General features: G+C 39.4%; 9 protein-coding genes, 1 long non-coding RNA gene and 5 other non-coding genes across 25 annotated transcripts; 4 read left to right on the top strand and 11 right to left on the bottom strand.

Moving 5' to 3' along the window:
* Positions 1 to 6344: 6344 nt before the first annotated feature.
* LOC104443576 (two-component response regulator-like APRR2) lies at positions 6345 to 12718 on the top strand. 11 transcript variants are annotated; one of them, XR_005551262.1, is made up of 14 exons: positions 6372 to 6551; positions 6873 to 7074; positions 7280 to 7475; positions 8204 to 8283; positions 8523 to 8586; positions 8879 to 8925; positions 9123 to 9200; positions 9299 to 9847; positions 10382 to 10522; positions 10700 to 10975; positions 11057 to 11128; positions 11212 to 11283; positions 11720 to 12398; positions 12481 to 12718. XR_005551262.1 is itself a non-coding variant. In XM_039312826.1 (13 exons), the coding sequence occupies exons 3-13, from the start codon at positions 7346 to 7348 to the stop codon at positions 11882 to 11884; spliced, it is 1674 nt and encodes a 557-aa protein (XP_039168760.1). In that variant the 5' UTR covers positions 6345 to 6493; positions 6873 to 6970; positions 7280 to 7345; the 3' UTR covers positions 11885 to 12539. The 11 variants fall into 11 exon arrangements, 10 of the variants coding, with proteins under 10 accessions (XP_039168760.1, XP_010055359.2, XP_010055363.2 ...); XM_039312826.1 differs by having other exon boundaries at positions 6345 to 6493; positions 6873 to 6970; positions 11720 to 12539; XM_010057057.3 differs by having other exon boundaries at positions 6345 to 6493; positions 11720 to 12539.
* An 8076-nt stretch (positions 12719 to 20794) lies between these two features.
* LOC104443575 (tobamovirus multiplication protein 2A) lies at positions 20795 to 26247 on the top strand. The gene is made up of 7 exons (XM_010057053.3): positions 20795 to 20945; positions 21466 to 21786; positions 23245 to 23344; positions 23730 to 23810; positions 23889 to 23993; positions 24753 to 24959; positions 25710 to 26247. Exons 2-7 carry the CDS (start codon positions 21548 to 21550, stop codon positions 25815 to 25817), a joined length of 840 nt encoding a protein of 279 aa, XP_010055355.1. The 5' UTR covers positions 20795 to 20945; positions 21466 to 21547; the 3' UTR covers positions 25818 to 26247.
* Positions 26248 to 31317: 5070 nt separating this feature from the next.
* LOC104443574 (type I inositol polyphosphate 5-phosphatase 2) lies at positions 31318 to 36592 on the top strand. The gene is made up of 11 exons (XM_010057051.3): positions 31318 to 31518; positions 31610 to 31715; positions 31800 to 31892; positions 32227 to 32314; positions 32401 to 32505; positions 33013 to 33841; positions 34148 to 34332; positions 34993 to 35101; positions 35474 to 35622; positions 35916 to 36135; positions 36264 to 36592. Exons 1-10 carry the CDS (start codon positions 31489 to 31491, stop codon positions 36112 to 36114), a joined length of 1893 nt encoding a protein of 630 aa, XP_010055353.1. The 5' UTR covers positions 31318 to 31488; the 3' UTR covers positions 36115 to 36135; positions 36264 to 36592.
* A 4079-nt stretch (positions 36593 to 40671) lies between these two features.
* Positions 40672 to 40764, bottom strand: LOC120294204. The gene has a single exon (XR_005551695.1). It is a non-coding gene; the product is annotated as a small nucleolar RNA Z101 (small nucleolar RNA).
* Positions 40765 to 43680: 2916 nt separating this feature from the next.
* Positions 43681 to 43773, bottom strand: LOC120294203. Its single transcript, XR_005551694.1, has one exon. It is a non-coding gene; the product is annotated as a small nucleolar RNA Z101 (small nucleolar RNA).
* Positions 43774 to 43908: 135 nt separating this feature from the next.
* Positions 43909 to 43995, bottom strand: LOC120294207. The gene has a single exon (XR_005551698.1). It is a non-coding gene; the product is annotated as a small nucleolar RNA snoR14 (small nucleolar RNA).
* Positions 43996 to 44157: 162 nt separating this feature from the next.
* LOC120294206 lies at positions 44158 to 44244 on the bottom strand. The gene has a single exon (XR_005551697.1). It is a non-coding gene; the product is annotated as a small nucleolar RNA U61 (small nucleolar RNA).
* A 1750-nt stretch (positions 44245 to 45994) lies between these two features.
* LOC104443572 (tobamovirus multiplication protein 2B-like) lies at positions 45995 to 49549 on the bottom strand. The gene is made up of 6 exons (XM_010057048.3): positions 48827 to 49549; positions 48468 to 48635; positions 47393 to 47458; positions 47237 to 47301; positions 46845 to 46935; positions 45995 to 46654 (listed from the first exon to the last, which is right to left on the bottom strand). The coding sequence occupies exons 2-6, from the start codon at positions 48606 to 48608 to the stop codon at positions 46643 to 46645; spliced, it is 375 nt and encodes a 124-aa protein (XP_010055350.2). The 5' UTR covers positions 48609 to 48635; positions 48827 to 49549; the 3' UTR covers positions 45995 to 46642.
* Positions 49550 to 50273: 724 nt separating this feature from the next.
* Positions 50274 to 53448, bottom strand: LOC104443573 (tobamovirus multiplication protein 2B). The gene is made up of 5 exons (XM_010057050.3): positions 53247 to 53448; positions 52042 to 52107; positions 51886 to 51950; positions 51486 to 51576; positions 50274 to 51296 (listed from the first exon to the last, which is right to left on the bottom strand). The coding sequence occupies exons 1-5, from the start codon at positions 53391 to 53393 to the stop codon at positions 51285 to 51287; spliced, it is 381 nt and encodes a 126-aa protein (XP_010055352.1). The 5' UTR covers positions 53394 to 53448; the 3' UTR covers positions 50274 to 51284.
* A 7976-nt stretch (positions 53449 to 61424) lies between these two features.
* LOC120293549 lies at positions 61425 to 63137 on the bottom strand. Its single transcript, XR_005551556.1, has 2 exons — positions 63016 to 63137; positions 61425 to 61900 (listed from the first exon to the last, which is right to left on the bottom strand). It is a non-coding gene; the product is annotated as an uncharacterized LOC120293549 (long non-coding RNA).
* A 3237-nt stretch (positions 63138 to 66374) lies between these two features.
* LOC104443570 (pentatricopeptide repeat-containing protein At5g46580, chloroplastic) lies at positions 66375 to 68814 on the bottom strand. The gene has a single exon (XM_010057046.3). It carries the CDS (start codon positions 68672 to 68674, stop codon positions 66485 to 66487), a length of 2190 nt encoding a protein of 729 aa, XP_010055348.2. The 5' UTR covers positions 68675 to 68814; the 3' UTR covers positions 66375 to 66484.
* Positions 68815 to 69017: 203 nt separating this feature from the next.
* LOC120294205 lies at positions 69018 to 69148 on the bottom strand. The gene has a single exon (XR_005551696.1). It is a non-coding gene; the product is annotated as a U6atac minor spliceosomal RNA (small nuclear RNA).
* A 351-nt stretch (positions 69149 to 69499) lies between these two features.
* LOC104443569 (protein ABCI7, chloroplastic) lies at positions 69500 to 73046 on the bottom strand. Its single transcript, XM_010057045.3, has 3 exons — positions 71923 to 73046; positions 70839 to 71098; positions 69500 to 70039 (listed from the first exon to the last, which is right to left on the bottom strand). The coding sequence occupies exons 1-3, from the start codon at positions 72814 to 72816 to the stop codon at positions 69736 to 69738; spliced, it is 1458 nt and encodes a 485-aa protein (XP_010055347.2). The 5' UTR covers positions 72817 to 73046; the 3' UTR covers positions 69500 to 69735.
* Positions 73047 to 74578: 1532 nt separating this feature from the next.
* On the bottom strand, positions 74579 to 77129 carry LOC104445946 (aluminum-activated malate transporter 12). The gene is given in 7 exon segments (XM_039312809.1): positions 74579 to 75145; positions 75653 to 75796; positions 75877 to 75998; positions 76075 to 76291; positions 76293 to 76353; positions 76460 to 76589; positions 76871 to 77129. Coding segments are annotated over 7 exon segments (1500 nt in total).
* A 15494-nt stretch (positions 77130 to 92623) lies between these two features.
* On the top strand, positions 92624 to 95383 carry LOC104443567 (NAC domain-containing protein 71). Its single transcript, XM_010057043.2, is given in 5 exon segments — positions 92624 to 93407; positions 93737 to 94014; positions 94194 to 94331; positions 94333 to 94518; positions 94645 to 95383. Coding segments are annotated over 5 exon segments (1041 nt in total). The 5' UTR covers positions 92624 to 93250; the 3' UTR covers positions 94927 to 95383.
* The last annotated feature ends 9933 nt before the right edge of the window (positions 95384 to 105316 follow it).

Raw genomic sequence — 105316 nt, 5'->3', positions numbered from 1 at the left:
AGATAGGATAAGAGGTCAGTTTCATTATGTCTCGGAATAAACTTCTTCTAACTTCCAAATTTTCATATTGACCTATTGTTTTTGCCACGTTGGCCGGCCTTTCGAAAATGGAGGACAGGATCAGGGAGGAGTCTAGAAATGGTCGCAATCAAGTACATGTCTAGTGACTCGAATTGACAAAGAAGGCCAACTCAATTTCAAACTGGGGTGAAAATCTGGGGTTGAGCTTGTCCTCATAGCCACAAGTTATGTATATTGGAGACAGGACCAAGTCTGTCCTAGCGTAGCAATTATTGCACCAAAAGTATCACGACAAAATATCAAAAAGGTATATGATCCTGATTTGCGGTCGGTCGGTCCAATGTCTATGTTTTTACTTGAGTTTACAGGGGGAGATCATATTTTAGTGTTTATTTGACATCATATTAGCTATCAGTGTACAGAAAATCTATAATTTAGGGCCTACCGTCTAAAAATAAAAGCAAATAACATGTGATGCCCGACCCTGTTTAACCGGTTACTCAAAGGGTAACTAGCATGACAACTCACCTCCTGGCCCCTGCTTAGTTCTCCAGGGCGGGGATCAAACCTACAGCTGTCCATTCCCGCTCATCGAAAGCGTCGGCCCTTTGCCATTGGGTCAATCCGGGGTGGGTATCCAAGACACCTGAAAAATAAAAGAATCACACTTCTTAAGAGATCCGCCTACTTCAATTAGTGTAACGACCCGGGTCTCACTGTGTAATATTATCCACACACGCGGTCTTAGGAGCACAGGATCCTCGCTGTGGACCCACACGCGGTCAGAAGTCGACTCTGATACCATTTGTAATGACTTGGACCCCACTATGTAATATTATCCGTTTTAAACACTAAGTCCTCACGGCTTTAAAACGGGTTAAAGGGATCCAAGCCTTTTTATAAACTAGCCCAAGACTCCCCTAAACGATGTGGGACTAGAGAAGGAACCTTCCCCTTTCCTGCGCCCGTCCAGGGACCAAGGTGCGGACGCACCGCCGTCCCTTCTCCCCGCGCACCGTCGCTTGGGCTGTCACAATTAGTGTGCTCTGAAAACGCATTTACTAAGACCAAGCGAGAACCAAAGAAGCACTCTTTATAAACAATGAAAACTTAGAAAGCTATAATTGCATAATAACGACAGAGCTCGGGTGGGTTGTTGTGCTTTTTTGAGCCATGCTAATATGATTTTACTTTCTGTCATGCATGAGAGCCCAGCAAAAGGGAAGAACATGATCATGCAAATGATACCTTGAAAAAGATCGCTGCTGCAGAATCTAACCTATTTTCTTTCGTTTCTGCTGTTACACGAGCGTGTATCATTACATAGCATAGGAGATGCAAAAAGAGTAATCTGTTCTTGTTTAATCCTAGGCATGCATTGGATATATTAGTAGAGACTTTCTCTGATAGAATCATGTGGGCTTCGTTCATTTGGCAAACCAAGAGTTGACACCCAAAAATGATCCAAGACTTAGCGGAAGGTGTTGAGATTGAGTTATCAATGAAAATGGTCGAAGTAACTTGATTGCAAATCAACCACTGCCTGGTTGACGTAACGGGATTATAGTACAATCGATCAAAAGAAACTGGAGCAGCTGTCGACATAGTCAAATACATCCATAGGAAATCAAATTGGGAGAAACCATGAAGACTGTAACTGCCTACGGACAAGAATATGCAACTACAGATCGGGAAGTGCCGAATTGAGAATTTTGGAGGCTATTGAAGTTCATGATTTAGAAGATAACCACACATTGATGGTTATACTTCATACAAGGTCATATAAGGCCGAGTACAATCAATTGTAAAAGATCCCCAATCAACAACACTGAACAAATTTCTACAGTTCAATTTATCGTTTTATCATTCTTATTCGCAATTCTCTATTATTTCAGTCTGATTAGTCCCATTAATTCCGTTAGTGTTAGCAATTCATTCCATACACATTGTAACCTGTTGTAGTCGTTACAGAATCTGATTTATTCAAAAGACTGAAGATCCAACTTTTGGTGAAAGGTATTTCGTCGACAACCATTTTCGACGAAACAGTAGCAAATGTCATTAAAAGTTCTTACCTATCAGATCGCAAATCTAAAGAAATAACTCTTGAAACTGGCAACGTTACAAAGGTCTGATGCAATGGTCTGGTCGGATGCTAAGTCCACAGATTGTTAAAATATGTCTCGAGTTTAAGTCCTATGCGAAATTTCGAATATTCCGAATTGAATATGTTGTAGACGTTCAAAATCGAGCAAAGAAGATCCAAAAATCAACTTCCCAAAATTTGAATATGCGTTGAAGAATTTGGCCGCTAAAGTAGGAAAGTCCAACTTTGACTTGGACTTTGATTTTTGTTTAAAATATACAAAGCTATGTTTTGGTTAAAATTGTTCGAGATAACAACAAAATAATAAAGTTTTGTGTTGACTTTGATCTGCATCTTGGGATTAACGTGTCAGGCAAGATAGGAAACAAAATCCTATGAGAAGTCGGCAAAAGAGTAAGGATCTCACTTATGGTATACAAACTTGTAGCCGTGGGTGGTAGAAGGTTGATCATGAAGAAGTGATCTTTAAGTGCGGTCTCATCGTCGAGTGCTTAAGAGGGATTTTTCTTTGTCGTTCTTATTCGTGAATTATATTCAAGAAAGATTAGTGTTTGTAGCCGATTTAAATCTTGAGGTAAGATTTGCATGTAATTTTTTCGTGAGATTGAGAGATTATTTCTTGAGAAATTCGGGGCTAAACACCGCTTGCGTTTTTTGGTGTAATTGAGGCTTGGGAAACACTGAGAGTATTTGAGTGACTCGAGCGTGTAAATCTCCATTATATCGCTTGATTTATAGTAAATTTGTCGCTGCTCTCCCTGTGGATATAGATCTTTACGATCGAATCATGTAAATCTGATGTCCGATTTATTTTCTTCTTCTATTTATATTATTGTTCAATCGCTGACTTTTCGTAACAGATTTTACGGTCTAGAATGCATGGAATCGTTTCTCCTATGAACCTCGAGATACCTACGATCTGGAGCCTGATGATTCGTGGACTCTTGCGGCGAAAGCAGATGTCTTCGACATTTGAAAAGATAGCTCCATTTCATGGGAAGCCTTGAGATGATGCGGTGCACTTTTTCCACGAGGTTCACATGAACGTGGAAAATGGATCCTTATCCAGCCCAAACCCCTGTTTGGAGTTTTCAAATTTTAGACACCACAGGTGATGATCTTCCACCTTCTCACGCAAGTCGAAAATAGCAGTCGCCAATCGCTTGGATTATATGACATTGCTTTGGCTTGACACTAGACTTGAATTTGGAGTCATGTGATTGTCGATAATTTTACAAATTCGAGCTGGATTAGGAATTATACTTTTATAGATTACTATGATTTTATGTAAAAGTTTCATATTTCGCTTTCGAGTTTGGGCTGTGCGAATCTTTCTTCATCTCAATGTGTACGTATGTGATTACTATGTAATAGGCCGATGGACAACATTGTCGACACGATTTATTAAACTCACTTGCTTTGCTTACCAAATGCTTTTAAAAGTGTAAAACTTTTTGAGAGATTGACACAAATAATCTCTCAATTTTGATCTGATTTGCAATGTTATAGATTTTTAATTTGTTCAATGTAGTTAATAAATTATTAAATGTTCAACATAATCGTTTCATTTGGTCAAACGACAAACCAATCATTATTTAATAACGTGAAGTATTATATGCTGAGTTGGATTCTTAAAAGTGATTAGTCTAACGTACTCACTTTTTTAATTTTATATGTTTAGAAGAGGTCAAAAAAAAAAATAGGGCATTAACATGTTACTCATTATATGACGACATAAATTATTATATCATGATTTGAGATGAATATTGCATTTGGATAATTTGCATGTATTTTTCTTTTGTCCACCAAAAACTTAATAGATTGGAAGTCATGTCAAAAAGATTCCGTTAATTTAAATTAACGAAAGAATAAGATTGACCATTTTCATATAATTTATAGACTGGATTGAATATATACTAACAAATCACATATCACATTGGACAAATTAAAAAACTAATGACGACATTGCACCTTAGACCAAATTTTAGAGATCAATTTGCATCATTCTCCCGAACTTTTATTTTTCCTCATCAATGTATCGTGATCATACAAGATAATCCTTTCCACTAATCAATAATCATAATTAACACGTCAATACATTCATCCGTGGCATATGTGCGAGACATTAACTCTGCTCCTTCGTCATATTTTTAAAATAGCTCAATAACTTATTCAATACAACAAAGAGTGGTCAAAATATTTTCAATTATTTTTAGTTAATTATATAAATATGTCACGGAAATTTTGTTACTAGGATACTTGCAATTGATCTGTATATAATTGAGTCACAAGGGGCTCGTGATAGTACCAAGTTTTCCGTTTTTGACTCCTATCCTGCTCAGGATGACATGTCATTCGTCTGATTTTCTTATTACGTAGGTTTACGTTTTTTGGAGAAATTGTTGTTGTGTGTCTTATACAATTTGGGCAAATTGAATCCGGTGGATCAAGAGCAAATTGTTCATATTTTGATATATTTCACTTAGTAGATCACATTTTAGTAAATGTTTCCTTAGACACCTTGCATTTCGCAATTTAGAAAGTGGTAACACCAAAGATGTTTTATTATCAAATCTGCATAATTATTACGGGAATTCAAGATCCCTATATCGACATTGGAAAGAAATTTTTTTTTTATTCATTTTTCAAACTTTGTGGTGCGCCTATTTTCACTTTTCTATGTGCTATGTTCAAAACCTTTTAAAATATTTTTTTTAGCAGCATTTAGGAATACGTAGAGTATTTCATAAGTTTTCAGAATATAAATCATATATAAATGTGACCGGAAAATAAAAATTCGGTTTTGGCCTTTTTTTCATAACCAAAGCAAACCCACATTGGCTCCTTCTTGTTGTGGTTCTTTTATGGTGCTTGTGAAGATTTGTGTGTTGTTTTTTTTTTCAGCAAATAGCACAAAAACCTCAAATAATACCCACCGTGACACAAATATCCTAAACTTATACATGTGTGGCATGTATACTCCTGTTTTAGTTTTATCCAAAGTAAATTTATCACGCTGATATAAGTTTGGAGTTTTTTATAACACAAAAAAGTTAGAGTTTTTATATTATAATGAGCAAGTTTAAGGTTTTTAGTGATATAAAACAAAGTCCAAGATATTTGTCTTACGATGAGTATAATTTGGGATTTTTTGCGTTATTAATCATTTTTTCACTATTAATGATAACTAAAGATGGAAAATCACTTCTCAATTCGATTATCATTACCATTTCATAAGCAGAGGATGACCAGCTTTCCATTTTCGGGATAAAACTTGGAAAATCTAATAATAATAATAATAATAATAATAATAATAATAATAATAATAATAATAATAATAATAATAATAAAGTAAACAGTGAGATTTATTAGATTGGCGACTCACGATAAAGAAAATGCGGTCAAGCATGCCCCATAAATTCAACCTAAAATATAATCAATAAACTAACTAACTAACTAACTACCGACTTAATCCCAAGCAAGCATGTCTAAGCACAAATTTCGTTGGACGAGCAGCATATTTGTCTCTCCGCACGAGTAAATTATATTTTAATCCCTAATCACCACGTGAGTGAAACCCGTGCGTCGACTTTTCCAAGCCGAAACGAGGGGCAAGGGACAACAGAAAAGTTGGGAGACCCAGCGCACGGTCAATCAAGAGCTAATAATTACAAACTAAATCTCTTGAATTAAAAAATTAGATCGAGAACAATCATACGATGATGCACCAAAGTTGTACCATTCATGCAAGAAAAGACAATTATGGTTTAGATTTGAAAAATCAATGTCCTCGGCACGGATGACATCATTAAAATACGAAAAAATCACAGATTGAAAACGGACACGAGCTCAAATGAAATACAATTTGACATTTATTCATTGCAAAAATATACATATATATATGTTCCGATAAACTTTTATCATACAGCATGAGCATAACATGATAGACAAGCATTCCCCAAAAAGTTTTGCAAAGCATTCATCTCGCCACTGTAAGACTTTTTGTCAACTTTTATTATTATTATTATTATTATTATTATTATGGATCCTTGAGACAATCACCTAAAAAGGAGGCCTTCAACAAAAAGTTCATGTCCCTTTGGGAAGACCCCTCTTTTGTCCGAAAAAAAAAATATGAAAAAAAGGTCATCTTTTTCCCGTATCCTGTGGCTTGTAGCAACTGATGGCAACTACTCGGAAAAGTCACAGACACCATTTCAGATAGTGCACTTAAATCAGACACCCTTCTCTCTCTTCCTTCTCGCAGCACAACGCCCATCGTCTGAAGGCGCTGTCTCTCTCTCTCTCTCGCTCTCGCTCTTTCTATCTATGCACCCAAGCCTGCGGAGTAACCAAAGTGAAAAGGTAGCTCTGCGGTGAATCTAGGAAGAGAGTCTTGCTCGCTCTACAGTGGATACCCAAGGTGGTGAAAACTGAAGGACAAAAGATAAAAAGAATAGACCCCTTCTCCTCTTTTGTTTCTTAAAACCCACTTCAGTAATGGCTTGACTTCTTTCCGTGTGCGTTGGTTCGGTGATGCTATGGTTTGTGTGTCGCTTCAAGTTTTGGGATTTCATAGCTGTTCATCTCCCTTCCTAGTCACCTGGAAGATTTCACAACGGTCTATGTTGGTGTTTTGGGCTTTTCCAACTTATTTTTTTCGTTCCAGCTGAGCTTTTTGTTTCTTCCGTCTTTTCCATACTCGTGATCTTACCTGTGATTCTGTTTATTTGCTGTTCTGCAGAGACCCATCAAGCAGGAAGAATCTTTGCTTTTGAACGAAGATCTTCCTCTTCTGCTGAGCTTGTTATACATGCTTATGTGGTGATCACTCACAATTTGGTCAGTCTCAGCTGAATTATCACATGCTTGTATGAGTTCATCCTGCTATAGGAACCTTTATCTTGGAAAGTTGCATTAGCAATGAGATCGGAGTGATCTGGTGGGTGAGTCATAGAATTCTTTCCTCAACTCATTTCTGTGTAGATTCATCAGATCCCGGAGAACTCGCACATTTTTCCCTCCTGGCATGTGAAGTTTCTTTACTTATGGCCCTTCTCTCCTCTCTCTGGGATCGATTTTGTCACCAGCAGTAACATAAAACTCAAGGTTTCTCGGAATTGAATTCGATTTTCATTTGGGTTTATGCAGAATCTTTTTGGTGGAGCGTGACTCGAGAGACATGTTGGTGGCCTGAGAAACAATGCCAAACCAGCTATGGTTTGCACTGCCAGTGATCTACAAGAATGGAAGGACTTCCCAAAGGGACTCAAGGTCCTTCTTCTTGACCAGGACTCTGATTCTGCTTCAGAGATAAGATCAAAGCTGGAGTTAATGGACTATGTTGGTAAGATTATTCTCTTCTCTTCCTCTTTAGTTACCATAAATGTAGAGATTCTGATTCCTGAATCTGAAAATTTGCAACTTTTCATCCTTTTCACCCTTTCACCCTCCTTGTCTCAACTAATCTTTTGGTGACAGCATCGAACTGGTCCCAGATTTTCCTCCAGGGCATCTTTATTGGAGCCTCATCGATTCAGTTAATGTGAAGTTTGGTTCTTGATGCCAAAGTGGTCTTGGAATTTGACTTATGCACAACTCTTTGCAATAATCGTGAATGATGTTATTTGTGGATCCTGATGTACTTCCTTGCAAGGCTGAATGTCCAACTTTAAAGGGATACCGCAGAAAAGGATCCAAATGCAATACCCAGTTCCACGTTGCAATTTTTCTTGTCCTTATTTGGTGCACTGCAGTTGTAGGAGTTGCAAAAGTCCCTTTTTAAGCACTTTCCAAATGCTACTTTGATTTTGTTTCATTGTTCTTTAATCACCAAACAGTTTTTTTCGTCCTATGTAAAGATTAGGGTGTTTCCTGTGACTGCATTTACTAAAACTTTCGGATCCTATGGTTTCTTTAACATGAGAATTTCCTTGAGTGGTATTCTCCCCCGTCTCCTCAGTGATGCTATTAATTAAAGCGAGGATGTCTTGAAAGCTTTTAGTATCTTCCATGTGAATTCCAGCCTACTTCCATGTCTTTGATAAGCTTTTAATTCTCCTTTCATTTTGACAGTTTTTACATTCTGCAATGAGGACGAGGCTCTATCGGCAATAGCTAGCAAACCTGATAGCTTCCACATAGCTATGGTCGAGGTATAAGCACCATCAATTTCTCAGTCTGAGATCTGAAAATTTATGAACACGTTTTGTGAGAGTGGAATTCTGTGACAAAGGATGCTACTTTCTTCGGAATGCATCTTTGTATCATATTGTTGCAACAATATGGTTATTCCAGCTGGATCAAACTAACCACTCAGTCGATTCATTTACGAGTTACAATGAAGAAAAACTGATTTATTCATTTTTTATCTCATATGCGTTGATGGGTGCAGGTGAGTACAAGCAGTAATGGGAGTTTCGAGTTCCTCGAAGCTGCTAGAGACTTGCCTACCATCAGTAAGTTTGAATTTATGCCCCTGAATTTTCATATCGATGATCATGTATGATCAGCATGCCAATGATGAACCTTTTTGTGGATTTTCTTTTGTTGCGCCCTTAATTGACCTTAATTTAAGTAAATTCAACTTTCAATTTGCTTTGCCAGGCTCACTAGCAAAATCCACCCCCCCCACAAAAAAAAAAAAAAAAAAAAACTTACCTTGTTATCATCACAGAACTAATATGCATTGTATTGAAGGATTAGTCCTTGTGCAGTTTCTCACGCAATGAGTGACCTCTTCTATTGCAGTGATGTCAAATAACCATTGTCTCAGCACCATCATGAAGTGTATAGCTGTAAGTTTTTGCTTTTTCACTTGTTCAATACTTGAAATTGATTTCTCTCATGGTATTCACCTACACTTGGATTCTTTATCTTGTAACCTGGGCAATCATATATTTACTGCTGCAACTGCAAAATTTAGATTGGATATTAGCAGTCTCTATGATAAACTGGTCAGATTTATTTCACATAAAGTTCACATTTATTTCAGCTTGGTGCGGTCGAGTTCCTCCACAAACCGCTCTGTGAGGACAAACTCAGGAATATTTGGCAGCATGTCGCCCACAAGGTTTGGCTGTGTTCTTTTAATTCTTCTTTGCCGAGTTTGTTGTCTATTTATGCGAGAGTGCGAAGCAAATAATCATTCTGATCATGAAATTCAAGCAGGCATTTAATGCAGGGGTCAGTGAGGTCTCGGAGTCTTTGAAACTTGTCAAAGAAACTTCGGTCTCCATGTTGCAGCGTCAATTGAAAAATGAGGAGCAGAACAATGACGAGTCAAGAGAAATGAGAAAACTGTCTGTTCATGAAACTGATCAAGAGATGTCCGCTGCGAGTGATAAGTATCCTGCACCATCGACTCCACAGTTGAAGGGAGGTGCACGGCTCCTAGATGATGGGGATTGCCAAGATCAAACGAATGGAACGGTCGAGAAGGAGAGCGGGGAGCATGATGGAGAGTCAAAATTTGTCGAAACAACTTGTGATGATTCAATGTCTGAGAATATCCAGGAAGCTCAAGGCCAGAGAGATAGGGATGTTATGGTAAAAGAAGAGGATGATTCAGCCAACAATTCCAAGTGCGAGAGCATGATATCTCCGCTGTCTGAAAACAAAGATAGGTCCCACGATGTACATGGTTGCAATGATAATCTAAGCAAAGCATCCAGTCTTCATAATTCTGCCAGAGCACGGGTTAACAGGAAGAAGATGAAGGTATGCTTGTGATGATTGATTTCCTTTTAGCTGAATGGGTTTGATCTGATCCATCTTCAGATAATTGCAATGAAAAGCTTAAAATGTAACATCATCTTTCCTATGAAAAACATTTTTTTCTTTCCCTTGTATGCGTGGAAAGAATCTTCGTTCCGCGAGCGACCCCTGCCATAATGTAGTAGCTATAATAGTTACAAAAGACTTGGTTCACCTTCTGAGTAGACCTCAAATATGTCCAAACACTATGTTTTGTTCATTGAAATTGCAGAGAACCATCCAAAATCCGTCGCTGTCCATCTTCCCTTGTTTAAGCAGCAAACCTCTACATTGGTTTAGTTGTTTCTCCTTCCCATCCTAGTGGTCCCAAAATTAACTTTCCCTACCAAGCCTCCGTAGGTTTTGTAGATACAAGTGTTGTGTGATTTCCTATGTAGAATTATTAGTGCTAGTTAAACTTTCAGTTGACAATCGGGCGGGAGAGCTTTGTGATTCAGTGACTTTAGTCCGTTTGGTCCATGTCGTCCTCCATTTCAGGTTGACTGGACCCCAGAACTGCACAAGAAATTTGTGCAGGCGGTGGAGCAGCTAGGCGTGGACCAAGCCATACCTTCTCGCATACTCGACCTTATGAAAGTCGAAGGCCTGACGAGGCACAATGTGGCGAGTCATCTCCAGGTCAGTGAACTGCTCTTGTCTAAGATTCATCTTACGTTGTCGGTTATTCACTGTAGTAGGATCGAAGTGTTACTTAAATTCGTGCAAGTCCACACTCTCATTTTCATGTTATCGATTGGCCTTAAAGCGACATGACTTCATGCCCTGTGGAAATTTATGTGAATTCACATTTTGCAGAAATACCGAATGCATAGGAGACACATCTTGCCCAAGGAAGATGAACGCAGATGGCCACATTCTCGCGATGGTGTCACCAGGAGTTACTATCCGCATCGACCTATCATGGCCTATCCGACTCACCATCCTGGTCACCCCCTTCCACCAGGAGCAGCCTATCCTGTGTGGGGGGCACCGCCCAGTAATCATCCAGCCGGCATGCAGATGTGGGGGCCGCCTGGCTATCCGCCATGGCCATCTCCAGAAAACTGGCATTGGAAGACTGCCTATCCTGCGGTAAGCAACTCCTGTCACTCTCAACAGTGACATACGCAAAGTTTTTCAGCGAGTGACTACTTCCTGTATCTGCGGTTTTAGATGCAAGCCGACGTGTGGGGTTGCCCAGTGATGCCATCTTCTCATCACGGTCCCAGCTTTGCCTTTCCTCAGGTGAGCGTCCTGAATAATCGGTAGAAGGTTCTCCTTTGTCCTAGACTGCTGAATATAATTTGGTCTTTTGCGGTAAATCGCAGAATGCACCCGTTTGCCATCCCCCCGACGGATTGGAAAACAGCTTCGCTGGAAATTCGTTCGACTATCATCCGGTAAATGGGCATTCTCTTTGACATTTTACAAACATTACGTGGCGGATTTTAGTCCTAGGCCCCCCCTTAAAAAAAAATGCAGCAGCTTGCCTAAATCCCTGATGTTTTCACAAAGCAGGAATGACAACACCGTAGTTCCTGGAATCTTGTGTTTGGTTCTTTGTGCTTTTTGCCTTATAAAATTATTGACTCCTCACATGTCATGGAGGAAATTATCAGACATCTCAGGACACTAAAGATTATCGTTATCCAGGGCCCCCTGAGTTCCTGGGTAATAATTTTTTCTTCTCTACCCCCGATGGGAGGCATCGTTTCAAAGTTCGCACGTAGCAAGTTTAGGACATACTAAGATCTAGAGTCGTCGCACATCATAAGGACAAGCAAATTGCCCTTTTGGCGATGCAAACGATTGGTGTGACATTTTTGTATGTTGCAGGACGAGGAAGTGATTGACAACATCGTGAAAGAGGCGATAAGCAAGCCGTGGCTGCCCTTGCCGCTGGGGCTGAAGCCGCCTTCCACCGACTGCGTCCTCGCCGAGCTCTCCAGGCAAGGCATCCCCAGCATTCCTCCCCATGCCGACCAGCTCGGCCCATGCTGACGCAGCATGGCGTCGCGCCGGCTCCATCCCCCCGACGAAACCTAGCGGCCCCCCTCGATTCCGGCGAGGAGAGGACCGACCGGATCCATCGGCTCATATTTCCGGCCCGCCCAAATTTGGCCGTTCAACGTTCAATAAAAAAAAAGTGGGCGCGTGAGAATGACGCGCCGTTTTTGGGTAGGATGTGACGCGACGACGACGCGCGCGATCTTATCCGACGGCAGAGAATAAAGGCGGGCAACCAGAAGCTTCAAGGAGGCGGGCCGATGTGGGCGGCTGAGGAGTGGCCGCGTAGGTCGACGCCTCGCCACATGTTGGTGGGCCCTCTTTTGTGGTGGTACAACGACAGGAGTCATGTCGTGTTTAGCAAGAAAAGAGGGACAGGAGTGTGTTCCAATTGGAGCCGCTTCAGCTGGAGCCTCTTTTTGTTGGATTTGGGTCGTGTCGATGTTTGCATGTTTTCCCATGTTGGTCCTTTCTGAGGATTGAGGGGTATGGCCCTTGCTTCTGTCAGGTGTGTCTAGTCTCTCGAAATAAATGGGGTCGTTTTGGCATTTTGTATGTACAAATTTGACTAAATTCTCGAAATTTTTTAGGGGTGGGGGGAATTGGAGAAAGCAAAGAAATGCCGGGCCGTCGCGATAATAATCTTGAATGGATAGAAGGAGAAAATGCACAGCACAGCTACGAGTTATTCAATTCGGCAGATGGGTGATTAGTGATGCTTTTGGTTCATGAACGGGATGTGCATGCAAAGGATGCCTGATCATTTAGCCAATGCGACTGTACTTAATCGCATTTGATGTGGTGGTCTAGTCATCATTGGTTGTCTTATATAGCACAATGTCACATTCGCGATATTTGGCAAGAAAATAGTTGGAATGACTATATTGGGGTATTTTGCAAAGATTTAAGACTAAATAAGCAAAAATTAAAAAGTTCATAACTTCATTAGCTTTGTTACATACATGCTTTGGAGTGATTAGATAGTTTCGCTGAAGCTAGCATAGAAGCATTTCCCTTGCATAATTTACTTTTGATATCTACCTTTGATACCTACCACTGTAAAAAGTATAATATGGTCAATCTTTTGCACGTGGTAGATTTGGAAACCTACTCTTTGCCAACGGATTATTTTGTCCCTTCCCTTCAATAATTTCAAATCCCTTGTGCATCGTTGAGCTTAAAAAAGAAGAAGTCATTTTTACCCTCCTTTTCAGTTTTTGAAGCATGTGAGCACCTCTTTATCATTTAGTGAAAAGAAATAATTAAAAAATAGTTATAATGATTAGTAAAATCACTCGTCACGTTGTCCCTGCTTTTTTAGGCGAGTCTAGTCTCTCCAAATAATGGGTCGTTTTAGCATTTTTTATGTACAAATGTGACTGAATTTTGGGGAAAAAAAATTTGGGGGGTGGGGGGAAATAAAAGAAGGGTTAATAGCATGAAAAACTCTAAACTGGTACACGTGTAACAAATTTATCCCGATTGATCATAAAAAATCACAAACTAGTACATTTATGACAAATTTACTCCAAACTTATTTATTCGATCGCAAAAAACCCCAAACTGATAAATTTTTGACAAATATATCTCCGCTAAATTTGATTAATACCACAAAAAAAATAATAAAAATTGTAAACTATGATAAACAGAGCGTAAAATCCCAAATTGGTATACCAGTCAACTGTCACGTATCATTTAACTTAATAATTTGACAATAAAATTTAACGAAAACTAATAGAGGATAAATTTGTCACAAGTATACCAGTTTATGATAAATTTGTTAAAGGTATACTAGTTTAGGTTTTTTAGTGGTCAAAAAAATAATTTTGAGTAAATTTATCATAAATGTACCAATTTAAGGTTTTCCAGGGTATTATGAAATAAATAAATAAATAAATGATGGGGTTGTCACGATAATAATGTTGAATGGATAGAGGAAGAAAATGTGCAGCCACATGGTTATTCAGTTCAACGGATGGTGACTAATGATGCTTTCGGTTCATGAACAAGATACGTGTGCAAAGGGTGCTTGATCAATTAGTTGATGCGACTGTAGTCATCATATTTGATGCAGTAGTCCGATCATTATGGTCCTTCTACATGGCAGGTCATCCCATCAGTATTTTTGGCAAAAAAGACAGCTAAAAATGCTAGAATTTATGATTAAATTAGCAAAATTAAAAAAATTGGGATTTAATTAGCATTCGTACATATATGTTTCGAATTGATTGGACATTTTCTTCAAGATAATAGCCAAGCATTTCGCTTTTGTAATTTACTTTCGATCTCTAACATTTTTAATTTCAAAGTCTAATCTGATCAATGTTTTGCACGTGGTAAATTTCGAAATCTGATATATGCTAATAGAGTATCATTATTATCATTATCATTATCATCACTATTATTATACGGAACTACTGGCCATCATTTATCCTGTCCCCTCCCTTCAATAATTTCAGATCCCTCGTGCATTGAACATAAATAAAAAAAATATATATTTAAAAAAAAAATATTTTTACCCTCCTTTTCAGTTCGAAGCATGTGAGCACTTCTTCATCATTACGTGAATAGAAAATAAGTAAAAATTAGTTTGTGATGATATTAGTAAAATCAGTCGTCACGTTGTCCCCTGGACCTTTTCAATTATTATTGCGTACGTGTGGGACTTGTCCGTCTTCAACTTGACCGTTAGTTGGTTGTCTTGAACGACCGTTACCATGATTCCCGCCCGGACGCTTCCCTCGCTCTCCTCGAAAGCTCCCCCCCAATCGCACCCACATTCTCCCGCCAAATCTGAGCGCGTGCATTGCCGTCGTGTTCTTAAAGTGTCATTTGTTTTTACAAGTGTTCCATCCGCTGAAAGTGAACGATCAATGGAAAAAATGCTCCAGTGGCCACTCTTTCAACATAGAAAGGAGAAATGAGGGGTTTAAATTCCCACATTCTCAAGGGAGATAAGGTGGGAGCGCATGAGTTTCAAGAGTGGGTTTCGACTCCCACGCCCTACAAAAGGTAAGGCAAAAGTCTGGGAGTGAGTGTAGAGTAAGAATAGAATAGGACTGATAAAAAAAAATGAAAAAAAGATATTTTACGGTTAGAGAAGATAATCGCATTTAAAATTGCGGAAAATGCTTTCTCCTTTTTAAAAAAAAGCAAGAAATCGTTTTCTCCAAACTCATTTTTTCAAGAGATTAATTTGTTAAGTTCTTTTGCATTTTCTATATTTTTAGCGTCCCTCTTTTTTTTACATTGCTTTATTTTGATGATAAAAAAGGAAAAACCCTTCATTTTATACTTAGTATGTTAGTAATATCGTAGAGAAGGGCTTCGGTATCATCTAAATATCTTTCATTTAAGAACAAAATATAGTCATAAATGGAGGAAATAAATTTCAAAGTAAAATTAAGATATTGAAAGTCTTTTTTTTTTTTTGTCTCTCTTTCAAGTACAATAATTCCCACCTCGACACTTCGCTCTCATCAAAAGCCCCCCCCAATTGCACGTACATTGTCCCCTCATATCTAAGCGCGTGCATTGCCGTGCCATGCCCCGTGCTGAATTCTTGGGACGCATTTGTTTTTTTCACGAGTGTTCGATCTGCTAAAAATGGATGACCAACGGGGGAAAAAAGTGGAGTGACCATTGCACTTAAAGTTGCGAAAAATGCTTTCTCCATTCTAAGAAAAGAATAAATTGTTTTCCCCAGACTCCTTTTCCGCGTGAAGCTTAACGAGGATTGGGAGATTAATTTGTTCATTTTTTCGCATTTTCTATATTTTCGACATCCCCTCTTTTTACATTGCTTCATTTTGATGATAAAAAAAAAAAAACCTTAAAATTTTATACTTAGTATGTTATTAATATCTTATAAATGTCCACTTAACCCCAAAAAAAATCTTATAAATATCCTGCATCTAATAATAAAATATAGTCATAAATGGAGAAAAATAAATTTTCAAAATAAAATCTAGATATTGAAGACTTGTTTTGTCTCACTTTCAAGTACCATGAGCCGCACCCTGTGCTTCGCTCTCATCAAAAGGTCTCCCCAATTAAGGCTGTACAAAAGAACAAGAAACCACCCAAAATTGGATGGGATCGAATTGGAACCGATGGTTGTCATAAGGGTCAATCCGATTCTCAGTTTCAATTTAATAGAACTGGTAAGTACTGGTCCAATTCACAATTCTAGGCATGGAATCGCCCTCCCACCCGCTTGGACCAAACTTATATATAGTTAAAAAAAAAATCATCTCAATTACTTAATTATTTTATAGTTTTTCGATCAAATATATATGGACATATATGTATATTTGTAGTTATTTGACATTATTGACTAATTTTATTTCTTGGGTGCGTAATAGGATTAAACCCCTACTCTCTTTTTTTCATTTTAATAATTCATTTACTTGCATTCTCAACCAAAACAAAATAAACAAATGTAGAGGAATGAGAGAATTGGTTGGAGATTTCCATAACTGTTGCGTTGCTTTGTCATCATGATACAAAATTTAGAGCCAACGATTTGTTTTAAGAGCATAATTAGTCTTTCCTTAGCTATTCTTATGATTAAATTTGATTGACGTGGAAAAAAAATGGATCAAACGATTAATGTTTTAGGAATGTAATTCTCTTAATGTTTTTAATGTGGGGAAACCATAAGAATACTACACCAAAACCTTAGAAGAAATTGAGTTTTTAGCTAATAAGTATTGTTTATTTGTTTCGCCCTATACCTTTCAATCCTCGATCAAAATCAATGGCTCTCAATTCTATCCAAATATAAGGCTAGACAAGCTTTGGTTCTCTAAATATAAAATAGATTCATCGTGATATTAATCGATGAATGCAATTATGTAGGGATTAAGGTTTGGTTCCCGAGTAGATTCATAAGAACAAATGAGTGGGTCTTGATTCTAATTTTTCAGAATTGGTGGGAACCGCTCACCTAGATCATATTCACCTCTAATCCAAATTGCACGTACATTATTCCGCCAAATCTCAATGCATGTTGGCTCCGTGCCGAATTCTTAGGACGCGGTTTGTTTTGACGAGTGCTTGATCCTGAAAAGTGGATAATCAATGGAAAAAAAAAAAAAAATTGAGTCAAGCAAGACAATCGCAATTAGAGTTGCGGAAAATGCTTTCTCCATTCTAAGAAAAGAAGAAATTGTTTTCCCCAGACTCCTTTTCGCGTGAAGCTTCACAAGCGCCGAGAGATTAAGTTGTTAAGTTTTTGGCAATTTCGATATTTTGGGCATCGTTTTTTTTTTTTTTTTTTTACATTGCTTTATTTTAATTATTAAGAAAAACCTTTAATGTTTAGGGAAAAAGCCATAAAAACCCCCAATTTTGCCGGGAGTGATAGATTTACCCAAAACTTTATTTTGTGACGTGAAAAACCCCGAATTTTACAAATTGTAACACATTTACCCCATTAAGGGTACTTTCGTCTTATTCTTTATGTTTTTTCTTTTTCTTTTTTATTATTTATTTTCTTCTTCTTCTCTCTTCCCTCCGTCGACCATGGCAGAGGGAAGCCGGCGTCTAGCAAGGGCTGCCCTCGCCAGCGTCGAGCGAGGGTGTCCTCGCCAGATTTGGTGAGGGAGGCCCTCGTCCGACGTCGACGAGGTCCGCCCTTGCCTGCATCGGGTGAGGGCTGGCTAGGGAGGCCCTTGCCTGACGCCAACGAGGGCGGCCCTTGCCGGACATCGACTTCCCTCCACCGGCTCCGCCATGGTCGACAGAGGAAAGAAAGAAGAAGAAAAAAAAAAGTTTTTAAAAGTAAAAAGACCAAAATGCCCCTATGATTTAGGGTAAATGTGTCACACAAATGAAAGTTCAAGGTTTTTGTGTGTCATAAATAAAAATTTGGGGTGAATGTGTTATAGTTAGCAAATTTCAGGGTTTTTCACGTCACAAAACAAAATTTGGGGTAAATCTGTCACTCCAAGTAAAGTTTAGGGTTTTTGGTGGCTTTTTCCCTAATGTTTATACTTCATATATTACAGATATCTCACACTAGGATTTCAATGGCATCCTAATATCTTACATTCAAGAACAAAATACAACCATTAATGGAAAAAAATTGATTCTTTGAGGCAATTTTTTTTTCTCTAAACAACAAGAACAAGGAAATCCTAAGTTATCATTAAGGCTCTGTTCGTTTCGCGGAAAATAACTTATAGGAAAACATTTTCCGGATTTTTCGGCATTCATTTCATGGAAAATAAATTCCTTAGAAAAAATATTTTCCATGAAAGGAAAAAAGTCTTCTAAATTATGGGAAAATATTTTTCACTTTTGAAAAGTGAAAAACATTTTATTCACTTGATCTTTCTTATCTCACACCTCTATAAATCCTCACTTCCTCCTCCTCTTTCTTCTTTTTCTTTTCTTTTTCTATTCGAATTATTTTTTAATTTTCTTTTTCTTTTTTTTTTAATTTGAGTTATTTTTAATTTTCTTTTTCATTTCTTTGTTTCCCATCTTCTTATTTCTTGGCTAGTCGTCGGCCATTGCTAGGCGAACCTCGAGCTCGTCCATCTCATGCTTGCGCTCTGCACTCTTGCTTATCCTTTTTTCTTTATTTACTCTATCCAGCTGTTGTACATTGCTTAAACAAAGGGCTCTATACGCTTTGTTTTTTTTTTCTTTTCTTTTGTTTATTAGAACATAAAATATGCAAGGGGAGAATAGGCCACTCAACTAGAAGATTGTCATTAGAGTTGTACATGCTTTGCTTCTTTTTAAAATCCATACGAACATTTTTTAGAGTAGATGAGCCTTTGGCGATAATGAGGGAACAAAGATATAAAGTAAGTTTGTTCGGATTTAGAGGCAAGTTTATATTTGATGGATTTATAGGTTGGTAAGTAATGCATGCCTAAGTGGTGAAGTTTTAAAATATTTTCCTTACCAACACCGGAAAATATTTTCTTCAAACATTTTCAAGTTTTAGCCGAACACTAGAAAATATTGTTATTTTTTTGGAATAATCCATTTTTTGCGAAACAACGGACCCTAAGTATAAATAAATTCGACCAAAAAAAAGTAGTATACATAAAGAGTTGCAATCGGACGATTTCGGTTAAAATTGAGATTGTAATAGCCTCTATCAATAATGGAAGATCATATTCGCCTTTTAATGTCACAAATAAAAGCCAAAAAGGATTGCGCACACATGTCCATCGAAATATACACTTTTTTATTTTATTTTATTATATTAGGATATGTTAGGTCGTCTAATCCACGAATGTAAAAGTGGTGTTTTTACTGGACTTGGGACAACCTACGAAATGGACAACACACGACGATCCGATCGCTGTCGCACCGTCCAAACCCTTACCCCCATTCATCTTTTGTGAAAGGGGAAGGGCTAGGACATCTTTGTGCTGACCAGCTCATGTTCACATTCCTAAATCTCCTGGACTTTAATTGAGCTTCAATTTCATGAATTTGGCAACCCATTTTGATGTTTCATATGCAAATTGGTACCAGAGCTCCGCCTCTTTAGCGAAGAACGAATAATCGGGAAAACATTTTTTCTCTATAGGATCTTTTATTGATAGTAAAAAGTTTTTATCAGTCGACGATAATCCATTTTAAAACATTTTTGTGGCCGATGAAAATTGTTTTCATCTATTTATTTTCGTAAGCAATACAAGCGGTCCGCAAAACAAATGGGTTCCAAATGTATGAATCAAAACTCTTTGCCGCCATAATATGGACCCACCACTTGAATATGAACCTGCAAAGTGGTCCAAAAATGAGCAATAATAAGGGCCTCCGAAATGGTTAAGAGTCCTCTCAATCGCACCATGGCAAGCCGCCCATCTTTTAGCACGTTGTGTCGTGATTTCGAATATTTATATCGATAATGATGAAGTTGCTCATCATTTAGCACGATGCGTTGTGATTTCAAAAACTCATATCAATATCGATGAGAGCAATTGATTGATGACGGGGGAGTGCGTAATAAATATCGCCCTAAGCGGATGGATCGGTCAAAACACACGGAGGCCGACACGGACACCTTCCGCCCCGCTACGCCAACAACTTATGTTGAATCGTGCACTTATGAATTAGGTTTTTCTATATTTGACCGAAAAGAAAATTAGGTTTTTCTATGGAAAAATCATTTTTTTTTCTTTGACGGTATTGAGCCGTAGATGATGTCAATTTTTGAAGATTTATTTATTGGACGATACCCATTGTTAGGTTCTAATATTTCATAGATAAGATCATGGATGCACGTTTGAAATTAGGGAGTTGCCTAAGAATAAAACTAAGGAAGTCTACCGCTTCATTTCTTTAAGGAAAAATGTATAATTTGATTTTTTTTTTCTAAATTGATCGCTTGTATTACTTATAAAGACTAACTGACGATTGTTGTCCACAAAAATATTTAAATAACAATTATTATCAATAAAGAAAATATTTTCTATTAATTAATTATTTCAATCGATACAAATGATAATTTTTAAGAAATTTTCTTACCAAATTATTTACTTTCCACAATGATTGTGTTCGTTTCGTGGAAAATGGATGATTTGAAATGTATTTTTTAAAAATGATTATTCGTATCGCTCGAAATAATTAGTTAATGAAAAATATTTTTATTATCAACAATAATTTATATCAAAGCATTTTTGCTAACGACGAAATCTATTTCTCATTCATTCATTTTTATAAATAATACAAATAATCATTTTCTAAAAAATATTTTTCGAATCATTCTTACCAATTAAAACGGAGTCTACGTTATTATTCTAATCTTTCAAAATATAAATCTGGTACATATGGAATATTCTTAATTTCCTTTTCTCTCTCTCTCTTTTTTTTTTTTTTTTTTGTGTTGGGGGGCTACAGAAGAAATTAAAAAAAAAAACTGCCAACCTGGCAAATAATCGAAACCAGCAAATTCTGGAAAAGAAAGGGAAAAACAAGAAACGCCATTCTAACCTTCCTCGCCACCTTCAACACCCTCTCTCTCTCTCTCTCTCTCTATCTGCGATTTCCGGAATCCGAAGAGTCAATCCGACTCAAAGCTCCCGTAAGTTCTCTGTTCGATCTTGTGTAGTTTTCGAAACTCGATCGGTACTGTAATCGTCCCTCGGTTCCATCTGCGTTCCGTCGACGTTTTTGCGCCGCTTGTTTCAGCAGGAGATGCGATCGGTCTTCTCTCTCTCTCTTTTTTTTTTTTTCTTTTTCTTTTTTTCTAGCTTCGATTGCTGGGAAAAATTCCGTGTTATCCATTCGATTTTGCTGGGAATCGGCATGCGTGGCGCGTAGAGTCCTGCTAGGTCGAATTAGATGTTGGGTACGGTCTGAGAAATGCTGAGGACATGAGGTTCGGTCTCTCGTTTTGCTCCGGCGGCTTGTCTAGGACGGAAGTCGAGCTTGTCTGTAAGTTAGCTGAGGTTGTAATTCATTCGGTGAGGCATGTGGGTATGTTCCCATTTTTCTTTGGGATGGAAAAATGCCGGCTTTTCGGTCGGCCCGCGTCGCTGGTTTCGAGTTCCCACAGAGGGGTCTTGTGTTTGATCTGTTTTTTGTTTTGTGCTTGTGATTAGGTGACGAGTTGGTTGATGATTCGGACGGGACCGGCTTGATATCTCGCGAAAGTAGAGGAGAGAGAGGAGAGGGATATAGGGGATGGCGTGCAGAGGGTGCTTGGGGTGCTTCTTGAAGCTCTTGAACTTCTTGTTCACGCTCGCGGGCTTGGCGATGGTGGGTTATGGGATCTACTTGCTCGTCATGTACCTAAATTCGTCCAGCGATGCTGTCTCAGTTTTGCCTGTGGGCACTGGCGGGAATTTGATAGAGCTTGGCCGACCGATGCTCACAGCAGTTTCTCTGTCAGACAGCATTTTTGATGATTTGCCCAAAGCTTGGTATGCTCTCTTTTTGGATTTTTTTTTTTCCTCACCTGAATTTGCTTCATGCTCTTGAGTCTATCCATCGTTGCTTATTATGGCTGTGATGAAGCTGGACATTATAGTATGTTTATGTAAGGGCTAGACTGATCAGTATCCTGTAATTTTTTTATTTTTATTTTTGCTGGGCCTCAAAATATCAGGATATTTTCATCAAGTGTTGATTAGTTACATGAAGGCATGCAAACAATAATGCATGAAGAGCAGTTCTCCTTAGAAGTAATAGATAGGAAAGAAAGTGTTGTGTTTGTGATTAGGTGGACGGGTTCCTCTTAGATCTCTGGTCAAGTGATGGAGGATTGAGTATAATTGAAAAATGGCACTTTGATATGTGTGATTATTTCTGAAATTAGAATATCTCAAGTAACTGGGTCACGATTATTAAAAGGAATATTTTATTGATGTTGTGGGAGGTAGGATTTTTGGATTCATTCTGCCATCATCTGATTATGCCAGCATGCATAATCACTACTTGCTAGTGCCTAGATCTTTCATTTTACGACAACAACAAAAAAAGAAAAAAAAAAATCTCTCATTTAGGATCTGTTTGTTTCATGGAAAATAAATGATTTGGAAAACATTTTCCTAAAAATAATCACTTGTTTTGCTTACGAAAATTAACTAACAATTTTTTTTTTCATTGACTACGAAAATGTTTAGACATGAATTATTGGCGATAATGAAATATTTGTCAGTGACTTATTATTTCAAGCATACAAGTGATTACTTTTAGGAAAATGCTTTTCAAATCACCATTTTCCGCGAAACAAATGAAACCTTAATGATGGAGGGAGAGTAAAATTTTAGTTCTTGAGCTAGCCCAGATGTTAGAATTAAACTTGTGAAAATGTTTTTCTAGACAGTCTATCTAGTGGACCTTGTGGAGATTAGTTGGGTCATTTGGCACGAAGTGTGCCTTCCTAGCACATGCAGGGAGGCTTACTGTAGAACTGCCAATCTTTCTTAGTATCATAATACCAAAGTATGCGCGGTATCCTCCAGAATTACAGTTTCTAAATCTATAATGAATGCTTCCAGTCTACCATTAGTGGGCTGCTGGAAACTCTTTTATTTGGGGTTCTGAGCTTAAAAGTTGCCTTCATGGCTATATATCTAGATTGAATTGGGTATGATGTGCTCGAGCAAGTTGTGACTGCCTTTCTCACTGGATTACAGTTAAAATGTGCATCTATGCAATCCCCAGTATTATTCCTATCAGCTGATATTTCAACTTTTTGCCTCTTTTGGTTTTCTATTTCACACTCTTGCATTTGGATGAGTGTTGATCCTGACAAACAGATCTCCAAGTTCTGAACCGATGTTCATTGATGCTTGCATTTGTTATCTGATACTGTTTTTGTCTGTTGGCATATGTTGGAAGTGTCTGACTCATCTCTATATCTTATGCTGATGCAGGTTCATCTACCTATTTATGGGCGTTGGAGTGATCCTCTTCGTTATATCTTGTTTTGGTTGTATTGGAGCTTCTACACGGAATGGATGCTGCCTGTCTTGTGTATCCTTATTTTCACTATCGTAAATTATCTGGTCAAACATATTGATTTCCCCTTTGCTAATGGGAAGTACTTCGAAATAGTTACCCTTTTTTTCTTAGTTCTTATTTTCGCATATTACGGCATGTCATCAGCATTTCTGTCAGAGTAGCTCGAGGCTGAGTACATGCCTAAGAACTTCAATCTCTACTCTTTTATTGATGGTTTGACCATATTTTTGATGCATGATATTAAGTTCATTTTGCATCACATGTTAGTAGCTTTTATTAGCTTATAATATGGTTTCATGTTATTCTTATATAGCATTGACATCATGTCCTTTAATAGTGCATTAATTCTTGTTTAAGTTTTGAATTTGTAGCCAATGCTTTTCTTAAGTAGACATAGTACTCAGTGCTGGTGATCATATTGATCTTGGTAGAGCTGGGATGTGCAGCTTTCATATACTTCGACAAAAGCTGGGAAGATGTGAGTATGGTACCACTTTTCTTTTTTCCTAGAGTTTCTATAACATCAGATAATATTACAAATCTCTTTGACTTGTAGGAACTTCCTACGGATAACACTGGGGACTTTGCCATGATATATGATTTTCTGGAAGAGCACTGGAGTATTGTCAAATGGGTTGCTCTTGGGATAGTTGTATTGGAGGTAAGCTCCTAATTTTCTTCTCTCTCTCTCTCTCTCATCGATTGATACAGTGAATGTAATAATGCAGATTGCCGTTGTAAACTAGTTCTCATCTATGCTTTTGGGAAAATGTTCTGGCAATATCCCGGATGTGCTAATGTATGAGCAAAAGTGATCCAAATTCAGTGTGCTAACTGTATTCATTAAAAAAAAGCCATAAACGTTGCAAGGTCAACAGCATGGATACCATATCTGTTTCACGCGGATGCCAGTGAGGAAAAAATTTCCTGGGTTGTTTGAATGCTGAGATTCTAATGCCTTTCAGTTTTCTTAATCTGCTGGGCACTATCTGCTACATTGCATAAGCGGTGCATTCCAGTGAAAATTTATCATAGTGGAGGAGCTCCTTGTTGGGGGTGGAAGTGGGGAAAATTGCATTATGAACAGTTGTGTGCTAATCGGTAGAACCACGTGGTATGATCTCATAGGCGGTTAACTATTCAACACTAACATCGATCATTTGTGAGCAAATCGAGACTTCAGATGAAATGAATCCTGGCTTTAGAATACTTCTTTGAGTAGTGCTAACGGAGAGTGGGGTTTGCTCAAGAGTTATGACTTTGCTAGGTATGAACTGCAGTTGAAGATGGTAGAGGCTTACCTTACAAAAAAAATATGAGAAATGAGGCCTTTTGCTGACTATAATAGCCTCATTTGTTGGCTGTCGTAGTTACTTTAGTGTGGTAGTAACCTTAATGATGATTCCCATTGCAATTGCAGGCATTGCTCTTCTTGTTAGCTCTTATGGTTAGGGCTGCAAACAGGCCAGTGGAGTATGACAGTGATGATGAGTATATTGCTCCAAGACAACAGATCCGTCAGCCATTTATCAACAGGCCACCACCAGCAACTGGTGTACCTGTTGCTGGCACCCTTGATCAGCGACCAATCAGAAACGATGCCTGGACTGCTCGTATGAGGGAAAAGGTCCAATCTCTTCTTGCATTATAAGTCTTCAGTTCATTATTGACCTTGGGTTGATAACCAATATTTGATTCCCAGAGTCTGAAGACCTGAGTAGATAAACAATCTCAAGTAAAAGTTGTCTCCCTATGTCACTAGTGTCTTTTGCATTATTTGACTGTTTAAAATCACACAGTTTGTTTTGATCAATCACGGCACATTCCAGAATATGTGGCTTCCTTTCCACCATTTTGCATCTTCCTATATTATACAATTAGAGTCCATTTAACGGTAGATAATTCCAGGATGAAGTTTACACGTTGCTTTCTTTCCAGCCTTTTCATGAGCCTTTGCATTCTCATCCTTTTGAAATTCCTCCAATATTTCTTGCCAAAACTGGTCCTTTTGCTATGCACTTGTGAAGACAACATCCACGTAAAATTGCAAATGCCTCCTCAACAGACCAAATTTAATTGGGTTTTGCCTTTTAAAAAAAAATTGGCCTCCTCAGATATCTCACTCTGACCACAGAGACTTTAAATAGGTTTTAAAATCTCCTCCCCTCCCCTCTCTCAAAAGCAAAGTATTCCAAGTTAAATTCTCATTTGCCTGTCGTGTCATAGCAGTTTTAGCTGTGGAACCTTATTGTTTGACTTTTGGGTGCAAAGGTCATATGTATGACCGTGATCTGGTAGACTAATCCTGCTTAAATTCAGATATGTACTTCGTACCCTGACACGTTACTAATTTGTGATGCTTTTCTCGTCGGATCAGTATGGGCTAGACACCTCCGAGTTTACATACAACCCATCTGAGTCAAGCAGGCATCAGCAAGTGCCTCCGCAGAATGCAGAAGAAAGGAGTCGCTGCACCATCATGTAGCTGACATATATCCCATTGGTTCAACCTGATGGAGGCTGAGCACGTGGACGGAGGTGCAATCTGATAATGTTGAATTTGAGGAGACCTGTGTGCCTTTTCCAATTGAGTCTCTGTATCTTACAAATGCTTTTGGCAGCTCACAAGGTTTTACTCACGATGTTGAGTACATTTACCGAGTTTCGTGTGTAAAATCATATTGCTTCTGCTTTTCAGTGCGGAGTTGCGGGTGACCTGAGAGTCGGTTGAGAATTGTGTTTTCCCCGTTGCATGAGTGTCTTATTGAGGTAGTTCTTCATAGAACTGTGGACTGAAAGTACGCTAGCCAATTTTGCTAAGATGGGCTTATTATTGATGAATACGCTTTCTTTTTCTCTATAAATTTGTGCCTGTGAACATACTTTCGGTATTAAACATATAATGCACTTCGATTGGTAGCCACATTTCTTTTAAGTCACCTCGAAATCTTTCTTCTAGTTTGAGTTATACTGCTTGTAGTAACTATGGACGTCTATTTACATGACGATGTGACGAGACGGATTGCACATTGAACCTTTATTCTTTTGTCGGCTGAACTTTTTATCTCACGATCGACTGATCTGCAACCTGATGGAGGAATGGAAATTAATAGCCAGACGAACCACCGGTGTAATTTGGGAAATCAATTGAAAATCCAATTCAAGCTCCTTGTGAGAGATCTACATACAAAGGAAAAGGTGTAGTGAAACAGAACGCTTAGGAAGTCTAAAGTGCAGTGATAAATTGATACGTTGCAGAGGCAACAAACAATAATACCATGTCCCAGAGAGGAGAGAACAGAAACTAAAAAGAGCAAGAGGGCAAAATTCCAAGTTAGTACCGGGATAGAGCAAATCTACAGCTCAATCTCCTACTAATAATGGTTACTCAAATTAGTCGAATCGTGACGGTCTGTGCATCTTGTCTTCCTTCAAAGCGCAGCCGTGCATTTCGACAATTATCGCCAATCTCGAGTGTCCCAAAAAGATATAAAAAGTTCGGAAATACTTTTAGTTTCCCCTTGGTCATAAAAGTTCTGCTGATGTAGATGTTTGATGCGAAGAAGAGGGTCCACCCGTGTAGATACCTCTTGATAAAGTCCAACTGACCCGAATGCCATTATTTTCTATGACGAGTTCCCATCGGCGATTGTCCATACATTCTCCAGTGGGATTTGCGCTAGCAAAATTGAAGTCCCACCCCACCCCACCCCGCCCCGCCCCACCACCGTCCTTTCTAATCTCTTTTCATTAAACAAATCCCAGGAATCCCCCTCAAGAACAGAATCGCTCGAACCTATCTGTCATCACCAACAGTGACTACTCGGCCTGATGCGCTATTGCCGTGGGCTTGTCATCTCCGGTGCAGCTCTATCCCTTTTCCCACTTTGTGGTCCAGATCGCGACTGCAAGTTGGCCGCCGTGCGTGCGCTTTTGGCTTTTATAAATGCATATGTGATGAACGCAACACGGGTTTCGCCATTTTATACGACATACATATATGTGTATGCGCGTGTGCGAAAATGCTCAGCAGCTCAGGCCGACCTCCTTTAATAACTATTTTGATCAATTACTCCTGACGAGCAAACCGCCATGACAGCCTCCCTAAGTCACCATCATCCTTCATTGGTCCTCTCCCATTCTTCCCTCGATCATACAAGATAATCTTCTTATCAAAAGAGATCGTATATGATATTTTATGCACCAAACTATCTTGTTTTATTCTATGTTCTCGTTCCTTCTTCAAGGCGCGTTTGGTAATTCGTTGATGGTATACATCGATGTTTTGCTTCATATAGCGACTGGATAACCAATCCGAGACGAGTTTGAGAAACCAAAGTCGACCTTGGGCGGCTGCAGCTCATTTCCACCAAGCGTTTCGATCTGATTAAACTGAGTATATCATGTAAAGGCCACGCTAGACTTTGAGTCCGTCCTTTTCTTTCTCGCCTTTATCTTGTTGTCAGTGTTGTTTTCGAACAGGCTTGTAATTTGGTTTCTACCCTACATGTTCATTGTTTCTTCTGGGATTGTTGTGGGCGTGTATGACTTTGTTGCGGCATCCAAACTAGTCAATTGGCACTTTTCAAAATAAACGCATGAATTTATGGAAATTGTGTTTGGAGTTTTGTTGATTTAGCAAGGTCGAATGACTTGAGTCGTCCCTATCGACAGCCGATATCTATGAGTCTGAAAGGGTGGTGTGGTGCCCTACTTGCTCATATCAGTTTTTTCACTAACAGAAAGCAGACCGAAAATTTCAAAATTTTCTTGTCATTTTTTCATTTTTGTCTCATCAAATTTCTAGAGAGCTTTTGCTTTTTATACATTGAACTAGACGACATGGTGTTGCGAGCTGGTAAGCATGTATTCAGTGTCGCTATACAAGGGGCCAAGTGACCAAATAGAGCTAATCTTTAGAGGCAAACACTTTTCAGTCACGCTTGGATGTTGCATGTGTCCTTAATCAACTTCATTTCGATGTCATTTCGCGCTTATCCCTAACTTTTACCAACTCTTCTTAACGTCGGTACCGTGAAAAAAAAATTGACCCAAGAAGTCAGAATGAGAAGATAGGCTACTCTGAAAATTGATGGTTTTTGCATTTTTCAACCGTCGGTTAGAAGATTTGGACGAATCATCATGAGAGAAGATTTTCTCTTTACATCTTAGGACCATGCATGCACCGATCGCTTTCTTAATGGCATAATCGGACGTACAATGAATATACATTAGGTGCTTCCTGCAATAATTTAGTGAAATAAAACTATGTATGAACATATTATGAGGCAAATTGATGCAATTGAACCCACAGTTGCCGATTACTTGATAAAACTCGAAATCTGGAGATTATTTAAGGTACACTTGATCCCATATCGTAAAATGAAAATGGCAATATACATGATTCGGTTCTAGATAAGGTTTCTTCTGAGGACTATTATGAAAGTAAGCAAGTTGATTAGTCAAGGGTTATAAAGGAACCCCAAAACTAAGCAACTTGAAGAATTCTATTTCTGATAATCATTCACATTTTGCAAAATCATACGCTATTGATCTCTTCGTAGGGTCAAAGGGGGTGTTTCACGATCAAGTGCCTTGGCCGGTCATTACAGCCAAGAAGTGACTTCAATTGAAGGTTCGGTATATCTTAGGAAGAAGCATGAATACATCCACAAGGCACATGCACTCGGCCTAATTCGACCCTTGACGAGATAGAGAACAAAGTTGCGGAATAATTTGAATGAGGGCCCTTAAACCGTGCTTTATTTATGAGCCTAAGTTTTTATTTTGTCATCGCGCTTCTATATTTGATGACCTAACAATGAAAAAGAATGAGTTGATATCGTAATTGAGTCCTACGTTTCATTTTTTATGGACAACATCTCAAGAAGATTTTGAGAATCATTCGAGAAGCACCGATTTGCGGGGATCAAGGTCATCATTAGTATCGCATGAATCAAGAACTACCCAATCGTCACGAGAACTCGCACGCTCTTTGAAACAATCGAGGACACGTCTGCGCGCTTGCCCACTTCCATGTCGACCACGCGTTGTTTTCAATGCCTAACTGTCGACACCCCCTTCCAGGACTGTCCCCAACTTAAACTTCGGGCGCACGGACATTTCCGTAATTGGGTAGAATTCTAGGGCTTGCACCAAGACCAAAAAGAAGGAACAATCCATTCCAATGATAAGAGTACCAAAGAAGCCAAATCCATTTCATCAAGAGAGAAAAAATACCACATAACTTTGCCTACTCTCAACTGATATTTCCTCTCAGCCGACTCATTCATACCAAATCCATTTTCATGCAAAATATCTGTTAGCGAGTCTCCGGAATACTTGAAAAACAACGGACCAAATAACTTTTATAGTCTTTCAAGTTAAATCATTTTTTATTAGTTGTATTTTAAAGTTAATCTATGTAATCCCTAAGATAATTTTATTTTTTCCCTTTTTAACTCAACTAGGAAGAAAATGCCAACCGTATAGGATCTATCGGCTGTTGCTGTCAATCAATTGAAGGGCTATTCTCACCCACATATAGTGCCTGGGGTCCACATCTGATAATCAAATCCCACTTGCTGCATGGGTCAATTTTCCTCTCCTTTTCCTTTTTTCCTTCATGAAGACAGAAAAGGTTATTCTAACCCATCTCATGCTGGCTTCCCTCTTTAGACTCCCCATATATTTCCTAGCTATATGAAACTATGACTAGTGCTTACCCTCGCCCCATGGCATAAAGAATACGTCAAGATAGATGATCAAGGCAAGATATATATATATTTTTTTTGGTAGGCTGTTGTCATACGTACCCACCAGGTGGAAAATATGTAATTTTGCATGGCTAACAGTGGTCAACGTCATCCGGTGTGGCTATTTCAAGCCATTTTTTCTTTTGCTTTGATTATGTCAGTGGAGAAAATAAAATGTTAGAATGTTACTTGCAGAGGAAGAGCTGAAGCTCAACCGTCCTACCAATGAACGCACAGGTGGACATGGAAAATTGTCTGTTTTGCTTAGCCCATCAGTTACTTGTTTGACTTGAGTTTCACTCTTCTTTTTTGTCCCTCTGTCGCTCTCTTCTTAAGTTTCAAACCATTGTTTTTGCTTAAATTGGAATTTCTGCCGTGTTTCAGGCAATGTTATAATGGTGGGGCTATTGTCAAATTTTGGCCACGAGGTTCTTGAAAGTTGTTATCCCACCCACTCGATTAGAAAATATCATTAAGTTATTAGTTTCTAGTCTTAATCAAGGGTTAGGCCTTGCCTTATATACTGCTTGTTTGCTGGGTCAGCCCTTTTCAAGGATTGTGGTGGGAGATTATTTTGAGAATTGGGTCAATTTGGTGTGTTATAAAAAGTCACTGCTAACATAATCATGAAAACACCCAGCTGGATTGTAGTAATGAAACCGCAACAATGACTATTCAATAAATGATAAAAAGAAAGAAATGCCCTCCTGGATTATCGTAATCATCTGCTGTTTTAGGCTTGTGGGTTGACTGAATTTTGAGAATTTAAGGTGTGGTCACTGTTTTCCAATCATTAACCTTTTTGTATTATTCTTTTATTTTCTAATGCTATTTTCGCATCCTATACTGTTCTGCGTACGATATACCATTTGACTCACTGTGATGCTGAAAGCAATGGTTGTGGCAGAAAGTGACTTTTTTTTTGGGCAATAATTTCGTTGTCAAGAAAATGATATTTTGATTTTCTTTTTTGGGAGTTGTCTTCGATTTCTCTGAATTTCTAACAATATCATGCCAGTGAGTTATGGACCATTTTGAATTCCACTTTCTTTTCTTTTCTTTTCTTTTCTTTTTTTCTTTTTTTTGCCTTTCAATTGCAAGTTGAATTTGTGGGTGTCTATGGAGTATGGCCATGCTTCTTCTGTCCTTTCTAATTGGTCCTAAGTACGAATCTTCCGTGTATTTGGCATCAAACAAAGCGTCTCCTCAATACCTCTTGTTCGCTAGTGGTTTGATAGGAAATAAAAAAGAAGGAAAAAGACCCTTGTATAAATACAAGTCTCCTCAAAACAGCGACCTTGATTAGCCTGTGCCTGCTTACACCTTCAGGGACTACTGCTTTCAAAAGTCCATTGTACTATTGTTGTTGAGCTTGCCATTCCAAAGTTTGATCATTAGACAATGAAAGCCCGGAGAGGAAAGCGGTCTGAGGTGATCGTTTGTGTTCCTAAGCACCACTTTTCTTTATCCGATATCTAGTGATGCTGGTTTTAGTATGTTAATGCTGTTGCATTGGTTGCAGGCATTCTGGCCTTCCATTATGATGAAGAAATGGCTCAACATCAAGCCGCAGGTGTATGATTTCAGTGAAGATGAGGTCGACACCGAAACCGAGAGCGAAGATGATGGTATTTTTCAATACGGCCTTTTGTCTTTATGAATATTGATGGTTGTTTTGTGCTTGATTCATCCCTTCTGCGATAACCATCCAGCTTCCTCTGTTAAAGATGAAAGAGTTCATCGAAGCGGTAATTATGCTCACGCTGTGAAGAGGAACCAACCTGAATGTCCAAATCCAACTTCAGGTACTATACCTTCTATCTTTCACTTGAATTTTCTTCGAGATGCTTCCCATTTTAAGGAGAATAGCATAGCATGACGTCTTAAATACACATGGATATTGCTGTTATCGTTTCTCTGTCGCTCTTTTGTTTAGGACTAGGAATGGCATGAAAAGATTGTTCTGCTGAGTTTCTCTTGTTGCTAACACCGACAGGACTCTGGTTGTTGAATTATTCTTGAAGCATCTTGTGGTCACAGACTATTTAATCCCAGTGGTTTTGCACTCATCTTCTTGAGCTTCTGTCCCTTCTCATCTCATCAAGTCTCTTGTTTGCTTTTGTGATGACCGTGTTGCAGAATCACATGTGAAGTGCTCTCAGTTCAGACACAGAAGAGGGAAGTCGGAGACTTTGCGCGTTCAGTACATTAATACAAAGGATGTGAGGTATGCAAAATGATAAAATCGTACAATTGCAATTAGACTACCACCTATATGGCTCTCTTTTCTCAAACGTATTTTTGCTTATGAAGGGTGGCTATAGGCACCTGGAATGTTGCTGGGAGACCTCCAAATGAGGATCTTGAGATCGATGACTGGCTTTGCACAAAAGAACCAGCAGATATGTACATCATTGGGTTAGTGCTCTCTGTCCCCTCTCTCAGCTCTCTGTTTGCATGAAATCTGCAAGTGTTCATATACTGTGTTAGACTGTTTTCTAAGCCTGTCATTGACATAGTAGTTGGCTTCTGATGCCGGGGTCCTCCATGATTTCAATAGTTCCATGTGATGCTAGATGAGGCTATGCTAGACAGTAGTTACTACATCTATGGATCATTCTTAGTCAATCTGTTAAACCAGCAAGAACATATCAGGCTGACTGACTTGTTTAGCTTGAACTGCATGACACAGAGAAAAAGTTCTTACAGACTGTGATGTCGTACCTTGAGTTACAAGCAAGTTATGGCCGACATGCACCCAGATTTGCTTGCCTCATGGATTAAGATTTCTTTCCTCCGTGCTTTTGTCTGAGAATCCTGTTTGGTGTCAGCAAAAAATCTCGGCCTATTACATATTTAGACAGCTTAGATGACAAAGTGTTCACCGGCTTTGATCTGATTTTTCCAATTCAAAGTTAATTCCAGGTTCCAGGAAGTGGTTCCGTTGAACGCTGGCAATGTGTTTGGAGCAGAGGATAGCAGGCCGATACCGAAATGGGAGGCTATCATCCGTAGAACCTTGAACAAACCTTTGGAACTTGAAAGTAGGCACAAGAGCTACAGCGCTCCACCCTCTCCAGGGCTAAGAACTTCCTCCGCTGCTGATTCGCTAGCAGATGAGGCAGAGAGTCACGCATTTGAGATGATGAGCGAGCAAAATGCTGGAACAAGCTGTGACTTTGACCTTGACCCGCAAAACTTCCAAGAAATGATGGGTTTGGGGAGGAATTTACATATAAGGAGGATATTTAGCAAAGACACCCTCAGTCAATTTGACTGGCCTGAACGTCCACTGGATACAACTCCTCAAATCTCTGCCGGCGCCAAATTGCGAAGAGTACTGAGTAGTTCTGCGAGGATTGGCTCTACATGGACAGATACTTCTTTACTTAGTTCTCAAAACTTTGTCGTTAACGGCAGCCCACTAAGGAGATCATACAGGAGCTCTGGAAATCTGGGATTGGCTCTGACGGAGGCGCAACAAATACCCGATGTCCTCGATTCCCCTCTTGATGCTATAGATAGTTATTCAGAGGAAGAAGACGATAGTTTTGTGGAAACAATTCCACTGCAGCATGTGAATGAAGTAATGAAAGATAAGGCGAAGCAACGCCCTACATATGTTCGAATAGTCAGCAAGCAGATGGTGGGAATATACATTTCGATCTGGGTGCGTAGGAGGTTGAGGAGACACATAAACAATCTCAAAGTCTCTCCCGTCGGAGTCGGCCTCATGGGCTACATGGGAAATAAGGTAGCTCTTTCCTCTTTTACGCTAAGACTAATGGAAACATTATGGCAAAGATGGTGACACGACAAAAGCATCTTCTTTTAGTCCCTTTGAGTTAGTAGCCTTACTTTTGGGATGACGCCTAAACCTGAATAATAGCCACGCTTGATTATCTGTACATGCTAAAATGTTTGCAAGACTTGCATCGCCTGTGGAGAAAAAGCCTAAGGCTACGGCTACTTTCGAGTTTCTTGTTTGTGTGTTGATAATGATCAACACATTTGATATATTATTGTTTTCACTGCAATATACTTTGCTTTTCTGATACAGGGATCTGTATCTGTGAGCATGTCACTTTTTCAGTCATCGATATGCTTTGTCTGTTCTCACCTGACCTCCGGTCAGAAGGATGGAGCTGAACAAAGACGCAATTCCGATGTGAATGAGATCCTGCACCGCACTCGTTTCTCATCAATGTTCGATTCTGATCAACCACAGACAATTCCATGTCACGAGTAAGTATCATTTTGCAATAATCACAACATTGGAAGCATCAATTCATCTTCTTGCCCTGTTCTGCTTGGATGGTTTGATATTAAGTGTTAATCTTGCTGCAATCACAGTAAGAAACAATTTTGCCTACTGTGGCATCAACTAGAAGTCATGAGATCCGTTCACTAGGCATGGTTTAGCAAACAGCATCTTTTTGACGTCCCAGAGCCAAAATGAAACCCTTTTCATGATTCTAAGGGTTTAGTGCTTGGAAATCTTAGACATAGCATGATGTCATTAAGGCTGGTGATTATGCAGTACAAATCTAATGGAGAGATGTCTGACTTCTAGAAGTCCTGAGCGTTAGTAAATGTGAACTTTGTCAAGACTAGAGAAGCATCTCTGCGGAAAATGGTTCATGACAACCCAAGCTGTGTCATTGGATTAAAACAAATAGCACTACAAAAGTCCCCAAGATAGTGATTATCGGACATAAGGGTCCTAAGGCTAGTTTAACATGGAACTCTGTTAGTGCTTCAGTGCAGACTTCTATGAGACTGAGTTGATAATGCCTGCTGGTTGCCTCACTAGAATTGTAAAACTGTCAATCTGTCTGAGCCTTAGTTATTGAGTTTAGATCATGTCTCTCAAAAATTGAACCGTTTGGATTGTTCTGTAACCAGTCAGGTATTCTGGTTTGGAGATTTAAATTACCGTCTCAATACGTTGGATGCGGAAGTAAGAAAGCTTGTTGCTAAGAAACAGTGGGATGAACTCATCAACTATGATCAGGTGAGTAAAAAAACTGTTTCGCAAAAACCAACATGCTTTTTTTTGGTTGTTTCTTGTTTCCTTTCCCATTTCATGGAAAACGTGACTATGTCATTTTGAAGAACGTGTTTTCTGACTGGTTATCTCAATTATACGGGCATTAGGCAGTGTCAATGATTCAGAGAAACCGAATTTGATTTCATACTGTATCTTAGAATAAAAGAAATACAGATCAAAAGAACTGAGTACATGAATCTCCGTGCAACGAAGAGATACCTGTTAATCAAGCAAATAGGTGGATTCATCTTATAGTTTTTTATGTATGATAAAAGAGAAAGAAAATGGATTCATCTTGTGATGGAAGGAAATGCTGAAGATATCTTTCATTTGCAGTTAAGCAGAGAACTCCGCAAAGGACATGTTTTCGAGGAATGGAAAGAAGGCATGATAAACTTTCCGCCCACTTACAAATATGAAATCAACTCTGACAGATACGTTGGCCAGAACCCAAGAGAAGGGGAAAAAATAAGATCGCCGGCATGGTGAGTTATGCTTCCCCGACGGGCAGGCTACACATGATATGAATTTCTGTGGTTTCAACTGATTCCATAGAACTTGTTTAGCCAAATGACTTGTTTTACTGATATGACCTGATCATGCCCAACATATATTCTCGCTTTCTTTTGGTTTGGTAGACTCGACCCCATTCTGCGTTTTTCATTGAAAATTGTTTTCCTCGAAGTCGGATCTCAATCGCTTCTTGAATAGAGTTGACGACGGCTATAACATGAATGATTGGAAGACTATCTTAAATTACTTCTGGCCATATCTGCAGGTGCGACCGGATACTATGGCTGGGAAAAGGAGTAAAGCAACTTTCTTACAAACGAGCAGATATAAGGCTCTCGGATCATCGGCCGGTCAGTTCAATCTTCTCAGTGAAAGTCGAAGTTCTGGATCATCGGAAGCTCCAGAGGGCTATCAATTTCATGAGTGCTGCAATACACCCTGAACCGCTGCTGGATGAAGATTGAATTATAATCTGGAAATTGCAGGTAACTAAGATCCATATAAGAAGACACTTTGTTCCCGTGTTGCTCAGATGTTTACTCCCCAAATTGTCAATTTTATTCCCCCATCACCATGTACCGAGTAATATCATAATAATCCCTTTCTTTGGCAGGATTAAAGATTTTGCAGTGACCGGACTTTTTTTTCTTCTGGAGAGGGACATCTTCATAGGGTCAGAACACACCAAGTTTTCGATTTTAGAGTGCTGGTATACAGGGCTTGAGGTTTGCTGGTGCACAGTACTTTGATTTGTAAATCTAGATAGCTAACTTAAAGGGGCAAAAGGATTGTAGGAACTTGCTGACAAATTTTTTCATCAGCGGGAATCTACATCTGTCTACCATTTTCCCATCCGATTTTATTGGAGAACTCTCGTAAATTAAGACAACATTCTTCATGTTTTACTCGTCCATCGTAATGAGAGAAAATTTCATGGGCCAAGAACCTCGAAAATCAGCAACATTTGGGTGCCATACTTAGAGTTGAAAGTGCGCCTCATCAGAGTGACCTCTCACTCTAAATAAGTAAAGAGAGTACTAAATAAAACTTCAGGCATACTATACTAAGTCAAAGACTTGAAATGGCACAAAAAGCTAGGGACCAATATTGCGGATAAATGTTGTGTTTGAAAACCGGCCAAAGCCTGTTAGGGAAGAGACTGATACATAGGACGACAGATTACAAGAAACTTGTCATCAATCCAAGCCGAACTCAGGACACAACATGGAGATAAAGAGAAAAGGTTCTTCAGATGACAAACTTCTAAGATGCACAGAAATGAACTAAAAGAACACTTTCACTCTTTTCAAATGCACAAACTCATGCAAATCATTCCCAAGATTCTTTGTTTGAAATACATGGCAACATTGTGATCAGTAAACAAGGTTTGATTCTCGAACAATTGCCATCCTGGAAAACAAACCGCACTTCTTCCATGTCTTCTTCTGCCCCATTGTCCGTAATCTTATAGAAGCCATCTTAGCTCGAGGCACTCCATTGATCTTTCTCTTGCAAGCCATGAACGGCAATCTTCAGAGAGAAAATTCATCATAGATATGTTGGCTTTCGATGAATAAACCTGTCAATGAACCTAAGAAACTATTCCTGACAACGAAACTCGTTGAAATGAAACTAGGAAGTGACAAAACAAGAATAAGCAATGAATAGCAAACCAAAACTCAGAGCTAGTAAAATAGAGCAACCCCAAGATATTAAATGCAAGAGCACTTCCTAAAGCGACCCCGCACAATTACACCTGCTTGTGAACTGAAAAAAAAATTGAAACCCCTCAAAATCAGGTAGAATGAAGAAAGCGGCAAATACCTTATTCAAAGGACTGAATTACTTAGTGAATTTATCGTCTTTCATTGACATATGCATAAATCAATGAACGAGATGGAGCAAACAGCGGATCGTCGAATATGTCCCACCGTCACTTATCAGGAAAAAACCAAAGGCCGGAGACCAAATTTACTTCTTCTCCTTTTCTTTTCTTTTTATTTTTTCAATAAAGACTAGGACTAGTTGCCAGGGGTGTTTAGTTCTCGATCCCATCCGGTCCTACCCATGAAGTTGGGAATTGGGACCAATTCCCCATTTTGGAACTAGGAACCAACTGACTAGTCGTGGGATCGGACCGGACCGGATTGGATAGACGAGTCTAGTTCCCGGGCAATCTAATGGAACAACTGAAAGATTACAATGATGCATTGATGCACCGAATTTCAAGAACTTACATTTCATTTGAGTGTTTCCCTCCTTTAAAATCAAGCATATGCTCTATACTCGCAAAATATTCAAAATACTTCAAAAATTGTCAGCATGACACACTTAATGAATACTTCACTAGATCTTAGCTAGGGTGTGCAACGGGAATCACCTAAACTAGGAATTGTCTGGATTGACTAGTTTTTGGCGGTTCCCGTGGGTGGCAGTTCGGTTCCTAGTTCTTATTCTTGGAATTGGTGGTCAATCGATCCGATTCTCAATTCCAGGGTAGGAACTAGGAACTGAACCAATTGTTTTATATATACACACACTTTTGAAGCCTTAATTCCATATTGAATGGAAGAAGAAACTAACAAGTAGAATTATTTTTTGAAGAAAAGGTTTAGGTGGTTGATTACATGTGAAATCGAGAGAAGAAGAAACTAACAAGTAGCTTTCCTCTTTAAGTAGTGGAACAAAGATGGCCTGCTACTTGAAGAGAAAACCTACTTGTTAATTTCTTCATTCATCCAATCTTACATTTGGCCAAGAGACCACAAAAACTCTTTTTGTTCCTCGTTATGTAAAGATGAAGCTTACTCGTTAGTTTCTCTTTCCATCCGATGTAACACTCAGGCTCCAAAAACCAGACCCTCACTCCTCACGCTCGCTCTCTCCTCCTCACTTGCAAGAGACAACACATTCTAGGCCTCCAAGAGTTTCACATCAAGCAATACTCAAAGATTATAAAAGAGATTGTCTATAAAATCCAAATCAAACATGACCTTTAACCATATAGCCTTTTTGGCTAAGATTTAGAGTATGGCTTTTTTGGCTACGATTGAGCGTGAAATACATTGATGCTTACACAAGTGGAGTTTGACTTTTTTGCACGTGGGAACATGTGCAATTGATTCTATTGGACTGCCAGGAACCAAACTAGATCAATCACATGGCCACTCTTTAGTGGAATAAATAAATAAATAAAAAAGTGGCCGATTCCTTTGAATTGGACGGTTCACTCTTAATCTTAGCCAAAGGCTAAGAAAGGCATACTTCGATAGGCACATAACTAGAATTTTATTCGCAACTCCTCTTTCAGTCCTTGTATGCTCATTTGAAGGGGAACTCTCAACATTTCGCATGGAAAGCTCTAATGACAAGCCATGCGACTTTTTTGGAGGGTCCCATATCAAAAGAGTTATGAATAAAAATCAAGCTATATACCTATCGAAAACATATATTTCTCAACCTTTTGACTAAATATTTGCATCCCAACAACATTGAGAAAATCCCTAATAATTTCGAGTTCAAATGATTTTTATTAATAATTTTAAAGAAATAAAATTAAAATTTTTAAAAATAATCGGTCCGGTCCAAACAATTATCCTTGGAATCAGGAATTGGACTGCAAATCACTAGTTCCAATTTCTTGGAGTCAAGAATAGGACTAGCACCCCCGAGTACCGACCAAATTGGCTGGTTCACTCTGATTTAGACAATTCCTAGTCCAATCTATTCCTTTGGCTTATCCCTACTTGTTGCTTAAAAGAAAATAATGCCTTCCAGACTTTCACCCCTGCCAAAACAAAACACTACCTTAAATGTTGCATCCACATTCACACGTCTATAATCCAAATATCACCGTTGCCGCCAACCCCAACCAACTGCCCACTTGGTGGGAAAATTATTTCTTAGGATCAAACCATTCTCTCTATAACATATCAACCGTCGAATTCACGAGACCAATGAACTTAACAGTTCACAAGCTATAGAAACCAATGGTCCTCTCACATGCAATAAAAAGCTCCAATTGGTGGGGAAGGACAGCAAGGAGTTGCGCGCCAAGATCGAAGTCCAAAACTTGGATAAATCTTGACAATGTCAATATTTGTGAATGGAACACACCACAAGCATTGATTCATATGTTGGCATCAACTAGAACCCAATGTATTTAATGATCATGATGAATCCCGTCCATAAAAACTGTACACATTCATGACTTTTCCAACTTCCTTATGTCTCGGTGGATAATTTTTTACATGAAGGAGAAAAGAATAGACGATCCTTGAACGACTTATCTTTATCTGCACCAGCTAAAAGCCAAATGCCATGAAAGATAATCTAACCTCCATCACCATATTTCACATGGATATGATGGTCTTTCAAAAGAAATGACATAATTTCATTTGCAAGTAGTCGTAAAGATTGCTAATCCCAGAACCAACTTTTTGTCCCCAATCAAACCTTTATGCGACTATGGTTGTGCAGCTTGTGCTTGCCAAATGAGAAAAGAGATGATGCGAGTTTGGTCTAAAAATAATTGACGATTTTAAGTTTTCCCTCCTCTTCCCGTCCAACAATTTCAAAATTTTAGATTTTTTCTATTAGGAGAGGTGGGAATATTAAAAAATTTCTTCATTGTCCACCCAAATTTTCATTCCACGTTTGAAAAGCAAGTTCTTGCCCAACGATTACTTCAAAACCAAGGGTCAAGACATCAAAAAAGGTTCTTCGTTACTGATTAACTCACCGTAGTTGTATAGGTAATAAAGGGGGTGAGTGCTTACAATGGACTAAATTACTATCTTGATCAACACCTAATACAACATGTCTTGGCATGATTATACAAATAATGCTACTATATGAAAGACTTTGGAGAGCATAACAAGTAAAATGGTATCAGATTCAAAACATGAAAGCATAGAAGGAAATGAATTGATGATGTACACGAGATCCAATTACTTATGGATTAAAACCACTTGCTACACATCAACCCCCAATTAAGTAAATAAAGAAAAATGGAGTATCCAGAAAGGCATCAGGTCTCCAAGGTGAAGTAGCATCGCTTATAAGTTCAAACGGACAAACCCATTAGCTGTAGTAAGATTCATCACCTGTCCAGCTACTTCAAAAGTTCATGATATTCAGGAGCAAAAGATTGTGTAAATAAAGATGGAAAACCACTTTCTCTATTGTTTTGAAAATTGGTAGAGGCATGAGCAGAAATAAAGATGTTTCTTCAAAATCAGGAGCAAAAGATTGTGTAAATAACAAGATCCAACATGAAGGGCCATCCAGCATATTCAATTATATTTGCAGTAGCTCATAATATCTTGCCATCCATTGGTTCTTATGCAATTACCCAACTTAAAACTCTAATTTCATTGAACTGAGAATACCATCACCCTCGTTCAAAAATGGCCATATTAAATATAAACAAATTAGTGAATACATTGCATGGATAGAGCAACAATCAGCAGCTCCACACATCTGTTCCATTATCACAATTAGAGATAGAATTGGCCAAAATTGAATTAAAAATCCTCTCATCAAAACTCATAACTTGCATTACTAGAAAAGTAAGATATCTGACCAGCCATATTATTAATGAAAATTGCAACTGTCGCATCCACACCGTCCATGGACATGGAACACATGTGATCGGCATGTGACAGCCATGCCAATGGACATGGAACACATGCGATCAGTGCGTGTAAGCCATGCCAATGAACGGCATGAATACAATAGTTACAATTGTCATCAAGTTCGCATCTTATCAATGCAACCATTAACATAGCTACCATTATCATTATTTTCTGACAATAATGAACATTCCTTTCAATACAACTATTATCTATTATAATGTGTCAAAGAAGCTATCCCCACCTTAAAGCTATATGGACAGTCTCATTTTAATTGCCTTTTTAGGCTTATATTTGGGAAAAGGAAGGAGGGAAAATGAGTGTAGAAAATTGGGAAAGAAACATAAATTTTTGCAAAGAGGAGACGAAAAGTAGGAAATATTTCGCAAATTTTCACCCCTCAAGTCCTCACAAAAATTCAAATTCTTTCGAAATTTTCAGGACTTCTATTTTGCAGACCCCATCCACTCCTTTCCCAAATACAAGTTTTAGAAGGTATTAAGTAAATGTAGGATTAATATTTTATTGAAAAGATGCCATGCTATTGACAATAAAGCCACCCCTTATACAATTTGATTATTAAAATAACACCATACCACGATTAAAGTTTAACTTTCTAAAGGCATCATTCAAATTGAATCACCAATACCACACTAGAAACTGGTGAGCAAAAGGAACCGACTGAAGCGAATAAGTTGATTTGGTCTGGTCTCAAGGGGGGCCAGTCTAGTTTCCAATTCGGATTGGGCTTGGGCTGATGATTATTATTTTTATTTTTTTCAGAATTATTAAAAAATAATTTTCACTCTTAATTTTTAAGAATTTTCAGACAAAAAACCAAAAAAATACATGCTTTGGTTGGAGTATAGCTTGATGACTTTTATGCACAACTCTCCTCACATTCTTTGTGTGACCATTTGACGTAAGACTTTAGGCATTCATAGCTCGACAAAGCAATAGAGACAAGCTAAGAGTCCAACACTCAAGGCATTTGCATGAAGTGCTAAATACACAACAGATTAGACAAGTCATACAATAGTGCCACATTGAATAGTCACACAAAGATCGCAAACAAGTTGTGCATAAAATTCAAGTCATACTCCAACCAAAGCATACCTTTCTTGATCATTTAGCTAAAATTAAAGGATAAAGTGTATTAGAAATCCTAAACTTATCATGAAAATGCAATTGAGTCCTAAAACTTTCAAAAAGTACAATTAAGGCTTAAAACTTTCAAAAAATGCAATGGACTTGAAATTAAACCAATTTTAAAATTTGATTGCACTTTTTGAAAGTTTTAAGACTTAATTACATTTTTTAAAAGTTTTAAAACTTAATTACATTTTAATGACAAATTTTAGGACTTTCAATACACTTATTCCTAAAATTAACTATAATATTAGTTAAGTGTGAAGTTCAATTTTGTGGCATTTTGATATTATCATGGGTAAAGAGCAAATGCTTGATTTTAAAGGAAAAGAGAAATTGATTTATCATTAATTCAATTGAGTTGATTGAGGACTCGTTTCCTATTTCTAAGATCAAGAGTTGAATCGAATAATCTTGGAATTAGGAACCAAACCAAACCAGACCATCAGTACAATCCGATTCCTGATCCTAGAAATGGGGAAGGATCAATCCGGTTCTTAAGTGGGATCGAACTAGATCAGGGTCCTATCACCCCTACTAGAAACTAACAATCCCAATTTTATGAGTATCTTCAATAAATTTTATCTTTGGAAACCAAACACATCACAGCCATTGATTTATGAAGGATTTAGATAAATATCCACTATAGGCAAGAACAATTATTTCAGATTTTAGCAACTGCATGTGGTCAAGGTTAATACAGGTTTACAAAAGGGAGAAAAGATAGGTAATCCCAAGACTACCTAACGCTTGCAATTAGTTTACTAATAGCAAGTTCTTTAGAAATAGGTAATCCCAAGACCACCTAACTGTTTACCCTATTGAAACCTTTAATCCTGCAAGCTCCCAAAACATGTCAGCTCCGAAAGAGCAACGAGATAAAGAGATTGAAAACCTTCTCCCTAGATTTGAATTTAATTGAGAATGTGAATTGAATCATCAAGTGAGTCCCAAAATCTAGCAAATCAGTAATCCATGATACTAGTGCAAGAAAGAACTTCAACAATGGCGCATAATGGAGAAATCTAAATCTGCAGATATCATTCTCGATAGATGCCACGAGTGATAGTATTAAGAACTTCAACACCATGGCCAGACCATCGAATTCTGATTAATCCATAACAAAAACACATAGGGGAAAAGCAAGTAAAGGACTAAGTCCCACAAAAGCAAGCAAGAATCAGTCGGACAAATGTTCTTACTTCAAGTCCAAAACAACTTACTAGTCCAAAAAGGAGCAAAACACTAGTAGGGCATCAGTTCTCCAAGGTGATGTAGCATCAAGATAAGTTCAGACGCAAATTACCCATTTGTTAGTATGAGATTCATCACCTGCCCATCTACAGAATGGTCGAGAAATCAGAGTAAAAACCCGCCTGCTCTCGCAGTTTTTCAAAAAGTTCGGTTCTTTAAGCATCAATACAGACACAAAAAAAGGTTTTTAACAAGTTAATGGAAGAGAAAGAGGAGCTAGCAGCGATCGGAACCTGTCGGGATTCACGATAACATCACGCTGTTGTAAGTCAGTGGATTGACAGACATGAATTTCTATCGTCACCTCGCTTCAGCTCAGCTCCCCATTTCGAAACAACCCACACAAAGATCGAAACAGCCACACCAAAAAAAGAAAAAAATAAAAGAGAGACCGACAGAGAGGCAAACGTACAAACACACAAGAAGAACAAAACCGCGAGGGATTTGAAGAGACCGAAAGAGAGGAGGCGTGAACTCAGAACTTCTTAGAGGGTTGTGCGGCCGTCACGGACGGATCCCAAAGATGAGACCGTCTCCGGTACACGAGATAATCAGTTCATCACTGCGGAACCTCGTAAAGTTTCGAGTTTTAGCAAAGAGAAGCGCTTGAACATAGACAAGAAAGACGACAAGATCCGACATTTGACGCAGAATCAGTGCCGAGGATGTGCCTACGGGAGAGCGGGGGAAGGAAGCTGGAAGGGTGAGAAGCGGAGGCAGGAGGCAAGGTGACAAGGGAAGGAGAAAGAGGGGTTTTTATAGATGGGGATTGGGGTTGGGGTTGGGGTTAGGGTGGCCTGCGGCGGCGAAAACCCTAGAGAATTTTGTGAAAGTTTCGATTTTTCTTTTCCGGAGAAAGATTTTTGCTTTTTTTTTTAGATTGCATGTATTAGGACCACTAATGAAGAATTATGAGATTCTTATTGAGATTTTTTTGACAATATATAGGAGCCGATTTTGGGAAATATAAATCCCAGATGTAAAGGTTTCAAAACTCAATTTTATTCTAAATTATCCTATTAATCGAATCACTTTGGCTTCATTGATTATGAAGTAACTTTTATTTCTCAAAGTTCTCATCTTTTCCTAATTAACCTTTGAACTTGGCTCAATGATCTCCTAAGCTCATCACTATTGAAATTCACTATTGAAATTCTTTGAAGCCGTTTCCATTTCATTCTTAGTGACATTTTTTTTTCTGATGAGTTTGGCAATACTTTACCTTCAAAACTATTCCTCGAGGCGAAACACTCTAAGTTAACAAACTTTGATTGAAAGCAAATAGTATACATTATGTGTGTGCGTGTGTAAAATACTCACATTAAGATTAAATTTCAAAATGAGGTGAAAAAACAGATGCTGTCCATGAAGGAGACAAGATAGGTAACTCCCAAGATCATGCAACCTCTTGACAGGGCTTTCGGGCTTCCAACGACCCAAGCAAAGATATGCCTCACTTGGATCGACTTCCATACGCAAGGAGCTCACCAGCCTTGCCAAGATCTTGCAACTCCAAGGCAACTCGCCGAAGCATGGTGGTGGCACGGTGGCACCGATGCATCTCTCTCTCTCTCATGAACAAATCGAAGAAGATGAAGGTAATCTTGAAATTATGAGAAGCCTATTAAGAGTAAAATAGGGATAAAAAGTTAGCTTAATTGAAAGGAAGTTGCTTTCTTTAAGAGTTTCCTGGTCACACTAAAGATGTACCTGTCTTGATTTTTGGGATTTGCCGAGGCAACTTTAATTTGAAGTATTCAAAAAAAGGTTTACCGAACATCACGAGTCGACTTCCACCCCCACGGACTTTAGAGCCCAGGTTACTTTGTAAAGTATTCCCTATACACCAAATTTCATCTAATAATATAATGCAAACCCCACTGATATTACCGATTTATTAAATGCTTTTCCGCCCTCTACATTAATGAGTTTTACTCCCAAACTAATACAAAAACCGATGGTGTTAACCTTACCTTCCAAATTCCAATTTTATCCGCATCTAATAATTTTCCAGACTTACACACGATGTCGCTAGTTTCTTCAAGGTGCAAATGATGATAATAGTGGCGTGACCGGGACTGGCCTCACATAAGGAGCTCAAGGATTCTAGTTCAGCAAAAGGAAGCTCAAGGATCCTAGAGCCGTGGAAACTTTCAAACAATGGTTGAGTCTATATAAACATGATATTTTGACAACTTGAATCTAAATCAGTACTTAAGACTGTAAAGAAATCTCCATAACTGGAGTACCTGACTACTTCTAGATGAATAAGTATTTCAAGAGTATAGTCCCTCCTCTCACATAAAAGACTACTGAGTAAGGCTGTTAAACATTACAATATGCAGTCTCCGGTAAAATAAGCCAAAGTTTACTTTCACCGGACTGTGGCATCTTACTTCCATGATCCAATTGTGTAATTATCAATCATGAGCTCAGATTAATTGGTATCAGTAAGGCCTGAATAACCTTCTCGGTTGCATCCTTCGTCAAGCACGGAGGAGCATCGATTTAAATGAGTGTTGCTTATTTGGCCAGTAACGGACTAAACGAGTATGGCATCTTAACATTGCAGTTTCTTCTGGTAGCAGGGTGAGGATGTTTCTTCTGGAGAAAACATGTCACTCTCTGCCAAGTGCATACCACAGTGACAAAGTTCTTTTGACGACTTACCATAGGACTTAAGGAGATCCAGACATACAATTAGGTTAGGTTGCAAGGTGGAACAGCACGACATTAGGAAAAAAAAACAAAAGAAAAAGATGGACATTATAATTAGTTGGACACATCTCCACGTGAAACAAAGCCTTACGGTTTCAGCTTCCGTGGACAAAAACTGTGTCTGCACACTACTCCTACCTCCTGTTTGAAACTTCAGTAGTGAAGCAGTGAAATATGGCCAATTATGGCACTGCAGGAGGTTTGATCCGCCAGTTAATTTCTTTGGCAGAGGGATGCATCAATCAGAAGCCTGTTGAAAAGTTCAGAGCAGTTGTCAAGATGCGTTAGAAAGAGGAGATTATGCTTATGAAACAAAATCTGAAGTACGCTTCCTCACTAGGACATCAATTCAGTTTCCATGAGGCAAGGTATGTGACACAATTGTAACTGCATTTCTTGCCCATCAGGGAGAGGAGTGAGGAGAGGAAAGGTCCTAATACCTCTTGAGAAAAATGAATTTTTGAGAGAGAATTAAGCTGGTTGCTTTCCATGTTTGCTAGTAACTGGATCACCGTTTGCAGATGAGGAGCACTGCAAAAGTTATTGCAGAAAACATCGAGTTGACATGGTTTGTACTATAAAACTCCCATGGCCATTATCAACATGCAAAAAGTAAGAAGAAGAGACATGGCCACAATTGTTTGGCAGCCTCAATTTCAAATTGCCAAAAAAAAAATAAAAATTCAACTGATTAGGAACAATCACTGTATATATAGCAGTTCTTAAGCATGTCTTTCACAAGGTATTGGTCAGTTTTTTTCGTTATGCAGAAAAAAACCTGCCACTATATTACATCATTTAGAAAATAATACCAAATATCAAAGGTGTTAACCTTTGCAAACTAGTCTCCATGTGTGCATCCAGAGATGAAATTACCCGAGGCATCTCCTGCAAGACCTACACCAAAAAATGTAAGTTCATAATGGCATCAGCACTCTTAAGTGGAGGAACACCACTCTTATCAACGAAGCCAGATCTATATGCATACTCGCCCAGTATTCCCTATTGTTGCTGTTTTTGCCAGAAGTTTCTTGGGAAGCATCATTAGCTGGGCCTGAGGAACATGCCGAGAAAGAATTTATAATGAATAGCACAAGAAAAACCACACATTGAAATCAGAACCTTGAAGCCGACCAGCCAGTTAAACATTTAAGAACCAAAATGATTCTCTGAGACAACTATATACTTAATTTGAAGAACAACTGAGGAAATTCATGAGGCGATGGATTTCAATCCTCTGTGAAATTGGATTGTTGCATGACTAGCACTAAATTTAAGTATCATACAAAACATTGCTGTGAAGATTCCTGTCTCAGCACAAATTAAGTCCATACTCTTGCCATTGCTCAAGTCACCAAGGGGTGGTTCATGCCTGGACTACAAACAATTCAGTCGAACTTCTTTTGCCAACACTCGAACCGACTCATGCCTTTGGATCGACAAAGACAATAGGCTTTTGCACAAAAAACTTAGATATGGGCAAATGTCATGAGTTAGCCTCGTAACTGGGACACATTAGTTTCCTAATCTGGATCTTAATCTCATAACCAAAGCTTGAATCCTGCATATTTCAGGTACAGGAAAAAGAATCTATACCTACTATTACCCAAGAGAACAATATCGGTACCAACCAGCGAAATTAGCTGCATTGCAATCACTTGACCACTGAGATTCCAAACAGCAAATGAAACGAGACAACTCACTCGTTTCTTGCTACGTTTCACAGAAAAAAGCAACCATGTCGTTTTTTTTTCGTATCGACAAACCATTGTAGAATCATTCCCGTGATGCCAGCTTCAAGCTAACACCTTGGAGCAAACCCAGAAAAATATCTGATCCCGTTCCTTTATAAGCCCACGTCCTTGAATTGAATAAAAGAACAGCACGGATTGTTAACACGACGCTCCGGCCAGACGCAACATGGTATCGAGGTCGAAAAAAGCACATGGTTCCGGCATCCTCATCTCCCCCGTTTTCAGCTCATAAAACTTTACGTATGCGGATCGGGTTCAGAGCTTGCTAGAACCAGACATGATCGAGATCGAGAGAGAGAGAGGAACAACCTGGGAAGGGGAGGACTGTTGCATGAGGTGGAGAAGATTGGAGGTGGACTGGACGCCTTGCGATATTTGATCGGCGACGATGGCTTTCGCGCCCTTTTCTCTGGTGCTGCTTCCTCTTCCGCTCGCTGCTGAGGTCGCCATTGCTCGATCCGCACCAACCTGCTTCTTCTTCAGTGCAGAGAGAGAGAGATAGAGAATATGAATGGATTTTGCATGGATTTTTAAGACGGGAGGTTTTAGGATGTGCACAACAGTGTTTGGTGAACATTTTTGTTTTTATGAAATTTGATATTCAATTTAAAAATTAATTTTTAAAATATATAAATTAATAAAGAGAGAGAGAGAGACCGGATGCTCACATGAGGACCGTGGATCAAGCCCGACCCAACTCAAGTGCCGAGCCACCACGACCCCGGCGATCCATGCCAAGGTTGCATGACCTTAGGCCTCATAGGTCGCACGACTTCTGTCGAGACCATCCGAAGGTTGTGACATCATGAGCCTTGCTAGAGGTCATGGGCACTAGTTCTACGATGCCACTTCAAGGTCACGACACCTCCAACCTTGTAGAGGTTTTTGCTAGTGTCAAGTCTAATTCATTAGCGCTAGATTTAGATTGTCGGTCGTTCGACATGTACAAAAAAAAAGTTGAAGATGAGGGTAAAAGTGAAATCTAGATAATTTAATGAGGGGCAAAGTTTGTTAGGAAAAAACATCATTAACCTTGAAAGCAGCATTGTTATAATGGGACTTGCATCGGACATAAAACCTTTAGAAATAATAAATTTTGCGTCAAGGGTCATTGCATTTTCATTGCCAAACACTTCCAGCATTTTGCAGCTGTGCCGAACGCAGCAGGAGAATGGCCAGAACGGTTCGAATAAGATTCAACAATATAACAAAGAAAATAGGACATTCGGAAAAGATTAATTGAGAACTACACGAAAGAATTACTATGATAGATATTGCATTTTTCATTAGCAAACGGCATTGATTAAATTGCGGGTTGCGACCCATTTTTAGGCGCATAAGTATGTTTTATTGCTTTTCATAAATTCCAATATATTTCGACACAATATTCAAAGAATAAGGCTTCGTCTTTTTTTTTTTTTTTTTTTGGAAAATTAATGATTTGGAAATATTTTCTAAAAAAAATGATTATTTGTATCTCTTACAAAATGAATGAATTAAAAATATTTTTATCATTCACGTAAATGCTTAGACATAATTTGTTATCGATAATGAAGATATTTTTCATCGATTAATTATTGCATTGTTCCCAATTTAGACCTCAACTTTTAATTGTGCAAATTTAATTCTAAATTTTTTGATTTGTGCCAATTCACTAAGACTAAGATAGCATTAATGCAATATGTTCTGATATTTTTTTCCCAAAAAAGAGAAAGAAAAGAAAAGACAAAAAAAATTATGAAAAAAAAAAATTATCCATATCACCGCCAACCTTACCACTTAAAATGGTTGGTATCCATATTATTCATGTTAACAATTTTCAACTAAAATTGGCCGAAATGATTTCATTAGTTCAAACTAGATTGATCAAATTAAAAAATTCAAGATTGAATTAGTTACCTTACAATGGGTTTAGGATATTTTTGGTAATTTTTCCTTTTCTCGGCAGGAGCAGGGCTCTGTTATCGTCGAGGATCCTAAAGCCAAGGAAACTTTCACATCATGGTTGAGTTTATATAAACATGAAATCTTGACAACTTGAATCTGGATCAGTACTTAGGCTATAAAGAAATCAAGAAAGATTTTTCAGGGAAACAAACTCAGAAGTTTAAGCAGTGACCCATCAAACTTCCCATCAACCCGGCGTTCTAGTTGATGCATCCTTTGCCAATTAACATAAGCAATCCCGTAGAGATGTCATGCAAAGTGCAGATCCAGCACAACTTATCTACAGATCTGGAAAAAACAAAAAAAATTCTTAGACCACTACTAAGTTTCAAAAGTAAAACAACTTTTTGAAAGATGGTGTTTCGTATATATCTAGCAGGTGCAACACACTCATTGCAACATCCCCTTGACTGTAGTACCCGACCACCCGACCACTTCTAAGTTTCCAGGTACGGCAGCTTCAGTAACAGTTTGCCAAATACACATATTACTACACACATCACAGTACATAAACAGCAATGGGAAACCCATGAATAAGTATTTCAGGAGTATAGTCCCTCCTCTCACATAAAAGACCACTGAATAAGGCTGTAAAACTTCAATATGCTCAGGAGTCTTCGGTAAGACCACTGAATAGTTGCATGATCCCATTGTGTAATTATTAATCAGGAGCTCAGATTAATTGGCATCAGTGACGCTTGAATAACCTTCTTGGTTGCATCCTTCGTCAAGCTCATAGGGGCATCAAATGATGTGAGCGTTGCTTATTTGGCCCATAATGGATCAAACAAGTATGGCATCTTTAATGTTGCACTCTCTTCTGGCAGCTGGGTAGGATGTTTCTTCTGGAGAAAACATCACTCCCCACCAAGACTGCATATACTAATGACGCAATATTCTTGAAACTTACAGAGATTCAGATATACAATTAGGTTGTGAGGTGGAACAGCACGACCTTAGGAATAAGAAAAAGATGGAGGTTATAAGCAGTTGGAAGAGATAACTGCACACCTCCACATGCAATAAAGCCTAACAGCCTTAGCTTCCCATGACAAAACCCTGTCTGCACACTTCTTCTATCTCCTGTTTAACACCTCAGCTGTAAAGCAGTGAAACAAAGTCAATTATGGCACTTCAGGAGGTTGATTTGCCAGTTGATTTCTTTGGCAGAGGGATGCGTCAATCAGAAGCCTGTGAAAAGTTCAGAGCAGTTGTCAAGATGCAGTAGAAAGAGAAGATTATGAGAGTGAGACAGAATCTGAAGTACACTTCCGACACTAGGACATGAGTCCAGTTTTCAGTGGTAAAGTGTGTGACACAATTTCAACCAAATTTTTTGTCCGTTGAGGAGAGGAGTGAGGAGAGGAAAGGTCCTAATACCTCTCGACCAAAATGAACTTTCGAGAGAGAATTAAGCTGGTTGCTTTCCATGTTCGCTAGTAACTGGACCACCGTTTGCAGATGAGGAACACTGCAAAAGTTATTACAGAAAACATCAAGTTGACATGGTTCATACTACAATACTCACATGGTCTTTATCGACATACGGCATGTAAGAAGAAGAGAGATGGCCACAATTGCTTTGCAGCCTCAGATTTCAGATTGCCAAAAAAATAAAACATACAACTAAATGGGCATAATCACTGTACACATAGCAGTTCTTAAGCACATCTTTCACAAGGCATTAGTCAGTTTTTTCCATTATGCAGAAAAAAATTTACTGCTAAATTACATCTATTACTTAATTTAGAAAATGATACCAAATATCAAAGGCGTTAACCTTTGCAAACTCGTCTCCACGTGAGCATCCAGAGCTGAAATTACCCGAGGCATTTCTTCCAAGACCTACACCAGAAAATGGAAGGCAATAATGGCATCAGCACTCTAAGCAGAGGAACACCACTCTCAATCAACAAAGCCAGATTTATATGCATACTCGCCCAGTATTCCCTATTGTTGCTGTTTTTGCCAGAAGCTTCTTGGGAAGCATCGTGAGCCGGGCCTGGGGAACATGCCGAGAAAGAATTTACAATGAGTAGCACAAGAAAAACCACACATCGAAATCAGAACCTTGAAGCTGACCAGCCATTTAAAACACATTTGAGATCTAAAAGATTCTCTGAGACAACTATATACTTAATTTGAAGAACAACTGACTAGCATCAAATTTAAATACCATACAAAACATTGCTCTATAGATTCCAGTCTCAAAATATTTACGTCCATAATTCTGCATTGCCCAAGTCACTGAGGAGTGGTTCACGCCTGGACTACGATCATTTCAGTTGAGCTTCTTTCGCCAACACTTCAGTCAACTAATGCCTTTGTGATGACTAGAACAATAATAGGCATTTGCATACCAACTTAGATACAGGAAAATGTTATAGTTATTCTCGGGATAGGGACACATCAGTTTCCTAATCTGGGTTTTAAGCAGATAAGCCAAAAGCTTAACTGCTACATACGAATGGTCCCGAGCACTGTCCAGCCATATTTCCAGCTACATTAAAAAAAATCAATTCCTACATTTCTCTTTCATCTTCCTTTGTTGCATCTGCTTTCTGTCAAAAAGTTTTTACACGGGACAGCAATCGGTAAGCATTCACCAACCACTGAAAATAGCTGCATTGCAATCGCTCGACAACTGCAAATCCGAATGGCAGATGAAAACCAGACAACTGACCCAGTCCTCATTACATTTCACAGGACAAACCAACCTCGCCGTCTTCAACATATGGACAATCAACGTGGAGAATCATTTCCTCAGTCGCCAGATTCAAGCTTAAACCTTGAGAACCCTCTTCCTCCCAAAAACTACTACAGCAGAGCAAATCCCCAAAATTATCCCAATCCCGCTCCTTTATCAGCTCAAACCCTCGAATTGAATGAAAGAACAACACCGGATTGATAATCGACGCTCAAGCCGCAAAATTGTACCAAGTCAAAAAAAAAAAAAGAAATGTTTTAGCATCTTCAGCTATCAGAACTTGCTCCATTTCCATAAAATCACACTCGGACCGATCCTGTCCCTACGTACTTGAGATGCCTCTACGTATGCGAATCGGATTCGCCGGCTTGCTAGAAACAGACACGATCGAGATCGAGAGAAAGAGAGAGAGAGAGAGAGAGAGAGAGAGGAACCTGGGAAGGAGAGGACTGCTGCATGAGGTGGAGGAGATTGGAGGTGGACTGAACGGCCTGCGATATTTGATCGGCGACGATGGCTTTCGCGCCGCCTTCTCTGGTGCCGCCGCCGCTCCCTCTTCCGCTCGCCGATGAGGTCGCCATTGCTCGTTTCGCACCGACCTGCTTCCTCTCCTTCTTCTTCTTCAGTTGAGAGAGAGAGAGAGAGACCGGTCCAACCCGGTCGGCTTAGAAGCATGGAGAGAGAACGATCGAGACCGGTCCAACCCGGCCGTCTCAGACGCATGGTCCGAACCGTCTCCCCGACCGATGAGTGGTGTTAGAGAATCAAGATCAGAAGCCAAGTCTGCAATATTGAGAAGTCAATCACAGGAGGTGAAGTCCTCGACAATTATAGATGTGGATCACCAGAAGGCAGTCAAGAAGCAAAAAGAGTTGAAGAAATTGATAACTCATGGATAATGAGTTTCATCAACGGTGGAGATCATACAGATGTCAAAGACACGGATTACCAAAGTCTCAAGATTGCTGAGTCTCAAGATTGTTTGCGGATTACCAAAGTCTCAAGATTGCTGTTCTGTTTTGCTTAGCTGTAAGTTTGTTAGCGAAAGTTAGTTAGTTTGTTTTTCTAGTTGTTAGTCCTCTCGTTTTCCGCATATATACGAGAGAGGTATTGTAATCGGTTGATGATTATGGAGAACATCTTCTTTTGTTCAATTGAATGGAAATACGGAATCGAAAACTTCTTCACGAGATCATCTATTGTCATTCTTCATCTTCATCTTCAGTATTCTTGATTCTATAAGTTCTCATGGTATCGGAGGGAAGATGGAAGATCAACCCTGCGTCGAGAATAGAATCTATCAAGTAACCCGGATCGTGAATCAAGCCCGGAAAAGTAGACGAACACTTTGAAGCCCTCTGGTTCAAGGTAAACACATACGGGTTTAGAGCTCATAAGCACTCTTGTTATCATCTTCTTCAAAGAATCATATTAATGGCGATTAGAACTCCAAAATATCCTTTCCGATACATGTGAATATCACAAACTTCGTCACAATCAAACTTCTTTGAGGACAACTTCTTATTGTGGCAAGCTCGGATCCAAAGGTTTTTGAAAAGCCAAGATTTATTTGGTTTTGTTAATGGAGATATTCCTTCACCCTCTCGAATCGAATGCTGCAAACAGAGGATGAAGGTTGTGAAACCGATCTTATTAATCCAGTATATCGACTGGATTAGAACAGTCGATTGATTTCATCATGGATCTCTGGAGTCATACATTCTTAAAATATTTTGAGCCTAATCATTGGATTAGAAACATCACCGTAAGTATGGCAAACTCTTCGAAAAAGGTTTACAAATCAATTGCTAGAGAGTTTGAATTAAGGGGAAACTGCAAACATGTCATAAGCATGAACAAACCCTTGCCGATTATCTCGGGAATATAAATCCATATGTGATCGATTGAATGCAATAGGCAAACTGTGGATGATATAACCAAGATGTTTGGTGTATTGGAAGGTTTAGGTCCAGTATGAGAACTTTCGGACAACCATATATTGTTTAAAGCCTCGGCGGAGTATGATGAGGTTATTGCTCAATTAGAAAGGTTTGAATTGAGACTCAAAAACTTTTCTAGGAGTCGGTTCAATCCGAATTTGGCGTATTTTGGACAAAGACAGTTTTCGAGTTCAGTCTAAAGATGCCACAAATGAAAACTACTTTTCTCAAGCTTCGGATTTATATCTGAAAGGAGGATACGAGGGTGGTCGGGTTATGGTCGTGGCGTAACCGGTAACAATAGGGGTCGTGGTTTTGAGAGATATCGAGTGCAGAACGGATATCTTCAGTCCCGGGGCAAGGAAATCAACACCCTAGACGGAGAAATGTTATCCCTACAACAAACCAAGGGTTTAGGCCCTATACTACTTACTCACGACGAGGTACCAAAATGTCAAGACTTATCCTTCCGCAAACTCAAGTAAAAATTTGCAGAATGAAAAAGAAACAAGTAGCATTCGACTAGAGTGTCAAATATGTAAAAAGTCCGGACATGATGCTCTTCGTTCTTGGTATCGGTTTGACAATTCTTATCAAAACGAAGATATTCCAAAGGCCTTGACAAAGAATGCATATTGAAGACTCAACGGGCGGTGAGTGGTATCTCGACTGGAGCTACAAATCACATTAGTGCTGATCTGGTATGCTCCATACTTTTTCTAAATATCAAGGACATGATACCGTTATGATAGGCAATGGATCATGTTTACACAACTCACATTGGCAACACTGGCTCAAAACAAAGAACAATACATTACCTCTTAACGATGTTCTAATTGTCCCGGAGATAAAGAAGAACCTCCTTTCGGTATCTAAACTCACAGATGACTTCCCTTGTTCTTTTATTTTTGACAAAACTTGGTGTTTATGTAAAGGACAACAATACCAACACAACTGTGAAGCTCGGAAGGAAAATTAGGGGTCTTTATCAAGCTAATCCACAAAACCACGAAGCCTTCTTTACTCGGCGACAAAAGACAGTCGGTGAAGACATATGGCATCAGCGTTTTGGCTCATACAAATGCTCAAGTAGTTAAGCATCTACAAAAACAGAAGCTTATACAATTTGCTTCTTCATCTCAAGTTGTTTGCGGCATTTGTCAAATAGCCAAAAGTTCAGCTCTATCATTTCCTTTTCGGATTACGTATCAAGTTCCCCATTAGAAAGAATTCATTGTGACATATGGGGACCATCACCATCTTCCTTTCAAAAGTTTAGATATTATGTGATTTTTGTTGACAATTTTTCGTCTCTTCTCTTGGCTATATCCCATGAAGTTGAAATCTGAGTTTTATGATATATTTGTTCAATTTCAGAAGCTAGTTGAACGACAAAGTATAATCATCGATTAAAATCTTCCCGAGTGATGGAGGTGGAGAGTTCGTAAGCTTTAGATTTCAAAAATTTCTGAGTCATCATGGAATAAGACAGTTCATATCATGTCCTCACACTCTGGAACGTAATGGAGTCTCCGAAAGAAAGCATCGACACATCGTTGAACTTGGATTAGCTATGCTCTATCACTCAAAAGTTCCACTTGAGATTTTGGGTGGATGCATTTGTGACGGCTAATTACATCATCAACATTCTTCCCACACCAAAGTTGCGAGATGAACACACCCTATAGCAAACTTCATCATAAACATGACCAAGGTATGATCATTTAAGAGTATTTGGTTTGTGCATGCTATCCTTGCTTAAGACCATATGCAAGTCATAAACTTGATCCTCGATCTCTTCCCCGTATCTTCTTGGGTTATAGCACTCGGCACAAAGGGTATCGATGTTTGGTCCCAACTAATAATCGTGTATACATCAAGAGGCACGTTGTCTTTGATGAGTATTCCTATCCTTTTACAAAGAAGCTGATCAATGAATATGGACATTATACAAACTTATACAAACTATGGAGTGAAGGCCTACATTTCCTTGAGTCATCAAGCACCGAGTCACCAGCTACTAGATCCACTCATCGATCGGCCACACACGGATCCATCCCGATTTCCATGATTGCTGTACCTATCATCCTTGTCACAGCAATCTCGAGATCATTTCCTCAAGGAATATGCAAGATGAGACAATGACAAAGGACAATTTATAGATGCTTTGTGCCTCAACATTGTTCTATTTCTCAAGAACAAAATACTACCGGTTCCTTATCCTCACACAATGATCTACGAGCTGAAGGAAGTTCTAATGAAAGGCACTCCAACTCCAATTCCATTCTCATCCTCTCAAGGTACAAGTAATACTCATCATATGCAAACTCGACTAAAGTCCGGAATTCCAAAAACCAAATCAAAGTATGCTTATTTAGGCGATTATCCGGTTCCTATGGAACCAAAGTCTATCAAGTCGGCTTTAGCTAATCAAGCTGTATAGGGCTATGAAAGAAGAGATGGATGCACTTGCTGAAAATCAAACATGGACATTGATTCCTAGAACTAACCGAGATGCATGTAATAGGCTGCAGATGGGTCTATAAGACCAAACTCACACAAATGGCGGTCTTGACGGACTCAAAGCTCGTCTAGTCGCCAAGGCTTTCACCAAGAAGAAGGACTAGACTTCACCGAGACTTTCATCCGGTTGTGAAACACACACAATTCGAATAGTGTTATCTCTTGCTATGATAAGACACTCGGCCAATACACCAGCTTGATGTTAAGAATGCTTTTCTTCATGGAGATTTGAACGAGACCGGTGTACATGGAACAGCCACTGGCTTTATCGGTCCTCATCGGTCAAACCATGTCTGTTTACTCCACAAGTCTCTATATGGTCTTCGACAAGCACCAAGAGCTTGGTTTGATAAATTCAGCAAGTTTTTAATCGAAAATGGTTTCTTCGCAAAGACAAATTTTGATCCATCGTTATTTGTTCTACATACAAATTCACATACGCGTTCTCTTGCTCCTATATGTTGATGATATCATCTTGACCGGGAGTTCACCACATCTCTTAACCGATCTTATTCGAAACTTAGTCTTCGATTTCATGAAAGATCTTGGGTATCTTCACTATTTTTTGGGTATTGAGGCCAAACGAACTTCACGAGACTCTCTTTCGTGTCAAACTAAATATGCTATTGACTTGTTGAAACGAGCTTATATGGCCGACGCAAACCCGGTCTCAACACCTCTGCCCTCTTGATCAATCTCCATGGCCGACACCGCAAATCTACTTACGATCCTATGGAATACGAAGCTTGGTTGGTGCTCTTCAATACTTAACCATTACTCGACCCGGATCGGCATTTGCTACTAATCTTCTCTCCAAAAGATGCAACAGCCTCTTTTGTTGGAGATTTCCATCGCTTAAAAAGAGTACTTAGATATGTCAAAGGTACTATACATCTTGGAATCTATCTCCATTCTCAAAGTTCAAGTACATCTCTATGGTTTCTCGATGCGGATTGGGCTGGTTGTCCAACAACACGACGTTCCACAACAGGTTTTGCACGTTTCTTGGATCCAATCTACTATCACAGTCGGCCAAGAAGCAACCTCATTTTCTAGATCTTCAAGCGAAGCGAGTATCGTGCACTTGCTTCGACCACGGCCGAACTCACTGGATCACATTTGTGCTACGAGATATAGGGATTTCTCTTCACCACCTACTACTATATATTGTGACAACAAATCAGCAATTTCTCTCACCGCCAATCCAATATTACATGCTCGAACCAAGCACATTGAAGTTGACTTTCACTTTGTCCGTGAGAAAGTCTCTTCGGATCTATTCGTATTCGATTATATTTCTACTCATCTACAATTAGTGATATATTTACCAAGTCTCTATCCCGCTTATCTCATCTTACTCTCGAACCAAATTGGGAATCGAATCTTTTACTCTTCCCAATTTGAGGGGAATGTTAGAGAATCAAGATCGAAGCCAAGTCTGCAATATTGAGAAGTCAATCACGGGAGGTGAAGTCCTCGACAATTATAGATGTGGATCACCGGAAGGCGGTCAAGAAGCAAAAAGAGTTGAAGAAATTGATAACTCATGGATAATGAGTTTCATCAACGGTGGAGATCATACGATGTCAAAGACACGGATTACCAAAGTCTCAAGATTGCTTTGAGTCTCAAGATTGCTGCGGATTACCAAAGTCTCAAGATTGCTTTCCTGTTTTGCTTAGCTGTAAAGTTTGTTAGCGAAAGTTAGTTAGTTTGTTTTTCTAGTTGTTAGTCCTCTCGTTTTCCGCATATATACGAGAGAGGTATTGTAATCGGTTGATGATTATGGAGAACATCTTCTTTTGTTCAATTGAATGGAAATACGTAGATCGAAAACTTCTTCACGGATCATCTACCGTCATTCTTCATCTTCATCTTCGTATTCTTGATTCTATAAGTTCTCAAGTGGAACCGTTGGGCCGGTCGCGCAAGCTCCTACGTTTTTGGAGAGATGTAGAAGGATCTGAGGGCCGAAATTACTCGAGTAAGATTCAATAAAGAAACGAAAAGTTCACCAAAAAAATAAAATGAAGAAACGAAAAAGAAACATGTTCGAAATCAAAAGATTTTTATGTCTTGACATAATTCACAACCTATTTTTGGCTGCATAAGCATATGTTATTGTTTTCTAAAATTGAAGAATTGGGTACACAACCCAAGAATAAGGGAACTGGGAGTTGGTGCTACTAGTGTTACAGGTGCAGGGTTCAACTTTTGCGTTCGGCTTTTGCATTTTTAATGGCACAGAGGCAAAAGTCAAAGAGAGGAGAATTGGAATTATGATGTCACGTTTGAAAGGCAAAAGTATGAAAAACAAACGAGAGTTATAAATAGGATCGACCAAAAAGAAAAAAAAATTAATTGACGGAATCTCGAACACAACAATGAGTTTCTGTTGATCAGCAATTGGTAACATTATGGTTCATTTGGCATTGATTGGTACATTTTAAAGCAAAGTTAATGCAAGTCTCTTGTAACTCATCTTCCTTAAATTGTGCAAAACATGAGTTCCTTTTGTTCCATGTAACTCCCTCCCCCTCTCTCTCTCTCACACAGAACGAGTAAATCTTCAAGGCCGATGAAAGCCTACATAAACAACCGAAAACCTCCAGCTCATGAAGCAACCACGAACAAATCTCCGAGCAGGAGCAGAAGGACAGATCAGGCACAAGCTCCGGCGAAAGCAGAGACAATAGCTTGGCCAACATGGTATCGGCACTACCGGCGTTGTTGCTTCTGACCTTCTCAGTGGCCGCAATGGCCTTCTCGCCCGCTCCGTCTCCGACCGCAAGCGTGGACATCTCTAGCCAAAAGCTTCTGGCCTTGGGGGATCCGACCAAATGCTGGCAGTTCATTGGAGACGTACAAGGGTGTACCGAGCAGCTCGTGAAGTCGCTGGTGGAGAAGAACGTCAAGTTCTTGCCCGCCTGCTGCAAGGTCATCGGCAGCCTCCCCACAAACTGCTTCACATGGATCTTCCCCTTACCCATCTTCGGCATCTCGTTCAGTGACCAGATCAACGAGTTCTGCAGCAATTTGCTTGGAGAAAATCCACTCCCTGCTTCCTAGATTTTGGCAGCAGAGTTTGATATGGACTTCTGTGGTGTTTCTGTCTACTAGCATCCCTTCCGCCTTTCAAGTAGTGTCGGTTCTAGGCCACCAGTTAAATGAATAAACAGAAAGGTTTTTTTATTGATTCTAGCATGAGAGACGATAGGTCCCTATCGTGTTATGTCGTTGATGTAGGTAGGGGCTTTTCACGATATAGAGATCTGTAGCTCGCTTTTTTGAAATTACATGCAACTTCCGTGCAATTTTTTTGGTAATGCGCATGCTTTCCCCGACGATACACTTGTGCAAGAGCAGCAGTCCTTTGCCGCCGGGTAACTATATTCAAACGGCCGCAATTTGTATGCAGCAGAGCAAGAGAAGAGACTTAATAGCATGATGCAAGCTGATCGATAGCTGTCTCCCATTAGAAGCTCACGGATCCTGGTTCAGCAAACGAAAGCCCAAGGATCCTAGAGCCGCGGAAATTTTCACATTATAGTTGAGCTTATATAAACATGAGATGTCGAGAACTGGAATCTGGATCAGTACTTAGGCTGTAAAGAAATCGAGAAAGAATTTTCCACGAAAATGGCTCAGAAGTTTAAGCAGCAACCCATCAAACTTATCATCAATCCAGCATTCTAGCTGATGCATCCTTTGCAAATTAACATAAGCAATCCAGTAAAGATCACAGGCAAAGTGCGGAGCCAGCACTGACTTATCTACAGAGATAATAAAGTTCTCGGCACCCGCAGAGGCATAAGAAAAAACTTGCATGAATGATGCCTCGTGCTTGGGCTCTGAAAGCAGTTTGCTGTCTTGAAGAATAGATCATCTCAGTCTCTGTGGGAAACATGTAAAATAAACAGTCACAGCAAAGGCTACCACCACACAAAGGCAGATGGCCAATTGAGCAAGCAAACATAACCAAGACTAACTCATCAGAGTAGCATTTTGGGTTCGGTATTTGAGTATAGGTCTCAAGGTTTTCTGGAGGTAAAACAAAGCGAACAATGAGATGATCGAATCGGATCTAGAATACTTGTGTCACCCTCCTGAAACGAAAATCAGACAAATAAGAGACAAAAGGCAAGGATATAGTAAAGCTCAAACCAATTTCTTTGTGCATTTTCTCAAACTGATCATACATCACTTTTGTACATGGAGTTCGATACTGCACATATTTTCAGTAGAATTTGACAGCTCCACAGAAGAAGAAAGCAGCATTAAAAGACATTCCACTTGTTCTACATCAAAGCAAGCTTGTCACTTAGTCAAAATGGTCTTTCAAAGAAATTGAAACCCCCTTAATCCTCAAGGATCCACAGCAACAGGTGAAGTATTAGGCGGCGGCAATTCAGAGATGGACATGAGCTCTGACCTGTACTTCTCGGTGTTGTCACCATCAGTCACTGCATCATCATTTGCAACAATGCAGCTTTTAGGTTGAACATTCATATTGGCAGGGTTATCCGGTTCTAAATAAGAGATCGCGATAAGTGACTCCCGAGTCAATTCGTCAGCAACCTCCTTGCACGGTGGTGATTTGTTATCCATATACTATAAACTTTTTCCTGCAATATAAGAAACAATCCCATCTCTTCAAAATCAGCTACATGGGTAACTTAACGACACAAAGAAAAATAAAAATTCCGAATCCTTTCATGGCTTTTAAATGCATAATCTATAGCTACAATCTGGCAAAAACTTGTCCTCCACATGTTATATTCTGAGGCCTTTCATGGCTTTTAAATGCACAATCTAGCTACAATCTGGCACAAACTTGTCCTCCACATTTAATGAACATAAATCATGTCACAATTTCTCAAGTTTTTCTTGTTTTCCTTTTTCGCGGCAGTTGTAAAGGTCCATAAATTCTAACCTCCAATGCTACAGCTCAAGACTAGCACTAAGGTAAGGCATTAAATAGATCCACTATACTACTAAGGCCCTTTCTGGCATCTCACTGAATCCAATTGGAGAACTAGAACACCGCTGCGGCAGTACTTCCCTCTCAATGCCCCGATAAAAAAGACTATCATACTCGGCGACATAAGATAAAAGAAGACCCGCTTCGTCTCGACAATGCGATTCGAGCTCCGACTCCTTCGACACATCATCAAAAGGAGCAGGCAGACGTCCAGCATCCCCTTTCAATGAGAAAATCAAGCTCCTTGTACCTCGATTCGAATTCGGGCAATCTACCCACAAGCAGATACAAGATCGAAACGAATGCAAGTTTTCAGAGTCACCCCACATCCGACTTCACGTAGAAAAAAACTCAACGGAGCCCTATATTTAGATTCCCAAGCTCAGAACGCGCAAGCATCGAGAAAAGATAAGTCAAAGAAAACAACTTGCGGCTATGCAAGAAAAACCCCCAAAGAGGATAAAACCCTAGATCGCAAAATCGGGACGAAGACAGGAAAAATCCCAAATCGAGTCAATCGAACATCAAACGGATGAAACCACAGCGTAGGATCATCCGAAGAACGGACAGCGACGCAGGTTTGGAACCAGGAAGACCGTTCTTACCGGCTTCCTCCTCATTTTCTCGCTAAATTTTCCCGGGAAAATAGCAGGAAAATGGGATTGAAGCGGATCAACGGACGCATGGCTCAAAGGAAATAGATGACCGCGAGACCAGAACGCGAATTCAAATTGGAATTTGAGACACAGAAAATCGTACCTTTGAGCTTTCGGGGCGTACGATGGCGATTTTAGGGCCGTTTGGTCCGTGATGCCAGAATTTATAAGGAAATACAACTTTGACCTTTCCCTTTTCGGATTTACAACTTTGACCTTTCCTTTTTCGGATTTTACAAGTTCTCCCCGCGACTTCTTCGAAATTGCATTTTGCCGAGCCCAGGACGAAACGGTAATTTACAAAAATTGGCACCGACCACCTTGACATCGAAATCAGATTGTACTTTATGCCGGATCGGGTCGACTGGGACTTGACTAGGGGTGAGCAACGGTTTAGAGTCGACCCCGGGACCAACCCTGGGCCGCCCAACCCTGCCGGGTCTTGGCCCGGTTCCCAGAAAGCCCCAGGTCGGTCAGCTGGTCCCCGAAGTCCGGGCCAACGCCGCGCGGCTGGTTGGTCCCGATCTGGAGTCGGGGCCAACGCGCTTGCTTGGTCCTGGCCCGAGTTTTGGATCGGTCGGCCAACCCCGACCAACCCCGTATATTATATTATATTATATTATTTATAATTCTTTTATATATTCAAACCTAAGTAAAATTTATGTTATATTATATTATATATAATTCTTTTATATATTCAAACCTAAGTAAAATGATGTTAAAGTTGTTGACTCCTCATGCTCACAAATCATGGAGACGGGACGGCATCCAATTCCAAAAGGCGTGAAGTTTACGCCGTAAAGGTCTTCACGGCCTCCTCCTCCACAATCTAGACTCCAGAGTACATTCTTCACCGTGAGGACCAAGGACTCCTCATAGTCATGGACTCGCGACGTCCAAAATGGCACGAAGTTTATGCCGTAAATCTCCTCACGGCTTTCTTCCCTAAAGTACGTTCTCTTCCATTTTGTCTTCTTTGTTCTTCAATTTGCCAAAATCAAAATTAGCAACATCCCGCTCGCCTCTGGTTGCACGCACCGCTCACCTTTGACCGTGCGCGTTGCTCGTGCCGCTCGCCACTCACCACTCGCCCTTTGCTGTTGTCGCTGGCCTCGCTAAACGCTCGCCACTCACCACTCGCCGCTAGTCTCGCTCAATGCTCGCCGCTGGCCTCACTAAACGCTTGCCGCTTGCCAGTTGACGCTCACCCCACTCAACACTTGACGCTTGCGCTCGCCACTCGCGCCAGTCGCCTCACTTATCACCGAGTAAATCAAAAGGAAAAAGAAGAAGCCCTAATTAGAAACCCTAATGCTCGGCTTGCCCTTGCTTTCCAAACACAACTTGACTAGTGATATCTACTTTGTGCTTCATTTGAGATCTTGTATTGGTATTTATAGTTTAGTTGCACAATGCCGCATTGTCGATGGATGTGTAATTTGAATTTGTAGGTTTACTTTTTTAGGGAGTATAAAAAACAAGACAAAATAAATTATCGATCGGTCCCAGGTTGACCATGGAATCGGACCGAACCCATTGGGTCGGTCCTGTCCTTGGTCCCCGTGCTCGTAGGGTCGGTCCTCGGTCCTAAAATCGAGGACCGACACCGGAGTTGGTCCTAGGGTTAGGGGGTGGCTCGGACCAACCCGGACTATGCTCACCCCTAGACTTGACGCACGTGTCAATACTCGGGCCCTTGGCTCGTTTGGATCAAGGCTTTTGATAAGGTCGATTCGTTTCGATTTGTTTGACAAACTTTAGCCTAAGCTCTGGTCAAACTTGAGCTTTGATTTGAAAACTAGGCTAAAGTTGAAAATTTTAAATAGATGTGTCTATACTGCAAATAAGCACAATGCAATTATTTCGATGCCGAGCTCCTTGAGTTAAAAGTGTTTTTTAAGCTCGAGTTCAACTCTAATAAACATCTTAATTAACCAAATTATTTAGGTAATTTGCATTGATTATGGTGGTAATACATAATCAGTCCTAAATTAATTATACATATATCAATTTAATTCTTTTTTTTTTTAATTTTATCAATGTCATCATCAATCTTTACACAGAAATTCAACGAAGCACTTACAGTCATTTGTAACGTGACATTCAATCATTGCCGGCCTACGCAGACAAACCTATAAATAACCACATCAAAAACTTCCGGCGGCAATTGATTGAAAATGATGATATTAGAATTTCATGTAAAAATTTAGGGTCACCTTAGCAATACTGAAAAGTTCAGGGCTGAATTTAAAAAAAAAATATTCCCTTCCTTCTGAATTGATAAATTTAGAATGCCTAGAAGGTTCAACTTTGGGGTGCTATCCTATCATTTTAAATTCAAAATGAGGGTGGAATGCGCTGTTCACGCGTGGGAGGGATGGGATCTGGGATGGAAAGTGCTATCGTCCTTGATGGTAGTTGAGCAGGTGAGCAACGTCAATCGTGGGCAAAACCCAGCAAATGGCCATCGTCATCGATATGAGTCGGACTGATAGCAACTTGAGGCTGCCATTCATTTCCCACGAACCATCGTTTATCTGGGGCGATGACTTTCACTGATGAGCATTCAGGAGCCAATTAGAAAGACATTAATGGAGCCGAGTCGATACTCGGGTCGGGCGTGTCGGACGGATATCCTCGTCTAGACCCGATTGATCTGAATCAAACACCGTGCGAACAACCACCCTTCTCCCGTGATATCTTAAGGTCAATGTCTACCCCGATATGCGATTGTCTTCGAGTTCGCCCGGACTGAATTGATCACAAGTTCTGTTTTTTTTTTTACACGGTTTAGCGAAAGAAGTTCCCGGTGCAGACTAAGCATCTTTATCGCGGTTTACCGACTCCTGCATAACTTTTTCTTCAGTAGCTTCTTTCTCGCATACTTGCGTTGATATTCAAACTCTCTCTCTTTATAGGCAGCATCGGTTTTTCGCCTTGTGAAGAACTACACTAACAGGGTAATGTGGGATTTGCGATTACTAATCGATAGTTCGGTCGAAAATTCCTGCTGCCAATGTTACCAATCTTTGCTTCATTACTGATAAATTGTGAGTAGCATTAAAGACTCAAGAAACACCAGTGAACAGCAGAGAAAGCCTAGGCACCAGATGGATGCATTCAGGCACAGTCAGAAGTCACAAAAAAGAAGAGGAGAAGAAAATGATTTAAGCAAATGAAAAGACGACTAAAAGGGAAGGAACTGAAAAGGACTTTGTATAGATAGTTTCAGATGCAGAAACAAGACAGATAAAGAGTGCAATAAAGTGGTAAACTGGGCAAGTTAAGATGAACTCCAAAAGCCTAAACTACTGCTTGTGAATCAATAAATCCTTCTATCATTGTTCAAACCCTAATGCGCGGCTTTCTCTGTAAGAATTTTTGTCTACTCCTTTAGATCCATCAGAGAACCAAATAATAGCATTCAGCAAGGCAGAGAAATTATTTGTTGACACGCTGATCTCTATAACTTTCTGATAAGATGTCACAAGAGCCAAATTGGACAAAAAGCAGAGGACTTGCTCATATATGAAATAGTTAAGCATCATGTCGCAAGAGCCAAGTATTGACATTTATAAGCATTTCATGGGGGTGAGTCTCAGACCTACAGATACTCTATGCCGCAACAGCCGATGGGTTCTGGATTGCAACCAAGACACCAGATCCTCCCGAGTTGCTACAAAGCAACCAGCTTTCTCTTCGCACTGCTTAAAAGGTGCAGCGAGTTCATCCACATGAGAGGCAAAAGCATTAGCTAATCCCTGAGAGAACTTATGTGTTCCACTACCTGTTTGAGCGAAAAATAACTCCGGCAATGCCTCATCACGTTTCACAATTCTCGACAAAGTTTTCATCCACTCCTCAAGTGCAGTATGTGCAGCACCAACAGAGAGTGACCTAACATCTAAACTCCATTCATCAGCAGTTTTATGATGTAGACTTGGGTACAAGCCATATAGAGTTCCTAAATAGAGAAGCTCATGGGCTTTCTCATGCAGATTTCTGTTTCTGCAAATGTCGATCAAGCAATTACAGAAGGGTCTTCTGGCCTCAACTGCTGTTTTGCTGATCACACCCCTAAACTCTTCTTTTATCATATCAAAATCGGTGGTTTCTCCCTCTAGGATCTTGACGAACGCCACCAACTTGGGATTGGCTTTTTGCAAACACGAAAGGACCTTTTCCACGTCCTCATTGTCTTTGCACAGTGATACAACAGAGAGCAAACATCCGCAAAGCCTATCATCTGGTTCAACCCCTCTTTCAACTGCCAAACTGAATACTCTAACTAAATCATCAATTCTCCCAGCCTTGCCTAGGCACTGAATCAGACAAGTGCAACCCATCACATTTAATTGGACCCCTAATGTGGATAATTCCTCAAACAACTCCATCGCCTTCTCTACGTTTCCATCGCTACCATATATGTTAAGCATTGCAGTGTAGCTCCAGCTATCTGGCCTACAATTGTCAGATTGCTTCATATCATAAAATAATCTCTCCGCTTCTTCTACAAGGCCAAGGTCGGCACACATATTCAACAATGTGTTGTATAAAATGAAGTCAGTGGGCCATCCATTCGACCTCATTCGCTCCCATAACTCTAGTGCATCTCTTGCCCATCTAGCCTTTCCATAAATCTTTACGAGTGCCGTCAACGTCTTCTCATTTGGCATTAAACCCGATTCGACCATTTCTTCAAACAGGTTGCGAGCCAACCCGGGTTTCCCGGCCTTGCCCATTGCCTCCAACAATGTATTGTACACAACCAAATTAGGTTGCACTCCAAGAGACCTCATTTCTTGCAGCACATACCTAATACCATCATAGTCCCCGGCTTCACCAAACATCTTACCCAAAACAGAGAAAGTAATGGGGTCAGGTTTCCACCCAGTGGCCCTCCCTCTCTCGTACAAACTCAACACCTCCTCAACTTTGCCCAACTTGGCATAAACATCTAAAACAGCCGAGTAAGTGACCTCGTCCGGCATCAACCCGGTCTTATACATCCGCTCGAACCATTGGACGGCTTTGTCAAACTTAAAGCACCTCTTGGCACAAGTGATGATGGTCGAGTAAGTAATGTTGTCGAGCTCAATTTCATCCCTTATCATTTCATTGGCTAGGTCCTCAGTGAGCTCAAACTGCCTACCGAACCTCAAAGACTTCATTGTGACATTGTAGAATATAGTCTCCATGGGAAACAAATTCTGGGTCTTGAGCCAATTCAAGAAAAGATGGGCCTTTTGCCACGCTCTCAAACTATTCAAAATCAAGAGCGCGTCGTCCCTAGTCGGCGGATTAGGCGCTTCTTGAAGAGCGGCCAAGAAGGCGGTTTCGGAGGACTCACAGTCATTGAGCTTCTCCGCGAACGCCCTCAGCTCCTTAATCTGGGGATTGCGCGAGTAGTGCGACCGCCTCTGCCTCTGCGGGTTCAGCACGGAGCGCCTGGGTCGGGCCGGGTTGACCCAGGTGGACTTCGGCTTCGACTTCAGGACGTGGGTCTGGGCCGTCTTGGCCGGGGACAGAGTGGTCGTGGACAGGGGCCGGAGCTGCTCGGACAAGGGCGGGTTCTTCCGGTCGAGTTCCGACAGGTTCTGAGGAGGCTTCGGCGGGGAGGAGGAAGAGTTGCAAGAGACGGTGAACCTTCTGGTGGGGCGCCGCCCGAACGGTGAAGGGAAAAGGTTGGATCTTTTCAGGTCTGGCTGGTGCGAGATTGCGCAATGGAGGTCGAGAGCTGTGGAGAGAGTAGTAGCAGCCATTACAGAGAGAGAGAATCTTGAAAATGGGAAAAATATCGAAGGAGGGGAGTTGAGGTACTCTGCGAACTGCAGAGGTTTTAGGATCCTGTAATGAGAGAAAATATCAGATGGAGGAACGTGAGATATTCCTGCCAGGCCTTATCTGAAAAGCTCGAAATCCAGGAAGCAAAGGCAAATGAATTAAAAGAAAATTAATTTTAAATAAAATTTATCATAAATATATTAATTTGAAATTATTTATAATATTAATCTTTAGTTGAATAATCAGAGATTATAAATATATTAATATTTAATTAAATGATCAGAGGTTGAAAGAAAAGAGTGAACAATCGGAGATTATTAAAAAAAAATTGGGTTATAGATCCACCAAGAGGTGGGTAGCCTTAACCGGATGTGTGGTAACAGGTAAAGCCCGAAGGCTTGTTCCCGTCCCTGTCAGGGGAGATGCCAACCATCTCTCCTTTCTACGAACACGGCCAAACAACAAAGAGGAGATATTATAAAGTGACATTTAAGACTCTGCTTGTTCTATGTGGGACTCTCGTGTTTTCTTAACCCTATTGCGTGTTTGATTTCCCGTCAAGTACTTAACTGGAAACTGCGATTGAGATTGTTCATTTAGCAGTAGAGTAATGTTATTATACTAGGATTGGTCGAGTCTATTGATACGTAAAATGGTGTTATAAACTGCAAATGTACGTTCAGAAAAACAAGACATTTTTTAACCACTGATGAGAGTTCATTTTATCACTTAGCACACGCATTTTTCCGTACGGTTCTTGGTACAGTGGTAGCTATATCAAAGATCAAAGACAAAATCCGTACTTTAGGCCGGAACGGGACAAGGGAGCTTTATTGACTGCTTCTATTAATCAGTACATGAGTTGAGACACGTGCACACAAAATCTACAATTTCTCCCAATCCGCAAAAATATTTGCAATACAATTTGGATCCATGGTGGAAAGGAAGTCCCAAGGGAGTATCAAAAGAATTGAAAATGATAAAAAAAAAGGCACAAGATTCCTGAAAACTCCTCGCAGTGGCAGTCTCTTGACTCTCTTCACCGTGGAACCAGCAACTCCCTGATTTGATTCTCGACTTTCTTCTGGACGAAAGAATTGGGCAGCTGCGATACCACCTCAGCTCCGAAAGAGAAAACTAGAGCCTTTCTTGCTGTCTTCGGGTCAATGCCGCGCGCTTGGAAGTAGAACAGCTGGCTTTCTTCTAAGTCGCTTATAGCAGCTCCATGGGAGCACTTGACATCGTCGGCTATGATTTGGAGGTTGGGTTTGACATTTACGGTCGCACGGGGTTCGAGCAGCAAGCTTCTCGTCAGTTGTCCCGCATCTGTTTGCTGTGCATATCTGCAGAATGATGAGATCAAGATAACTCCATATGTGATCGCTGTGAGCAAACATATTAAGAACAGCTGGATGAAACAATTTTTGGCTACAGCAGCGCAGCAACTTAAAATGACTTTCTGCTAAAGATGGTTAAAAGTTGCATGAATTCCAAGACAAACAATATCCTATAACATTGACAGGAGCAGAAAATGGGAAAAGACCAACAATTGCATTTATCTTAGAGCCAGAATAAGTTTCCAGTTCTCCAAATTCGTCAAAAAAGTACAGAAAGAAAAAAAAGGAGTCATCCTAACTGCACACGTACTAAGAAAGAAAGAGATGGGGGAGCAACAAAAGCAAGTAAGATGGGATCCATAGACGGAGGGAACTCCACAACGAAATAATTAGAATGCCTGTGGTATTCAGCACAAATCCCCAAAAGGAACATCAAGATAAAGTCATTAACATACTAACGATTCCTACTTGAAAATTTAAAGTCATCCTATGGAACAGTTTCATAGAAAATGACACTTATACATATCAAACTTGCTCTCATATGACAACAAAATGAAATTGCCATCTTTATCTGTGTGTCACCGTTACACCAATGCCTAACAGGAATACTTGCGCAAGCTAATATTCTACAACTGACTGAACGACATAGCAGACGTACTCTGAGGATGGAATCCACAATGAAAACTACTAGATCCCTCATATGAGATGATTACATGGCCTACCGGCGAGATAAGCATGTATATATACTGCAAAAATGGATTCCAAAACATATACACACAAAAGCAATCTAAATAGTAAAAGTTACCTGTTAACCTTAACATTTCCATCAAATACTGCCTGTCCTTGTGAGTTTGCCACAATGCACTTATGAAGCTGACGGGAGCTACCACGTGGATAATCCAAGACTAGTCTACTATGTAAATCTTGAGTCTGTTCATTGAAGGCCAAATGTAAAGTGGATAGCTCTGTCACAGTGTCAGGCCCCAGTTGCTGCACATGGAGATTATGCCTGCTCAACTTCCCGCCACTACTAACCTCCACGAGTTGATAAGTACTTTCTGCTTCCTGGAAAATGGGGTTCAAGTTTTGCATTGTTCCATCAGAAGGAAACAGAAATCCTATCAACGGGAGTGGAAGCATCAAAGAGACATTCAAGGTTTCCTTTGCCAATGCTTGCATTAAGTAGACACACATGGCCTTTTTTTCCTTTTTTCCCTTATTTCTTAATAGATGGAATTACGCTACACCTTAGTAGTTGGAGCTTAGATAGGAAATGATATTCAAGAGAACATGGCGAAGCAATCCTTCCGGATGAACGATATATCCGGGAAGGCTTCACTGTTATTGCAACTTTGCTCTATTAAACAGCTCAATAGGAAGTCATTTGCCAAGACAAGCGGAGAAGGAAGACCAAGTAACAGATTACATTAAAGGAGATTACAAAATAATAAGACTACAGAATGATGGAGTTCATCAGATTAATCACATGAAAAGCAACCTCTCAATTAACAGAACTCAGATGCACCAAGGAGGCCGAGCAAAATTGTGGATTGAGTTAGCAGATATATGATCAAATGCACACAGAAAAAGAGGGCATTCTGTTTTTGTGGGAACATATTTTCAAAAGTGCAACTGCAAGCAAGTTCTCATGGACAAATGCTGTGCCATCAATCAGAGCCGGAGATCATAGACTGTCTGCACCCATAACGGATATTCCTCTATCTTACAACTGCAGATGAAAAAGCACCAACTTTGCAAGCATCCCCACATGTTCAGGTTTGTGACATTTCTAACATTAATGTCAAGCTTCAAGGAGCTCAGCTATCTAACCAAGAATTCTACAAAAAAGAAAAAAAATTGACTCATAACAAAAAGTTTCAAAGAGTTACCTGCTGAACTGAAGTCCACTTAATATGAGCAGCACATGGAGATTGATTTTGCACATAAGAATGTCTAATTTTCCCACCTTCTCCAAGCACTACCTCTAGAACTGGATTAGCCCAATAACATCTATTCCCATCACCACCCATGAACTCCTCAACTATATCAACTTCCCCTCCTTTCTCCACCAACACAAACACCCTCGGATTCGAAAGCGGCAATCTGTTTGACCCTTCATCACTAGCCTCAGCAGAATAATACCTCAAATGAACTGGGTTTTCAACCCGGCAACCGGCAGGCACGTAAATGACTGCCAAATCAGGCGCCCCGACACCATTTATGGACCAAAACAAGTCTCCCCAATCGAAACCACTCACAAACTCACCAATTCGTTCGACCAGACTCTCTGAGGTCGCGTTCGACAAGCTGCCCACATAAACCCCATCGGGCAAACCGCTCAAATTGGAGCCGAAGTCCACAATGTACCCATCAACGATGGCAAGTTGGGGCAACTGGGTTTCTTCGCAAGAGGCCGGTGGAGCTTCCAAACTCTGCGGAGGAGGGCGCGAAACAGGGTAGATGGTGGAGTTCTTGATGAAGGAGGTGTCCGTAAAGCGAAAGGGCTCGTCTTTGCGCGAAGGCCACGGAGTCGACAACAGGGTTTCCGAGGAAGCGTCCCTGATTCTCTGTAAAGGCGAGAGCTTTGGAGAAGAAGGAGAGGGAAGGGAGTCTTCCAGAGCTTCCGCGAGCTCGAGAACGAAAGGGTCGGAGAAACCCAGTTGAGGAGGGGCGAGCGAAGATCGGACGGAGATTCTCGTTCTGGCCTTGGCTTTCGGTTTGTTGCTGAAGGAAGAAGGCTTTGGCGGGGTGCGGATGTGGCGAGGGAAGGCCAAAGCAGCCATCTTTTGCTGCCGGTGTTGTTGTGGGTTGCCTCCTCAGTGAACAAACGATGATGAATTGGTGATGGTCTACGCCAATGGATTGAATGGTTCTTCTCAATTTCGTTCTTACTTACCACCACCACCAACAACAACGATGGAAAGAAAAGAAGAACGGGGGATAGACAAAAAGGAAAACGAAACTGGTTGCTACCAGAGACTACGGCGACTCACTGAGTTCGTGGTGAGGAGAACCGGTCGCCGGTCGCCGGTCGCCGTACCCATCTCAGAGTCAACCCGGTGATGGTTGATGGGTTTGGGCTCGGTTTGAGGAAGCTGGGTGATGGTGGTGCTTATTGATGGAGAGATCCTGCTGGTCCATTTGGATTGGGCTGAGCTGTGGCCTGGTATTCCTCCTGAATCAGCCTTTTTCTCTCTTTTAAAGAAATCACTGTTGGCTATTGGAATCCTACATGCCCATATTCCAATCTTCCTTCTTGATTGTGCAAAGTATTTTCCTAATTTATCTTTATTCACATAGAGTAACGCGAGGTTGTCGACCGCTGGTAACCTTCCTCGCCTGTGGCTGCTGCCCCATGGCTAGTGGGCGTCGGCCATAACTGTTAGTGCTAGAAATTCACTGTTCATTTCCCCGATGCGTAAAGGAGAGTTACAATATTAAATGCTAGTGTATGTTTACATAACAAAGAATTGTTAAATTGAACGATGAAGCATCTAATGTCCCTATCGCCTTTCAAGAACTATCCATCGTATGGAGTTGTTCAGTTCAAACACATCCATTTGTAGAAGCCCCTTGTTGACCTTGTAAGCTTATTGTGATGGTGATGGTTTTCTGTACATTCACATAATAAATGGAAGACTTTTACCAAAATGGTTGATGTAAAGCCCGTTATAGTCTTCACAGAACATTTTGTCCGTATTTGAAGTCTACCCATTTCCTTTTTCTTGTACTTTTGATGATCGAACCATTAGTGACACTATCTGAATACAAGTTCCTACCTAAAGGGACATGGAATTTTACCATTCAGGAAGATGTGCCTAAGTGAATTCATTCTTTTCAGGGGTGCTTTCATAGGAACACTCTTCAACTTTTTGCAGAACTACATGACATTGTCGTAAATAATCAAATAGAAGAACAAGTTTCTATACCTGCAATACCAAAAGAATTTGATAACTAATGTGAAGATGCACCTTGAAGAGTTAAAAGAGTGCCTGTTGAGTACCTTAAAAGATATTACCGTCCGTCTTTTGGCCAATATTTCTATTATATTGCTCCTTTTGCAAGTTCTTTCCCAACTTTACCTGTCGTGCATAGATTCCCCCTTCCCCTACCAATCGTGTGGTCCCTTTTCTTTTCAGAGGCTAAACTAATCGATCGGTGGTGGTTGAGAATCAACTTTAAGAAAGTGCTTCACTGCTTGCATAGAGAATGCAGTGAAGAATCAGCAAAGAGAGTGGAAGGCTTCAGGTTGATGCCTGTAATTCTTTTGACTATTGATGTTCCTGAATGATTTTTCATCCGGAATGTCGCAGACTAGTCAATAAAAATAGTGTTTTTAATACTATTATAATAATTGAGTGTCTGGCTTATCGATAATAAAATAAAGTTCTGACCTTTCAAAATATTTCAAGATGTGGCGAATCTGTATAAGAGTTGGTCTATTAGATCCCTGTTGAGAAGACAATATGCCTAGAAGGTGTTACGAGAAGGACAAAATAGCATCAGAACCTCAGAGGGCACCCGTTTAAAAAAGTAAAATCTTCACTATTCTGTTCCAGATGGAGGGAAATATTTCTCAACGAAGTCCGATTTTGTTTTTTCAAGTGTCACAACATTGTCATCACCCGCTTTATATTCCTTGAACCGAGCTATCCTCCCCAGTTCTTTGGCTTCCTCAATAACATGATCAAGCCTAGCCACGGCCTCTAATAGCAAGGAAGCAAATGCAGCGAAAGGAAGTGCCTCGGAGAACTCAAGGCTAGCTATAACATGTTTACTCCTCTGTGGCCTTAACACCTCCTGAATGCCATGCACTTGTTCAGGAGGTCCTGCGGTTTTTGATTCACGCAATGGAGAAGAATTGGCTTCGAAGCTTGTTGTAAGAGAGACTCTGGAGTCCTTTCTGTTCATCGAGTCTGAGAGAATCTGTGTTTGGGACCGTAGTGCGGTGTTGAGGTCCTGCAAAGCTATATGGAGATGACTGGAGATTATTTCCGGAGAAAAATGGCGGCGATTCCTCATGCTATTAGCAAGTTCCACCAACACTTTTGATACCTCTTCAGCTAAACGGGTACACTGTTCCTTGAAGAGATCACGTACAGATGGTGGAGTCTAGCAAGATTACATTACATAAATGAATTTATTATCAAGGAAGAAACATGATTGGACCCAATAAATAGGAAATGTTTCTTTAAACAACGAAAATGATCATAGCTGTCTAGAAGTCTGCTCCAGTTAGAGAAAAAGAGATATACAACAGGTTCTAGAGGAGATAGATTGACAATTTGAGTGTAGTCTCCAATTTTGTTGAAGACAAACGACGTGTCCATGATAGGTAACAATTTGGTAGAATTTCTGTCAAATAATCTACACTTGAGAGTCTAATATGAAAGTGGAAATTCTTTACTCTGATATGATATGCCAGTATCGCATGTGGTATAAATAAATATCCGCAGCATTGATCTGCCCAACTCTCTGAAAAAATATCTAAATTGTTGGGCTATTGACCGTTGCCTCTACAGGATACAGACCCGCACTTGTGGATGTCATAGCTACAGCTACTTTGGAAAACATTTATCGTATTGGTGATAGCTTCAATAGGAATCAATTTTTCAATACCTGGATTTCAGTGTGCAAACAACCATGTAAAGCCATAATCGTGTAACCAAATCGGCGAAGAGCATCCCCGAACTTCACATACTGCTGCCATGGAGATTTGTAACAGTTCCCTTGGTATCTTGGCTCCCAACTTGCATATAATGCCTGCAAAATTGCAACAAGAATAGTCATATATCGGTTTCTCATATTCCAAATTGAGAGTCACGATACCAGGTGAGGATTACCATAGTTTCATCAGTGTTCTTGGAATCCAACACTTTGATGCAGTTCTGATCGATGGAATCCTTTGGCAATTCGTCTTGGATTTCTTTCCTCTGAGCATCGCCAAAGTAGTCCCCAACACTGGCTGTGAGGAACCCACTTCAGTTGTTTAGAACCATTTTGCAAGAATGCGAGCTGAAACCAAACGATGCATATCATACCTTCAACAGATTTTGCTAGTCCTTCAAGCTTGGTTATTGTGGATTTATGGAGGTCATCACCTGACCAGGTTGGAAGGATGAGCAGACTCAAGAAAAGACATATTCCACAACCAATTGCGATAGTGTAGAAGCGGTCTCGCACCATGCTGGTTGTATTGTCGACCTGGTAGTTGGCCACTAGTATCATACCGAAGGTCAAAATGAATACCAGGACTCCCATAATCATATTTCTTTATAGTGGGAATGAACCTCACGTAGGTAGCTGCAGCTCCTGTGACAGTCACCATGTAGCAGCGCCCCTGCTGAGTGAGAAGACAGAGAAGCATTGCATAGTATGACGTACTTTGGCCCGTAATATGCCTGATACTTGGAACTCACCAAAGACAAAACTGTCCATCCCATGAACACTGCTCTGGGTATAGGCCGATGTGCACTAAGATGCTCAACAAGGAGCACCAACAGTATCCCTAACACCGTTCCGACAATCCTGTTCAGCCCTTTACGTAGTGTTGCTCCTGTCGTACGAACAATAAGTCAAGTTATTCAATGTGTCGTAAATGACTAGTAAAGAATTTAATTTCCGCAATCTGTACTAGATGTATTCATCTTTCTGATCTTGGTGTTTCAGCTGCTTATAGCACATTCTCCTCGACCGAAGGTAAAAGAACACGATGAAAAGGACGAACATTAAACAGCAAAAGCCCTACTGCACATGTTCGTCAAAAAGAGAAATGCCCATATCAGCAATGATCATTTCCTTTTTATTTTCTTTGTTCTTTTCTGAGATTGAAGTTACCTGCAGTGAATTCAAGAAGAATAACAACAGTTATGAGAGCCCACATGGTATTTTGGCCGATCCCTCGAAACGGTGGCTTCTCCTTCTGCAACAGGCACAGCGATGAAGCCAACGTCATGGCAAAACCAACTTTGATGGAGTGGATCACTCTTCTTGGATCTTCTTTGCCCGTCTTCCATAATGTAACACCCCAATCTTTACCCATCTCCCACATCATTTTGCCCATCTTCCTCATCATAGCACCCGCCTCTTTGCCCATCCCCCTAGAAATTTCAGCACTTTCTCAGCAAAAACTCTGAGACTTGATTTCTCATGACTCTCCCTGAAACTCCCCGTCATTTGTAATCTTGAACTCCCTGTTTGATCCATGAATCTTCTCTTCTATTTTTTCCTGTCAAAACCCTGGTGAGAAGACTCGAAGAGTTAGTTCCTCCTCGAACATTTAGTGTTGCATTAGTTTATGGGTGCATGGTTAAGAGTCCCATATTTTCTAGAGAACTGGAAAAGGTCCAACATATTTAACCATCATTAAAAACTACATTTCTACTCAATTGATTTCATCGTCAGGCTTTACTAGAGAATGTTATTTATGTTCGAATAATATACATAAGAAAGAAAATAATCTAATCTAAAAAAGAAATCAGCCATTTTAAAAAAATAATGAAATATTAAATAATATCCCTAATATCTAATAATATTTTTAATAAATAGATATTTAATCTTTATAAATGTACTTCATGATTTTTAATTTCTACGGAACATACTTTTGTTTTAGGAAGGCTCATCTCTTAATAGTTTTATTTGTCGATCCAATTTAATCCCACATTTTTCTTTTTCTTTCTTTTTGCTTGTCCTGTTATAGAAAATAATGTGATGAAATTTTTTTTATCTATCAAACCGATTTAATCCCACATCTTTCTTATTTACCAAAAACAAATAAATTTTGCCTATGCTTGACATAACTTTCAACCCTTTTCCACAAAGGACTATGAATTTTCTTAGGTGCGTTTGGTAACACTTGTACTCTCGGGAACAATTTTTGTCGAAATTATTCTTTTTATTATGTTTTAATAATTTCTAAGCATTTTAAGGCGTTTGGTAATTGTCCAAAATCTTTATTCTCAAAATAGAATTGCGTTTGGCATCATCCTAAAAATTTCTATCGTAAATCATTTTCTTTGATTTTTTTAATAATTTCATTACTTTTTTTCTTTTTCTTTTCTTTTCTCTTCTTCCTCAATCAATCGGCGCCTTCGGCCTTGGGATGATTGGCGACCGGCTAGATGAGGGCCAAGGACCTTGCCGATGGGTCACCAGCCCCCTGTGAGGCCACGCCTCGTTGGCTAAGCCTTGCCAGGCAGTTGGGCGAGGCTCACCAACAACTAGGCAAGGCTTGTTAATGGCCAAGGGAGGCTCCGACGAGGCTCGTTGGTGGCTGGGCAAGCCTCTAGCAAGTTCGCTGAACCTTGGCCTCACTAGAATTGGCTAGGCAAGCCTTCGACAAGCTCGCTTAACCTCGCCATGGCTTGGTGAGCCTCTAGTGAGCTCACCCAACCGGGTCGCCCAGAAGAACCCGACAAGCGGCGGTGGCGGCGGCGATGGCGATGGCAGTAGTGGAAAAAGAAGAGAAAAGAAAGAAAAGCAATAAGGAAAGAAGAAGAGAAAAGAAAAGAAAAAATATGAATTGGCTTAATCCTGGAATTGTTTTCGGGAACAAAGAATCAACTTTGTCTTATTTCTCAATTCTATTCCAAATCTACTTCTAGGAATAAAAAAATAGAAATTTGTTCTAGGAAAACAAAAATTTTACCAAACGAATTTCTATTCTAAATTTACTCTCGGGAACAAAAGAACAGAAATTTTCACCGTTTGATCGGTTGCTAAACACGCCCTTAGATTGTTGCACTCAATCATGCATAATTAACTAGCGAAAATAGTGATGACACGGTGATAATGAGAGAAGTCTTTTTACTTTATCCATCTATTTCCATTCCTCTTTCTCTTTCCCAGTGGAACAGATAATGAGAAATTTTTTTCATACGATCGGTTGCTTAATTCCCTTATGCTATCCAATTGGTTATATAGTGTTGGTGAGAAGAGATCTTTTATGTTTATCCATTTTCATTTACCCATGACGGGCCATTCTCGAGAGATAGGTTTAGAGGTAATTGTTTATGAAACAGCCCGAATAGTACATATAAACGATGGTTTCAAATGAGCCATCATTGGATAACACTGCAAACGGGCTTTCGATCATCAACGCGGGTTTTCTTTAGTCCATTACCTTGTGTAACGTTGGATTTTTCATTTTAAGCTCAAATTAAACTCTATCAAAATTCTATGTGAAGTGTCATCACTAGCCAATTAAAGTCGATTAAAAATCAATTGAGATGAACCAATTAAGATACAGAAGTGTCGTCTCAATTTCTACATAATCAAATATTTCAAACTCAAGTATTTGAGTACGTTAAGTATATAACTAATGACGCCCTTTCGGTACCTAAACTTAATCATCCTGTCAACTAAAATGTTTTTTCATGCACTGTTTTCATCAACTTTAAAGCTAATCCGCTAAGTGTTCATGTGATATTCTTAGCAATATCCTAACTATACTAAAAAGAAAACAACAACCAATGAATTGAAAGTGTGCAATTAAGTATAATTGAATTGAAATGCATAAGCAGCGACCTAGGCATCGTCTCTAAAAATAACACAGCACAAAACAATCCCTATTGTAAAAGCTCTAACAGCTTATTCAATTGAGTTTAAATTTTTTTAAAGGATTTTCACATTTCATTCATGAATAAGGAAAGTCTACTTGTAAAATTGCCTTAAGACTCAAATAGAATCCATTAAGGCCATTTTTTGAACATTTTTCCAGTTTTTCATTTTTATTATTTTATTTTTTCTGTTTTTATGACCATGCAAATTTTCATTTCGGATTTTCTCCTTTTTTTATTATTTTTTACGATTTTTTATTACGAAAAATGGACTTCGGACCAGGTCAGGGGACTCGGCCCAACTCACCGACCCGGACCCTAATGGTCCGGGTTGGGTCTTGAAATTGGGCCGGACGTAAGGCCAGTCCAATTTTATTAAAAATGGCCCACAATCCGACTCTGCCCCGATCCGGATATCCGGATCCGACCCGCTTCGGATTATATCCGAATTTTTTAAATACTTTTTTTTTTTTATTTCTCTTTCTCCCTAGGTCTTCTTCATCCACCTGAACAATGGTCTCCGCCCTGCCTCTTCAACGAAGCACGTACATCTCTCAGACAAGCCTTGGCCTGAGCTCAGGCCACCACCCAAATCATTCCTCGCCGATTGCTTATTGCGACCGGCGCTTATGTCGTCGGACCATCTCCGCTGAGGAATCCTCAAGCGCCGAAATCGCACATACTAAAACTCTATAAATTCTAGGATTAAAAAAAAAAAAAAAAACATATGCACATCAAAGAAAGGAGAAAAGACTGACCGGAGCCGATGCGGGAAAAATCTCTGGCAAATGGGGAGTGCACGCCGACTCGAACGGTGGAGTTAGAGTATATGCAACGAAATTACATGGAAAACGAAAATTCAGTGTCGATTCGACAAATCATAAGAAAAAATCAAACATAAAATGAGGCTCCAATTATCGACTTTCAGAAAAGCAATTTCAGGTCATCATTCAGGAATTTAATCTAGATAGGGGCAATTCAGCATTTTGATCTCAAATCCATATTTAGCTTAAACACGATACTTGACATTTTAAGTCAAGCTATTTAACGCAAATCAATCACAGCACCACATGATTTAGTCACGAATCTATCTGATGAAGTTTTTACCTGATTCCTGACAAAATCTTCGTCTCCGTCTTGAAAGAAGGATTGGTCCTCCGCCGGACCGACGAGCGTGTTCGGTGCAATGAAGTGGCGAGAATCAGCGCCGATGAGGCTCGAAAACGTTGCGGGGAACCGCCGATCTCTCTCTTCCCAATGGCGAACCGTTCTATGGCCGTCCTCTCCAATCGTCGGCGACAAAGGTTGGCAGCCGGCCGGCCAGCCGCTCAGGATGTGGAGCTCCGTCAGGCCAACCCCCGCCGAAAGAGCTCTCTCCCCTCCTTCAACAAACAAAATTCCATCCTTCTGTTTTTCTTCTAACAAACTTGGCCAGCTCATCGCTTATTTTAAATGAATATATATTTTTTGACAATTTTTTTGTATTATTATTTATTTTTTATTGTTCACGCTATTTAACTAGAATAAGGTGTTAATTGATAGAAAATAGAACTGCATTTTTGCGCACTGAGGTTATAATTGTTTTAAAAAAAAAAAAAATTGAATGGTTTAAAAATATTTTTCAAATATGTACGTAATGAGGTCTATTGTGCATTTATTGGGATGGAGACAAACTCAAGTCCGACGGTTGGGTTCCACTTGCGGCTGAAACGAGGAGCTTCCATGTTTCACCAAATCCTGATCGTAAAAAATTCTAAATAATGATCCGAATTATTTTCATTTTTTCAAATAAAGATTTAAAATAAATTTTATTTCAAATAAAAATTTGAAATATCATTATTTTTTAAATAAAGATATAAAGTGATCATATCGGTTTCAAATAAGAATAAGTAACATGAATCGTATGATGCTCGAATCGGACTAAATTTTGGGCGATTCTCAAGTTCATTGGTTAGGATCTTGATTCCATTTTTATGGAATCAATGATTTTCGGTCCATTCCCTAGTTCCATGAGGAATAGGACTAGACCGAAGATTTTTTATTTTAAAAAATAAGATAATTTGAAGATTCTTTCCTTTTCCTTTTCCTTAGCTTGTGAATGGTGATTTTATTTCTAATATAAATTTGAAAGTATTAAAAATTTAACAAAAGATAAATTGAAAGATAAGAGATTAAATTAACTTGTAAATTGCGATTTTATTTCTCATCATGGTAATCTACCATTACAATTTACCATGGTTTTTCATGAAACTTATCGGGAGAGATTGAAATCATTTTCTAATTTGATTTGCCATACATAGAGATAAGAGCAGGTAGGAGTTAGTCACCATAGATAGCCAAACATCTGTTTCTCTTTTAAGACATTTTCCTTAAATTGTGGGATTTTGCCTTCCACAACTAAAAAGAAAGAAAGAAAGAAATTATATTCCACTCAAAACATTATTAGAAAGATAGTTGCCACTTTCCTTCAATGTATCGAAATTAAATTGGCAACCAACCTATAAAATCAATTCACCATAACTTGAAGAGAAGATGACCAAATATCAAAGTTTTTTTTTTGTCTGACCAAATGTCACAATTAGCGTTGTAGTATCAATGCCAGGAACTCAAAGATGAGAGCATGTTTTACGCAATATTTTTTTTTTTTTCATTTTGATTTACCGACTCCATTGGACAGCTCGAGAATTGGACCGGACGGGTTCAATCCCAAGACCAGTTGGTTTGCTTCTCGATTTTTTGGGGAGGGCGGGACCTAGACCGCCTAGGGAATTGATTACCCCTAGTCTTAAAGAATGACCTAATCACGGTTAAGGGAATTTCATCATTAATCTTTTTTATCATTTTTTTATATTTAATGTTTTTTTTTTTTTTTTTCGCCAGCGGCCGGTCTCAGGCGATGATTGGTGAATACCCAAAGAGGGTTGGGTGAGGCCGCTCTTGCAAGCTACAGGTGACGGCCAACCCTTGCCAAGGATGCTAATACTGTTCAATTTGACTCATGAAAAATGAGGACGTGGTTTTTTTTAAAAATATTTAACTCAAGAAAGGGAAAAAAAAGAAGAAGCTAAAAGCTTGGCCTGTGGCCGCTGCCCATTGCCGGTGGCGATGCAGTCTATAAAATACTCACTACAGAACACGAAATCTACCCTTCTATTTCTCCCAATCTGCTAAAGTATTTGCAATACAATTTGGATCGTTGGTGGAAAGGAAGTCCCAGGGAGTATAAAAAAAAAATGGAAAATGAGAAGAGAAGGCACAATATACATAATTCCGAAAGCTCCTCTCTTTTTTTTTTTTAAAATGCAAGTATCATTTATACGATAACATGCAAGAGCTAAAGGCATTCCTCAGCATTATAAAGATAACTAAAAACGTGAAAAAATGGAGCAAGGGAGTCTCCATATAATAATCAATATTACATTTGTCTAGGAAGGTGTAAAATATTTATAATATGAAGTTCGAGGAAGTTTACGAATTTTAACCACGATGATAAGGAATCATTTTACTTGTTTTGGAAATATATACAATTATGTTCCATTGAAATGTAGGATGTGATTGTTAAGAAAGTTATCTTGAGAAGCCTTGCCGCTAAGTATTTGTCTTTTGTAGTCCAGATCATCCATTGAAGTTTATCATTCCATCCTTATTTCCATCCTCCTAAAAAACAATCCTGAAAACTCCTTTTAGTGACAGTCTCTTCACTGTAGATCCCGCAACTCTCTAATTTGATTCTCGACCATCTTCTGGACGAAAGAATTGGGCACCGCCAGTACCACCTCGGCTCCGAAAGAGAAAACGAGAGCCATTCTTGCTGTCCTTCACGTCGACGCTGCGTGCATAGAAGTAGAACAGCTGGCTTTCTCCTAAGTCAGCTTATTGCAGCTCCATGGGAGCACTTGACGTCGTCGACTATGATTTGGAGGTTGGGCTTGACATTAACAGGTCGCACGGGCTTCAAGTAGCAGGCTTCTCGTCAGTTTTCCCGCATCAGTTAGCTGTGCATATCTGCAAAAAATGACGAGATCAGCACCGTGGTGATGGTCTGCGCCGGTTGATTGAATGGCTCTTCTGAATTTCTTTCCTGCTCACCACCACCAACAACGATGGATAGAAAAGAAGAAGAGGGGATAGAAAGACCAAGAACGAAACTGGCTACCAGAGACCACGGCGAGTCACTGAATTCGTGGCGAGGAGAATCGGTCGCCGGTCGCCAATCGCCATAGCTGTCTGAGAGTCGACCCGGTGAGTTGCAGTGGCATGCGGTGGCGATGGTTGATGGGTTTGGGCTCGGTTTGAGGAAGCTGGGTGGTGGTGCTTGTTGATGGAGAGATCCTACTGGTCCATTTCGATTGAGCTGGGCTGTGGCCTGGTATTCCCTTTTGAATTTGCCTTTTTTTTTTCTGTGTGTAAAGAGTCAGGGTTGGCCATTGGAATCCTAAGGTGTGCGTGGTAACACTCTAATTTCTTTATTCTTTGAAAGAAAAAAAAGAATAGAAATTCATTTGGTAATGTCAATTAATTTTTTTATCTCTAAAATAAAAAAGTAGTTGAGGAATAGATTTAAAACAGAAATAGGTTCTTATTCTCAAAGACAATTCTAGAAATAAGCATTTTTTTTCATTTTTTTCTTCTTCTTCCTCGCTGCCCGCTGCTCCCCGTTGTGCGCTAGCTGTTGCTAGTTGCTGATCGCTGGCTAAAAGAGGAGCAAGAAGAGGGAAAAACGAAAAATCTAAAAAAAAAAAAAATTGAAAAAAATTATACATTATATATACCAAACACATTCCTATTATTTTTTTATTCCGAGTAAAGATTTTGTATAATTATTAAATGTGTTCTTTTATTTAGAAATTGTTCCAAAAAATAAAAATAAAGAAAGACTATTTAAAAAATATTGACTAACGCATTCCTACATGCCCATATTCCTAACTTCCTTTTTGACTGTGCAAAGTATTCTTCTATTTATATTTCTTCACATGTTCATTTTCATTGAGAGCAAGACAAGGCTGTCGGAAGTTGGCTTAAAGGTCTTGGATTATTTCATATCGTTTTATTTTGACTTTCTTGGTAAAGGAAAGACTAATCTGCAAACATGTCCCGCACCTTGCCTCTCGGTTAGAAAACGATTTTCATCGAGTTAGAAAATACGAGACTTTGTTCTTTTTGTAGAAATCAAGGCGTTTTTTTGGTCTGTTTTCGTATTGGATTAGGAGGAAATTGGAAATTCATGTAAAAAAGTTACAGTTAAATGAGTTTAAATCATGAGCAGAATTACAAGATGGAGAACACAAATATTAACATAGTAATTACCAAAGCAATTTCGAAATAACAAATTGAAAATGGGTTTTTGACATACGTAAATGCAACTTGTGCACTCTGAGCCTGCTCCATAGTTTGAAAACCCCAATTTCTCTTTATTTTTTGAAAACTAGAAATTCATTTGGTGAGGAGAGAATTATAAAAAAGAAACATTATTATCTGATGTACATATAAATATTATGTGATGAATGAGAGGATACACCTTTATAAATTTCGAACTAGTTTCAAAGGGGTTTTTCCATACAAGTTCAAAAGCTTTTTCTAAAGCTAAAGACGGAATAAACCTCACCAATCTGGAAATTTGAAAATGGATTCGATTCGATACCCTTTAGCTTAGGGAAGGAAGATTACAGAAACTTGGTTGCAGCATTTGAGTGTGCACCTCCATCTTTGACATCAGAAAGCAACCAAAAACCAACACACGTCAATCAGAAGATAATCGCAAGTCAAAGAAATAGTAATTTAATCATGAAATTCCCCTCCCTGCCTGTGATTTGCTAGACAAAATTCTCAATCAGAAGAATGAGAAAACGAAAGGACGATCCTCTGAGATCTAGCTTTTTGAGTTTTAGAAGACAAAAAGGTTGACCAAAGTGAATCGGCAGGAGCCTGCCAATCTCTTCAAAGGGACTGCATCTTCAAATTTTCCGTCTGAAAACAAGTATAGATTCTCTCGTATATCAGACGCTCCTTAATAAGAACTGTAGCTTCAAAGTTTCTAGCCTTCCCATGGCAGATAAGCCACTAAGGCATTCTACCCGAATTGAGTTTGCTACCATCCGCTAAAATTTATCCTTTATAATGCATTTACCCCACTGAACCTCGGGTTTTTAATTTATTTGCCCTTAATTTTATTAGTCATTTGAGAAAAAAAACTAATTGATAGGAAGATCAGTTCACAAAAGTTGTGAGGAGGAAATCAATTTGAGCCACATGGAAAAATAAATAAATAAATCAGAGAGTTTATGCGAAAATTTCAGTTATAGCCACATACGTATTTTTTTGGTTCTCACCAAAAATTACAGATTTTCTAAAGTGCATGCAAAAAACAACGTTGACATTGTCTAAAGATTTATTAATTCAATTCAAGCGAATGTTGATTTTATTTGCAGCAATTTAGCTTGTATAACTAAAAATTCAATTGGAGTCACCAAATTAAGTTTTTGTGCGAAATCAAATCAGTCCTGACTTATTTATGCCATCATATTATCTTGTATCTTTTATGGCGACCATGGGCGGAGAGGGCTAGTGGAGATCACCATCTTCAATCCCCCTAGATCTACACTATACTATACTCAGCGAATTTTTCGAGGCACCTTTTATCCAAGTATATCTCATCCATAGGTTTCCGTCCCTTCCCCAAAACTCAAATTGCTCCGTAGACCCTTGTTGCGTTCTTCTCTCCCCCGCCATACATTCAGTCTCAATAAACATATGAACGAGATGGAAAACCATGCGTTTGACGAGACGCCCTTGTTTCATGCGATTAGACCTCGCAACTGCTAAGGGGAAATGATTACAAACTACACCTAAAAAAGCAAAGCAGCAAAGGGAGAATTGTTCGTGGCCACTTTTAGGCACCCATCAACCTGCTCCTCCTTCCTCTTTTTGTTCTACACATATCCAGATCGCTTGGATCCTGTCCTCTTTCCCTGCATGATTCTCGTGTCCCTTTGCTCGTTCGTGTCAAACGGGAACTCATCATAATCAGATATTTAGATACCCGATTTCCCACCTCACATTAACTTTCTCCGCGCAGTTCGATTATCCCGTGGTCCACCGGACGTCCTTGTCAAGAAACCTCTAGTGGCGGACGAAGATAGTCGCACACAACGTTTAGCTCGTTCGAGGTGTCCCGTGATTGTATAGCGGCGCGCACCGAAAACCAACCTGGGAAAACAATGTTGAGAGGATAAATTTGCTATATCTAACTTCAAGGGGGCAATTATAATGGTTTCATATGATTTTTTTTTATTGGACTATGATATCTATTTCATACAAATCGTACCCCCTTGTCAAGCGGCTGTCCGCCATTGATTGATTAGATGAACGGGTGAAGGTGATGGTCAATTCGTGCGGAAAAGAAGCGACTATTATTAGATGGTAGAGATGATGTGAATCGAGAAATTAGAATTGATGGGAAGCGTGGAGATGACTGCAATGCGAGGCGATCCAACTTTTGTGTTCCTTGTCCCTTAGCGCCAACAGTGGCTGGAGGCTGTCTTTACAGTGCTTTTCCAAGTCACCATGATTACATCTCAAAGCTAAGAATATGCAAAACGAGTAAAGATGAGATGCTTGCACTTTCTTTTTACGGGGGTCAGTCCACAAGACCATAATTTGGCATATTGTAGCCCCAATTGAACAGGGTCTTCTTTTTCGCAAAACCAGCATTTAACCCTTGGACGCGGGAAAAGCAGCTTCTTCACCCTACTTTTTTTTCCCCTCCAGCCCTTCCTGTAAATAGACTTTCGCGGAGTATCTTTCACGTCATTCGAGCTCCTTTTTTCGTTATTCGCATCGTAATTGGGTACGGATTAATCATTATTCGAAGCTCGTCAAATATGGGGCATCATATGTATTACCGATGTGACTATTCTAAGGATTTTGACGGGTCTATTATCTTGAATCTACGATACTTCTTTTTCTCGGTCTTTCGATAATTCTATGAGTAACTATCAATCAATTTAGATATATCGAGTCAAAAGCAAATAAATTGGCATGATTGAAAAATGGACATATACTAAGCACAATCACACAAGACCTTCTTTCGGTGGATAAATTGTATTGTACGTTGTGACTATGTGAAAAGAGCTAATCGAGATGGCGATGCCGAAGAGAGGGAAGAAACACGACGATGTGGGAATAGTAGGATACAGAGCATTTGACACGTTAGTCGTTTTATTTTTCCAGGTTGGCTATATGTCAGAAAGCAATGGGAGCTGGATCAGTTCTCGTGTTACTTGCAATCATACTGTCCGGAAATTTCTTTGTCAAAGAGCAGAAATAGTGCAGAAACTAAACAGTAAGTCAACTCAAGAGCCAGTGATCGTTCGTCTTCGACCCAGGCTGATCGGCTCACCATGTGTGTTTGACTTGCGCCCCTTGCTTGTAGGGAGACACAATGAGCATTATATGCACCAAAGCGGCAATTTTTACCGAAGAACAAAAGTGACCGAAAGCAGGGCGCAAAACAGCGACAACTGTAAGCTTCTTTAGTCTTCCTATTTTCCAAGAAAACCCCATCATTACAAACTTGTTTCTTCCACGTCATTATTCACTCATTCAAACTTAGACTACTCCATCTATTTTGTGATACCAATAAAGTAATGTGTAGCATAAGCTCGTATAATTGCCAACATGACAGACGTAAGAAGTCATCGTCACAATTTAAAATATTCTAGATAGTCCACGTTTGTTTTAAGTAGAGTCCAATAAAGATTGATCAGGTCTTAAAATGTGATTGGCTTGATATATCTAAAGAAGTCTAGGCTCGTTTACTAACTAGTTTCACACTTTAATCTGGTCTTTAAGCTTTCTAAGTCATTTTGTAAGCTACCTCATCACTTGGGATTATGACTCCGATTCTTAATGACACTTGTCTTGTTTTACATCCTCCCCTTCCGCACTTTTTCAAAAGGCCCTTTGATTGTAATCCTGCAATAAATCTAGTTTAAAAAAAACAACACATTTTTCAAATGTTAAATGCATGAACTGTTCTTTGTACTTAGCTAACTTTAAGAGAAAATAAACCTCAAATCAGATGAGGAAAAACAGTAAAAGAAGAGCAATAATTGCCATAATCAAGAAAAGCTGCGAAATACTCCATTGCCATTTTAGTCAGCATTGGTTGATCAATTTTTCTTCTAGTGCGTCAAAACAGGCAATATGGACATGATTTGAAGAAGAGTAATCTGGACATGATTTGAAGACAAAAGCTTAATTAGAGAGATTTACTTGCTGTTTTTGACCAGAATCATTGGATTGCACGTAAGTGATTGTAAACGATGTTAATGTTAGATTCTATCCATTATACGGGCAAGAGACAAAACACTACTTCTACATATAGCATCAGGGTCTTACACACGATCTCTGTCTCCCTATTCTTTTGCTCTGGTATGAACAAGAAAAAGCAATAGGAATAGTATTTAATCAGCTGAGATCACTCCTCTGCTAATTGTAGAGAGAATAGACATATAAGTCTAACCCAACACTCAAAGTCTAAAGCAAGTTTTCCGATAATTCTTTACCCCTTTCTGCTGTCCTATAATGCAAAAAGATAGGTCTAGATTTATGGCTCAACTTTATTTGTTTGGCCCAATATTTTCTTCATTAGAATAATAAACAATTTAATATACCCACTGTGAGAGAGAGAGAGAGAGAGAGAGAGAGAGAGAGAGAGAGAGAGAGATATGAGTTCCAACCATCAACCTATAAAAGGCCCAGGGGAAGGTTGTGGGTGCTTTATAGTAGTGTGAAAATATTAAAGTCCCACCACTTATCTATAGTTTCTCCAATCAAATATATCTTTAAAATTCAATCCAAGGCTAGTCCCTGTCCAAAGGACAAAAACAACATGCATTAAGTGCCACCATGACCAATCCATACACATCTTGCAATATTGTAAGTCTAACCTAAAGATAGATAAGTGGGAGAATAATCTTTCTTACCACCCTTTCCTGTTGTTGTGTTAGAAAAATCCCTAGGGTTCTGTCATGGTCCATTAACCATCTGTAAGGTTATTTGATAAGAATCAATTGCTTTCAGAGGGACCCACTTATAAAATGGGGAATTTTAGGAAGTCTACCAACTTCTCTCCGTGTGAATCCACAAAAGGGCTTTGAGCTTGCACCACTAATAAGGCGTCTTTAGTCATTCCAAAAGGTACAAAATACTGCAAGTTCGCACTTTTAGGACTCCTTTTTTTCCCACTCTGAACTCTGGATTAGATTAGGGATGACACCATCACTTTAATGAGACGAGAGAGAGAGAGAGAGAGAGAGAGAGAGAGGATAAAAGTGTTTTGTCTGACTCAGGATGATGTGGAAGGAGCTTAGACTGCAAGGACAAGATCAAAGAAACGCTCAATCAAAGCTGAGACTGCATGCACTTTCCGTTGCACTGGTGAGTCCAATTGGAACTGTGGGGTCTTTCTCCATTTCCTTCTTTCTCACCATTTTGTGGAATACCATCAAATTTAGCAGCCCAAGTGTATTAAATTCATATTTATCTGATAAAAAATGGTCTGTTAAGAAAAGTAATTCTTGATTCATCTGAAGTGTCAGATTTTTGTACTCGTTTCACAATTTGGTGGCTGAAGTCCATGACAAGCATGTGATGATTGAGCAAATTGCAGTTTCCATTTGGCCATTTACAATGCAAATGAAACCAGCGGCTTTCACAAGACTCTGCAACATATATTGATGAGGTTGGGTCACATGTCACATTCGCGTGCAAACTTTATTAGGTACTTTGTCTTTTTTATTGTCAATTTAGACAAATTTCTAATTATAATGAATCTCTAATTTTTTGCTACTGATTCTAATACAGAAACTAATATATCTCTAGTCAATTTTATGCATATTTTGTTAATAAATCTATCTTTGGTAATAAACGTTTAATCAATATACAATAATAGAATTATAACAATTCCGGTAATAATAATTTAATGATAAAGTTTATGTACATATAGATTCTATTTTGAAGTACCTTTATGAATGCTTTAAAAGAATGGTCTATGATGAGATTATGAAACAGTTTAACAGTGTATGGATCTCCATCTCATATTTAACTAATCTTTGAATATAATATTAAATAGATCAATCTTTATTTAGAAAGTAAAAGAGCCCTTCAATTAGGTAAACTTTGTAGTACATGTGAAAGGTCATGTTGCAAGATCGTGCATTTTTCATGAATCAATATGATTAAAAACATATGGACTTTGCTAGCACGAATCTTCAGACTTCAATAAGAATAACAGTTTGTTACGAGCTAAGAATTTTTGAAAAAGTGGACCCCACATTAACTTATAACTATTTATTATTTGATTTTTTATAGTCTAAAACACACTGCATAGTAAATTAAAAATTGTCATCCAATCATTTCTTAAAACATTATTAATGGCGACACTTATGATTAAATGCATAACCACATATCACTCTCATCATTTTGCAATTTAGATGCTTTTGAAAGAGTTGAATAATATATGGATACACAACATAAAAAAATATTTTCACAAACAAATGATGTCTAATAATCATTAAAAAAAAGTTAACAGCTGAGATTTGGCAAATAAAATTTATTAGAGGATTGTTACAAAGATTATACGTCGTTTTTACAAATAATTGAATATTTTAAATGAAACATTGTGTTAATTGAGGAAAAATATATCTTTTATGCATACACAACTTCCCATATTTCATCAATAATTATGACAAATTGCATGATTAGTGATGGCTCTTATGATTAAATGCATAATTATAGCTAAGACATTAAATGGCTACCATAAAGATTACAAAGAATTTCCAAAAGAAAGGAAACTGAAATATATGAATTTGGAAGATATCTTAAAAAAATCACCTCTAACTTTCTATCCAGCCATCTTACAAATCACTTGACCTTTTCCAAACCACGCCGATGGCATGAAGATGAAGATTTCGACAAATTAAGGAAAGCTACTTCAATATTTTATTCACTCATATTATTCTACAGACTCGAAATATTGCATTTGCTAATATTGTGATTCAATAAATATTGCAATTTTACGACTATTTTTTCTTTCAGTCGGAAGATGAACTTACCCGATGGACTTTGAATCCACTTTAAATAAAGCTTCATGTGAACTCTAGCGTAGAAATTGATAGATGTGAATATTTATTTCATTTTAATTTTCTGCACACTATATCTCTTGCAGAAAGTGAGATCCCCACAAACATTTAGTGTCATATAACAAATATAGTCTTAGACTCATTGCAATGCACAGACACAATGTCTGTATATAACATTTTCCTCTTCTTTTGGACTATATTCTTAAAAAATCCTTAACTTTAGGTCCAATTCCAATTCTACATTTTTTTTTGTCTCATAATAAATCCCCAACTTCCACCCTTGTTCCAAATTTGCTCGCACATCCAAACATAACCACTGATTTCTTCAATATTATTAACATAAGAAGTTTGCTATTTTTCCTTACAAGATGAGGGTGTTGATGAAAATGCAAGTTCTGATAAAGAACTTCTAATTTGTTCTGATACAGATAATTTCGACTAAAAAAGAGTTTGGGGCAAAATTGAAACTGGACCTAAAGTTTATTTTCTTTTTTTCTTTTTTTTAAAGGGAATTAGACCTCTTCTTTTTGGTATATTGGCAACTTCTTTGGCATGAGAGGCCTTGGTTCTAATAAAAATCCCAACAACATTGGGACTTATTAGTACATTGTCTTTTATTTCTTTGAATTTTCATGACAGTGCAGTGCCATTAAGACCCAAAACACCGTTTCAAGCGAGGTCAAAGTGTCCATAAGTTGGCGGGAATAACTGTTATGTGTGTGAACTGGTTCGGGATCGCGGGTCCACACGTTTTGGAATTTTCAGGGATGCTTCAGACAAGCAATCTCAACCTTTCGGTCGTGTCCTGGCGCTGTTGGCTTCCCACACATCCCAACTCCTATATATAACCCCATCCCACACTCCTCTGCTTTTACTCTTCACCTCTTTTCTCTCTCTCCCTCTCTCTCTCTCTCTGTGCTTCTTCTTGCACACACACACAAGAAAAGATCTCTTCTTTCAATAATTTGATCTTCTGGGGTCACCAAATCTTTCTTCTCTCTGCCCTCACAAAACATTCATGGATGGTTGCCTTGGCAGGCACCAATAGGTTCCAGTTCTGGAAGTTCTAGCTACTTCGGGGTGTCGGGTTTCGGGCACGTCTTTAGTACTGAAGCTAGGAACTGCTTGAGCCTTCCGGGTATCCATCGTGTTTCGATCTTGATTTGGGAATTGGGAAGATCTTGGGGGGTTTGGTTGGGTTGTAACGGCCTAATCATAAGAAATACCAGAACTTTTTTTCAAGACAATGATTCTGACCTCCAACGGGTGCATTCTGGGGAGGTCGCACTCGGTTCTTGCCAGGAAATCCGTTGTCGGGAAAAGCTTCTACTTTTGGATTTTCCAGATCTTCAATAGATACAGCATAGGCACTTAGCGGAATATTTCCGAGTCTCGTCTTTGAAACAGCTCCTCGGCTCTTGACCTTGCGCATTTTCTTCCTCTCCAGTGTTCTTTGGTATTTCACTTTGTTTGCAAAAAATAAAAAAAAAATCAGGTGGATTCTGGTGTGAGATATAATGGCTAGTGCATCCCTGCCGCCGGGATTCCGGTTCCACCCCACGGATGAAGAATTGGTTGGATATTATCTGAAAAGAAAAATTGAGGGACAAGAGTTTGAACTCGAAGTGATTCCTGTTGTCGATTTGTACAAATTCGACCCTTGGGAGCTTCCAGGTACATGCTTGTATGCAAGCACAGTGAACTCTATCATTAGCTCAAATGTTTGTGATAAGTTCTGAGGCTGAAGCTTACTTTTAAGTGTACCGAATGTGAACTGAAACTTTTTAGCTTCAAAAAGTGCCAAGTGATTCGTTTTGTAATCATCTCTTCCTTTGCGCCTCTTTTTGGACCAAACCAAACAATAATTCCACTACGATTGCAAACTTTCTTCTGATAAACTGTGCAGTGACATACGACAGAATGCCCTAGACAGAGCATCTTTCCATATTTCTTTTTATCATATCAAGAAGTCTATCTAATGGGGATGAGTTTTCATACTGCAGATAAATCATTCCTTCCTCAACGAGACATGGAGTGGTTCTTCTTCTGTCCGCGGGACAGAAAATACCCGAATGGCTCTCGAACAAATCGAGCCACTAAAGCCGGCTATTGGAAGGCTACAGGGAAAGACCGGAGGGTTGCCTGTCAGTCCTCTGTCACTGGTTATAGAAAGACCCTCGTCTTCTACCGTGGACGGGCCCCATTAGGTGATCGTACCGACTGGGTAATGCACGAATATCGCCTCTGTGATGATTCTTCCCAAGGATCGCAAAACTTTCGGGTAATATTTCTCAAGACCAAATACTACAGATGTCATCAACTCCGCTTTTGTTTGACAATCTATAGAAAAATAGATATACATGCATATCCACTATCCAAGAAGCAAGAAGAGTAATAGGTCTATTTAGTTTCTTACAGAATGGAGCCTGAGGTATTCCATGTGATTAATATTCATCTCAGGGGCCATTTGCACTGTGCCGTATTGTAAAAAGGAACGAGCTTTCTCAGAAGACAAGCGATTGCCATGGAGAACCAAAAAGCAAAATGGTTGGAAACAGTTCGAGTTATGGAGATTGTGAGACAATGGAAGTTTGCAGTGAGCCCTTTAAGCATGTCTAACAGCACTTATTCTCAAGGAAGTTACCTATGTAATGAAATTCATTATCCTAGCCATATGCCGCCTCAACATGAAGTCACACAAATGGCAGATTTGAATCCCTACTTGACAGAGACCAATCCTGCAAGCTGTTGGGTCTCCCCTGATATGATTCTTGACTCTTCAAAGGTACTAAAACTACTATATGAGCAAAAAAAATGATCTTTATTCATTGAACTCTTTCCGCATACATGTCGACCACTCCCACACGTTACTGATATTTTGCATTTCACCTTCTCATTTTACTTCTCGCAGGACTACTCACAAGGACAATACACGGTTCCTCATAACTTCCAACACCAACAGCATGAATTTCCGAGTCCCATGCATTCGTGGCAGCCATGTGATCACAAAGAAATTTCTCCCAGCTCATCGTACTCAAATTTGGCAGGGGAAGTCGAACTTCCTGATGAGCTCAATCACTTCAGCTGTGTGTCGCCATACTCGGGACATGGGGACTACATGGAGTATTATGGGGACATACCATACGGAGGTTATGATAATGCCGGCTCGTTGGGTTATCCAAAACCTTTCTGAGAAGAGGAGGGTAGTGAGAAGGATTGGACAGGTTAACTCAACCATAAATCGCAGCAACGACGGTTGCAACAAGGTGTCCTCCCCTAAGCATGACCGTCGATTGAAAGCTGTTCACATAGCTTTGCCCACCCTGTTAAAACAAAAAAGAATCTGATCCGGGACAACACCTTTTTATGTTGGTTCTTGGAGTGGGAGATAAGCTAGAGCAGCTAAAGGCCCTTCCTCGTTACTCCAAAAAATGTTCCAAGTGAAGATTTTTATTATCTGTTGTTCTTTTTCGACTTTCCGTTGTAATGTCATTTCAGTTTCCACTTTATGGGGTTAAAGCTTAGATAAGAGTACGCCTGCTGGTGGAAATCACTTTTATAGATCAAACCAGAGGTTGTGGTTTACTTTGTACTTGAAGTTCTCAGTCTCATATGGTAACTGTTAATGTTTGAAGTTCACTGTTCATTTCTTGAGGCGTAAAGGAGTGACACAATACTAAATGCTAGTGTACGTTTATGTAACAAAGAATTGCCGAATTGAACAATGAAGCTGATAAAGTACCTATTGCCTTTCAAGAATAATCCATCGTCCGGAGTTATTCAATTCAAACACATCCATTACTAGAAGCCCCTTGTTACCCTTGTAACTTTCTTGTGATGGTTTTCTGTACATTCACAAAGTAAAAGGAAGACCTTTACCTGAAAGGTTGATGTAAAGCCAGTTATAGTCTTCAGAGGAACATTCTGTCCGCATTTGAGGTCTATCCATTTCCTTTTCTTGTTCTTTTGACGATTGAACTATCTTAATACAGGATCCTAGGTACATTATCTGAATACGAGTTTCTACCTAAAGGGACATGAAATTTTCCTTTCAGGAAGATGTGCCTGAGTGAATGATATCCTCTGACCCCAGTAAAAGAGAGAGAGATATGATAAGATTTTGGTCTCATTTATCTCCAACGGGTCTAGATTCGTTCTCTTCAGGGGCGCTTTAACAGGACCAAATTTTGACTTTATGCAGAACTCATGTCATTGTCCTAAATAATCAATTAGAAGAATGAGTTTCTGTATTTGCAGTATCAAAAGAGATTATAAGTAATCTGAAGTTGCGCCTTAAAGAGTTAAAAGAGTGCCCAGTGAGGACATAAAAAATATTACCGTCCATCTTTCGGCTAGCATTTCTATATTGCTCCTTTTACAAGTTCTTTCCCAAATATACGTCTGATGCATAGATTCCCCTTCCCCTACCAACCGTGTGGCCCCTCCTCTTTTCAGAGGCTAAACTAATCGATGAATAGTTATTGAGAATCAACTTTAAGAAAATGCTCCACTACTTGGAAAATGCGATGAAGAATCAATAAAGAGAGTGGAAGGATTAGGTTTGATGCCTGTAATCCTTTGGACTATTAATGTTTCTGAATGATACTTCATCTGGTATGTCGGAAATGGTCCTCGGGATTCGTAACATCATGTCAGAAACAGGAGAGACACTAGACCAGATTAGTCAGTTAAAAAGCAGTTTACTTTAGTTGAGGATAAGAATAGTGTTTTTGATACTATTATTATAAGAGAGACAAACCAGGCTAATCGATAATATATTAAAGTTCTGACCATTCAAAATATTTCAGAATGTGGTGAATCTGTATATAATTTGGTGTATAAGAGCCCTGTCGAGACGACAATATGCCTAAAAGGTGTTGCAATAAGAAGAAAATAGCCTCAAAAACTCAGAGGGCACTATTCTGTTCCCGATGGAGGGAAATGATTCCCAACGAAGTCCGATTTTCTTCTTTCAGATGTCACAACAACTTCATCACCCACTTTATGCTCCTTGAACCGAGCTATCCTCCCTAGTTCTTCCGCTTCCTCGATAACATGATCAAGCCTAGCCACGGCCTCTGCTTGGAGAACTCAAGGTTAGCTATAACAAGTTTACTCCTCTGTGGCCTTGACACCTTCTGAATGTCATGCACTTGTTCAGGAGGTCTTGCGGTTTTTGATTCACGCAATGGAGAAGAATTGGCTTCAAAGCTTGTCGCAAGAGAGATTCTGGAGTCCTTTCTGTTTATTGAGTCTGAGAGAATCTGTGGTTGGGACTGTAGTGCGGTGTTGAGGCCCTGCAAAGCTAGATGGAGATGACTGGATATCATTTCCAGAGAAAATTGGCAGCGATTCTTCCTGCTATTAGCAAGTTCCACCAACACTTTTGATACCTCTCCAGCTAAACGGGTACACTGGTCCTTCAAGAGATCACGTAAAGATGGTGGAGTCTAGCAAGATTACATTACATAAATGAATTTATTATCGAGGAAGAAACATGATCGGACCCAATGAATAGGAAATGTTTCTTTAAATGACAAAAATGATCATAGCTGTCTAGAAGTGTGCTCCAGTTGGAGAAAAAGAGATATACAACAGGTTCTAGAGGAGATAGATTAACAATTTGAGTGTAGTCTCTGAAAACAACATGTCCATGATACGTAATAATTTGGTAGAAATTTCTGTCAAATAATCTACACTTGAGAATCTAATGTGAAAGTGAAAATTCTTTACTCTGATTGGATATGCCAGTATCGCATGAAGTATAAATGAATATCTGTAGCATTGATTTACCCAACTCCTCGAAAAAATATCTAAATTGTTGGGCTATGGACCGTTGCCGCTACAGGATACAGACCTGCGCTTGTTAAAGTCATGGCTACAGCTACTTCAGAAAACATTTCTCGAATTGATGATAGCTCCAAGAGGAATCAATTTTTCATACAAAGCCATAACCGTGGAACCAAGACGGCATAGAGCAACTCCGAAATTCACATATTGTTGCCATGGAGATTTGTTACAGTTCCCTCGGTATCTTGGCTCCCAACTTGCATATAATGCCTGCAAAATTGCAACAAGAATAGTCAAATATCAGCTTTTCGTACTCCAAGTTAAGAGTCACGAAACTAAGTGAGCATTACCATGGTTTCATCAGTGCACTTGGTCCAATACTGTGATGCAGTTTTGATTGATGGAATCCTTCGACAATTCGTCTCGGACTTCTTTTGTCTGAGCATCGTGAAAGTACTCCCCAACACAGGCTGTGAGGAACCCACTTCAATTGACTTTAAACCATTTCACAAGACTGCAAGCCGAAACCAAAAGAAGCATATCGTACCTTCTACAGATTGGGATAGTCCTTCAAGCTTAGTTAAGAGGTCATCACCTGATCAGGTTGGAAGGATGAGCAGACTCAAGAAAAGACATATTCCGCAACCAATTGCGATCATGTAAAAGCGATCTCGCATCATCTTGGTTGCATTGTCGACATGGTAGTTGGACACGAGTATCATACTGAAGGTCACAATGAATAAAGGACCCCGTAATCGTAGTTTCTTTATAAGGGGAACGAACCTCATGCAGGTAGCTGCAGCTCCTGTGACATTTACAATGCACTTCCCCTGCAGAGGGAGAAAAGAGAGAGAAGCATTGCATAGTTTGACGCACTTCGACTAACATGACTGATACTTAGAACTCACCAATGACAAAAACTGTCCATCCCATGAACACTGCTCTGGGTATAGGCCGATGTGCCCAAAGATGCTCGACAATGACCTGGGACAGTCCCGCTAACACCGTCCCGATGCCCCTGTTCAGCCCTTTACGTAGTGTTGCTCCTGTCATACGAACAATAAGTCAAGACTGATTCGATGTGTCTTATATAACTACTTAGAATTTAATTTCCGCAATCTGTCCTAGATGTATTCATCTTTCTGATCTCGGCGGTTCAGCTGCTTATAGCACCTTCTCCTTACACGAAAGTAAGAAGACACGATGAAAAAGAAGAAAATTAAACAGCAAGAGCCGAACACATGTTCATAAAAAAGAGTGAATGCCCATATCGGCAATGGTCATTTCCTTTTTATTTCCTTTGTTCTTTGCTAAGATTGAAGTAACCTGCAGTGAATTCAAGGACAATAAGAACAGTAATGACAGCCCAATTAGAAATGCCAAGGATCCAGCAAGAAGAGTATCCTCTATTAAGACCCTTGCACAAAGTTGCACCGACAAAAATAAAATGATCTGTTAGGCTAAAACAATCTCAGAGTAGCTGGAAAATTCTAGATATCATCCTGCAGAAAATCTAGCACCATGAGGCCCAAATGACTTTTTGTCCGATCTCTTTAGACAAGTGCTCCATCAAATACAACCAATCTCAAAGATGACCCGACTTTCAAAGAATGGATGATCCTCCTAGGATCTTCCTTACCCACTTTCCACATAATCCCCAGATTTTCCCTAAAAGCCTCTTGATTTTCTCAGCAGATTTTCCAGGAAGCCACTCCTTAATAGTGTTCTCCACAGCTTAGTCTGCTGCCATTGCCATATCCTTTTGCCTGCACCAACTTTAGTGAACATTGTCTGGAGTATATGATCAATTGAAGCTAAAAAGATGGATATGTGAGAATGGTTCTGATTCTCTTGGAAATTATGTGTGATTCAGTATTAGGCAATGGTATTGGAGAAACATCCCTATAAATTCTGATGAAGTCTTTGGCAGCTGATTTTCTCAGTAATATCCTTGGAAATTAGATAGCAAGTCATATTCATTCAGCTTGTCCGTAAACAGCATTGACTGACCGATGATAATCTGCACGTGCTGATTATGAGCAAAGGTTATGCTGATTATCAAGATATTGGTGTTGCGGCAGTATTTGGTGTTTCAATTGCTTATGCCACATTCTCCTCAACGAAGGTAAAAGAGCACGATGCAAAGTGAGAAAATTTAACAGCAAAAGCCTTACACATGTTCATAAAAAGAGTGAACGCCCATATCGGCAATGATCATTTCTAAGTTCATGGCTGAGATTGAAGTTACCTGCAGTGAGTTCAAGGAGGACAACAAGACAGCCCAGATGACAATTCGGCCAATCGATTGAGATGGTGACACAGCACATTTGATGGAGTGGATCACTCTTCTTGGATCTTCTTTGCCCATCTCCCACATCATAACACCCACCACTTTCCCTGAAAATCTCATAACATTCTCAGCGAAAAAAGTCTCATGACTCTCACTGAAACTCCCAGTCGTTTGTAATCATAAACTTCCTAATTGATCCACGAATCTTCTCTTCTATTTTTCTGTGAAAAGGTGAGAAGACTAACTTGGTTCCTTTTTAAACATTTGTTGCTGCACTCATTTATAGATGATGGTTAGAGTCCCGTACTTTCCTGTCACTGAAATGGAAAAGGCTCAAGATATTCAATCATCATTGACCAATTCAAAATGCAAAATTGCTTTTAATATATATATATATATTTATATATATTTGAGAATATTCAAAAGAATCAATAAAGGCTACATCTGTATTTATCCTTAAGAAGGTTATTTATGCTCAAACAATATGAATATAAGGAAGGAAATAATCTAATCCAACAAGAAAATCAACCATTTTGAAAAATAACAAAATATCAAATTATATCCCTAATATCTCCATAAATTTACTTCATGATTTTTAATGTCTACTAATCATAAGTTAACAACTATTACGACAAAACTGTTGATATTCTCCTGTATACACATCGTCCTAAATTTACATTTGGACTTAAGTCTATATGTTAGAGATAATTAGGGATTTCACTAGGATAATTTCCCTTCATATAGACATTTTGATAATTCTGTTGATTATCCGTATCTTTCAAGATTTTATGTATATTGCATGTATTTATATATACATGCAACCTACCTAAAGTCATATTGCAACCATAAATATGCAAAAGTCATGACGAGATCATACCGAATCAAATATCCTAAACGTTGAAATTTGACAGAGGGTCTGATCTTGGTGAGAGGGGCTATAAGGTAGGACCAACTCTTGGAAGGTCAATCAAACATTCACTTTAGGCGGGCCCATCTCTCAACAATTGCGATGATTAGATTAGTCGTCAGCATCAACATGACATGATTTAATTAATCTAAGACCATGTTCACTTAGGACCTAACAAGGTGCACCCAAGTCCGACCCTATGATAGGATCCGCAAATTTTGTTATTTTGCAGATTGTTAGAGATTGATAAATCTAAAAAATAAGGCAGGGTTAGGAGTGTTCAAAATTTTGCCAAGTGAAAGCATGCTGGGTTCCTCAAAATGGGTAAATTATGTTCAATACATGTCGAGATTAATTGATGTTGAGCAGATACTTCAGTTAGGCCTCGTGAAGCTTCAATCTCCATTGGTGTAAGGTCCAGAATTTTATTTTTACCCTAAAGGATAGTGGAGTGTAACGTTATTTGGGTTCCTCTGGGCACTCTTTGCTAATGAAACAGTTTCCAATATCGCCAATCTATAAATAACATGATCCCAATATATGTATCTCACCCTAGGAAGGATATGATACCAAGCCAAATCAACCATGGTCTCTCTCCTGCTTATTGATCATCTATTTATTCAGCCCCATGGGAAGGCAAATCATTGTGACAGACATCCATAGGCAGGCACTCACAAGTGATAAGAGATTTGATCATCATGTTTAAACTCTTTAAAGCACGCAACCTAGCCCAATTCATAGACTTCCTCGTGAAAGGGCTAGTAAGAACATCTAAAGGTGAGTGAATAGGTATTCTAAAAGAAATTTTTGCGGAAACGTTTATAAATAGTTTTTCTTTCGATATGGAATCTACAAAGTAATGGACTAGAGCAAGTTCAACAATTAAATAAATTTACAAATGAATAAAAGAGTTCAGAGAAGAGAAAAGAAACACAAGGTATATAGTGGTTCGGCTTAGATCAAGCCTACGTCAACACTCCTGCACTAATAGCCCACTAGCTGGAATTCACTATGAATCAAAAGAGATTTTATAATCTCACGTCCTTGACTTTGCAGTGTAGAAACTCTATTATAATCTTCCAAAGTCTCACAAGTGTTTGCTTTCTCTTTTGAGTACAAATTAAGCTCAACAAATGAAATAGCAAAGAACTGGGAAGCTTCAGACTTTGAAAATTTTCTTTTATGCACGCCCTCGAACAACTTGAGAGTCCGCCTTAAATACTCCTTCATGCCTTCACGACCGTTGGCACTTTCCAAATGAATTTTTCCAATCTACCCGTTGGACAAAATCAATTAAGGAGATCTCGAGTCGTTTGAAGATCGAGATGAAAGCCCGTCAATCATGCTCGCCTATATAATCAGGATCTTGGTTTCTATAAGAAGAACATTCTAAGTATTTTTGCCTTTCAAAAGATTTGATCATCCGAATTGATTCCAATAAAGATAATTGATCATAAGGTACTATATCCAGCCATAAGGACTTCCAAAACCATACGAATCGAATTCTTGAAGATAATCCTGTATCTGAATAAGTCTTCATTCTTCGGTCTGAAAACTATCAGTAAAGGCAGACTTTGAGATTAAAGTCTAGCGGTCTTCAAACTTTAACGGTAGAGTCTGGAGTTCTTTAGACTATAGTACTTAAGTCTACAAGTCTTCAGACTAGACTTTTGGAAATGTTTTATCAGTTTCAAAACAATAAATGAATTTTCTCTAACACCTCAATCACTAGTTTGAGCCTGGCAACTGTCTCAATTAGCAGGCCGAGGAAAGTCGCGAAAGGGAGCGCCTCCGAGAACTCTTGGCTTGTCATGGCAATTGTGCTCAACTGCAACGTCAAGACCTTCCTCTCATTCTCCCTTGATTGCTTTGAGCCCTTTTGGTCCTTGACTCTATTAAGGTAGAAGTGTTCGTCTTTACATTGGGCAATGAGACTTTGGAGGCCTTTTGTTCCTCTGGCTAGCTTGTGCATTATCATTTGAACTTAGGGAGAGCTAGATTCTCATACCGCGCTTTTCAACTGCCAATGACTATTCTTTGTTAAGACAAATGTTCCCAAAGTACTAGCGACGTTAGAATATTTGCACAATTATTGCTCAAAATCAGCACGTGCATATTATCACCAATCAGCTGTTAATGGACATGCCATATGAAAATGACTCTCTATTTGACCTCCAATAAAACCACTATATATATATATATATATATTACTGAGCAAATCAGCTACCACAAATTTCATGATGATAAAAGATCGACCATGATTCCTCCAAATTCTAATGATGTCAAACTCCTATTTTATTTGTCCATATCTTGTCAAAGTCTACATCATTCTAGTTGGCTTCCAACGTGCTTAATAGCAATAATGGATATCATCGGAGTCCTTCTTTTAAATATTATCACGAATATTTGCACATATCATCATAGATATTATATCAAAGATAATTTTGAAATCATCAAAATTCATAGGGATATTTCCCCAACGTCTTCAACAAATTTTATACACGATATCTCGATGCTATGATCATATTAAACATCAAGAGGACTATCACAACTTCATAGTTCTAATTCTTCTTTTTGTATGGAAAGAACCTCATGTTGATGGTTGTAGCTCCTATAAATATTGCAAAAAAAGAAAATGTCGTAAGCAGACTCACGATGATTTGACCATGAATTTTGGGATAGAATTTACAAAATCACTAGCGAGGGACCGAAAATTACCCATGAGAAAAATTGCGGCTCCTATGAAAACGACTCAAAACATCTTACTAGAATTAATTGTAACATACTCAATTACAAGTGCCAAGGATCTACCAAAAGAGTACCCAATCCTCTATTAAGTCTCTTGCACAAGGTTGCACTTGTCAACGAGGAAAATAAAATGATTTATTAGGCTAAAACAATCTCATTACGAGTCCGAATTAACTGGAAAATTCTAAATATCAACAGTTGTGAACTCTAGCACCATGACCACAATCATCATGGCCCAAATGGAGTTTCGGCCGATCCCAAATGGACCTTGCCAAGGTGAGCAAGTTCGATGTTTGGTTATCATTTGAACCTAAGAAGAGCCTAGTTTGGGATTTGATCGCGATGTTTAGGTCTTGCAAGGCCTCGTGAAAATGATCAAACAATATCTTGGGCGAGCATTGGCGACAGTGCCTCACACTATTAGCCAGTTCCATTAGGATCTTTTGTACCTCCTTGGTGAGTCTAATGGGTCCTTAAAAAGTGCATGGACTGCAAGCAGAGTGTCATGACCCAAACTTCGAGCGCATGCACATCCCTCAGTGGTCTATAAAAATTTTGCAACATCCTAGGAATTATTGCCGACTCATTCATTTTAACACATATGCAGAAACATAATAATAATCTCCAGATAACACAGAAATGGGATAGAAGTGTAGGATAATATTTTCACCAAGCACACTTATGATACAACAGTGTTTATATACAGAAAAGTCTAACGTAACATGGGTCTACTTCAAAAAGGAGAGCTTCTAGGCTATCTACGCTCTGAGCTCCTCATCCATGGGATCAAAGTCCCTCCCTACGACCCTGTCAGACTTTTCGATAACCATAGGACGAACTATCACCCACTATCCAGCTTAGATGGAAGATCTGTCAACATCTGGCAGAGGCTAAAGAAAAACCTAAACTTCACTTCTTGCGAACCCCTGCACCTTGCTTGACAATCTTCCATTTAGGGATCTGAAAAATTTAGCCCACAACGGGGTGAGATGTCTCAATGAGTTCACTCCCTAAATCTCGATTAGGAGAAAAGTACACCCACGTGCATTCTAATCACATCTCCTCAAAACCCACTTAACACCAATATTTCCCTAAATGTTAGTACTATTCAATTCACATATAATTGTATTGAAATCATACATCATTGGAACATTTCAACATGTGTATATGTGTATGTGTACATGTCATCACAACCACACGGGTCCCAATTACCAGACCAAATCGTTATGGTACATCCCATACTGCATCACACAATTCCGCCTCCTAATCAGATCACTCAATTTCAATCATTCATATGTCTCAATTGATTACGACCTACTAGCCACGACCAACTCAACAGTTAGTAGTCTTCCGGCACAACCGGGCATCGTCTCGCACCATCAAGCACGGCAACATCTACATCTAGACGGCATTCCGTTTAAGAGTGTCGGCCCAGCATCCATTGCAACCGGCATCCGTTGACTTAGGGCATTTTCGAAGGAACGTCGTCCATCGTCTACTCCCAAAGGCTCGTGACAGATTCTCATATCATTCATGCATTCACCTAATTTCAGCCCAAGATACCGTGCTTTACACTCAAATGCCTAAACTAAAATAGTGCCCATGGCCTATTTTCTTTATATTAAAATATATGGTAAAATAATTGGGTGTAAATGGATAACTTATCTCTTAAAGTCCCACGATTTATATAGTATTTAAAACTAGTTTTCGGTATCAAAATCCGGTACTTGGTATTTTCGAATTAATTACCGAAATTACGTCATTTGAGATAAATACCCAAAAATTAATAATCATCACTCAATTTCACTATTCGATAGTCAATTGCATAAATCAAGCATACTACTGCAA

This window comes from Eucalyptus grandis, chromosome 5 (genome assembly GCF_016545825.1).
Source record: "Eucalyptus grandis isolate ANBG69807.140 chromosome 5, ASM1654582v1, whole genome shotgun sequence".
Classification (NCBI taxonomy): domain Eukaryota; kingdom Viridiplantae; phylum Streptophyta; class Magnoliopsida; order Myrtales; family Myrtaceae; genus Eucalyptus; species Eucalyptus grandis.
Note: the sequence above shows the minus strand (reverse complement) of the source record. Positions and strands in the feature narration are given on the sequence as shown.

Bases quoted from the DNA above. Each gene is read 5' to 3' on its own strand.
- LOC104443576 (XM_039312826.1), top strand. From the start codon at position 7,346: ATGGTTTGCACTGCCAGTGATCTACAAGAATGGAAGGACTTCCCAAAG. The intron at 8,284-8,522 runs GTATAAGCACCA...TGATGGGTGCAG, and splicing joins TCCACATAGCTATGGTCGAG to GTGAGTACAAGCAGTAATGG. The intron at 10,976-11,056 runs GTAAGCAACTCC...CTGCGGTTTTAG, and splicing joins GGAAGACTGCCTATCCTGCG to ATGCAAGCCGACGTGTGGGG.
- LOC104443575 (XM_010057053.3), top strand. From the start codon at position 21,548: ATGGCGTGCAGAGGGTGCTTGGGGTGCTTCTTGAAGCTCTTGAACTTC. The intron at 21,787-23,244 runs GTATGCTCTCTT...ATGCTGATGCAG, and splicing joins GATGATTTGCCCAAAGCTTG to GTTCATCTACCTATTTATGG. The intron at 23,345-23,729 runs GTATCCTTATTT...AAGTAGACATAG, and splicing joins ATGGATGCTGCCTGTCTTGT to TACTCAGTGCTGGTGATCAT.
- LOC104443574 (XM_010057051.3), top strand. From the start codon at position 31,489: ATGAAAGCCCGGAGAGGAAAGCGGTCTGAG. The intron at 32,506-33,012 runs GTTAGTGCTCTC...AGTTAATTCCAG, and splicing joins GCAGATATGTACATCATTGG to GTTCCAGGAAGTGGTTCCGT. The intron at 35,623-35,915 runs GTGAGTTATGCT...CCATATCTGCAG, and splicing joins AAAATAAGATCGCCGGCATG to GTGCGACCGGATACTATGGC.
- LOC104443572 (XM_010057048.3), bottom strand. From the start codon at position 48,608: ATGGCGACCTCAGCAGCGAGCGGAAGAGGAAGCAGCACCAGAGAAAAG. The intron at 47,302-47,392 runs GTATGCATATAG...TTTTTGGTGTAG, and splicing joins CAATAGGGAATACTGGGCGA to GTCTTGCAGGAGATGCCTCG. The intron at 46,936-47,236 runs GTTAACACCTTT...TAACTTTTGCAG, and splicing joins ATGGAGACTAGTTTGCAAAG to TGCTCCTCATCTGCAAACGG.
- LOC104443573 (XM_010057050.3), bottom strand. From the start codon at position 53,393: ATGGCGACCTCATCGGCGAGCGGAAGAGGGAGCGGCGGCGGCACCAGA. The intron at 52,108-53,246 runs GTTCCTCTCTCT...CATGTTCCCCAG, and splicing joins AGCAGTCCTCTCCTTCCCAG to GCCCGGCTCACGATGCTTCC. The intron at 51,951-52,041 runs GTATGCATATAA...TTTCTGGTGTAG, and splicing joins CAATAGGGAATACTGGGCGA to GTCTTGGAAGAAATGCCTCG.
- LOC104443570 (XM_010057046.3), bottom strand. From the start codon at position 68,674: ATGGCTGCTACTACTCTCTCCACAGCTCTCGACCTCCATTGCGCAATC.
- LOC104443569 (XM_010057045.3), bottom strand. From the start codon at position 72,816: ATGGCTGCTTTGGCCTTCCCTCGCCACATCCGCACCCCGCCAAAGCCT. The intron at 71,099-71,922 runs GTAACTCTTTGA...CCCATTTTCCAG, and splicing joins AGTGGACTTCAGTTCAGCAG to GAAGCAGAAAGTACTTATCA. The intron at 70,040-70,838 runs GTAACTTTTACT...ATCATTCTGCAG, and splicing joins GGAAATGTTAAGGTTAACAG to ATATGCACAGCAAACAGATG.